The 144179-nt window shown below is 39.6% G+C and overlaps 5 protein-coding genes and 1 long non-coding RNA gene across 19 annotated transcripts in view; 2 read left to right on the top strand and 4 right to left on the bottom strand.

Annotated features, from left to right (window-relative positions):
* Positions 9119-63530, bottom strand: SLC34A2 (solute carrier family 34 member 2). 4 transcript variants are annotated; one of them, XM_021393942.1, is made up of 16 exons: positions 63390-63530; positions 60114-60244; positions 36697-36771; positions 29534-29589; positions 24100-24214; positions 23862-23996; positions 23234-23362; positions 22243-22386; positions 21530-21641; positions 19772-19967; positions 19059-19154; positions 15986-16106; positions 15120-15287; positions 13639-13755; positions 13427-13551; positions 9119-12685 (listed from the first exon to the last, which is right to left on the bottom strand). In XM_021393942.1, the coding sequence occupies exons 3-16, from the start codon at positions 36719-36721 to the stop codon at positions 12110-12112; spliced, it is 2115 nt and encodes a 704-aa protein (XP_021249617.1). In that variant the 5' UTR covers positions 36722-36771; positions 60114-60244; positions 63390-63530; the 3' UTR covers positions 9119-12109. The 4 variants fall into 4 exon arrangements, with proteins under 4 accessions (XP_021249617.1, XP_021249618.1, XP_021249616.1 ...); XM_021393943.1 differs by lacking the exons at positions 36697-36771; positions 60114-60244; positions 63390-63530 and adding an exon at positions 29667-30030; XM_021393941.1 differs by lacking the exons at positions 36697-36771; positions 60114-60244; positions 63390-63530 and having other exon boundaries at positions 29534-29666.
* Positions 25626-35935, top strand: LOC110397545. 2 transcript variants are annotated; one of them, XR_002437841.1, is made up of 4 exons: positions 25626-26006; positions 26180-26308; positions 31716-31825; positions 32324-35935. It is a non-coding gene; the product is annotated as an uncharacterized LOC110397545 (long non-coding RNA). The 2 variants fall into 2 exon arrangements; XR_002437840.1 differs by lacking the exon at positions 31716-31825 and having other exon boundaries at positions 25646-26006.
* Positions 64049-85717, bottom strand: ANAPC4 (anaphase promoting complex subunit 4). The gene is given in 29 exon segments (XM_021393939.1): positions 64049-68594; positions 68993-69116; positions 69593-69763; positions 70755-70832; positions 71953-72054; positions 72149-72187; positions 72273-72334; positions 72828-72925; positions 73216-73309; positions 73919-73975; positions 74148-74204; positions 75119-75165; positions 76975-77030; positions 77322-77373; positions 77451-77551; positions 77990-78066; positions 78177-78219; positions 78315-78379; positions 79085-79171; positions 79429-79512; positions 80057-80167; positions 80555-80639; positions 81826-81870; positions 82006-82032; positions 82182-82256; positions 83412-83544; positions 84153-84258; positions 85421-85627; positions 85630-85717. Coding segments are annotated over 29 exon segments (2553 nt in total). The 5' UTR covers positions 85684-85717; the 3' UTR covers positions 64049-68378.
* On the bottom strand, positions 85746-97951 carry ZCCHC4 (zinc finger CCHC-type containing 4). Of its 3 annotated transcripts, XM_021393946.1 has the most exons (13): positions 97002-97431; positions 96755-96873; positions 95749-95831; positions 94802-95077; positions 94317-94397; positions 93941-94013; positions 92333-92483; positions 91796-91896; positions 89703-89824; positions 89009-89084; positions 88434-88485; positions 87554-87698; positions 85746-85978 (listed from the first exon to the last, which is right to left on the bottom strand). In XM_021393946.1, the coding sequence occupies exons 1-13, from the start codon at positions 97096-97098 to the stop codon at positions 85840-85842; spliced, it is 1515 nt and encodes a 504-aa protein (XP_021249621.1). In that variant the 5' UTR covers positions 97099-97431; the 3' UTR covers positions 85746-85839. The 3 variants fall into 3 exon arrangements, 1 of the variants encoding a protein (XP_021249621.1); XR_002437839.1 differs by lacking the exons at positions 85746-85978; positions 89703-89824 and having other exon boundaries at positions 87609-87698; positions 97002-97950; XR_002437838.1 differs by lacking the exons at positions 85746-85978; positions 87554-87698 and having other exon boundaries at positions 89703-89820; positions 97002-97951.
* Positions 98217-117096, bottom strand: PI4K2B (phosphatidylinositol 4-kinase type 2 beta). Of its 3 annotated transcripts, XM_021393949.1 has the most exons (11): positions 116712-116850; positions 114818-114936; positions 114149-114306; positions 108042-108242; positions 107355-107486; positions 105825-105978; positions 104846-104913; positions 104496-104595; positions 103205-103338; positions 102389-102448; positions 98217-99925 (listed from the first exon to the last, which is right to left on the bottom strand). In XM_021393949.1, the coding sequence occupies exons 2-11, from the start codon at positions 114861-114863 to the stop codon at positions 99752-99754; spliced, it is 1227 nt and encodes a 408-aa protein (XP_021249624.1). In that variant the 5' UTR covers positions 114864-114936; positions 116712-116850; the 3' UTR covers positions 98217-99751. The 3 variants fall into 3 exon arrangements, with proteins under 3 accessions (XP_021249624.1, XP_021249623.1, XP_021249622.1); XM_021393948.1 differs by lacking the exon at positions 114818-114936 and having other exon boundaries at positions 116826-117096; XM_021393947.1 differs by lacking the exon at positions 114818-114936 and having other exon boundaries at positions 116712-117096.
* Positions 118559-144179, top strand: part of SEPSECS (Sep (O-phosphoserine) tRNA:Sec (selenocysteine) tRNA synthase) — a 37778-nt gene continuing 12157 nt past the window's right edge. For all 6 annotated transcript variants that reach the window (XR_002437833.1, XR_002437834.1, XR_002437837.1 and 3 more), the window contains exons 1-11: positions 118559-119551; positions 120380-120534; positions 122737-122855; positions 122938-123096; positions 124184-124337; positions 128239-128341; positions 130421-130550; positions 130712-130803; positions 139728-139821; positions 140466-140556; positions 142632-144179. The exon at positions 142632-144179 is cut by the window's right edge. Coding sequence is in view for 1 of the 6 variants with exons in the window: in XM_021393945.1 (XP_021249620.1) it covers positions 119336-119551; positions 120380-120534; positions 122737-122855; positions 122938-123096; positions 124184-124337; positions 128239-128341; positions 130421-130550; positions 130712-130803; positions 139728-139821; positions 140466-140556; positions 142632-142890 (1572 nt within the window). In the remaining 5 variants the exon portion in view is untranslated. The remainder of the gene's footprint in view (positions 119552-120379; positions 120535-122736; positions 122856-122937; positions 123097-124183; positions 124338-128238; positions 128342-130420; positions 130551-130711; positions 130804-139727; positions 139822-140465; positions 140557-142631) is intronic.

The following is a 144179-nucleotide window of genomic DNA, read 5'->3' on the forward strand; positions in this document are numbered from 1 at the left end:
GAAGGAAAAGATTAATTACAGTACACGCAGTTTATGCTTACTTTACTGTAAGCATTAGACATCATGTGTTTACAAAATCTCACTATAGATTAGATACTCTGAAGCAGTGAAGTTCTGAACAAATTGCACCAATGCTTCTGTGCCCCTTGACTTAAGGGACTTGAGTCTCTGGGTAAATGTATCAGATACCTACCTTGACACCTTAATAACACGTTAGAAGGAAACTGGCTGCAGCAGGTTATTTTATAACTGTCATCAGTGACCTTTCCTCCTCTAATGTACCTGCTGACTTTGTTTCTGTCCTCAGATCCCATCCTATGGTACCTGGTTTCACCCCTTGTTTGTCCAGGTCAACCTCTGCCTCCTTGATCACTCACCAACCTTCTAGATAGCTCCTAATAGTCAGCAATGCTATTTGTTCCTATCAGTTCCACCTGGTAAATAGCAGAAAGCACAATTTCACTAGCTGAGCCTAGCATGCACCATTTTATGGCAGTTCGACAAACAAGAAACTGAGAAACCTCAATGGCTTTTTCCATCTATTCATTACATTGTGGCCTTAAGTCACAGATTTACACAGAAAGTATCTTTAATTTGCTTCTGAACTTGTACAATCTCTCTGGCTAAATTTGTATTAATACACTAACAAAGTGCAGGCTCCACTCACTACCTGGCGGTGAAAGAAAGTGGTACAGCATGACCGCAGTTCAACTCTTCTTCAGAATACGGATGCCTCCTGTTCTGCCTGTTCAACAGTCCTGGTCCATAAAACCCCCTCAACTTCGTCCTAACACTGTCGATGGGGTTACTGCTTCAACAGTCTGAGATGAGGCTGGGAAGCACAGAGTCAGATAGCACAGATGGCCATGAGCCAGTGCTTAAGTACGTACTTTATGCCCTGTTGAGATTAATTGTGCAAATGAACTGAGGCTGATGGCCTCTGGTTTAGGCTGTAGGACCCCCTTTTACTCCCAGAACCTACTGAAATATTAGTCCTGATTTCACCAACCTGACAATCATTTTGTGCCTTCTAGCAGTCCCAATACATTAGTAGCTGCCTTGAAGACTTCACAGAACCATTAAAGTTGGAAAAGACCACTAAGAATATTTTATCATCCTATGTGCTAATTTAGTTAGAAAGGGAAAAAAAAAAAATCTAACTCAGCTTATTGCTAACAAAACCCTTCCCAATGTCATCAATATTTGTACATTGCACCCCAGTATCGTTACCCCAGGAATACTTAGATTCTCCTGTGATGCATTAAAAGCATAGCAAGGGTATGTTCATAAAATACACTCTCTTTAAGTTACAGTAATTTTATGATCATAACTCTGCCTATTAAAAAAAACTACAGCCCACACACTTGTGGATGAAAGCTGAATTTTGGATATCTACCTGCTGCTTTGTGTAGCTGCCTTATATAATTACACAACTCTTTGAAGGGCTGAAGATGGGAGGCTGAATTTAATAAAGGTCCCTAATGCACATAGGTAAAAATACATGAAATCACTGAAAATATGTAAAGATATATGAATCGATCCTCTCACTGAATCTAGTAAAAGGCTTTTCTTTAAAATATTTTCACAGAATCACAGGGGTTGGAAGGAAGCTCTGGAGATCCCCTAGTCCAACACCCTGCTATAGCAGGTTCCCTATAGTAGGTTAGGCAGGAAAGTGTCCAGGTGGGTTTTGAATACCAGAGAAGGAGACTCCACAACTGCTCTGGTTCTAGTGCTCAGTCACCCTCACAGGAAAGAAGTTCTTTCTCACGTTCATATGGAACATCCTGTTTGTACCTGTTGTCCTGTTGCTGGGCACCACTGAAAAGAGCCTGGCCCCACCCACTTGACGTCCCAGTGAGGTGGTGGAGTCACCATCCCTGGAGGTGTTCAGGAAACACGTAGACATGGCAATGAGGGACATCATTTAGTGACATGGTGCAGTTAGACTTCATGAATTTAGAGGTATTTTCCAACCTTAATGATTCTGTGACAGTCACCCTTTAGATATTCATAAGCATTGACAAGATCCCCCCCTTAGTCACCCCAGGTTGAACAGTCCCAGGTCTCTCAGCTCTTCCTCATAAGGGAGACGCTCCAGGCCCTTAATCATCTTTGTGGTCCTCTGCTGGGCTCTCTCCAGTAGTTCCCTGTCTTTCGTAATCTGGGAAGCCCTTAACTGGGCACAGCACTCCAGGTGCGGCCTCACCAGGGCAGAATAGAGGGGGGGAGGGGGGGGGGGGGGAAGATCATCAGCCTCAACCTGCTGGCCATGCCTTTTTTAATGCACGAGGGCACACTGCTGACTCACAGCCAACCTGTCATCCACCAGGACACCCAGGTCCTCTGAAGAGCTCCCCTCCAACAGGTCAGCCCCTAACCTGTACTAATGCACATAGTTCTTCCTCCCCAGGTGTAGGACTCCACACTTGCCCTTGCTGAACCTCATAAGGTTCCTCTCTGCCGAACTCTCCAACCTGTCCCTGTCCAGGCAGTACAGCTGCCATTAAAAGACCGTGTCGTCTTTAGCAGCTACACAGACTGAACTGAATGTCCTAGAAGTAAGGCACATCTTTTGAAGAAGGCACACAATATTCATCAGTGGAGTAGCATTGATAACTGTTTTAGTGCTGTTACCATCACTTCGTTTACAACGAAATTCCACATGTGGCATCAATCTTGACAAAGCAGTTTAGAGAGGATTCATCAGGGTAGTGGCTTGCATGGGCTATCCCAGGTGCTATCAGCAAGTTATCTCAGCAGCAATGATCAAGGGAGGTTAACTGTGCTTTTTCAGCCCACTGTACTGGGCAAAGTTCAGCCAGTAGTAATACTTGGACCTTCTTCAGTTAATAAGCTGTCTCCATCTCTGATGCTTGGTGGTAAGAGGCACAGAGTTTGAACACACACAATTCTGTCTGTACTTGGACGAGGGTACATCTGGACTGTGATCCAGAGCTTGTACCCTGGGAATTTTATCTACCATTGGCCTTGCCCCACCACTACCAGCTGGTCCACCCTAACATAAGTTTGCTGGCACAGGTAAAATAAAATTATCTTGCAATATAGATAGTGTGCTTCATGAATTTATCTCCATCAGATTAAGGGCATTGTGTCATTCTAGCAGCATGCTCTAAGACTGCTGCTTGCTACAAGCAAACCAAAGGCCATGTCCTCAGGATTCATATCTTCCCAATAAAGACATAATGAGCTAGGGTTTCTCTTAGACATCTGATTTCCAACTATAATAACATATTCAGAACAGCTTCTGATATAAATAGGTTACTATCGCAGAAAGACTTTATATCTCACTGTGTAAATAAAGCAGTGGTCTGCAGCAGTTCCTCTCATTGCAGAAAGAAACATCACGTGACTGTAGTTATGTCTTGTAACAGGAGGCTGAATTAATCTGTTAGATCTAGCTGAACACAAAGAATACTTTTCCTACTCAAATATCATAGGAGAAAGACTCACAGTCCTTGAACAGCGGAGTGTCTGGCAAGTATGAGTAGTCAGGATTTAGAGGGTCAATTCAGGAGCTGAATGTCTAATCTTATTAAAAATTAATGTTTCTAACCGTTACACAAGGTAAAACTGAGGTAGTCAATTTCAATATTTCAGAATTATTAAATTCTCAGTCTGAATCTTTTCCCAACTAATTTAGGCACTTAATTTTTATTGATGTCTGCTATTATAAGCCCTTGAATGCATTATTTAGAGGGCAAATTTAGGTTAGACGTTAGAAAGAATTTTGTTACTCAGAGGGTGGTAAGGTGCTGGCACGGGCTGTCCAGAGAAGCCGTGGGTGCCCCATCCCTGGAGGTGTTCAAGGCCAGGCTGGATGGGCCTTGGGCATCCTGAGGTGGTGAGTGGCAGCCCTGTCCATTGCAGAGAGATTGGAACTGGATGGTCTTTAAGGTCCCTTCCAACCCAAGCCATTATGTGACCCCCAAAGTACTGCATGCAGCTTGCATCTCCTTGTGCCTTCACATGCCAGAGATTTTCCTGTCCATCCCAGATAAAACTCTCAGCACCTCAGTCACCACAACATTCTTTACCTAAGGTGTCCATGTTGTGCAGTGATGGTAACCAGTAATTGTCAGCCACATTTTATGCCTCTTTACTCCCACAAAAACTTTCAAAAGGAAGATGACTCTTCTCCTTTGCATTTAAAAGCACAAAAATCTCATCCATCTCTATGAGGCGTTATAGCAGCAATAGGCAACAAGTACACATAGATCTTTACTATCCTGCTTCTTTTTCTCCATCCTCTCCTAGGGAGAAAACACTGTCTTAACTGAATTTTATCCATCACATCCAGCACAGTTATCAGACAGGATTGCAGACGTGGATTGTGCACCACACCTTCACAGGAATTAACTAAATACCAGAGAAGGAGGAAAAACACTTAACATCCATGCAGTGTAAATCAAGAACAAGATCCCCACCAATTATGTTCTTCAGAATGCCACTAATGTACCTAGACATAAGTACTCCCACCCAGTCTCTTCCAGCTCAGTGACATACTCACTCTAAACAGAAACCTTCTGCTCTAGTAAAATAAATTCAGACAAATTAACTGCTGCCCCCCAAAAACAAACCAACCAAAAGAAAATCATCAAATGCCTCTTCATTGACCCATTATACACCCACAATCCCAGACTACATGTTTCCAAAACCAGCTTTACTTACCACAAAATAATCCACAGAAGACTAAAAAAACAGTTTCCACTGCACATCCTTAAGCCACAGACCGACTGCTTACAGTAGCATTTCTCTTCTACACTGGTCACGTTTCAGCTGTTTTCAATCATTCCCTTTAAAGCATCACCAGGTGTGCACCAGGAGCACCCACACAGCTAGTTCAGCTACCTTCTCTCTCCAAGGTAGAGTTTCTCACACTCTTTAAGTAGAAAAGCTCCTTGAAGATTATAGGAAGGGAAGAAAAAAATCCTGGTCCACCTTGAGAGGTGCTTACTTGTAACAGTATATTTTAGGCAAAACTTTGTGTTCATTAAATATTTTATACAAGACAGTATTTAAAATCCAATGGCAGCTGTTTCTGATATCTCATAGAGCAACACTTATCCCAGCTGTCATTTGCAGCTCTACAACTAAGAAATGCCTGTCCTACAGCAAGCACCTGTGAAATCTGCCTTGCAGAGGCCATCCTCTGTGCCTGTTCCTGAGCAATGTACCTAGCCCAGGGAGGTGGTTTTAATACTTACAGCCTTAGCAGCTGGGAGAGTTGCCAAGACTGTAATGTTCTCCATTAACTGCAGTCTGAGATGCTTTGTGCACAGTGAAGGAATTTTGCATCCGGTTTCCCTTGAAATCTTCTTATAGTTTTGCAATGCTAAATTTGATGTGAAAGCACTGAGTGGTCACGCTCCAGTGAGGAACAAGGCATTCTGCAAAACTGATCTAATGCTTCTCTGGGATCAAAGCAAGCCAAACTGAAGTTAATCTATCCTCAGCTTTAATCTACTTTGACCTTTTCCCTTTTTTTGCAAATTGGTGTTTCCAGAGAAGACATTCTTTCTTGCAAAGCAAATACTGTCATTGTAAAATACAGCTGCTTCTTCAAGCACCAGGTGATTTTCATAAACCACTCCCTATCTTTATATTTTCTTCTATATTTGTACCCAGTATGCTTTCTTTCTGTGTGAAAGCACATTACGACCTTTAACAGTGAATAGCATTTGTCAGTCAGAAAGCAAACCCCGCAGGCACCCAAGGAAGCCAGCATGCCTCTGCTCAGTCCCACAGTGCTGTGTTTTGCTTCCCAGGCTGACCCCAACAAAATGAGTGTGACTATACAAACACGCAGCACTCACACCCACGCCACAGCCCTCTGTGTGTACATACCTCAGGAGGGAGGGCCTGGCTGCCAGGTCGTCCTCTATCACTTCCCAAGCAGTACTTGAGATGAAGCCCTGCTGATCAATGCTACTGGTTGCCTTCTCCCCTTGAAGACCTCAGTGAATGCTTTGAGCCCACTTTGTTGAGGTCTCTTTGGACACTGTGAATGCGTGGCTGGTGATCTGCCTGATTAGGAGGTATGGACTGGAGATGCTCCATCACATCTGTGATCATGAGGTGCCTAGAAAAGGACTGCCAGCTCCATGAGCCCAGACTTATGGTGCCTCACTATGTTTACCGAGTATTTTGTTTTACTTCAAAAGAAGTAAAATGGATTCCTTTCCATGCATCTCGATCTAATGTTGAAACTGCTGATGATGAATTCAAAATGATCTCTGCCTGCTGGGATGCAGACACTTAACCAACCTGTCTGTCACCTGGCCCCAGTGTTTACTCACCTCATCTGTCCTACAGCAGTCTGTTGTAGTTTGAAGTTCAGTTCCCACAAGACCCACTCCTTCTGTGAGCATGATTCCTCAACTCCCAGCATCCCAGGCTTGTAACGGGAGAGAAAGATGGGAAGAAATGAAGTATCATTCCCTGCTCCTGTTTTTCCCAAGCTGAGTGAACATCACCTTGGGGTTTCCTTGGTTCAGAGCCATTGGCATGCTGGAAGGGAGGGGAGAAGAGCTGTCCCAAGCACATGAGACTGGAGGGAGAGATGAGATCCCTCCAGAGCTACAGTGAGGTATTTTTTTCCAGTTCCCTTCAATTTTTCACTTTCTGAGACAGGTGTCAGCACTGAGGGAGGTGAGGATATGCCCAGCCTGGCCAAAGAAGGCAACCAGGCTAGCAAAACATATGCAGACCTCTAAAGTCTCTTTCACTTTCCATCATAATATCCCATGACCTGAGCCCAGGCAGGCCGCCTCGTCAGGCCAAGCAGATTGAAAAGGCTGAGGGCAAGTACCATTCTGCTAGCTGAGCTGCACAGCTCTGCCAGACACCTGAGGTGGCTCAGATGGAGAGAGAGATATCAAATGCACTTCATAAAGGCCCCAACAGGAGAATGCCTGATGGGAGCTGCCTTCGTTAGATTCATACTCAACGAAGAACACAACAGCAATCAGTTGTGATCCAGTGCCTGGGGCCATTGCATTAGTCAGTTAAGACAGGGCTTAATGCTTCTCTAGTTTACATGTGCACAAATTTTCCTAATGTCAATTATGGTTGTATGTTGCCTAACCAAGGGTAGCATTTGGTCCGTAAGTTGTTTGCATGCCCTGTAATTTATGTTTTTTGCTTTGTATAAAAAACCCAATCAACTGTGTTGTTGGTTGCAAAACATGTTTTCCTGTAATTACCCTGATTGTTTATGCCATGGTGATGTCCTTAGACGTTAAGCTGTGTAAAAACATTGATACACTCCAAAAGTGTAAATGGCAATTAGAAAATTTCATCAGGTGCTGAGTAAGATGGAATGTTTGTGACATTTGAATGGTAGCCTTCGCTCTGCTTCTCTGTCTTGTTGAAATACTTAGATCTCAGTCGTTATGGTAAATCTGTCTGGGGACAACTCAATGAAAATCAGTACGAATCCAATATGTCAACATTCGGCTCTCTCATAGAAACGTGTCCTTTGTAGTAAAATTGTAAATAAGGGACTGTCATCTACAGAATGTTCACCATAAAAATATCACTAGTGGGTTCACACTTACAGAGTCATGCCTTTGGCATGGAATGGCCTTTAGTTGGAGAACAAGCTACCTGAATGCAGATAAAGCACTTGCTTGGAAGCATAGCCCATGGAAATGGTGCAGTTGCAGTGTGGCCTGGCATACCCTGGTTTGTCTATTAAGTATACCCTCACTGATGCACCTTTTGAAATAGTGGATTTTTGCTTGGTACTATTCATTTTAAGCTGTTGCCAGTGGCACCATGCCAAACTGCACTCACAAATACTCTGTTGTAAATTAGAGAGCAACCTTTCTCAGCAGCATGGACAGAGGCTGTTTTGGGGACCATCAGGAGGGCTCACCGCTACTTGCTGAGCTGAAAAAAGAAATGTTGAAGAATTCAAGCTGCGTTTCTGACTGATGAGAATTCATCGTGGTGGTAAGTGTAGCACAGGTAAGTGTGGTGTTATCAACAGTTTGGAACAGGGGGAAGTGAGCGTGAAGCTTCAGCAGAGGGCTAACAAGACTGGGAGCACCAGAAGGAGCTGTGACCATCATCATGGTTAAGTCATAAGCACAGAGGAAGAGGATAGATTCCAGCTGCAGAAACAGGAGCAACCCAGCAATTAGCTGAAGCATTATTTTGCACGTTTTAAAGGCTTCAGCACGTATCTGTTGTTAAATACTGATAGGCGTTGCTGAACTTTGCCCTAGGTAGCTCTGCAGAGGGTTTGGAAATCGTGAGATGGATGGCACAATCTCTGCCTGTTCCCTGGGCGTGCTTTGATTCGTGATGGACAGTGAGTCACAGAGAGTGATGGTACACAGAATTACAGTATTTCTGCATGAGTATAAGAAGCTGTAAGTCTTAAATCACAGGCCTACAGTGCTTACTGCTTACATGTTAGAAGACAGTTTATACTATATTGAATAATAATTTGTGTTATATTAAATACTCTGTTACCTTCATTTCACGAAAATATGGTATAGTTTGAAATGGCAGTTGCTTTGGAGGCTGGTTCCTCAGCTAGTGCTGAGCTTAGACTTAGGAAATACAACCTTTTAAAATAATCTTTAAGTTATGTAAGGACTGCTTCTTAGTTTTCTCCATCTCTTTCATTTTAAGCTCCATAGCCCACATATGATCAAAAAAAGTAAGATGTCTGTTTTTGCCATAAGCCAGATGTCACTCAGGTCACAAGAAGGCATTTCAGAAATGCTGTGTTTGCCATCTTTCATGTAGAAGTGAGAACCTGAACCCAGTACCACTAGTGCATCATGTGTATCCAGCAGTTATGCAACCCTAGGGTTTGTCTCCCATGCTCACCTTCTCTGAGGATGTTCTGCAGAGCACTGCTGGAAAGTATTTCAACCTGTGCAATTGAGCTGGGCAATTCTTTGTTTTTTTTCTCCATATGCAAATCTTTGATGGCCACAGAGCTCTCTGAAGGGTTTCTGTAGTGCCTGACACTAACCTCAGCTCCTTTGCGCTGCATCATCTCAGAGTAGCCTATGTCTGCATACTCATTTTTCTGCATCTTCCATGATATGCATACAAACAGATATTAGGAAAATCTTCATTTTTTAAAATTTCTCTTTATTTTTACATTCAGTGCATGAGGACAGACAAGATGAATATTCATGACAAAGTATAAAGCCATATGCTGTCCTCAAAACAGTAAAAGATAAGATGTGTAAGAGTTTAAAAAAGTATTTTAGAAATCTTATATTTCCAAAATTCCACATTGCAGAAAATTCAAATCTTTTAGAAAAGTGGAGTTCTGCATCCTTGTGCATGAAGCCATATTATGAAAATACATGGGTGTTTTTCATCTTTATTTTAAGAAATCTGTCTCTGCATTACTAACAATCTTTATGTAACCTATTGGTGGAGCCATCAGCCTCCGTAATAGGCAGTATGCACAGTTACAAACAATTTTAAAAGTTATATTACAAAATATACAGTAGCTCCTTTTTACATTTTTATAGATAAGCATTGTATAGTTTTCAAATAAGTATATATAACACAATCACAAGCCTTTTTCTGTATAACTTATGAAAAGTTCTGTACACTCAAAAAATTATAAATAAAGTGTAAATTACTTCTGTTAAGAGTAAGAGGGATGTTTTCCAGGACATGTTGTGCTGTCAAGTGTTAAACAGAAGTCTGTTTTGGAATCTGCCTAAAACAATGGCACAAGATGGCCTGACGTTCACCAGCAAGAACAGAGGAGGGTACGAACTCAGTACATCCATCACAGGGGAAAAGTTACAATGAAGAACATCGGACTATAATTTTTACCCTGATTCTTCTGTAAGAACTGCTTTTCCTCTGATGCTTTGCTGAACGTTATTATCACTGTGCTCAACAGCTTTACTTCAAGACTCAAAATAAGGTGCATGTCAAGAAATGAGTAAGATTAGATGGAAATGCTTCCTATTTCAATGAATGGTCAATGGAAATTCAAGATATCTTTGAAAGAATTCTGGATTTTTTTTTTTTCTCGTAATTTTTTTCTGTCAAGACAGAGCATGGGAAATGGAACCTAAAGAAACACAGAATGTGAAAGAATCCAGAACTGTGAAAATAAAATGAAGAACAATTACTGAAGACAATTCCACTTTGAAAATGAAATGCTAACAAAATTCTGTTTGAACTATATGGAGAAAAAGTAAATTTGAAAAAGAATAGCTTTGTAGAACTCCGCTCTCTGTTACTAAACCCACAAAGAGCAGAACTATACCAAAACTAAATGCTTCTGAAAATTCACTCTAATGCTAAGCATTTTGTCACTGGCTCATTGTTGTAGAAACAGGTGGAATCTCTGTACGTTTTAGGCAGCTTAGTTTGCTGTTTTCAACGTGAGCTTAAAAAAGCAAGTGAAAAAATTTTCCTTTCTAAAATGCATATGAATGCAGCCTGCTGATCCTAGAACTCTGCAGAAAACTAACAACTATTCAGAAGTAAATGTGTTACAGCACCACTGAGTGGCTATGCTAAGCTAAGGGTCTTCTCAATAATTCCATTACAAATTTAATCTATAACTCAGCCATGCAAACTGGCTTTACATGATACTGATTGGCCTACACTCAGCTGCATGACTTTTTTTCCATTAGTGGTTGGACCTCAGGTAGTATCCCATGCTCACTCATATCTAAGCTACTAAAGGCCAGCAGAAGTATTCAATGTGTCTTTGAAATGCTCTTTTTCTGACATTGAAATGATACCTTTTGTCAGTCCATGATTCAGTGCTGTCTTGTAAGCATTTACTAAATCACCAGTAATGGTAAGACCTGAGCACAAGCAGCTTCACACCAAGTGCAATACTACCTATGGATTGACTACATGTGCTATCAACTACATTACCTAAGGATTTTATTGGGATTTGGATTGCTACATACAACTGCCAGTAAAATTCACATTATTTCCAAGGAGGGTGGTTCAGAGCACACAGTGACAGTGCAGAGTAAACACTCATTTCTCACCAGTCAATGCTGCTACACGTCCCGCACTAGCCATAATCTGTTCTCCAGGTTCCCTCTTTTGTAGCTCTAAAGCCAGTCTCCACTGCTATATTTTAATGCCATTTTGTGGCTCAGTCCCAATTGCAGACAGATCTCATGGTGTCAGCCATTGGGTGGCTCCCTACACCCCTGTGCCAGCCACTTGTCCTCCCTCCTGCACCTTTCCTCTAATTGTGCCAGGACAAGTGCTTATGGGATTACATAGTGGACAGGATGGGGGAGGACTATCTAGAGAGAGCAGACAGCCATGCAACCACACCCTGAGTCCATGAAGCTCTTTCATAGCCACTCAGCGTCTCTAAACCCAGTGTTTAACCTTCAGCAGGCAAAGTGATCAGCAATTAATTTTTGGCCTTTAGCTTGAGACAACAAAAGACAGCAGCTCCTGACCCTGGTGTTAAAGGAGACAGAGAGGGCTCTAAATGGGCTTATGCATACCCTAATGCCAGACTAGGACTCCTAGAGCTCCTGAGGGATGTCCCAGCATTTCATTCTCCTCCACACAGACAACAGATTTTGTCCATACTTTGAATACTGTTTTCTATTTTGACCACTGAAAATAGGCCAGTGAAAACATTTGGATTCTTTTTGGTTGCTTGGTTTTCTTTTTTTACTTTTTTCCTTTTTTCATTTACAGAATCTTTGGGGTATCATAAAGTAACTTATACTGAATAAGCCAGTAGGCCAGAAAGGCTGTTCTACAAGTGAATTGTTGGGTTGACTGGTTTTTAATTAATCATGCTCCTTTCATCCCTGTCTTCATGGGACTACATCAAGATTTCTTTTGGTTGTTACTGATAGCATTGGATGAATGTACCACGCAGTACATGCTCTGCAAGCAAATCTGTCTATAGCTTTTCAACTGATCGTAGATTTTCTAGGGACTCTGTCAAGCTTGTTTGTCTCCATTCCTTGATGAGTGATATATCACTGGCTGCAGGAACCTAACAAAATATTCACTCTGTTCTCAGTGCATTGTTCAAGGTAGTTTTCAAGAGCCTGACTTGTCCTATGCTGTATCTCTGCTGTTATAGGTTGATCCGCTACTATAAGGCTGTGTTGTTTGTGCCTGTTTTTTCAACACAAGCTGCAGCTGGAGCCCTTCTTACACCTCTTTCTTCATCAGCCATTGCAATGGTGTTTTCATAAACCTCCATAGTTTTTAGCTGATTATCTTTGGCACCCTCCTGTTCTGCATTGACTTTGCAGCACTTGCAGAATCCGCAGCAATGCTTCCCACAAAAGGAGAGTGAAGACATAATCATATTGTCCCAGGGCTCCAGGGAGTGCATCCAGATGGGAAGGAAATCCCAGTTTTGAAGCTTCTCAGGCAGTGAATGTGGTCTCTTTGTCTGCATAATATTAATTACAATCACAGCAATAAACAGAGCCAACAGGGGAAGACAAACACCCAAAAGGACTGGCCAGCCTGCCAGTGACAGACCAAATACAAACAAAGGCAAAAGAAAGAAGCAGATGAGAAGATAAAATATAGCAAACCATCTGTACTTGGCTGTTATGTTTCCCAAGGTCTTGCTCATGCGGATTGGCAGCCGGGTAAAAGGCAGCGGGTAAAACAGGATAATCCCAGAGACATTGAAGAAAAAGTGGCACAAAGCAATCTAAAAGAAAAACATTTGAAAAGTTCATTACCTCAAATGACATTAAGTAATCCTACCCACATAGTAATAACTTCCAGTGGTACTGACTTCATAGTTTCCCTTCTCTTGCTCCCCACTTTGATCTTTTCTTGTCTTTGCTTCTATTTCACTGCTAGGCCTTTCCTAGCATAAAAAAAGGACTTGGTAATACCTTATACATTCTAAAGGCTGAAGAAGATAAATAGGCCACAGCATCTGAAAGCAAGAGAAGCCTAACAGAGACAAGATATGTCCCTGCAGACAGAGAAGTTTTAAAATGCAACTTTGTAGTGAAAGAAATTGAGTCCACCAGAAATAAAGCTGGTAAAGCAAGCAACTATCACGATCCTGAGCAAGGAACTTGGATATTAGTAACCTTCATAGGGGGTTACCTAGGAGAGTTGTCAGAGATCTCGGCACTGAATTCCAACATGTTGAGAATTAATGCTCTGCAGTCAAGTGGCCAGTCCTGCTGGATTTCTGAATGAATTCAATCAGATCAAGCTAAACTTAGGAAGGATTTTACTATATATTGATATTCTAGGAATGCTTAATAGAAGCTTTTTGCTCTAGTAGTTGAAATTCATGAGCAATCATTAGTACCATACTGAGAATCAAGCTCAATGTCCATGACATATTTGTATCAGAACTAATTTTGTCAGGTTTTATTCAGAAAAGTTGCAGCTTCTAAATGAATTCAAGGAAGCATTGGTTTATACTGACCTGCAATGAATATTTTAATGTACTCCCTGGGCTTGCTAAAGCTGCAAGTATAGCTGTTGTGGTTGTGCCAATGTTAGCTCCTAGGGTGAGGGGATAAGAACGCTCAATGCTTATAACACCGATGCCTAGGAGAAAAGAAACAGCATTGAGCAGCTCCAGAATGATGAAGAAGATAAAATGTGGGGATGAATAATAAAATACTGACAACTTACCAACAAGAGGTGTAATAGCAGATGTGAAAACAGAACTACTTTGAACAACGAAGGTCATACCAGCCCCTGCAAGCATAGCCAGGTATCCAGCTAGCCAAGTAAAAGGAAATGGGAAATCTAAAAAAATAGAGGGAGGACATTGCCTTTAGAATAACAAAATGTTCCATGCAGAGTCATGTAACAGTGAAAACCCTACTAAGCATTTTTAATGTATATATATTGTTTGCATATTGTCTAAAACAAGATTGGAGGTCAGAGTCAGTTCTACTACTTCAGTTTGCCCTGTTATTTGTACTCTCTTCCACTTTCCACCACTGGACACACTGTGAGATGGATATTAGACTAGGTAGACCTCTGTCCTGACCAAGGGCAGTATATATGCTGTAATAAAATTAGGTGCCAGAAATGTGTCCACTGAGCTCAACTCAACACCTTCTAACTGTCTAGAGTTTCCCAGTTTTGGCAACCAGCCATTCACTATGTAGATGGGATCTTTAGAAGGCTCTGAGGACCACCCAGCTAAAATCAGAAGGTTCCTAACTAGTTTCAAGCTGAACATTTCTTAATAATTCACTTGTTACTCTTGCAAAGAAAAGCTAATCACACTGATTAGAGAAACTAAGTACAATGATCCCTCGTAGTCTGCAGACTTATGAGTGAGCCAAGAGGTCAGGACTTCATCAGTTGAGATGACACAGAGAGACTCTGAGCAAATCACAAATGAACAGTAATTGGCTGCTTTCTACCCATCTATTTCAATTTGGGCAGTGATCTTCACCCACGACAAGACAGAATGGGAACCACTTTGCTGTCTTCCCCATGGCTGTGAGCACTCTCTTCTTACACAATCAGGTGTACACCAGGACTGCTTTTCCCTGTTGCAGGTCCTGAACTCTCCATTCAATGGAAAATTAAGAAAAGGCAGCCAAGTGGAAAACAAAACAAAACAAACACCCTTGTTTGCACACAATGAAAGTAAAAGCAAAAATCACCTGGATAACACAGGGAAAGACAGAAAGTACCAGCTGCTTATCTTACTGAGGAGAAGGTTAAAGAATGGAATATGGCAAGTTAAGGAAATTAGATCAAATAACCTCTACATACGTTTGTCAAACTTTCTTTAAAAGGAACATGCAGGCCTTGTGCGCAAGCAGGCAATCACAATCTCAGCACTTCAGCACTATCTTTTGGGGATGTGAAGATTACATTTCTAACAGCTAATGATTACACATCAGAAACAGAGCCTGGACTTTGGTCTCCGTTGCTTTTAATCTGCAGTTCACAAGCAAACTGTTCACTAATAAACTTTCTTTAAGGAAGAAAATAACATGCTGAGCTGAAGAAATATTTAGAGGCAACATTTCTGGTTTAATGTTGTTTTCTTGAAACTATTCTGCAGTAATAGAACAGAAGATGTCAATAAAAGTACCCAATGTCCTTGTTGTTACTAAGAACAAGCTTCAGGGGAAGCAGGTAATTACCAGTGTTGATCGTCTTCTTGATAACACTTGCCACTTGTCCTTTAAGCACAGAATTTAATAGCTTAACGATCATCACCAAACAGGAGCACAGAACAAGCAGGGACAAAGCCAGAAGGATGAGACCGATGGCAAGATCAGGCAGGTCTGCGTCTGTAAAGAGATGCCGGCCTGAAAAAAGAAAAGGAAAATAAATTGGCCTAGTCACGTTTTTGTTTCTGATCCCAAGGCCAGCTCTGGTTTTCATACACAGCCTAAGAAAATGGGACCAGAGCACACATGGCAAAAGTTGAAAATGCTATATCCTTAGCTGCACAAAATTTGTGTCTAAGAGGGGCTCTTACATGACACTTCCATAAAATATACAGCAGGCACATCTGCAGAGCAGGCAAAGTCTGGCTGACCATGTGCAACTTTTTGCAAGGAGGGAGAGTACAACAAAATGAGGAAATCATGATGAGCTCATAGCTGGGCTGTGGGTCAGCAAGAGGTGGCTGTGTGCCTGAGAATAGCTGTTGAAATTCCTGAACATCATGCTTGGATGGAGATATCCAAGCAACTGCTACAGCAAAGGAACTGTAGCATCATGTCACCTGAATAGCCAGGGTGACGTGAGACTGAAGATCTCAATTACTGATACCAGGGGGCATGGAAAGAGATTCATGAATTGCCATATACAGTGATGATGCTGGTAACTCCAGCTGTATAACAGAGCACAAGCTGTTTTGACTGCAGCTTTAGAAGTATCTTGTGTACACATACAGGGGAGTGCCTCTTGATACACCTCTGAAGTGGTCTATTAACAACATTAGAACGATATGTATCTCTGTAAAGGAATCGTATCAAAGGAAAAATGGTTCTATACTTACATTTAGTGATATATTCTGTTTCAGATATGTTTTTCAAGGTCCAGGTTGTGTTTCCTTCTGACCAGCAAAGTTCAGAAGACGTGCAGTTTTCTGAAGGTGGAATTGTGACATTCTGCAGTGTCTAAAGAGTGCCAGAGAAAGCTGTTGGTTCAGACAACTACAGTGTCCATTAAGAGCTCATACAAAGTTCTAGGTTTTTTACTGCAACCAAGAATTAATCAACTAAAGGCAGATTTGCAAGCTGGAGTGTAACTCAATTGCACCCTATTAATGACACAGCAAATTTTCTTGTATTCTCCAATTAAAAAGCTGTGCTTTCGCTCAAGTTGTTCAACACAACTTTTAAAGGTGAAAATATTCCCCAAACCTTCTACATGGTTACAAACATAGCACCAAATAGTCAGTAGCTCAGAACCTTAATTACTGATCTCAGGGTTCATGGAAAGAAATTCACATTGGGTGGCAGCTGGGGGACAGAGGCATTCCTTTCCAGTCAGCGCCACAACTTCCTTGGATCAAAGCAATTTCTACCCCTTTACTGTCAGCTTAACTGCAGTTAATTGTCCATAGGCTGTGGAGTCTCCTCCTCGGAGATCTTCAAAAGTCACCTGGATGTGGTTCTGGGCACCCTGCTCAGGGTATCCCTGCTGGAGCAGGGGTTGGAAGAGATAGCCCCTGCCCACCTCAGCCATCTGGTGATTCTGTGACTCTGAAATGGTCTGATGAGCATTGCACAGGACTGTGACTCAGACTATCAAAATACTAGTGCAGTATCTGCTGCTGAATGAGCATAGGTTGGTCACAATGCCTTTGTGTGTCCCTGTCTTCCCATCTGTAGAAACAGAGATGCAGAGGTCATAGAATCACAGAATTAGCTAGAAAAGACCTACAAGATCATCCAGTCCAACCATCCACCTACCACCAATAGCCCCACTAAACCATGTCTCTCAGCGCTGTATCTAAATGTTTCTTGAACACCTCCAGGGACGGTGACTCAACCACCTCCCTGGGCAGCCCATTCCAGCGCCTGACCACTCTTTCAGAAAAGTAGTGTTTTCTAATGTCCAGCCTAAATCTCCCCTGGTGCAGCTTGAGGCCATTCCCCCTCATCCTGTCACTAGTTAGAAGAGAGGAGAGGCCGACCCCCAGCTCACTACAACCTCCCTTCAGGTAGTTATAGAGAGCAATAAGGTCTCCCCTGAGCCTCCTCTTCTCCAGACTGAAGCAGCTACTGCAGCTACTGCTTTATTTTCTAAAGCTCAAAGATTATCTAAGAACTAATTGTTTTCATTATGATTAGTATTAGTACTATTGACTTGAACCTGAATTTCTCTTTGTAAAATACAACCTTGCTTACAGGAGCTCCAGCTGATAGCCCAGATGACACTAAGTCCACAAGACCTTATGTAGATTAAGAAACAGTTCCGTGACTGAACTGTACTTCTCCATATCAATATAGCTAACAGCAAAATGGACTCTGAACTACACGCTGCTGAACAGGAACTATCTGTATGATATGTTGGAGTGATACTCTGTTTCAGAAATGAGGAGAGATCACATCAGATCATATTTTGTTGCAGGACTTGCATTCCCCCTCCAGCTGAAGCAGAACAGCCCAGGATGGACAAAGCCAGGCGTGGCCCCATAGCTTCAGGGAGCACCTAGTCTCCAGCCTGTTGAAAACATCAGCCGATACAATTACAACACAACTCTCTGAAATTCTTTCAGAGAATGTGGTATCAAAGCAACTTCATCAGATTGAAATGTTTATCCTTATCTTTTGCTTTAAATACACCCAGTCTGCATATATTCCTCCTTAATGTAAATCCGTTTAAATATTTTTGCCAGACATTAGTTTAACTCACTAGGAATCTAAATCAGTCAAATATCTTCCTCTTCCCCAACGAAGCTCAGTTCAAACTTGTAGGGGTTTCATGTTTCTTTGTAATTTGACTGTACATTTGGGCAGTAGTTACATAACCAAAACATAGTCACCTACATAAAAATTATCCGTGTTGAAATGTAACCTACAGCCTATGCTCCCTGTGCCATCACTTGTCGTCTAAGAGTGGGAGGACTGCAGGAGGCCAGGGCTCAGGCCTTGCTGAGCGTGGTGCAGTGAACAGGGCAACCAAGAGCTGCCGAGGGGCTGGAAGCAGCAGGCCTGACCCAGCCTCTGCCTTATCTGGGATTAAAGACCCAGCGCTTCAGCAGGGTAACCTGAGCGGAGTTTCACATTAGCACAGCTCTGTTCCTACCACTATCTCCCATAGCTAGCATTTCACTGGCCATCCAGATAGTCATTCAATAGGAGCTGGGCTCCTCTGAAAATGCAAGCACTTAATTTTAATCTCCACTGTGTGTCCTTAAGTATCTTCTCACCACAACTTCAGGAGTTAGTTTTATATACACACTAGCAAGCAGAATAAGTCTCTTTAGAGGTCCAAGAGATATTTATTGCTCTAGTTGTTAGTTTGGCTGAACGACACAAGTCAAACACAGCTCCAGGGCCTACCAAAGTACTCACTGGTGTCAATCTGGGCAACAAGTTCCTTCATGCTGCAGTGTTACTCAGGTGAAGAACAAATGATTTTTGCTCCAGAGAGGCTTTGTCAGAGGGCAGTTTTCCAAGAAAGCTGAAGTAACTAACTGCCAGCAGATTACTCTAGCACATATTAGACTAGGTGCCTAGATCGGATAGATTAATGGTGGGCAAAAAGAGAGTTTATTGGTCCTACACTGCAGATTTTTTCCACTATCAGGGAGTTGGTAGAATTACCAAGTTTAAAGGTATTTGACTGTGAAAGAAGAGAAAGGCTTGGATCCAAACCATCAGTTCTGATAAGCAAGGCCCTGCATGGTACCTAAAGCAATCAAGTCAAGCTCACCACAGGAATGCCATGTTTGGTGTAAGTGATGCAAAAGCCAGATTATACTGTTTTCATTCTTGTGCTGCTGCAACAAATACCCATTAAAAAAATCTAATTTCACATTAGTATGATAAGAAGTGTCAGCTACAGATCAGTAATATATTCCCTAGGGAGCCTGACAACTAATTTAACATAATACTCACCATATTGGTTTCAGTTACGCACCAAATCTTTACCAGGCTTTTGTTTTTTGCTGATTCGTCATTAGTAGCAATTGCATTTATTACAGATTTATCAAGCTTTAAGAAAAGAACAACAAGCAGCATTATTCCAACTTGCATCACATACTTCTGTTCAGCTCAACTCGAATAATAATAAACTCAAACAATAACTTCCTTTGGAAGATAAACCACATAAAGCTTCCACGACCATCCCTAACACTGGAGCTTCTGCCCAACGGGGAGGAGGGGTTTTACTCCCAGAGAAGGTTAAATTCTACATACACACATGATGTGTCTCACTCTCCCCAAATCACCCACATGAATATCTCAGCCATTTTATTCAAGCAGCTACACTGACGCAACTGCCTAAACATGTTTACTGCCATTTTAGGAGCTGCACGCAATTACTATGGCCTCCAGCTGCCCCTCCAGTGGTGTGTAAATTTCCCATAATTTGTGTCATTTCTTCAAGACTTATGCAAATCTTCTGCATGTGCCAGGTTATCTCAAGGAGCACTGTCTGCTGGTGTCTATGCAATAGTCTGACACTCCATCCATCCCATGCATCCCCTGCCTTCCCAGCCCTCCTAACTAGGTTTGTCCTCACTAAGGTGAAATGTGGGGGAAATAGAAATGGGAAATATGGCACTAGGGCTCTCTGTGTAGCAGCTTAATTTAAGAGCTAAAGAGCTTACCTCAATGATGAGCTTTGTAAAAGGGTCTGTGATGACTTTTAGTAGCTCAGGGGCATCTTCACCACTTTCAAGATGAAAGGACTCAACTATAACGTTGGTGAGATGGTAAAGATAGCCAGAAATGACTTCAATGGGCAACAATGCGAACACAGCAAGCCAGTTAAAGAAATCATGAATTGTTGCCCCAGCAAAGGCCCTACAAGAAATTAAAAAACAGAGCTGCTTTTAATTAAACAATATGTGCACAGCTTCCATTTAAATATGAAATCATAAAAGTGGGGATGAAGCCAATTTCAAGACAGGCATTATTTCATTTCTAGCATCCCAGAAGGTGGCAGCTTTATTACAGAGCTCTACATTTTGTCCACACTGTTAACCAAGCAAAAGAGTCAGGTAAGGTCACTGAAAAAGGAAAAACTATGAAAGACAAGTGATCCTTAACATGAGGCTGCTAACAGTACTCATCTGAAGAAAGAAGTGGCTGTATAGCCTGCATTCATTTTGCCTCTCACTCATTTTTGATACTTCGTTAATCCTGAAACAGGATTTGCCTCTAGGACCTATTCTACCGGACTCACATAGAAGTGGCTCTTTGCAGCCTTCTCACGTGTTCTTGCAAAGTGCAGGTTTGTCCTCCTAACTTCTCCACCACAACCTGAAGTGCCATAGCTGTTTTCTCAAGGGCACTCTTTCCCACATTCATAATAGCTGTTTGTGCTTCTCTTAATTCTGTGCAATCTGCCTGTATTTGTTTTAAAATATAACTCCTTAAATTAAGCATCGTAAAGGAAGAAAATGTGGAGGAAATATTCCTTGAAATGGTAATCCTGTAATTTATGTTCCAAATTGCTTGAGGGGAAATTAGGTGGAACGTTCAAAGTAGGACAACAAAAGTATTTAGAGACCAACCTGACTTTTAAAGGCTACAGTAAAAATCATCTTATTTACCCATTTTTTTACCTGACTCAAAACAAATAGGCTACTTTGTCACTGGAGTTTAAGTGACTGAATCTAACACAACCAAGGACAGCAAATCTTGGAGAAATATGCTTTGGTATTTCATATGTTCAGTATGTCATAAATGATAAGGTACCAAAGTCTCATATCCCTTGCAAGTTTACTGCCTATGTCTGCCAAGTGGCAGACTTGTCATAATTCGACAGTCAGAACACATCATTTTTTTCTATGGTTACCATCTCTTGTTTATTTGTAGACTTCCAAAACCTTGAACATTGATGTCTCTCTTTATTAGAATAGATCAAAATAGTGTAATATCAATTTACTAATTCCCATAATTAAGAGGCGATAAAAGGTGGGTGATGTCATGGAAGCTGTCTGAAACTTTATCCTTGTGTAAGATCCTGTTAAAAATGGTGAACTTTTATAAAACCACAAAAATTTGAAGAAATACAATACACTTTTCTTCAAGTATGTGAAACCATATATCTAAACATTCTACTCTGGCCATGGCAGGAATGATGACAGCTTACAATTTGCTATCCTCTGAAAGCAAATTACAGAATTGACTTCATTACTTCCTTATGACAAAACAAAACAGGATCTTTTTTTTCCATCTCCATTGAGATTTAGAGGTCATAAAAGTTGCTTTAGAAGTTTGCTTGCAGCTTTCATAACCAGACATTCAACTTCTGGACAACAGAAGGATTGAATGGCTGAAGGAGTGATAGGCAATACAGAAGAAAACTTACTAAGAAGGAAGAAAAGCAACTTTTCATATCTAGTGTTTAAGTACAATACCTTCTAAATTCATTCCTGTCCCCAGCTTGCATGAGCGCCACAATTGTGTTTGTAACTGAGGTGCCAATGTTTGCCCCCATAATGATAGGAATAGCTGATTGTACAGTCAGCACTAGAAAGTAGAAAATGAAGCATTGAATGAAAAAATGAGATCATCTGTGAGCTATTTGGTCCAATAAAAATTAACCTATATTAAGGCCACAGGGACAGACTTTGTTCACTGTCACTGGGATAAGGGACTCCAATCCACATAAGTTTGCTTTAACCAAGCCCCCTGGGAACGTGGTATGCCAATAGTGATGACCCCCACCATAGTCCCTTGTTATCTTTTTTCATCATGCATTAGAGGGACAGAGCCTCTTCTTCCCTAGGCATATCACACTTTCTGAAGAATTTTGAAATGTTGCCAGAAACAAAATTCTGTAACTGGTTAACACAAGAAGAGTATATGTATACTTCCAAAGTTAGTGCATTCATTGCCAGTGTTTCCAGTGATTTTCACTGCAGTTATGAACACTATTTCACTATCTTCTGTAGTGCATTAACTTTTTCTCTTTTTTTTTTAATATCAAAGTCAACAGCAGTGAAAGTCTTTTCCTGCAGTCCCTACTTTTAAACCCAATGCTTCTACAACTTCAGCACAGGTGGGAACAATTGTACACTGCACCAAGATTTGCGGGTAATCTCCAGGAAGAGACTGCAAGCAGACTTACGTGTGGAGGACACCATGCTGACAATGATGGATGAAGAAGTGCTGGAGCTCTGGACCATCACAGTCACCAGAACTCCTATCACCAGCCCCGCAACAGGATTAGAGAGCACCGAATCATCTTTGAAAATGTCCCCTGCTGCTTTACCTACCAAAACATATTCTCAGTGAGAGGAGTACAAGGTCAGGTCAATAGGAATTAGCAGAGCATTTAATTAAAGATCATTCAACCATTTAACATGATACATATGCATCCATGCTTGCCAGCTGAAAAATGTACAAGGTGATGTAGCCCAGAGATCCAAACTCAGGTTCTGAACTCTCAGTTTATCAGTTATCAGGCAATACTTTATATTCTCTCATTTCAGTGACTAAACAAGTTCCAGTGAACTCTGCAGAGAACCATATAGAACTAGCAAGAGAACAAAGTCTGTATAGCAAAAAAAGTGCACATACATAGATTTAAATGCTATTACTGCCGTGGTGACTTTTGGTTACCACATCAAGGAAAGTTGTTTTAATAATTCTGAGTAATACTGTTCCAGTAGCTTTCTATGTTGCCAAAAATCCAGAAAAATTCTACAGAAGCTCACATATTTATTTATTTGATTTATTTATTTCACTTCTGAATCCGTGAGCCAAATTCAACCCTTAGAGAAAGGTAAATGTAAAAACATATTTCAACAGTTTTCATCTTTGAATGATTATGGGGACATTTCAGTGGTGAATGCTTCTGTCACTAAAGTAACAGGAACCTCCTAAGAAATCAAGACCAATTCCTACATCACCAGCTCTTTGGAAACTTAGAAACAAAGGAACCTTCACACAGAGGAAGGTCAGTCTTCACACAGAGATATTTCCTTCTAAGCCTACATCTCTACACATAAATCTGTGGCATATGCTCTTTAAGAGCGATACTTGCAATTTAGTGATTCAGATGAGATTTACTGCCCCGTTCATAGCTCATTCTCGATACTTCACGTTCATTTTCATACCTCCTACTAGTTGAAAAGCAGAGCTCAGTACATCCAGAGAACACACGAATAAGTAGAGTAATCCAAGCAACATAATAAATTTTCCTATTCCATAGAGTACACGAATGATTTTTCCTTTTCTATCCAGTTCTGCAAAACAAACACATTAAGTATAAAGAAACATGTTTATTTATCTGGTGTTCTCTCCAGAACAGTTTAGCGCAGAAGAAGAGACTATGAGCTATGTACAGTGATGTGACCCCTGCATGTAATTAAACCCAAAAGTGTTCTTCTTAATCCAAATTTTAACTGCAGAAGTAGGCAGTTCATTTGCCTAATGAAGTCTTAGACCAATCCTTAGTTTTACACATTCATCTTACTGAGTAAAGAAAGTTCAATATGAGCCTGAAAATAAGATCATACTGCTTTTGGATTGTTTTCCATATATCCCCTTGTGCTTTAAGGAGGGTAAGCAGTATGGATTCCAATTCCTTCTTAGCGGCCTAAATGTCATATCCCAGCTTCACCACTGGGGAACATGAGCCAGAGTGTAAAGACTACATCTGAAAACTGCTCAAATTCTAAATTCAGACAGCAGAAATGATGGAAAAAATAAGTGCAGGTAACTTATTTATGGAGAAATGTCTACCTGACCACTTGACCCCAGTGTCCTGCAGTTCTGGCAGAGCCCATGGGTCTTCTTCTTGCCTTGTCTCATCTATCAATGCTATCGTGGAAAATGCAGGTTGAATTTCCACTTTGTTTCCAAGTGAAGCCACATTGCCTGATGAAACAGAACATTAAAAATATGTTTTAATTACTTTACCTCTTCTCCAAGGAGACTCAAACATACATATTTCTGAAACCTAGAGGTGAACACACATTACCTTTGTGATTTTCTCCTTCTTTTCCAGGCATATTCTGGTTTTGTTTGGAGGAATCACCAATATAGTTATTGGTTTCAGGCTTGTCTACCTCAGGCCAAGGAGCCATGATCTGTGACTAATAAAGTAGTGCTGATTAAAATTTGCGTGCAGTCAACAAATACAACTTACAACAAGGTATGTGAAAAATATGATTGAGAGAAAAAGAGATGGAATGGAAGAAACTTGTCCTTGAACACAGATTTTTACTGATCTTTCTGAATTATTCCTTTCTTTGTGAAATGGATATCTTAATTACTTTTAAAATTACACTATTGATTTCATTTGCGTGACTTACAAAATTATATATATATATAATGCCTGTATTTTTGTTCACTTTCAACTGGCATGAAAGCCATGTTTTCTCTGCTTTCCAAACCTTAAACATTTCTCTAATTCATTTTATCTTCCTTCAGAAAAAAGCTTTACTTTCTTCCATCTTCAGGTTTTGACTGATTACCAAACTGGTAATTCACTCTTCCCCTATTTTGGGTGGTCACATATGCTAAAAAAAACCTTCTTGTTGCCTTTACTGGTTCATTCCTATGGAAGGGTGGATGGCAATGTGACCATGGACAATCTGAAGGAAGGCCAAAGCTCCAGAAGCTCCAGAGCAATCGCTGCTGAAGGACCAGACAAGAGTGTGTTCAAATAGCAGTGGCCATTTCCAGGTCTGTATTTGCAGCTTCAGGTTCAGTCAGCTCGTATAGACTCTCTCCATAAACCGCTTCCTTTCTGACCCCTTTTGAGGTCAAGCATTTGGCATTCATTGTAATATTGTCTGAAAATAACAAAATCAAAGTAAGAAATCACGTGGCCAAGTCCTCATGGTCTAAGTAAAAGCAGAGGTACAAGAACATGCGGCAGTCCAAGGCCAGGCACAAGCTGAGGAGGCAGATCTTTCTTGTACCAAAACTTGGAAGACCCAAACCATTTACTTCAGCAACATAGGGAGCCAGAGGGAGGGAGATTACGGGGGGCAAGGTGATCATGGGGCTCCTAGCAATACAGGATAATACTTTCATGCTCCCAGGCTTGTAATGCCATTGGTTAGCCCAGCCAACATGACCCAAAACCCAGTGGAAAGAATGGGAGAAGTGAACCCTACACAGAAAAGTCTCACCATGGGATCTGTTTCTTCCACCCTCTCCACCACATATGCCTGCTGGCCACCAAGTCTTGCACCCACACAGCTGGAACAAAGGTGAGCACGTTTGCCTGCAACAGTCCTCACAAACAAAGCACCAGCCCCCAGATTCCAAGTGCAGGTGTCCCTATCATACACCCATAAACAAGGCTCAGCTGTGGTTAGCAGCCACTCTCGGGGAGTATAATTAATAATTTGTCTAATCATAATCATTTTGGTAGTTGATGTTTTGTTCCTGCCCATTTTAACAGCCACACATCCTGCTCCTACAGCTGGGAAGGAAACGGCACGGACAATATTAGCAATATCCCACTGTAGCAAAGCAAGTTATTGTTTTCTGCCACTTCCCAGATTAAGAATTTCTACCCTTCCACACTAGCAGGAGAATTGTTCTACAATCTCATTAGCAAAAGGTATACTTTTGCACATTTGTTATCAGTGGCATGAGATCCAGCTCCTAAGACACACCAAGATCTCAGAACAGATGGAGGAAAATTGCTCTTGCTTGTTTCAACAAGGTTTTTCATCTGCTTGGAGCAAATTCTGGTATTTTCATCCATGCCAGAACAACCTCCAAGCTCCACCTGTGCCAGAACACCTCAGTCTTGTCAAACAAGTTTCAGTTACACACATTCAGCATTCAAAGAGCTCAGAAGAAGCATAACTGCTCAGCACAAATGCTCCTTAAGTGAAATCCAATCATGAAAACGCATTGGAAATTCAGGTACAAAGTTGTATTGCCAGTGTACTCCTTGCCATGGAAAAGTACAGAATATACTGGATAGCACCAGTCCGGGAGATGTCATCAGTATTTTTACAGCTCTTTTGTTAAGTTTGGTATGGAAATGAAAGATTCAGCCTGTGTGATTGGAAACTGAATTGATGCATTTGTTACAGAAATTGGAGCTTGAAAACTGGCAGAAAAGCAACCTGTGGTTTTCCTACATAAACTCTTCCTGTTCAAGAACTCAGCAAGGCATCTTAATAAACATCACTCGTGTTCCTGAGGTACTCAGGATCCCACAGGTACGTCATGTATTATTATTGTTTTTGTTTTATATGATTAAATACTCTAGAATGAGAATTGAGCACATCTGTGGCGGAAGTTTTTTTATAATTATGTTTATAAAATTATTCATATGAATCCTGGCCAACCTCTGATTTGGCAAGGCAGACTTGAGTACTGGACACCCTAGCAGTATTTGCACTGTGTGGCTGGGCTTGCAGTGGTTCTCCTTGAACCCCAATTCCATGTGACTGCTATCAGGATGGACGAAAGCAGACCCATACAGATCCTTGAAGTGCTACCCAGACTGTCAGCTTTCTCCAGTCCCAGATCTTGTTAAATGAAACAGTGGAGAAGATAACTTCTGGCTGATAACTTACAGCTGATAACTTACACCTGATACTGCGGTTGTCAGAGTCCTGGCCACAGCAACTTACTGTTAATTGATTGCTGCACTACAAGGGTACAGTTTTCCCTTCAAACAACTCTTTCTCGCCCTCAATACAAATGTTAATATCTTGAGAAAAACATGCAGAAGACAATCCAGATGTTGTGGGGGAGCAGAGGGTGACGAGGCTGCCCGCATCACTCCCTGCCCCTCAGATTACTTGACACCAGGCCCAGCACCACTGTACACAGTGACTATGAAAACACTAATAGCAGTTTCCTTTTGAGCACTAATGACAACTGTGAAGGAACATATTAGAGAATGTGCAGAGGACAGGCCTGTGCCCACACAGGCTGCCAGGAGGAGTTCAGCTGGACCCCGGGCACAGGCTGGGTGTGCTGCTCAGCGCTGCGCTGAAATGGGAGCCTGATTCCCCCTGAAAGTGATGGGTCACAGTACGCTATGCATATTGCAAAGGGCTGAAAGCTAACGCCGTGCAAGCTGTAACCCTGCCTGCTCCAGCAAGCCACGTGGCAAAGCCTCTCACACCCCGGCGCGGCAGGTATAGTCTTTCCTCTCCTTCGGAAAATGCAAACTGCATGTGACGTCCTTTCTGGCTGCAAGGGAAACTGAAACCTCCCGCTCCTCAGGGGGAGATCAGCACGAACGGAGGGAACAAATGCTGCACGAAAATGTGAGAGGTATGAAGTCAGAGCCATGTTCTCTCCCTCACTGCTGCAAGTCAAAGTCCAAGGAAGGACAAGAGCGACGCTTGGTGTCACGCAACACCCGCACTGCCATCCCCAGCCACTGCACAGCTGTGACAGCACTGCTGCTGCTGCTGCTGCTGCTGTAGGGCTCCGTGTCAGTGTTCTTCTGTCTTAAAGCAGCAACAGCTACCAATCTGTTTCTTTTGTTGGACTTAACACAGAGAATATAAAGATCCATTTGCACATGCCTGGATAGTATTGTTTGTACCTCTCCACCCGTGACCATCCAGTGAAAGGGCAGGTTGTGCCCGAAGTGAGAACTACAGAGCTGTGAGCCTGGAACGCATCTCACCTGACATGAACAGACCCAGTGAAACCAAGGTTTTTCTGGGGAAAAAAAAAAAATCACCGGGTTGCTTGAGCAGCTCCAAATCAAGTTTTGGCTTCTGCCAGGCTCCCCACACCTCTCCTCTCCTCTTCCAGCCTTCCCATAAACACATACCACTTTTTGTCATCCACAACCATGCTACAGCTTTTACACTGAAAAGGGATTTACCAGCTAATCTGAGATTCAACTCTATGAGTTAGTAAAGATTATTATTTGCTACACATATTTCAAAGCAGTAAATACATAGCTCCACAGCAATCCTTCTTATGTACAGTTGAAATAAATACAGTTTTTCCTCAAAATGTATCATCTCAGACAGAGAAGCAAATTATATTGAGATGGGGAGGGAGAGACCTTAGCCAGCACAAATTAATTTAGTTTCTTTACGTTACTTGACAGTTCTGCCCAAGACCCCATTGCAGCCACAAAGCCCCGAGTGCAGCAGAAGAGAAAATCACATAAATAAATGTCAGATAGGATCCAGCCTCAGAGCAAGCCTCATCTCCGCCCTGGCACTTCCTTGGAGCTTTTTCTCTGAATAAGATAGCAGACTCAGCCACCCTGTGAGTTCTCAACTAACGTAGCAGCAAATGAGAAAAAAAAAATGGATATGTGAAAGCTGGAAAAAAAGTCAGCATTGTACTCACTGCTTATTCCTATGTATCCCTGACTCTTTTTTTCTCACATCTAACACATGGCAAAGGTAAAAGATAGATAAAACTATGAGAGAAAACTAATGTCTAAGCTAGTGCAGAGAAAAAACAAATCCCAAACATTAATTTTTGCATTCACAAGCAAAGCACCAAACAATGCCACTTAAGAGCCAGAACGGGGAAGCTTCAGTGACCTGCTTGAAATGCCCAGGAGGTATTTATTTAAATCAAACAATTCTTTTTTCTAAAATAAAGCAACAAAAAAAAATGTTCCCAGCAACAAGGAAACCCAACGAATTACCCCATCCCAAAGACAAAACACATAGCAAAGACTGGAGAGAGGAAAGAAAAATGACATTAAAAAGACTTACTGATCTAATGGAAGAGCTGCTAATAAAAGTTACTGAGAAACCAGCTGATTTCTGGCTACTGTCACATTAGTTGAGCTAACTGTATTAGACTAATGTATTCCTTCTACCCCAGTGTATCAAACTGAATTAGCATAAGAAAATGTTTCCGTCGAGAATAGCCTGGCCCTGCCGTAGTGCAGCACACAGACTGCGGCTATCTGTGCCAGCACATGGACCGACAGTATTTCATTCCAATGTTTCATTAATCATATCCCAGACATTTTCCAGTATCCAGTACCAGTGTGACTTAAAATCTCACCGCTTTTCAATACAAATAATAGTTAAAACAATAACATCTTATGTTATAGGCAGTTATTTTATTTGTGTTTTGGTTTGTTTTGCTTGTGACTGCTGCAAATACAGTGAGTCTTTTCCTATCATATTTCATTAAAACAAAAACTAGTTACTTGCAAACAAAAAGTAGCAGAGTTTGGTTTTAGAATTACAGTTTGTTATCACTTCCTTAAAATATAAATGCAGTGAAGCACACAAGCTGAAAATGCTACCAACCGGGTGACATTTCACATGCCCCTCCTGCTCCCTACATCAGCTCTCTGCTGCCTTTTCTTGAGCTGTGAAAGCAGAGCTTTTGATTTATAAGCTAATTAAGTTTAAAATTTTGAAAAAAAAAAAAAAGACAGAAAGAAAAAGAAGAAAAAACCACAACACTCCTTGTTCTTAGCTGTTTTTACTTACCACTTCTTTCTCCCCAGGCAACCGAGTGAACGGACCAACTGGGCAGCCACTGCAACCTGCAATATATATAGACAGGTGTTGAGCAAAGTTTGCTTTCATCACTACACACTAAGAGTCCGGAGGCACTGCCTACCTGCAACTTAATGACCACAATCAACCCTTTTTCAAAAGGAGTAGGCAGCAACCAAGAGCGATAAAACTACAGGCTATTTCACACTTATCACATTCTAAAATGTGTCCCATCAGCACTTAAGTAAGAGTTACTAATGTGTTCATGTGAGTGCTGTGGGACGGTTTGTTCCAGCCCGAGAAATTGCAGTCTGTCTGATCACTCAGTAATCTTTTTTCCAATAGTAATTTTCAAACAATATTTTGCAATCTCAGAAGTCTGTCAAAAGGATGCAGAGAAGTGGTAGTACTGTTATTTGTCTGTTCGGGTGCCTATTAATCTGCCTAAGAACAGAAGTGAAGGGGAATCAGATAAAACGCGGTGTAAGTAGGAAACGCGTAAGAACTCCTGTGAGAACCGAGGATGGAGTTTCCTTCTTATCAGTGCTCAGTGTTTACGATTAAGGGGAGCTCATTAGCATTTTTGGCTATGGTTCTCATTCTAAGTGAGTTTTAAAGATGTAAGGACACCTTTGATAACTGCATTCAGAGCACTGTCAAGGAAGATTATGACTAAGAGATAAGTTATCCAATAAATACAGTAAGCTATTACCAAGTAGGCACAAATCACTCGCACTGCTACCTATTCTACTGATGGTTTTAATGGGGAACTTGAGGGGCTATCTCAGGCACCGTAGTCTTATTCTCTTTGAATTTTTACTGTTTCAGCAGGCAATCCGTATTGAGAAAGTAAGCTGTAAAACAGCGACTGAATCAGCAGATTGGCTTCGTCTGTGCATACGCAGTCCTATCTCCCTGCAGCTCAGTGACTTAGTAACTCAGCAAGAAAAATAAAACTCTTGCTTTTTGTACCTTTCAACCCAGTAGACACCCAGCCTGTGGAGCTGGGGGCCAGAACGTGCTCCTCACCTACATCAGCTTCAGAAATGTTTAGTATGTATAAGTGGTGGCCCTAAGCCTCCACAAAAAACCCTAAGCCTCCACAGCCCCATCTGCAGAACTGCCGAGCACCTGCTGGTGTAAAGCCAACCACTGCCTTGACCCTGTCTACAGGTGATGTTGGAGCCCAAGGAGAACTGAAAATAGCCTGAAGGGGAAAGAAGTGATGTGAAATGGCTTCAAAGCCCATTTTCATAGGCTCTCTTTTCTTAACAAAACTATCCTTTAACACTGCCTACAAAAATAGCTGTTTATGATTGATGATCTTCATCTCAGAAGTAATTGAAGCTTTTAACTGGGAATCCTTCTAATTCTGTAAGCTGTGGTTTATTCTCCTTTGAGTCACTGTTTGTGAAGCCCGGCTCTGACGGTGAGAAGTGACGAGATGCTCACCTTTACGGTGCCAGGCTGGGACTCAGCCACGCACTGTGACGTCTTAAGACAGTGCTTTTATTCCGAGGCTGTTCTTTTGCTAAGCACAATATTATGCACTGACCACATTAATGTTTTAGGCTGGGATCAGACCCACTGTGTTTCCAAATAAATTTTTTGAAAGAAAAACATAGTTGTTTATGGAGAGGCAGGCAATCCAGGGTCTGCCTATGGCAGCCTCGGGCAGGTTTTCTGCTTTCAGAGCCTCCAGAAGGAGTCTCAAGGGATGAAGGAGGGTGTTCATTGTCCCATGAGCCTTTGCTTCATTCAGGATCAGAGGAGAAAAGGATTGAACACAAGACATCAAGCAGTGAGAGCTATAGCCCAGTGCACTAAATGTTCGTTCTTCAGAAACAGATTCAAGAGATGGTGCTATTGAAGAAGACCAATTCAATTCCCCCTTTAGGGTTTACTTTGAAGCCATGGGCCTTATGTGAAAAAATATTCCTGGATAGAGAATGTTTAATGGAACAAAACAAGCAAGCAAATATCAAGAGTTATTATGACCTATCACAAAGGTGCTAAATTACTCTGCAGTTTCTTGGAATCAATCTACAGCAGCCTAAAACTCACCAGAGATAGAATGGGCTGCAGGAGGTGCAACCACAGATAACGTCTCAAACAGAGAACAAGAAAAAATTCCTGGCATGTGCAAATTCAGTGTGAGCTGAACTCTGTCCAGGTGCTGTTCTGTGTTGCAGGAAGCTACCGCACAGGAGGAAAACTTATCTGCATAAGAGGCATCTCTGCAAGTTCCTTTACTTTTTTCCCAAACAAATGAGAGATTTTCTGGTAAGACATTGACCCTGTTCATCTTTAAGACCCAGGCCTTAGTATAGAAAATCAAGTGCACCGAAGTCATAACAAAATCTGAATAATTAAAGGCAAGTAGAATAAATGGTCGTATATTCTGCAAAGGTACCAGAGTAGCCCAAGATGTGTTTTCAAGAACAATAAGATTCACATGATCAAGTCTGCTCTTTTAATAAGACACAACTTCAGAAGGCAGCAGGCATGATAAAGACTCTCAGCTAGGATCAGGAGAGAAAATGTTCCTCTGACAGTTTAATTCTCAAGGTTCCATAAATCCAAAGAATGCAGAGCTAAACATCAGATCTTTGAGATGTTGAGACATAAGGAAACAACTTTGTGGCTCTTTACTGAAGAGTGGTATTATTTCCAGCATTTGGAAACAACATTGTCCATTTAAAATTGTTTAGAAACTGGGAACAAACAGAGCTGTCTATATTTGGGAATTGCATTAGTTTAAATTAATCTTTCTTCTTTCAGGTCTGTAAAGCCATGAAGCATTAAAAAGAGATCAGTGCTGACTTCAGTATGAAGGACAGCTACAACAGCTATTTAGTTAAGGACTTGTTCCTAGTCAGCTGACGAGAACCTTCTTGCATTGTGTGGTTGCCTGAAAGAGTTCAAGCCCTGGTTTTCTCTGTTGTCTGAAATGTAATTGACGTGTAAACATCTTAACAATGCAGTTTGATAATGAAAAAGCACAGCCAGATAGGCATTGTGATTATTAAATTCCACACTGTTATACAGCTGGGTATTTACTAGGGATCAATATTTGCAGCAGTTTCTGTCCCTGGTGTTATATAGGATGCTCCGTTCTTTTTGTAAAAGCATGTAAATACTAAAACTTTGCAGTTGATTAACACATTTATATCCCATTAGGAAGTATAAATTTGTCTTTAAGACTTCAGTGTCTACCAGGAACTCATCTGCTGGGCATAGATGCATTCCTGAGGATTTTTTGTCCAATGTTTCTACAATAGTCAGAGATAATAAAGAACATCTGACTACTTTGACAGCAATAAGAAAACATTTGATTTAATATACAAAGAGTTTGAAAACCATTGCAAGGTTATGAACTACAATACTGTATAGTTCATTGTCTCTCACATCGATGACAGGCAAAATAATTAATGGAGTTATTGTAGTTAACATATTTCTGGAGCTGAGTAGTGAGTAAAGTCATAAAGACCTGATGTTCAACAGAGTCAATGGCATGAATGGGCGGGAGAAACAAAATGTGAAGTGAAGGAGTCACAAAGAGAAATACTACAGGAAGGGCTTTCATAGATTAAAAGGAAAAGAAATATTTCAATACAAGAACGGTTCTTACAAAGGACTAATATGGCCAACAGTTTTAGACAGACAGATGTTTTTGAAAGGAAAGAGGGACATGATTTTCTAATAATTGAGCAGCCCCTCCACTATAGAACCAGTTTATTCTCATTACAACCATGCTTCAGATGTTTTCATCAGTACAAATGCCTCACTGGGACAAAAGTTAGTGGGGTTTGTGGTTCACATCCTCCATAATAGCAGATTTTTCCATCAAGGACACAAATGACAATTATTTTTATTCTTCTTGGAGACTCTAGATATGTCCTACCCACTACAGGGGGCAGGACACAATACAACACGTGCAAAATATCATCAGTGCAAGCCTGAATGTGATTTCAATCAGAACACACAAAATATGAATCGTGTCACTCGCTTTGAAGACGAAAACCCAGACACCATTAAAAGACATTTTTATCACAGCTGCTTTGAACCTTTATCGTTTGTCTTGAATGTTTAACCAAAAGATTTGAGAAAAAGCAAGTCCAAAATGAAGATCTGCTGAATTATCTAGGGTAAGAAATTTTTAATCACAAAAGAAACCCAATATAATTCCCCTCTTGCTAACCTCTCCTTACCCATTTTGTAGTCTAATTCCCACCGCACAGCCCCCTCGCCTTCCTCCTCCGATTCTCTCTCTCAGTCAATCTTATATTCCACATCCGCCCACTGCCTCCCATTTTGGACACATATTAATGAATGCAAATAGCATCTTCCCACTAACAAGTAATGGGGAAGAGGAAGAAGAGAAGAAGTGAAGGGAAATGTGAGAGCTCTTAAATAAATAATAATATTTACACTCTTATGTAAACCTTAATTTACAGATCTCAAAGTGCTTTGGGAAAGTAGGTATTGTTAGCTTCTTTATTATTCAAAGACAGTTCAAAGACTTTTTTTTTTAAATCCATTGTTTTCCTCCTACACAATTTGTTAACCCTTGGCTGACACTGGAAACGGTGTTGCCGGTAGCAGAATAAGCAAGTATAATTACCAGGCAGCCAGCTAAGCATGTTCGCACTGCAGGAAGGACTCATCTCATGTTCCCAACCTGTACACTTCTGCTGCCCATGAGCTGGCCAGTCTGCTGGCCTCCACGTGCTACACTTGACATTTACCATTGCCACACTTACTTGTCTTCTACCTAAATGACTTATGCCTAAAAGGTTGATTTGAGAATGACTTCACTAAAATAATCTCCCACAGACATACTAGTCTTTCAAAGGGTGAATGAGTACGAATTCCATATAGAATTGCACATTTCAAATGAAGCATTAAATACCTCAAATTCTAGTTTAGAAACCGAAACTGACATTTGCTCTTTATTGCAAAATCCTTGGCAGTATCTCCTTTCAAAGTTTTCATCCGTGATAATATCTCTTAGATAATTCTGTCTGAGTTATCTAAACTCACATCACAGAGGTGATCTGCTGCCATAAGGTGAGAGAATAAATCTATTTTCTTTAACCTTATTTCCCATACAACTAATTATCCAACATGCAAGTTTTGTACATATCTTTAAATGAAATCTGCAAAATTAACAGTAAAATTAAACTTTCTGAGATGCACTAAATGCCAGGCAGAGTAACTTTCCTTAAGATATAGTTCCTGAGCAGTCCATTTACATGGACTTTCTATGGACTTCAGGTGCATACATATTTAAGATGTATTTAGTAAGTGGAGTCACTAGAATCAGACCACCTTCACCTGTTACTGGCATAGCTTCTTGTAAACATTTAAAAATAAAAATCTACCATAGATTACAGTTCCTACTGATTTAGAAGAACTTACATACACTTATCTATACACATGTAAGACATATATTGGTTTGTTCATCCAATTACACAAATATTTTTTACTTTTTAAAAGGGTATTAAAGGATTAATGTGACCAATGTTTGTTTGTTTGTTTTTCCAAAGGAAGACTTCCATCAATGTGGGGACATGCACAGCAGAGTTTTATTGAATAAATCTCTGAACTTTGGGCTCAGTGCTGGTAGAAAGGGGCTTTCAGCAGTGAGGCAGGGAGAAGTAACCAAGGGAGTTAAAAACGAAATCAAAGCAAAATATTCTCTGTCACGTTGTTGAGGTGACTCCATCTTCAACTTTCTTTCCTAAAGCAAACTTTGGTCTGACACTCAAGCCAAAAGTAGTAGTAGTAAAATTCTGGTTGATATTAACTACTATTCGCAAAATGATTGTGAACAATTCCACTACATAGGAAAATATAATTTTATATATCGAAAACAGATAAATTGGTAAACCTCTGAGCGTATAATTTGTTTGCTCTCTAAAGGTTCCTCAAAAGCCAAACATAACCCCAGTGCTATGCTTACCTATGAGCTTAAATTTCCTGGCATTATATGACCTAATTAAGCCGCTGATTTGAGTCTTGATAAGTATCATTCTATAGATGCACAGTCTTCATAATCATTACTTGGTTAATATACTTTCATTAAAACTGTTGCAGTATCAATATAATGACAGTAACACAAAAAAAATAAGACTTATATTACTTTAAAAATAAGTGTTTCTTTGTTTAAGTAACACGCATAAATTAGCGCAGCAAGAAGACAATAATTGCTTCTTTATTGTACTGGAAGGACTTTCTCTTTAACCTGAAGGTATCAAGTGTCATTTTGCATTTATTAAGATTTAAACAGGTGTCTCTGTTACAGATGATGTGTAACTCAAGACTTGCAGTGTTGTAAAGCTGTAACTTTATGCTAATTTCAATAAATTATGTAAGGCCCATTTACAAATATGTTACGTGCTGTCCTTGATCCCCACGTCATGATCTGATTGGCCTGCTATCCATTTATCAGCTGGGTCTCCAAATGCCTCATAAACTATTACTGCCTACAAGAAATATGACTTATCAGTCTTCTCCAATAACCTCGAAGTTATCACATCAAGATTTTTCACATACCATCTACAACATTAGCATTTCATGTCATTATTAGGTGAGTTTAAAAACATCCACAGAGCTTCTTTATTTGAAAAATATGACTGAGTAAAAGAGAGAGAAATATAGACATTAAAATAGAAATATTTCCAAACAGATGTTTCAGAGTAACTCAGAAAAGAGGAAGGGAGGAGCTGTGTCTGTGCTTGCTGTGCCAGGCTGCAGCCCCAGAAGTGCTGCAGGGACCGTGAAACTCCCTGGTCCTGCAAAGGCCCCAGTGCACAGGAATGCAAAGAACTAGAGGCGGCTCAGCATCCTTTCCAAGAGGAAAGCCATGGGGAATGCGGTATCTTTGGAAACACATGGGTATTTCTCTTGAACTAGTAAATAGTGTGAGGAAGTACAAGCATTCAGAGGAATGCTGAAAAATGAGGAAAATGGGAACATAGTGAACTGTCAAGGTTTCCAGTGGATATTACAATGTGACTGCACACCCCAGACATGTACAAGACCAGACTCAGACCCCTTCTCTCCCCTTTTACTCATAAAAGCAGTTAATGTAAATGTTGTTACCAGCTGTACCAGCCCTTTCACGTCTATGATACATCTCATGCACTTACCTGGAAAAATTAAGCACTCTGACATAGTAGGAAATTAGAGGCATATAGAACAGTCTCCAGCTTCTTTGATGTATTCTGTCAAGAAAATACATATGGCTAATTATTTCTGATAGTAATATAACAACTTATGTTTGTAGAGCATATTTCACATTAGAAGGAATTCATCTGTTACAGCATGTCGAAGACACAGGATTAAGAGAGATACAACTGGTTAAGAGAAACTCCTGATGAATGACAAGTTATTGTTACCTGGAACAGATGTCACACCACAGGTGATATACCAGCCCTTCCCTATTTCGCAATTTCTATTCTTAACCTTTCTAGATTTAGGATGGTCCTGAGTTTAAAATTGTTCATTGAAAGGGAGTCCATGGAAATATCCATTTTAAACAACCGTATCTGAGAACTTGAAAGTGTTTTCTTAAAAGAAGTGGTTTAGTGGCAGTGTGCATGCCAGTGAGCACAGGAACATTCAGATGGCCAACCTGAGAAAGCTGAAAAATGTTCAAAACATCCAGAATTTGGCGCCTCTCAGTCAGGTGACAGGATCAAGTAGCACCTACCCATTGAGCAGTCCCCCCTGACACTGGGATGGCTTCTTGGTCACCTGGTCCAGCTGCCTGCTGCACCCCAGCCTGTGCTGTCACCATTTGAAGCAATGCTTGGGCTTAACCAAGAGGTAGGGAAATGGAAGAAATGCAAACAAGCCTCAGCACATGTCCATGGCATAACAACCATTGCATCCTGTCCCCTCCACAGACACCTGCCTCCTGCACCAGGACAGGACAGTAAGCACCCACAATTGGACCATCTTCTGGGAGTAATCTAGGGTTCATACCTCAGCAATGAGGAAGAGTTGGCAGGGCTGGGGAATGGCACAATAATGCCATTAAGCCCCATAAATTGCGTATTTGGCAGCTTGGCTGTTATTTGTAAGGTCATACACGCACAGAGGCAGGAAAGGAGGACAAGGGCTACGGTGTTCCTACGAAAGTCTCAGGTGTTAATGTATAAGCTGATCCTCCGCCAAGGCCACCAGCAAACCCAGCTGCGCTGTAATTTCGGGCCACACAAAGCTGTTGCTCACCCACTGCAGTGAACAGGATGAGACATGATGATCTCATTCTCCCCAAAGAGTTTGCGACTTGTCAGAGGAAAGAAAATCCACATATCTGGATGTTCAGAGCATACCATGCTGATGCTTTGTCTATGCCATACGTCCCAGTGATACAGTAAAACTATTCACAAATAAGGAAATGCATCTTTTTTTGTGAACTTTGGATTGCAGGGATTGCTAGAAATGTTTGCAGGATACAGCTCCACTTTTTCTTTATTTATTTCTCTTCTGCTTTAGGACAATCTGGATGCTAAGGCCATTTCTGCTACAGCATTAACTCTGCCACATGGCCTTGGTTAAATTTTGATAAAGTTTAAATGTGACGTTAGAGCTACAGTGGAGTTTCTAGTGGTTGGAAGATGCCTCTTCCAGTGTTACAGGATGGCACAGATCAATTATTGTCTAGATAAGAAGTTCTACCTAGGCTTACTTCTCCACCTAACAGAGATAATAGTTTACTGCTAATATTCTTGCTGCCCACCCCTTTTTATTATCATGTTTAGACTGATTTATAGTATTATAGTCCACAAGGCCTTTTGGTAGTACACAGTGAACTGACATTACATACTGACTTACTGACATACATCCATCAGATAGTTCTTCATCATATCTCAGTTCTCACACTAATACTTTTCCTGCAGATTGAAATATTATTCCCTTTTTGAGGATATATTCAAGTTTTCACAAGAACCTGGATAAGGAATTCAGGAGACTTAGAAAATAAATGTTGTTTGTTCCCACTACCTCCCCCCCCCCAAAAAAATAAAAGTTCTGGTTGAGAACAACCTACCTGCATTTGACTTCCATCAGTCTATATATGTTAATAGTTCTTTCCCTTTAAATTGTTCTGACACCTCCTATTAGCTATCCTGCACAATACTCTCTTTTCCCCTCTCAAATATGCACCATTAACCTTCCAATCTACAGAAAGCACAGATACCTACATAACTGAATATATTTTGGTGATAAAGAAAGTCAGAAACCATTTGAGCAACATCTGACAAATACACTTACCTGTGGAATAATCCTCCCTGTGCTAGATATATAAGAAAGTGTTAGACTAGCCACTACTTAAAGATAAAACACGCCTATCATTCCCACAACCAGAAAAGGTTGTAGAGAGGGTTTGTTCTGTTTTACACTTGTGAGAGATGCCTTTTGACGTTTAGGCTTTTGCACATAACTTTGTTTTTTAAAACTGCTTTATTATATTCTCTTTCATTATGTAGATCTTGGAGGTAAGAATTGCCTTGTGGAGCATTGCATCACCTCAGCTGCTGTTAAAACACAAAATATAAGAACACATTGTGTCTAGGATTGCATGTGGGATATGTGAACTTACTGGAAAATTATTTGCCAAATACAAAGCAATACATACAAAGCAATGTGCCAAAAATGTCTGAGAAACAAAATGGGGAACGCTTTTGGTCACTGCTGTAAATAATACTTTCCTACCTGACAGCAGAGAGATTTTATTTAGTGTGTCATGCACTGCAGCTGCCGGAGCCTTCATCTGGTGCCAAGTCACATAACTCACGCCTTTTGAGAAGTACCTGCTCAGTTTGATACTGCTGCTCACAGCCAAAGACACAGGCAAACAGGGCCAACTTAGGATGGTGGCTAAACATGTGGCAGTTGGCCTCTTCCACTCACTGTCAGATAAATAGGCCAGGACAGAAGCAGCCTCTGAGGAGCAGGGAACCACTTCATAGCTTTTGAGCACTAAAACAGAAGCCGGAAAAACTCATAGGAGATGTCTCCTGCCTTTCCTGGGAACTCAGTGAGGCTTGCTGGTGCAATTTGAGACTTGCCCAATACAGAAAACACTGCACATGAGAACCAGGATCCCAGAGACCCTATGACCAGGCACTCCACCTCTCTACAGCTCTTTCAATTAATTTTCTTTCTACTATGATTGATTCAAAACAATTTCTACATTTTTTATTTTAATTTTGCAGAAGGCCAGCACAGTAAACACTGAGTTTTATCCATCAATATTTTATGTAAGAATAATCAGGAACTTGGAAGAAAAACTGGATGAGGCAAGAACCTCAATGCAACTCAGTGGAACAACACAATACTCCAGTGTCTCATTGGTCATATGACCAATTTGGGCCTTTGTCATTTGAGCATTTAAAGAGAAATTGGAGAGGATCACCCAAGCTGCCTTTTCTGAAATGCTGCCTAAAACCCCAATTAGTCAGGAAAGGAGGTGAGAGTTGGAGGTGTTTAAGATATTTTAATTCTTATGGAACGCTGATTTGTCAAAACTCTTTGTGATTCATGCATTTTTAAATGATAAATCTTCTGAAGGAAAGATTTCTTGGATGGGAAATTGTGTTGCTGCTCAAACAAAAGGAAAGGTTTGTGGGATGCAAGCCTAGAAGATTTCATTCATGACTAACTCCCAGTAAGGCTTGACTGTACATCCTCTTCTAGCCACAGAAATTCCAAGCAAACATCTGTGGGCAGCATCATTTGAATAGCAATTGCTGGGGTCAAGAGCTACTTCAGCTCGTTTTCATGTGAAAAGATTATGAGTTGATAACCTCAGCAACTCAGTCAACAGAGCTACCTTTGGAGCAGAGACAGCCACCTGGCAGGGGCCTGAAGATATACCTCATTTAGCCCACAGACTTCCCCTTCATACAAAGGGAAACCATCAAAAATTTCAATAGCAATCAGAAGATCAAGTTTTGCATGTTTATCACCAGATCCTATTGTCTTGGTGAGGAAGACTACAAATGAAACATAAGATTAGAAATATGTATGTTTCACCTAATGGTCACACAATAGAGAAAACAATTGCCTTTTTTTTTTTTTTTTTGTAGTCCATATCAGACGTGTATTGCTCTCTGATGCTAAAAGAATTGAGGACCCATGTGTGAAAGTAATTTTGCATCCTAATAACACAAAGCCACACTGAAGCTCAGGAAAAAAAAATATATGTATCATTTATAGGCAAAGAAACAAAAAGGTCACCGTATATGAATGTTTACAACGTAGAAGTTCAAAAAAGGGAAAGAGGAGGATAAAAGATAGCAGGTATAGACAATAAATAAAGTACCACATGAGGAATGTAGTTAAATATGAAGCTATGCCAGAATCATAATATAACATGTCTTATAAGAAATGTACAAAACATATTCCAGTTTTGATCATTTCCTTAAACATCTCTTACACTGACTCATAAGGGCAATTTGAGGACAATGCTTACTTATTCCAGGTATCTTAGCAAAGTATGATTCTACCATTCTTTGATCATTAATTCATGTCAAAAGTCCTTCTCAACACTACTTCTTTTACATTTATTTGATGCAGAAGTTTAATTCAATACATCTAACTGTAGCTGTTTAAAGAATACCAAGGAATTGCCAAGAAAAGGTAAAAAGTACTTATGGATGTGATTAATATCATCAAAGAACTCAGAGAGAAATCTGCAGAGGTAATGACATCATTATTAAAAACTGGCATTTCTGGAGAAATAGACCAACAAAAATGCTTGATGCTGCTGAGGTTAATTTTCTCTGTTCAGAAGAATACAGCTTCTCTGTAAATCCTTCATTCCCATTAGGGAAGAAAAAAATAAATCTTTCTAAATCCAGTATTCATTCAAATGCTAGGCAACAAGACAAAGTAAAATCGACTCCTGAAAATTTGATAAATGTTGAGCTGAAGAGAAAAAGAGGACAAGCTTTCACCTGGTTCTTTCAGCACTCCTACAGGCATCCACATTACCCAGTGGTGCTAGAAGCAGCCTAGAAGCCCACAGATAACAGGACACTGGGAAATGGCACAAAGCTGCACCAACGGAGGTTCAAACTGGACATTAGGAATCATTTATTTATGGTATGGGTAGTCAGACACTGGGACAGGTTTCCTAGAGAGGTGGTTGATGCCCAGTGCCAAACCCACACTCAAGGCAATAGGTAAGGCTAGAAGACAAGAGAAGCAAAACATTACGAATAGTAAGGAAGACAAGAGAAGCGAAGCATACGAATAGTAAGGAACAGTCCTTCAAGAAAAGTGGAGGGAAAAAAACACCACATTTCCTGCTATGATGTAGGCTAGACCACAGTCTGAGCTTGCTGCCTATCAATGATCTTTGCAGAGGTCTGAGATACACTTGTGTGTCTGATGGAGTCTGTGTTAAGTTTGTTGACCTACTGCCAAATCAGCTCTAGAACTGAAATAGTGTAACTGTGCGACCAAGTAGAGCTGCAGAGGACACTTAACTAGCCCAGACATCTGTAGTTCTAAAGCAGCAATAACCTTCAGGGACCTTTGTGGTACAGCCACATTAGTGTATTGAACCACACTCACCTAACTCAGAGAGTTCACAGCTATGTCAATGCACAACGCTTTGCAAATATCAGCAGTTGTCACAGGCATGAAGAAAGATTGGGTGTTGACTTTCGAATTACACAGTTCAGGAAATAAATGTCATGGGATATTTAAACATAGTAAATACACGAAAACTCTAATTTATGTCCATTTCACACAAGGGAAGCAAATAACAGTGCCCCAAACCTGATGGCATGCAAACCATGACAGAGGAGATGTTTCCTGTTGCTCAGCAGGTGATTGTATGTGCTAGAGAAACCTCAGCTTTGCCTCTGGTAACAAACAGCTTGCAATGCATGAGATTACAAGCCAATGCTCTCTGGTTACAAACCAACAAAAAAGATGTTGCCTATTTACAAAGGGATGTCGTGCTGAAGGACAAGTCTTAGTCCATAAAACTTGTGACGTAGTAGTAACACTATTAAAAGAGAAAGAGGATCTTCATTAAGTAACTAGGGATTACATTCTGGTACAGTTAAGATCCCGAACCAAGCCAAACCTAAGCAATATTGAATGACATTAAACAAATAATAAGGTTAAGTTTAAAATAAAGACACTGTAAACTGCCTATGTCTTGTGTAACTTCATTGTTTTCAATTTCCCTCAGCAGCTGGAATTTTTAGGTTAAAAACATAATTGATATACCAGACTCATGGCATAGAAGTCTCTGGTCAATATAAAGAATCATCCAGCTTCAACATTTCCATCAGCTCAAAGTTTTAAAGTATTTCAGGATTTTCTTGAAGAAGTTGAGAGAGGCTGCATCAGCTTTGCGCTCTCATGGGACTTTGTCTACAGCTCTGGATCCGTACGCATGTTGAGAGCTTCTGTTGTACTTAACTACTGCTGGAATTTAGCATGAACTCTAAAGCGATTTCAGTTATCCTAGAAGTAATAATAAGAATTTAAATAGATGCATTCACCAACTTTGTACAATGGGTGTACATTGCTAGGACAATTGTCATTGTCCTGACATAAAGTTTAACCTTTGTGGAACTGGTGATGTTAATGACTAAAGCCTAAGTTCAATGCTGTTGGTTCTACAACCCTCTCTCAACACTGCACTCATCCTGCAGGAAGATATCCTCTGTTCTCAGAGGAACGTATATTTTGTGCTAACGAGAGGTGTCAAGAAATGTTCTACAAAATATTTATCATCTTTATTAGTTCAAAGCAATGCATTTGCTTGCACTTCAGCACAAAATCCCTATAGATCCATTCTTCTCCTTTTCTATGGCACCATAGCCCGCCTATATTCACTCGCTAGGCTTTTCACCAGACACAGATGAAGCAAAGGTGTGTAACTGAATTCCTCCATGTGGAAAAAATGGCACCCATTGACATTCATCAATGCTTGCTGAGCGTTTATGATAGTGGATGTCAGCGCAGTGAGGCAGTGGTGGTGCATTTCAGCAGCAGTGACAGCAACAGTAGGTCACCTCCACTGGTACAGATTTTCACACGTGTGGTATGCAGGCTTTTGTTCATCACTGGTAAAACATATAGCTAGTGGTGTGACTATGTTGAAAAATAGTGGTTTGTAGCTGAGAATTTGCTCTGTCAAATAGAGTTACTGTACTCTTTCTATTTGTTTTTGTAGTTTCCATGGAAATAAATAGGAGGCATTATTTTTGGAGAGACCTACATATAATACTTGTGTTCTGAGGGTTTTACTAAAAGCTACTCTTTTTGTTCTTTCTTGCATTTTATCCTCAGTGATTAAAGCCCAGTAGTGAACAAAGCAGGTGAATGAAAATAGTTAGAAAAGTGATATTAATGGAGTTCACCATTTCCCAGAAAGGGAGACCATGAAAGAGATATCTACCAGAACTTTTTTTTTTTTAAAGTACGTTCTACTTCTCCTATGTTCTGCAGTATTTGAAAGACCAAATGCCTCTGGCTAGGACAGCAAGAACTGCAGATGCAGGCAGACAAAGAAGCTGAGAAGTGTAGATATGTCTGTTGTCTGAAAATGTAAAATTCTGCAGGCTAAGCCTTTCTTAACCATGTAACATTGCTTAATTTCCATGAAGTATCAGGGAAAACAGCTTTATGATCCAATAAAAAAGAAGTCAGGTGGTTTGCTTGCAAAGCTCTTTAGCCTTTCAGATAAAGTCAGATTAGCTGTGAATACATCTATCAATGTTTCATTTGATTACAAATAACAAATCCAAAAACAAAAGCTGAACACCAACCAGACCTCATACTCCGAGTTCCCAGATTTTCTCTTTGTTTTGTAGTCATGATTATTCATTATTATTTTTAGCATCGGCTTCTCTCAGCATTAACAAAACCAGCAGAGTCACATTCCTAGAATTGAAGACAAATAGACAATAGAGCACCCTAACCTAGCTGCAGGAAGACTATGCACTATGAAAAAAGTAAGTCCAAATAAACAAATAATACCCTCTGTGAAGCCTGCAATCTGGAAGTACTGTGCTTTGACCAGACACGTGCAGGCACAAGCTGGATACGATAGGACCCAACTATCTTGATTTCTGGGCCAGTGATCAAAAGGTGTTTCTCAACATGCAGTGCAGGCTCACCACCCACTGACTTCTCAGGGAAGAGCTGAACCTTCCGCATTTGCAACCAGAAAGAAAACAATATCCAGAGAGGTGGCTCTGGATAAAACTGCCTTTAAGAGACTCCTTATGGAACATTAACAAATGAAATGTTGAGTTTTAAACCTACATGATACTCAGGTATCCACAGTGCTGGCCAGCTTAACAATGCAGGCTCAGAAACTCCAAAGGCGGCCTTATTTTGGAGACACTACCTCTGAAACCTGAGTGAACGTGAACTGGTCAGCAGTGGTTTGTATAACTTACCTTGCAGGTAAGAGGGGCAGGCAAGAGGCTGGGCTTTCTTGTCCTCACTCACCTCAAGGTAGCACCTTTCTCAGTCTTGCTTAAATCAGCTAGCCTACAGAAAAGCTTTCTCAATGTAAATATCAGGTTCTAACCAACAAATTTTCCCTTCAAAAAGACCAAAGGAAAGATTCTCCTAATTACTCAGATGAAGAACAAGCAAAGCATTTGTTGGTGATTTGGCTAAAGAAAGGAATGAGTTTACTAACAGGCTGGAAACTGCCATTCCCTCTGCTTTCTCTTGCAAGCCAGAGATTGCAGCTGTCATATCTTGTGGTTTAATTGCGATGCTTGATTTTAATTGTTTCAGTACCTGAGAATATGCACTGTATCCCTGAAGAACATTTAAGAAAATAGAGCTCCACAAAAGTAATAACTCAGGAAAAAAATTATATATATAGCAAGGAGGTTTATTATTTATCACCTCCCCTGATTTATGCAACTGCAGTTTCAGTAGCTTTACATCAAATCCACAATTTCATTGGGCTAAAGCACTGACTTTACAGAAAATACTTATGTCACCAAAGATGCATGGAATGTCTAGGCTATTCCTTTCCCACAAAAGCAGTTTCTTCCAGAGACAGCAAATCAACATTGTGGCCAAGGAGAAAGATTTCTGTAAAACCACAGGTGACAATCAGCATCTTTTTTTATTACTGTATCCACCTTTTTTGCTATCTTTGTTTTCCTTTACATACAGTATTTATGGGAATAAAAACAAAGTTAAGTTTAGCACAAATGAGGTTCAGGGTATGCTTAGATGCTCCAGGAGAGCAAAAGGGTACGAGATCCCCTTTTAAGCCCTTGTACAAGAGGGTAGTGTGCCTGGAGATCCATGGATGCCTACAGCCTGGCAAGCAACCAGGCTGCCCTACGCAGCATCTGTCCGTGCATCTTCAAGCGTTGCAGTGGAACAGAACAAAAGACCACCCCACACAGTGGAGCAGCCAGCTGCTGCTGACCCCTGGGTCAGGTGTGCACGCAAAGAGGGTCCCACCAGCCTGGCTTCTTGAAAGGCTGGCTGCTCTAGAAGCTGGATTTCTCAGACTTGTTGCTATTATATCTACACTTACTAAACAAAAGGACAGTGGACTGCACCCTTTTTTGTATTAAGTGACATTCAGACATAATGCAATCTTTAATTCCAATAAACCTGTCTTGCCAAAGTTTACGACGACCTCAGCCTGGGTGCTGCATCCTCACCTTCCTATTTTTCACACAGGTGCTTGCACTGCCTTCTGCTTTTTCTTTTAATTCTCCCACAGTTTTGAAAGAGGTGTTAGCCTTACCAAGCCCTCTTCCAAATACCTCCAATTTTCCTCTACTTTTAGTGGAGTGAATGTCCTTAAAATCCCCCTTAACATTTTTTTTTTAAATCACTTTTAAAAATTCCTCCTAGAATCTCAAAAGCAAACATAACTTAAGGCCACTGTTTCCATGGTACTCAAGTGCTAAAGGTAGAAAAGTTCTTATGGATTATTAAAAGTTAGACTCATTGGCAAGATAAAAATAACATACTGTGTTAGAGAGCTTCCCAAATGTTGTGATGAAGTGACTGGTTTTGTATACAGCTTCCCTATAGACTTTATATACAAGGGAAAAAAAAAAATCAAGCCAGAGCTACTACAGAGCAGAATATACTCATGTTCAATCTTACAAGATGCACTTCAATTTGGGGCAAAACTTGCCCAGACAGAACATTATATGAAGAGTACATTATGTAACAAAGACTCACAATAAACAAGAAGCAAGTTTTGTAGGCAAAGGACTTAGATGGCTGTATTTGGATTTCTAAGTGCTTAGTGATGGCCTTTTTGTGTTTCCAGTTCATTCCTAAAGAAACACATACACGAGTAACCTACAGAGACACTATAAGCATGGAAAAAAAAACAGCGACCACCATGAGACAAATCCTGGCCCTGCTTCAGAGCAGGTATCAAAACCTCCACTGATAACACCAGCTCGCCTCTCATCTTCATGTTTAAAATCAGCACAATCTGTTTTTGAAGACAAAAAGGAGCCTGACAGAGTATGCACAGTGTGCAGAGCACACACTGGCCCAAAGCAGCATGGTGAGCCAGGTGCGGCCTGCACAGGAATAGGGCCAGAGAGGCTGCTGGGCTTTGTTGACACTGCTCACTGCCACAGCAGAGAGAGGCATTTAACCTGAATAAAGGCATGTAGAAACAACAGATTGGAAGAGGAAATAGATTAGAGTCTGACAAGAAGTGATTATCTAATAGTGCGGAGATACAGTCACCAGGGTTGGCTAGATAGTGAGATTAAGCTCTAGCAACTAATGAATGGTTTAGGATGAGTAAGAAGGGAGACGAATCTGAGGAGGAGTACCAGTGACTCTAGTAGAGAATGTGAGACAGAGGCAGAGGCTAACAAAGCTCTGAAAAGGAGGAGACTGGGGAAAAGAAACTGCCTGAGAGTAGGTGTGGCATTAAGGGACATGGTTTAGTGGGCATGGTGGTTTGACAATTGGACTTGATGATCTTAGAGGTCTTTTCCAACCTTAGTGATTCTATGACTCTAAAAATTAGGAAAAGGGCAGTTAGGTGTGATGGGAACCAGCTAAGCGAGCAAAATACGAAAAAGCTATTGAAGCATTGATGGGGCCAGGGCAAGTGCAGCCTAGAAATGAGAATGGTGTCTGGGAAGGGAGAGAGGTTTGCAGGTCAGAGGCTCAAAGAGCTTGGGCAGTGCTTTACACAGTGAGTGCTGAGGAACGTGGTGGGGCTGGCTGAAGGAGGAGGCTGGTACAGGATACTTGAAACGAGCAGAAGAGATGGCAAAGCTGTCAGGGTGCACAGAGCTAGGTCAGGCTCAGATTAGAGAGAAGCGGCCGGCTTGAAGAGAGGGAGGAGGTGAAGGAGTAGGGTCTGTGCCACCAGGAACGTGATTCTCTTCAGCCTCTCCCTCCATGTGAACTACAGTGCCACGTTCTATTTCAAGCAGCAATGGGAGTGCCTGCAGGAATTAGGAGTTCAGGTCATGTTATTAACCACCACCTCACCCAGAAACAGATACAGATCTTCTGTAAGAAACTTGGGGTTATTTGTATATCACTTTCTGATCTTTGAGCTTGAATGGTGGTTTTTAACCTAGCCATAAAGCTGTTTATTTTGTTAATGCTTATTGTAGCAGGGAAAATTTAAAAATGTAGTCAAGAGCAATCAAACATTATACACCGATTAATCTAACCTGGTTAAGGAAGCTGCATAACTCACTAGGTGTATTTTGGGAGTTGTTTTGAGATAATGAGGAAAAACTGTTCCTTGCAGAAGTCAGCAGTCTGGCATTATTTTAATCTTAGAAAACTGTTAGAAATATACAAAAAGTATAATTAATCAAACCTGTTTATTAATTTCAGTAATGAATTGCATATAGTTATCAGAGTGGGAAAACACATTCTAAACCACTGTTTATCAAGAAAGATGGAGTCAAGCTGAGAAGAGACCATCTGAAATCAGACAATTGGACATTAAGTTCGATGCATTTGTTGTTTTTCTGATCTGGACAGCAGCAGCTAACAACAGCTGAACAGTAAGAACACAGAGCCAGTGCGAGAGGAGGAGCTATTGCTAGGCTATTCTGACAATCAGTTCTTGGATCAGGTCACATCAGCAGTGAATACGGACACCTTCAACAGGACACTGACCTGTATTCTAGTAACTCTTATTTGCCATTTCACTTGCAAAAGTTACCATTACACTTGCACATAGGGAAAAAAGTAGCCTTTTTTTAAGACCACACAATGACCACCTGAGAACCCAGTTTAGCTGCTATTCTTGTTATTCCACATAACTTATATGTGGCAAGCAACCTGGATCCATTTTCTTGGATATGAATCGCAGTCCGTTTTGCTATGCATGTGCTTACGTTTATGTGCGCAAATTCTTTGCGAAAGACAGCATGATAACTGCACTTTCATGTTGCTATCTTTCCAGAAGGACAAAAATAAACTGAACTTACAGCAGTCATTTAATAATATCTACTCACTAACCTGCACTGATATGCTTGAGCCAAAACCAGATGTAGGTCATGCATTCTTTATTTCAGGACACTCTGTAAAACTGCAAGTTCTATTTCCTGTTCCAACTTCATGTACTTTCCTGCCTCCTTCCCTACTCCAGTCTTTAGAATGCCCTTCCTTGTGCAAAGAACCTCAAGCAGTGGTTTAACACTTCCCCAAAATAATGGGAAGTCCTTCTGCTGTCTGTCCTTTGCAGAAGAGTCTTTGTTTTGGTTACCTTAGTGTTGTCCTTTGTGTTATAAAAAACATCTTCAATTTTGTGTTCCCCATCCTCACCTGACCACTGACCTCTCACAGAGATGCCTGAGTATCTCAGTTTTTCACATCGGTAAATTCCCAAGTGGGCTGATATCATCCTGAGAGACCTTGTCCCCTCCGGTGCAAAACAATCTTAAGGACAAAACAAACAAAAGCTTCTTTAGGAAGATTTCAGGTCGTGGGAGACTGAAAACTAAAGTATTACCGATGCAGAACACAACCCATCTGGTATTTAGCTGAATACTGTCTGGATGCTTTTGCATCCTTTGACTCAGAGTGCCCCAGAAATATCCCAAGAGCTGGAGCTGGGAACACTGGTTCTGCAGCACCAACATGTCTTCCAGGTATGAGTAAAGTTCTGAAATTTTCTGAGGCAATTTGGAGGAAGATGGAAGATCTGTCTTCTTCCTCCATCACTTTTAAAATTAGCATCACAAATAGCATTTTCATTTAGTACTTTCTTCTCAGTATAAATGGCCTTAATATTGAAAAAGCTTCTCTATTATTTTTTTCTAACAGACCAGCTTTCACTGTTCCCTTACTGTACTTAGAATTAATGTCTTAGAAGGGAAACAAGTTGCAGTTTTTTCTTTGTGAGAAGAAGAAACTCATCATATGACAACCTGTCTCTACTTTATGACTGTTAACTAATGCCTATGCCTTATCACAGTGCATTATCTGAAGACTGAACCCTGACCTCATCAGAAGATATTAATTGGATTCCACTTTTGTTCTATAGGTCTGATCTTCTCATTTAATGTCAGAAATCCCAAAATCCTAGATACATGAGTTTTTCCAACACCATTTTCTCATCTCATGGCAGTTACAAATTTGGAACATCTGTACAATTATTTCAATTTTTTCCCATTTTTAACTATCTTCTTATAGTGATTAAAAGTTTTTTTCCCTTACAATATTGTGAAAATTTGCGTAATAAGCCATTAAAAAAGCATGATTTTAAAATAATTGCAAAATGGATAAGGTAGGAAGTGACCTCTGGGTCCCTCTGGTCCCACCTCTGCTCCAGCTGTGACACCAGAGCCTGCTGTTTAGATGGAACCTCTTCTGTGTCAAGCAGTGCTTGGTGGTTTTTGAAAATCACTACGAAAACAAAAGGTTTATCAAGGTTGTGGTGTTTGGAGCTCTGTATTCAAAAGGATACTGATTACTTTCATGAGTTACAGAAAAGGAATAAGTGCGTACACTTGCTGAAACGTGCACATTAAACTGTATAAAACAGGCAGAAGGTATGCAAGTGCTGTGCTGACTGGCTCTCTGAAAATTTTAGTTTGCCTCTATAAAGTGGACTGTATTGGTCTACTTATCCAGCACAGCCACATTACTTTCCCATACACACGGTGTTTACACTCACTCTCCTTTTATTTAAGCAGCGTTTGCTTCCTCCATCTCTGCACTTCAGGGATGTTTCAGAGTTCCAGAAGTTAAATATTAGCAGTTATATTCTTAAGGAAGTACCAGGAGTTGAGGATACCAGTCACTGAAGAAAAACTATGCACACTGCTCTCTGCAGCCTCCTCTTTGGAGGACAGTCATCCTTCACCTCTTTCTCTGGGACGAAGACGAATCAACTTATAACTTGTTTGACGTGCCTAATTATGACACAGAGTTATCATTCAAGGATGCTTTCAGATAAAGAAGTGGGTGTAGCCTCGGTGCAAACACGTTTTCCTGCTTGCAAATCAAAGGCCTTCCTTTAATAAGAGTTATCTAATTAATTTAGGTCCAAAGGAAGCTTCACAGGCAAGGGCAGATCCAGATGAGGCATCATAAATAAGCAATACAAATCACTCATTCATTCTATAATTGTTAGATGTTCTCAAAACAAACCTTGCAAGGAGGCTTGGGTTCCCTATTGTTTCTATCAGGAAAGAATGAAAAGCTTCTTTAATCAACATATTTAACAATATATTTACACAGAAGATGATCAAATGTATAAATACAGTAATCTAAAATGCTTACAATGTAATTAAGACAGATTTTCAAGTTATTTGCAACAGTTAAAGACATTATAACCTAGCTAGTCATTAATCCTGGCAGGAAAGGAGGGCAGACTGAGTCCACTACTTTCCAGTCTTTCTTTTCGAGGCAGGAAACAAGAGCTCTGTGAGAAAGCAGTAAAGGTGATGTGGATGAAGGGTGAGATGAAGGGTGAATCAGACGAAGAGACAGAGAGAGCTGCAATTTGGTGGGACTTCAGCAGTAGAAAAGCTGTCTTGTCTCTGCCTGTTTGCACCTGAATAGTACTTATCTCCAAGGCAGCCCTGCTCACACAGGCTACGAAGACAGTGCAGTTATTCAGGATGAAAAGAGCAGACCTCACACTATGCTTTAGAAGACAAAGACTTGTGCAAGTGAAAGAAAAGAAAGGAGAAGTCAGATCTCTGCCCTCACCTTGGAACTCCCACAGTCCACCAGCTGAAGTTTATCTGTACCAACACATAGTATGCTATTTTTCAAGTATGTTCAAGCATATTCTGAAAAAACATCTTGAGGCAACAACCCAACAACCAAATCAGACATAAATTTAAGGAATGTGATGCTAACTAAACATTTGCAGCAGCTCTGCTATTTCATCTGAACCCACAGAGGTAATATTCTCCCCTCTTGATCTTGCGAGCTTAAACCACATTTCCAGTTTCAGTGGCTATTCAAATGAAAGAGTACAGGATAAGAAGCTTGGAGGATGATCATTAAGTTTTTTCAAAAGTGAAATAAATTTTTAGGAAGAAGTAATATTTGGTTTTTGTTGTTGTTGGTTTTTTTCCCCTCCAACCAATCAGTACAGTGACAAGCGTTTCCCCAGAGCACTTCCAGGGTGAGTTCCTAATGGTCAGCGCATGGGACAAGATTACTGACACTGGCTTACCTGCACATCTTCATGTCAGAAGGTTCCCAGACGTAACCATAAGGTCAACAGACGAAGTGTAACAAGTGCCCTAGTAGGCTATGCACCAGAGGATGATGGCATTTGAAGTGTGCATGTGATATAACAAAAACATTACTGGATAGTGAAATAGGTTGGTTTCTAACACCATGTAGGAGTTAGAGAGTTTTCTTCACGGATTTCAGATGACAATGGCTCCCAGAAATACGTGTTTGCTAAGATAAAAACAAACAAAGATTCAATAGCAGCTTTTGCAGCTAGAGAACAATGAAACTTGTAAATATTTTCCACTCATTTAATTTAGATAGGTGGATTTGTTTTTTTATGTTCTCATTTTCTGTATCTGCTTTCAGTTCTTATTATTGCAAACAATTTAACTAGATGGAAAACTCTTACAAAGTGACTTAAGCAGTTACTACAAAGAGATCTCTTCAAACTTACAGCAGTAAAAATATATACTGAAGGTAGGCTGGGTAAGGGTAACATAAACAAGCACAGGGAAAAAAGAAAAAGTCAATCTGGACAGTCAAAATATGTAATAAAAGTAATGGACAGAGTCTCTATTCACTCCAGCCATATTCCCCAGCTCCCAGATAGTCCAGCGAACTCAAGGGAGGTTTCTGAAGTCAAACTCCATATCATAATTCCCTTTTTTTCAGGCCATTATCAGTCAATAAGGACCATTAAAGATGGCATAATGATTTCTGTTCAGCATCACAACACGAAGAGTCAGAAATGGAAAAGCACAGGTTCAAAAGGAAATCTTAAGTCATGAATATGGACTTCCACAGAAATAGAAATGACGTAAAGAGGAAAGGACAATGTCAAAATCGTCCAAGGTTTCTTCCAAGGTACAAAGTTAAAGCCTGGCCTAGAGAAAGTAATGAACATACCAAACATCCAGAACTATAAAATAATTGTAGTGCTTTATGTAATTAAAACATGTGAATTAGCTGCCAGTAAGGGAAACGGTATCACCAAGTTTCTGGGGGTTTAAAATCATAGAATCGTTTTGAGTTAGAAGGCACTTTAAAGGTCATCTACTCCAACTCCTCTGCAATGAACAGGGATACCTGCAGCTCAGAGCTTTGTCCAGTCTGACCCTCGAATGTCTTCAGGGATGGGGCATCCACCACCTCTCTGGGCAACCTGTTCCAGCGCTTCACTACCCTCATCATAAAAAAAACGTTTTCCTTATATCCAATCTAAATCTCCCCTCTTTTAGTTTGAAACCATTGCACCCCCTCCTGTTAAAGAGACAGCACAATTGTGTCTTGTAGCTCCCCTTTTTCTTCCCTCCTTGATCCTCTTCTTTACTGTAGAAATTTCATTTGGCTATTTCTCAGTGTTTTCTGGATGTTAGGTAACTGCTGCTCCAACTGTGCTATGAAGTACCTAAAAATGCTTGATAAATGACCTCTTGGCACACACAGACCAGCCCCACAGTGTGTGTACACCAACCGCATGCAGGACAACTCAGACCTCTGTCTCGCTTCCAGCCTCTCACAACCTCCCAGGCACTCAGTGCATGAGCTGCAAACTTGCAGTAAGTCCGTCACGTGCAGGACACAAAAAGGAATGAATCATAGAATGGCTTAGATTGGAAGGGACCACAAAGATCACGTAGTTCCAAAACCCCTTCCATGGTCAGGGCTGTCACCCACCAGGTTAGGTTGCCCAAGGCCTATCCAGCCTGGCTTTGAGCACCTCCAGTGTTGGGGCACCCCCAGCTTCTTTGGGCAGCCTGTGCCAGTGCCTCACCACCCTTGGTTTTAAATATTTCAGCCTAACATCTAACGCAAACCTCTCCTATTTTAGTTTAAAGCCACCCCCTCTTGTCCAATCAGTATCAGATCATGTAAAAAGTCGCCCTCTCTCCTAACTATAAGCTCTCTTCAAGAACTGGAAGTCCACAATGAGGTATTCCCAGAGCCTTCTTTTCTCCAGGCTGAACAAGCCCAACTCCCTCAGACTTTCCTTCTTGAGAGAGCTGCTCCAGCCCTCTGAACATCTCTGTGGCCCTCCTCTGGACCTGCTCCAACAGCTCCACATCTTTCTTCTGCTGGGGGCCAGAGGCCCGGATGCAGTACTCCAGATGAGATCTCACAAGGGCAAATCAGAAGGGGGACAATCTCCTCCCTTTCCCTGTTGTCACCCCTCTGTTGATGGAGCCCAGGATACTGTTGGCCTTCTAGGCTGCAAGTACACACTGCTGACTCATGTCCAGCTTTTTGTCCCCCTGAACCCCCAAGCGCCCCTCAGCAGGGCTGCTCTCAGTGAGTTCTCCCAGTTTGTACGCACTGGCTGGAGGCTAGCTATTTTCATACTGATGATGCTTTTCAGCAAAATTTTAACCCATCTGTTGAAAATTGCATCAGATACAGATATTTCAGATGTGCTCTTAGCAGTAGGATCATGCACTCTCATGCATTAGTCCCAACTCTGAAGAAAATTCCTGACTAAATCCTGATTTTCAAATGCCTGCCTGGTGCACAGAACCTCTCGCAGTCACATAAAACATCCAGTTAGTCCTGATGAGCCCTGGAATAACTAGAACCAATGTAGGTTTATTTCATCCAACAAACCTTGAACATTACTTCTGTCCGTATTCTCCCCACTATCATTAGAATGGTACTGAAAATCTTCAAAGTTGTTATTTTACCAGTTCTACTTCATATAAAGATACGAAGATGTGTATCTTAAAAAGCTGTTGTAAAATGAAGTAGGGCATGGATTTATGGCACACTAGGCGTTCCAGAAAAATTGCTCTTCAGCATGCCCTTACCTCAACTCCACTTTCACTTCAGGACAGCTGCCTCGCTTGTACTACCAAATGAGAGCATATTCTTAGGCAGTCACTGGCCAGTAACTTGACTGTATAAATCCTTTGTATAAATACTTCAGTCACTATGTAGTATCTTGTTTGAGAATCTACACACAGAATCACACAGACTTGTAGGGGCTGGAAAGGACCTCAAGAGATCATGAAGTCCATCCAACCCCCCTGCTACATACATGCTGGTGCAGATTTTTAAGGGGGCTTAGGCATTTAACAGGCTGGTACAAAGCAAGAAAACACTAAGTCACTGCATACACTACAACAAGGGCAACTTGTTTCTTTGGCTTAACTAAGAGATGTGGCACAGGTCTTTTCAAAGCTTAGCCCCACCTACCCCATGAACCTTCCGAGTTATCCAGTACTAAGCTGTTGACAGATAGCCCTTCCAACATGCAGAAACAGTATTGTGGAGGTACTGGGAGACACTGAAGAAGCATACTCCTTTTTAATTCACGTGTTTCTGCATATGTAAGAAACTTCATTTAGATTAAAATAAGTAAAAGCATGAAATTTTTGGCATTGCACTGGTGTTATCAGCATTTGCCTATGACACTGAAAATAAATCTTTCATTATGTCCAGACACAGTTTACAGATATACTCCTTCAAATAGAAGCGCAGTTAGTTTTAAGACAAACACTTTCATACGTCCAGATCTGATTTGCAGGCAATTTCTTTCAAATCAAAACATATGACGTAAATTTCCATTTGCTTTCTGCCAGAATCTTTTATTTTTAGATGTAGGTCAACTTCATGCTCCTTTAATACACCTGCCACTCCTACACAGCAAATGGTACACCTTAGCAAGCACTGGCTGACACATTCCATTAGATAAAAGGCAAAATTGCTGACAAAATTCAACCTTGATAAGAACAGCAATGTTTTGGACGTCCTACTTGATGGAAGCATGTTAAAGAAAATAACTTTGTATTTGTGGTCATTTTCATATGTGAGAATAAACCAGGAAAAAAAAAAGTGGCTGTTCACACTCCATGCTTGAACCAAATTGCTATGTGGCAGAACGTCCTTCTATATCAGTCAAGTTGGAGTCACTCTAGAACACTTTGTTGGCTCCCATTTTCAAGACACAAGATCTCATGTCATCATGTCTCCACCTATGTCTTTCTCATTTCCTCCCACACTCACCTCCCACTCTGCATGCTCTGCCCAGATGACTGTCCTGTTTGGATTTTTAATCCACTCCCAACCCTGGAACTTCTGATATCCCTCCCATACTAGTAGATGCAACCTCTCAGCCAGTATCTATGAAACACTTGCCCTTCATCAGGAGCTCCCAGAAAACTCCTGAAAAACACTCCACTGCTAAAGAATACAAGAATATGCAGAAAAGAGGAACACGCATTTACTGCTCTCCCTGAAAATAAACAGTTTGTTATCCAAAATGTGGAAATACAAACAAAAAGGACTTAATTTATTAATTTCATTTTCCAGAAGGCCTCTGTAACACAGCGTCACAGCAAAGATCATACAACTCAGAAATGTTGTTTCAGGGATCTGTAACACCTTTTGTCCCAAGCTTCTGAGAAAGAATCAAGCAGGAAAAGATTTTTATTTCAATAGCCAAATGATTTTAAGTTATTTGAAACTATGAGCATTTACCCAAATGTTTACATTACTGAGGAAATGTTAGGTAGACTCCATCCAAACAATGAAGCAACTTCAGGCAGTGAGTTACAGAAACTGCTCCTCCCTCACACATTTACTTCAGTAAATGGCTAAAAGTAATTCTATACTCACGTACTGCAAAAAGAAATGAAAAATACTGGGACGATCGCAACATTTGGATCAAAAACTCTTTCACCATAATGTAGATAATGTTCATGTAAGAAGAAAGACTTTGCACTCACTTTCACATCTTATGGGTGTTATCACTTATTTATTCTTCTGAATGTTTCCAAATTTACTTTCTGCTTTGATAAAACTATTTTTAGAAAAATTTATCAATTCTGGGAAAAAAAGTTTTTAAATTAACACCTGGAAAATGTACTAGAATGAAATTAAAAAAGCAAATAAAAACCACCCTTACTTTTCCTCCTCAGTCTAACTGGCACTAATCCCAGTTAGATCTAAAATGCTGCTATAAATTGAAAAAAAACAAGATATTGGATACAATTACATTCAGGCTCATCCAACATGTGGCCTGCATGCAACCCGTCACCTGCCCTGCACCATCATGGCAGTGGCTCTGCCCCACCAGCGGCCCAGCCTGGCCCCTCAGCGCCAACCGAACAGCAGTGCACTGAACCCCATTTGGGCTGGAACCAGGGCATGAGGAGGGCCCAGTGCAATGGTAACTCTGAGAGAGTATATTGAGAGTATACTGAGAGAAATATCCCTCCCTTCACAGTCGTGCCTCATTCACCTGGCCGCTTTCTGGCAGTACGTACATTTGTGAACAACTGTTTTCAAGGATGGAGTACAGGAAGCATAAAATTCTGTCAAAAATCTGATGAACCCCTTGAGAACTCACTGCATCAAACAAGCTTGATGCATTAGTTTCACAAAAAAAGGGTCGTGTATTCCACTAGTTTTATAATTTTGTTGCCCTTTTTTAAAAATGTGTTTTAATAATTAAAAAAAACATTAAAAAAAATAAAATGTTTTGTTACTTATGCACATTAGTATGTGAGGTCTGCTTCAAAAGTAATGCCTATTTTATTATATCAGCCCACAATATCAGAGTGGTGGAATGGCAGCAGAGGTTAACCTTCCCAACAATATCCCATCACATTTTGTTGCTGTGTAACAGATGGCAGCAGAGGGACAGTCTGACCAAATGGCGTCTGACATGGAAGAGCAGATGAAGCAAAAGTGTGTCATTGAATTCCTCCATGCAGAAAAAATGGCACCCACCAACATTCACTGATGCTTGCTGAATGTTTATGGAGACCAAAGAGTGGATTTGAGCACAGTGAGGCCGTGGTGGTGCATTTCAGCCGCGGTGACAGTGGGTCACCTCTGCTGGTGCAGACTGTTATGAGTACAGCATGCAGGCTCTTGTTCATCACAGGTGAAAATGCCTAGCTGATGGTGGGAACTCTGGTGAAAAACACTGTTTTGTAGCTGAGAATTTGCTCTATCAAATGGTGTTATTTTGCTCCTTATATCGGTTGTGGTTTCCATGGAAATAATTAGGAGGCATTACTTTCAGAGCAGCCTTTGGAAATGTGGCCCTAAACAGATCCTCCTCAGTACAGCCCAGGCAAACCAAAAGGTTGGACACCCATGCTTATACTTAATCCACAATTCTGACTGAATAGTAATTCCCTTCAAAGCACAAATATAATATAAACCAGTTCCTTCAAAATCAATTATTATGTAATTACAAGTTTTAATACTGAAGTTGACAATCATTAAAATAAGGATTTGTTTATAGTAAGTGTGTCCTTACTACTACACTGGTTAAAGCAGGAGAGAAGATGTGGACAAAGTCAGTTTTATCTGTAATCAAAACTCAGAACTACTAGTTTACAAAAATACTATTTACTTTGTTGTATTTCATTTTCTGTATTTTCTACAGAAATAGCGAACAAAGGTGAAACAAGAATGTCATCTAAGCAGCATACGCAGTCATCTGCCACATTATGAACATTTTTTCAAAGCCAGTGCCTGAAATTTTTCTGGCTACCTACAATTCATACATTCCCTTACCTCTCAAAACAGACATTCAACTGCTATGGAGAAACAGCACCTTGAATTTGTCCCAGGTTTTCAAAGGGCTTTTAGATATTTAGGTGGAGTACTGACATTTTCAAAGAATGTAAGGTCTAAGGTCATCCTTTCGAAAAACAAACAAAAAAAAAATCACAGGCCATGATCTAAATGTTGACAGTAGTTATGTATGGTATTAACATTACTGTAAGTGATAAAGTTTGCACTGGAGTTGAGTAAAGTTATGCTAGAAAAAGTTTGAATTTTGCAAAAATTAGGCCAGAAAATTGCAACCCAGTGCCTGACTGCAGAAACCAGTACCAGATTTCCAGCAGCGCTGTTTCTCCACCGGCTGCTCACATCAGACAAACCTCCACCTCTTACAAGAACTGGCTGGAGGAGCAGACCTACACTATGGAAGCCTGTTGTATCAAAGCAGCAGTTGGGACAACAGAATATAAGTGCAGTCCAGTCACTGTTGTTTCTCATCCTGCAAAGCAGATAATGATAATACTTGCTAACCTCAAGGTGATGCGAAGTGATGATGTTTTCAGATACTGCTGAAGTGCTGACACACAACATTAGCCATGCAAAATGTGGTCAGTGAGGACACTGAATTGAAAACAAATTTCTGTCCTGGGAGAAGGAGCTTTAGGAAACAATCTCAACTGGCACCGCTTCCAAATGCTGACACTGTAGTGACACAATATTTTACTGCCAAATCTGGCCTCTTGTGAATCTAAATTGGGAAAAGACATTGTCATCCCTGCCTGTTTACTTCCACTGTTCAAGCACAGGCAGCAGCAAAGCTCTTGTGAGCAAAGTCACTTGGATCAGCTTACACTGCACAGAAAGTGGTATAAGCAGCACTGACTTCGCAACTGATCAAGTAATCAAAATTGATCAGACACAAAATCCATTCCAGAAACGATGGTAATGAACAAGAGAACAGTAATGAAAAGCTTGGAGAGATAATATAGTTACCAAAGCAATCGTATGTCCAACCTTCACTGAGAGATCAAGATAAACTGCTAAACCCTTAAAATACCAGTGATATTCAATGTAGCACCTAAAAGTCTCTTGTTGGATTCCTGCCTCCACCCATTCATACTTAATTTCTGAGATCCAAGATAGTCACAGCAGTTTGCTATAAATTAGCAAAATTCTAAATTAGATTTGAAAACAAAGTCACATTACCTGATAAAACACGCTGTATTCATAGATCTTGATCACAAATGGGTATAATGACTTAAAAAGTGATTTGAAGAAAACAAAACAGCAAAAAATCAATATTAACAGAACAGCTATAAAAGTTTGCTATCATTTTGTACTTTAAGTATCCTAAGATGTTCAAAATCAGAATTTATCTTGCCTTTGGATGTCATATCATCATAGCTGGAAGCACTCCAATGAGGGTATGAGTTTGGACCTTGCAGAACACCAAGCGCTGACTTTCCAGAAGTCATACTGATTCGGTCTGAGTGGCATGGTCTCCTTGAAGGCCTGTGAAGGAGCCAAATATAATTACCAGATTTAAACTTCTCTCTGATCCCACCTCAGTGCCTTGCTTTAAAATATCATCACTTGAATACCAACTTGGGCTATAACCCCAAGGCAGAAAGGGTAAAGAAAAAGAAGCCCACGTTGAAAAGAGATTTGCTCTGGAGTTATACAAGTAATGTTCAGGTTCCAAGTATGAGAGAACAGGAATAGTGAAGACAGGCTTCTGTTAAAAGCATTTGCAGAAATGTGCAGCGGAGTGGTTAATTCACTAACAGCAACCTGCAGCTTCTCCTGTGATCCCACTGCTACATTCAGGAATAGCCTGAAGTTTCCCTGGGGGTTCAGTCTGTTGCTAACACAGCTTTGAAGCCGTGGGCCAGAGGACATCTGTTGAGCTGTAGCTACCGAGTCCCACCCATGAACCAGAGCTTACGACCATACCATATCCTGTGAACAAAAGATGAATTTCATCCTATTTTCTCCTCTTGTCCTTCTAGGAGGGGGAGTGAAAGCACACGGTGGAGCTCAGCTGCCCATCAGTTATTCCACCTCAGGGACAGAAAATCTCTCGCCATCTGCAATTTGTTTAAAATCCCTTACACTTAGGCCATCACAGTCTATCTCCTCCCTAAAAAACAGCTCAAACCAACTCGCTCTGAACTGCCATTCTTCGGAGTGAGCCATCAGATCCTTTCATTTAAATCCGATCCTTCTTCCTCTCCACGTCTGAGTATTCACTAACTTCTCCAAAGCAGAGACTGCATCTTTGTAAGATGGTACCACATCTGCTATCTGACAAGTGATCATTTCAATACTTCTGACAACCACAGCCATCCTTTACATGGAAAAATATTCATTCTGTTTTTAAAATTATTTCAAAATCTAATAGGAGGGATAAAACCAAGACAACGTAATTAGCTTTACATTTATGGAATAGTGAAAAAGTTTTTATGAAAAAGTGGCAGCAGTTCTTCAAAGTAATTCCCGAGAAATTAATGATTTCTCTCCATCAGGAAGCTGCTTGTTTTCACTCCTAGGTTTCAGTACAATACAAACAGTCAGGCCCTCATTGCATATGCAAGGAAACATCCTCCCAGCGAGAGGAGGGATGCATCGAGTGAACCAGAAGTGATTCACAGCTCATTGGCAAGACCATCTTGTTCTCCAGATACCAGGATATTTTTCTCTTGCAAGGGATTTTACAAGAGGGTTATTCAGAGCTGTGGCAGGTGCAAAAGCGACCGAATGCATCAGGTCCCAATGTGCAACAGTAACAAATCAACTGTGAATGTCTAGGATCAGTATTGCAGCAGGTATATTGCTGTTTTAAACACTGTTAAGATGCACGTGTATCCTGAATCTTGGCCCTGGCCCGGCTGTAGAGTTTGCAGAGGGACGCAGACCTTTCCCTGTTCTTCCTTGTTAGAGCTACCAAACGTAAAAGGGCATAAGGCTGTTGCTTCAAGCGCAGGGCTGGGCCACTGGAGTAGTTTGTAGCAAATTCATACTGACTTTAGACTTTTAGAGATTCCCCCGAGGGCTTGTTTCTAATTAGAAACTGAAGAGGCAGTGTACAAAAGGAATGCAGTTAGAAGGTAAATAGGAAATGCAGACCTTACACAGTGGTTGGTTAAAAATGTGCAAAGAACTCGAGCGATAGGCCTCTGCAACCAGATAAGAGTAAGTCTTGGATATTTTTAAGATCAGATAGGGGATCAAAGGCAAAGCAAAGGAGAAAAAAAATCAAAAAGGGGTAGAAAAACGGAATTAATTATTCCCTCGACTTCTCAGTGAAATATGTCCATAACACAATCCAATTAGCTCCCTTGCTTTGGCTTCACCTTTGCTATACTATCACCCCTAAAACGTGGTTGGCTGTAATCTGTCAATATAAAGGTGTATTTTGAGAACAAATGAAGATGAATGCTTTGTACCAGAGCAAGAAAACTGCCTAGAAATGTAATAATGTACACTGGTCACCTGCAATTACTGTCAGCATACAAACATACATAACACAACAATCTCACAAACAATGTCTGCATGAACTGACAAAAACTCCAGCAATTTCTTCAGTGAATTTACCTACTCAAGTGAGAACACAATGGAAGCCTTGCCTGTATTCTTTTTCTCCTACTAGACCGTTGGTCTCCCAGGTACAAACTGTCTTCTTATTTGGGAGCACAGCGCTCCTAGCACACTGTAGATGTGGCTGCATTTGAAATAATAATCAATTTTTCAAAGAAAGAAAATCATCTGAGTGTGAATTAACTGACAAGTGAGAACCCAGGGATACAATCACTTCTGATTTCAGATTAGTGGCTGTTATTGTTAGAAAGCGGAGACCAGCCCTGAGACTTGGCTACCGAGCAGGGAGCTTCAGCTAAGGACATGGGCAGAAGTGAAACCAGCATGTGAGAAAGTGAAAGCCTTCATCACTTGTTACTTGAAGGCCCTGTCTTAGGAACATCTGTATCTTTTTAATTTCGAGTGGAGCACATAGATCTGCTGCTTCGGTTGGGGTTTTGTTTGTTTGTTTTCTTCCTGTTGTCTGGATGTTAAGCCATGGTATCACAAACTCTGCATGACCACAATACCTCCAGTCTCTGTAGTAAACTCCAGTGGGACACCAGGCCAAGAAATAGGTCAAATCTAGTAAAACTAAGTGGCTCGTTGTCACCCTAAAGATTTTAAGGACAAAGTCTGCTTTCAGTTGTGATCAGGAACCCGCAGTGACCTTTTACAGGGAGGAAAAAAAAAAAGATGGAGCTTGGCCCAGAGCAATCTGCTTTTAAGTTGCATTCAAACATCAAGATGATGAACAGATACCACCAAAAAATCTAAATACTCCTGAAATCTGGACTGGTACACTGATTTAGTTTTCCAAAACGATCTCAAAAGATGCACTGCTAAGAGAGCCTTGCACCCAGCTCTTGCTCTCCTATTTCATGCTCCCCTCAGACTCGGTCCATCTTTGAGAACCACCCGGCTACAAGCAGCCTCCCTGCCAGTACTTCTCAAGCAATCGACACTGTAGCAGCAACACTGCAAGCCCTAAAGCCATACAATATCAGCAGGGAATCGGATTTAATTTTAAAGCAAAACTGATTTCATTCATCTACACTTATGCTCTCATACTCACAAGTACCTGGACTCAGTGTTCAAGAAGCAGCATCCAGGAGCCAAGATTACAGAATCCAGGTGGGTCCAGGACTGGTTGTGACAACGCTGAGGACGAGGAGCACCGGCTACTGAGCCGCCGAAGTTTGACTTCGGACTCTTCTTAGATTGGCAATCGTGTGCTGATTGTGGGTAGGCCTCTTTGTATCCTTCAGGTGTTCTCACTAATCACTGCCCTGCCTCTCAGAGCCATCCGCGCCTTGCTTAGGTCCTTTGTTTCCTGACGACCCGCATGTACCTGTATTGCGGGACTTTGAAGACCCGCTAATCTAGGTGACTTCAGCACATACCATTCTCACAGCCCCTCCGCTGCTGTTCCTTCCCCCACGCCCAGACATTCCCATTCAGACCTATGTTAACATTTCCACTACAATTCTGCAAAATTTCAGTGACTACCAAGAGAAGTAGAGAAACGATAACCCTCTGTGCAATGCAGCGCAGAAATTGTTTACCTGCACAGCAGAACTGCACGGTATTTTAAGGCAAGAACTGAACTGACAGTGGCCATAGGTCATGAACAGGTGGGCTTTGATACTGGTTTTGTTAATGGCCTTTAAATAAGATCACATGTATGCTGTGTTCCCTTTCTCAAAGGGGTTACTCGATGTTGAAAAATGCTCTACAAAGTAAACCAATTCAGAATAAATTTATTTCTAGGCACAACAACAAAAGCATTAAAAAAACCCAAACAATGCAGAATTCTCCTCTTCCTTACTCATTAGTTAATCTTCTCAGCCCAACATTTTTTTAATACAAAGAAAGCAGACGTTAGTGCAAACGGTCTGTTGGTTTTTTTCATGCAACTGATCAAAATAACATCAAAATAAAACACACTGTCTGGAAATCACAGTGCCACTCTTCCACCTCCTCCTGCATTTCCATCTTCCGAACAGTTGTCTAAACAGTTGAAGCACCGAACCCGGTGTAAACTGATAAGCTGCAAGAGAGAGGACATAACAAATACAACACATGTATAACAGACAAAGTGCAGATCATTATCCATTTGCTTCGAGCCCAGTGGGATTGCATGACAAAGGGAATATGGTTAATTCAATGATTGGAAAGGTAAAACTTATTTTCTTCAGATGGCTGCAGCGTTTGAAAGCCTTTTGCTGTTCTCAGGAAACCATAGGTTACTTCAACAGTCTAAAATAAATATGTGACCAGATGAACAAATTCCTTACCTTTGCCCCTCCGATTCTTATCGGGAGTGGTTGTTTAAGAGAATGATTTTCACTGCACCTCAGGGCAAGTGTTCATCTTCACTACAGAATTTATACATGAATTCTCTTGGCAACAGAAAAGAGCAAAATCAGTTTCTGAAGACTATTTTAGAGACTCATTTAAGACAGACAGACATAGGGCAAAACAGATGTGGCTCTCAATCCACAAACGAATCACAGAAGTGAGAAAGGCGATGTGTTCTTTTTATTTTTGGCATTGTAGCGCATTTTTTTTCCCCTCTAAATCCTATTTACTGGTCGGTTCAGAGAATGCCTTGTACCTCACCTTCTCAGGTGGGCAGTAAGTACCTCAGGCTCCAGGTTGCAGAAAATCAAAGATTTTTCGGCCAAGCAAATAGGTTTGTTCAAGGCAGGACAGAGTCAGTGACATACTGAGAGAACCCCAACACCCAACCCAACTCACAAGAGCCCTGCTGGCACAGGTCTGAATTTCTTGTCTATGGTGATAATAATACACACTTAAAAAATAGGCTCTTTTACTTCTTATACTAGGTCCTAAGTAGTGTTGTTTTTTTTTTTCCCTCTTTTTTGCAGGGATAGACTCACCCTAGGAGGTAGGGTTCCTAGTGAGATATGTAAGAAGGAAAACTGATAGGATTCTTTATCTACTAAGTTAATTGTGGGAACTGCATTAAAAAAAAAAAAAAAAAAACACCCAAGGTCTTCTGATTCACAGTAGCAGGCATGATTACATTATTTGCACAGAGCTGTAAGACAGCCAGGTAGGAGCAGTAGCTGTATAATACCCCCTGGGGGAAGAATGCCAGAACACCCACATATTTATATCCCATTGTAACTTCAACCTTGGGCTTTGCTGGCACCAATCGTTTCCTGACTGATTTGCTCACAGCTCTATTACTCAACCTAAAGATACAGTTGAATGCATTTTATTCACCTGCAAGTGGCATTTTATTTCTTCCGGAGTTTTGTTCTGGGTGGTTTTTTTTGTTTGTTTTTTGGCTTTTTTCCTCCTTTGTCCATGGTGGCATTCTCCTTGAGATCATTGTGTCACTTTGCATCTCCTTCCTTGAAGCTCACACTATGAAAATTCATCCTCTCTCCTCATTCATGTACATCTTCTTATGAAGGAATTGCTGAAGTCTTCCTTCCCCTCTCCAAAATGTCATTCTTAGACTGTTTAGACTTGTGCCATGGCACAAGTTAAGCTGGCTCTTCCCCTAAGGCAGCAAGAAATTACAGTCAACTGCAAAAGCAACTGCTCATTTAAGGTAGCAAGAGAATCCTTAGCTGTTACAGCAGAATGCAACGACACATGAGCCAACTCTGACTAAAGAAACTTACTGCAGAACTTAAGTGCTTACCTAGATGGCTTTCCCATTTTGTTGGCACTTACATACTGTCTTAAACAAGCAAAACCCTTTCACTGTTTTTTCAAAGTAAGAAACATTAGGACCACTTGCAGACAATGCTACAGAAATACACATCTATTTTCTGGTCTGCAAAAAAGAATTAGTTAACTAAATCAGGTCTTTGTTCAGTATTTCTCTACTTCCTGTATGCGTGAACAGCTCAAGTGGTCATGTATGAAGACAGATGTAACTGGGCAATCAAATCCACAGAAGTGAGAGGCAAGAGTGGCACAAACAGATCACAGCATACTCAGATTGTGAAGCAAAGCAGCACCAACTGGTGAGAGCGCAGCAGAAACTCGGCAGCATGTGGAAAGTTGCACATCATGGAGATCAGGTAGAAAAGGCACAGACAGAAGGCCTGGAAAGGGGACTACACAAGCTGAGTGGCAGAAAAATAGAAGAAAAGCTGCAATAAATTTTAAAAAGCCTAAAGATTAGTATTATAAAGAGCAGACTGTGGGCACATTGCTGAGAATATATATTTACTACAATACTATCAGGAAGGAACAAGAACTCATTTGCAGCAGGAAAAGGATGAAAGAACATTCCGTTAGCATTAAAAAAAAAAAAAGGATGAAGAAGAGTGGCAAGTGAGTCCAACCAGGTTCAGACACCACGAAAATCCTCAAAAACTTCTAGATCGAGTGTTTTCCTTTGAAAAGAAAGATATATTAGCACATTACTGATGCATTTACTATTATAGAAAAAAGATAACAAAATTAAGACAAAGTTTGACAGAAGGAATCAGCAAGACATTCAGAAGCACTGACTTAAACTGGTACATTTGTACCACATCGCAGGGGAATACAGAAAGCGCGTATGTACTTTTTCAAGCCAGAAACAAAATTAGCATTCTCTCAAGTATATCCAAGACTGGACTAGAAGGGCCTACAGAATAAGTTCAGGGAGATTTCTAAAGAGCACGCCCCTGTGAAATATTACTAACACAAATTTAGAAACAATTACGGGCAGGGCAGATCACATTTTCATATGCTGGCGGACTAAAGCTACCTACCAGAAAACACAGCAAAATAATTGTTTACAAGCAGTCCAGCATGACAATTCTTAAAGCAAATTCAAAGGCAGGTTTCCAGGAGAACCTTAAGACCAAGCTTGAGCTGAATTTGTTCAGTAGTTGCAGCAATTTCTCATCAAGAATAACTGATCTTCATGGAAAATGCACAGCACACCTGAATAGGCATTCCTGCCCCTCCGGCCCCACACCTTCCTTGTTCCTTCAGCCATTTGTTAGATGAGAGCACTGAACAGCCAGCAGCTTTCCAGGACAGGTTTGATTTTTGCAGTGGCAAACAGCAGTTTGAGAAGACTGATTTATTTTGGAAATATAGAACGGAGCACATGCATAAGACCTGGATCTCTTCAGAAATAAAAAAAAATGCACACGCTGTTCCAAAAGGAAGATTGTGCATTTAGCAGCACTGTTCATTAAAAGAGATGGAACAGTTAAGGCTCAAGCCAGCTACTAAGCAACAAGAAAAGACGTTAGATTTCTAGACTCCACCTCTAGCTTTTAGTGCTAACACCACACCACTCCTACAGCAACATATAAATTAGCAAGGAACATATTTCTGCTGAAGCCTGTACAAGACACACAATGCCACATCAGAAAAGAAAAAATATTCTGTTTTAACTTCTCATTACAAAGAAGAAAAACAGCTGGAGGAGAAACAGAGGAACAATTTTACACAAACTAGGCAGGCTGAGGCATCTGACAAAACACACACACACGCTGTACTCCAAACTAAAGAACTGCACAGATTAAACAAATACTGTATTACTGAGGACACAGATTTTTATCAGAGTAGCTTTTTAAAAGCATTTAAGTAACGGTTGCTAACTTATGGCATCCAACTAGTTTTGTGCTGATCTGCAAGCCTGTTGTTCTCCATGCACACACTTAAAGCGCAGCTATACAAGAAGTTTCTGTACCCATTAGTAGAGCATGAAGTCTGACAAGGTAAGATTTTGGCCTTCAGAAATTAGGGTTTTGTTGTTTTCACGTACGTGCTCATTTTATTTTCAGAACAGTATTCAGGACTGATCGAGTTAACTATAAAAATTTTAGTATTTTTTTTTATTCCACCTATAAAAAAGTGCAACTAGAAAACCTCTCCAAGAAACTTAGTTCCTACCAAATCACCGTACCAAGAAAAAAAAAAATCAAGCTTGTACATTCTAGAACATAGACGGTCTTTGTTAAGAAGTAATACAGAATTCTAACACACAACATATTAACGCTGCAGAGTAGGTATGACATACATCATCTCAGTAACCAGAAGTTAGATTTCAGTCTTTTCCCTTTACCAGGGAAAATCTATGTCAAAGACCCAGGCTTGATTCATGTTCTTCAGTTTCGTCAGGTAGTTCTTCAGCTGATGCACCACACACATTTTCTTGGTTATCCACAGAGCGATTCAGCTCTTCAGATTCCCCAGCTGCAATCTGAGTTGTTTCTTCTTCCTCCTCTTCTTCAACTTCTCCATCATCCTCTACATCCATCTCAAACACCCTCACGTGACGGAGATTTGAACTTAGCTATGGAAACATTAAGAAGTCTTGATTAATGAATAATTAAAAAAGAACACAGATACCAATTTATGTATTGCCCAATAGCTATGAAAATAGCCTTTATCTTTGAAATGAAGCTATCAAGGAAATTAGCAACTGTTTTATTGCTCTGCAGACTGTAAAGTAAAGCAAGTATTAACTGCTGTTAAAATTTTTCCAGGTTGTGCTATGGGGCAGGTATGACTGTATTCTGACAAATTGATAATAGATCCTGAGAGAATAATTAATTTGTAAGTAATGAAATAATGATAATCAAGAATTTTGTTTCTGTTAACTTAATGAGGTTTACAGACTATCATTCTCTTTAGCTATAGAACATTTCCCTCCCCCCCCGCCCACAGGCTTGTTCACAGACACATACTTACCACGCAGGAAACTTTTCTAATTCCATTTACAGCAACATACTGAGCTTTCATGTTCTCCAGCACTCTCCACTGATTCTCCAAGATGACAGTACGTGTTGCTATCTCATCACTTTGCTCATCCAATCTGCAAGAAGAGATGCACAAAACATAGGAAAGTTTCAGTACTGAAAAAAACAAATCCCAGTCAGACCCATTTTTTTTTTTGTCTAGGTTTTACTATATCATATGCAGCAAGTAGATAAGCATTTAAAATAATCATAACTCTACATACTCCAGATACTGTAGAGGAGTGGATAAAACCATGCAGACACGGCATATTTCAAGTGCTGCGAGAGATTATAGCAGTACAGAATGGAGTTGTATGAGTCCCGTCTTGTCCCAGGTAACAGCTATGTCAGGAAGATGATACAGAGATTCCTTCAAATCCCTCCTCTGCAAGAACGAAGTTCTGGAGGCAATGTCTACACTTACATTGGTCAAAGGTCACAGAGTCCAAGCTTCTGTGTATCTCTTGACTACCACTTATAAGAGCTGTATGAGATTCCCTATTACAGTGGCCAAGACTGGTTTGAACTTGTTTTTAATATCGTCTGTCCTCACCTTTTAGTAGAATCCCAGATGAATTCTGCTTCTTGGTCCTCATCTGTGTATACTGAAGATAAAGGCAACTGGGCCAAGATTCTCTCCTTCCCCTCTTGTTCCACACTCTCTTTCAAAACTACTGTTACAGTTTCATCATCATAAAAATGTGCATCTAGACAACTGTAGCACCTATAGGAAACAGAGCAGTGCCTATATCTCAGGAAGCAACAAGGAATAAAAGCGATCACAGAACAAAAATATTTTTATGCTGCACAGCATTCAAGTTAAGAAGTGTTCATTAGTTAGCAATGAGCTTTACTGTAAGCAATAAGGTCAGCTGTGCAACTAAGACACTGAAAGACTGCTAAAATCTCTGTAACATATAGGACAACTAACAAGGAAGGACAAAGCTTAATAAAAATCTTATTTCTTCTTATTTAAGTTGAAATGGGAAAAGCAGTTAACACAATTACCAGGGAAAATTTGGAAACATGGTGATAATGAGGGCCATCAGTACCACAGCAGGCCTTTCTATATTAAAAGCATGAACTTACTCCGCCATGACTTCATAGATGCCTTCATTCAGGAATATAAAGTCTCTTTCTATCTTACTTCAAGAAGATTACAGATATAAGAAACAAGTTGTTTCCAACTAACTTTGTTTCCAGCACATGTACCAAGGTTCGACTTTTTGACTAGAAAACTAAAAAGTCTACTTGACCGTAAGTGTAAAATAAGAGTCTCAAGCTGCGCTAGCGAGATTAAATTGGACATGGGGAAGAATTTCCTCATGGTGGTGAGGCATTGCAGTGGGGAAGTGGTGGAGTCCCTGTTACGTGATGTATTTAGGAGATGCGTAGTTATGGCACTAGGGGACAGGTTTTAGAGATGGGACATGGTACATCAGGTTGATGGTTGGACTTTGTGATACTGAAGGTCTTTTCCAGCCTAAACAATAAGATTCCCACAATCCTACACCTTCACGCACATATAGCTTTTCTTATGGCCTAACTCACTCAGGAACTATAAGCTAGTGCAGCATCCGAAGTGCTGATTTGCAAGATAAAAGCCAAATTATATTGCTTGAGAAGTTAACTTCAAGTAATATGAACACTCAAAACCATGATCTTCAATTTCACAGTCTGCATCCCTGGAAGAAGAATCAACTAAACATACTGACCTGGAGTCTGAGCTCGCATTTATACTGCTGTTCAGGAAGTTTCCAAACTCTACTGCAATAATTCCATTACCGATAGACCTAAAAGGACAAAGATCATTATCTTCGTGACATTTCCATATGTAGAATATCCAAAATCTCTAAGGGCAACTGTAGTATGAGATGGCTTAAGCCCATCTACTTTGCACAGTACGTGGCTACATCCCCAAATGATGTAACAAGTGGATGGAAACCTTTTAATTTCTCTTGTCTCTCAAGCAAAATGTGACTAAAGGAACCAAGTGAGAAACTCTTTCTGGGTTGTGGGATACAGTTCTTCACTGAACTCTCAGCCCAACTGTCCTAGTTTCAAGTCCGTTAAGTTACTTGTTACTCGCATCTGCAGAAAATGAGTTCAGACTGCCTAAGATACCAGTAAGTAACGAAATGCAATAGGAAACTACACCACAAGGCTATGGTTTTGTCATCAGAAGCTCTCAGCTGGAAACAGAGAAGATATTTTCATCATGTGTTCCCTTCAGCAGTAAAAGCATTCTAAAAATTCTCACCCCATCACAGCTCATCATCTCCTCAAATTAAGTGACATACATTATAAAAACCACTACTTTATGGAGAAGAGTTTTTGTTGTTTTGCATACCCAGGCCACGTCAGTGACATCACGGACAGAATATACCTTAAACAATTGTACCAGTACCACTGGACTGTAACAAACTGCACCTTGGGTACAGAAGGTGCACAAAACTATACCTCAAAGAGAAGTATTGTACTTGTTGAATCTAGCTGTCCAACCACCCCATTTTTCCCTCGTGTTTTAAATCACAAGCTATAAGGAGTTAATTAAGAATAGTGTTTTCAGCAAGACAAATCAACATTGTAAACCTGATTCTCTACAAGCTTTCTTAGTTCACAAAGAAGTAATGCTGTGAGGAGCAAAACTAAGGGAACCTGATTTTTTTTCCTGAGCCTACAAACTCCTGGATGTTCTGATTAGATTTTCTGAGTTTAATAAAATACGAACTCCTACTGTAGTTTCCCACTGCACCTCCCAATGCCTTCCACTTTGATGAATTCTCCAGTACCCTAAAAGGACTGTGCTCATAGTGCTCAATCCTTCTTTTTACAGAGAAAATTCAAGTTGCAACTGTCTCTATACATATGATAAGTCTCACAAACCATTCCCCCCCCCCCCTTTTTTCTTACCTGGAAGTATCTGTATGTCTCCTCAAAATGTGTATTTTAGAAATAGAACTTTCTAATATAGTAAAGAGAACATAATGTATATTGGATGTTTTGTCATTCCACCTGTAATGTTAGGTGAGGAAAGAGGAAATGAAAAGTTAGATCACACTTGAAGAACAGGTAAATGACATACAACAAGAAGTAACAGCATACTTACAGAAATGGTAGTTTAAATAATTGAGGTGAGGAATCTTCACTGAAAAGGAAAAACAAAACAAGTGTACAAAATACTATTATAACTTTTGCAACTGAGCTTTAGAAATGATGTAAAAAAGATATACCTTTGAGAAGTTTTGTAAAGAGACATGCAGAATGCTTGATGCACTGACTTTCCGATCACATCCTAACAAATATAATGAAAACAGCAAAAAAAAAAAGCAGGTTATTCATGATTATATCCCTTCTTAAGGAAACTAAATCAATAAATACATAAAAAGAATAAAATCCAAGTGCATTTGAAAGAGAAGTCCACGAATATTTATACTGAAATAACCATCCCTAGTACAAAAACTATCACTTAATGCACCTATTTCATATTTCTTCAGAAGAAACAGACTAATGTATTGTCAACTAATCAGCTATCTAGTCTGTAATTTGCCTATCAAGTTATTTAATGTTAACATAGCTTTCATCAGTGCACAAGGGAAACAGAATGTACAGAAAACACAAAACGAAAAATCCTCTATCAAGTTTAAGACACTCAGCAGTGGTTAAGTTGGAGCGCATGCTGCCACCTACACTGTAGGCACTCAAAGGTAAAAATTAAAACTTCAGGCCTTGCTAAGCACAACTACTACCCCTAAAAGAAAGTTGTAATTTATATAAATTGAACTTACAGCTGGCTTTTGTAAACACTGATCAATGACCTCTTCCATTTGCCTTTTGACAAAATGCAGTGATTTCTCAGGATAGTAGGGAAACAAAAGTGGACTTTCTGCAAACAGATAAAGTTAATTTAAAAAAAATGCTTATAGCTCTATAAAAATATACTACACTGCTACTAAAGTGACAAACTGGAGTGAGTCCAGGAGGGCCAGAAAGATGTTCACAGGCCTACAACACATGGTTCAGAGGAGAAGTTGAAGGGCCATTTATTTTATTCCACCCAGATGGAGATCCATAACGAACATAATGAAAATAACTCCTAAGCACGAAAAAAAAAATGGACTACTCTTAAGTTCTCCATATACCTTTGATTCACTGTTTTACTCAAGTACATATTACCTTTAAGATGAGTACTACTTTTAAGAAAGTGAAACCACTGGTTTCCTTCTGTATTAGGTGGTGATACGAGGTCTTCATCTTCATCTTTCAAGTACTAGAAAAGAAACAGGCATTTGTAAGTCTACAAATTAAGAACATGCAACATTAGAATTCACTTCCAACAATACATAATCACAGAATCGTAGGGATTGGAGTGTACTTCTGGAGATCATCGAGTCTAAGTCCCACATTGCCTCTCACCAGTTAAACATTCCTTCTAAATATAACATATCTACATTTAAAATACAATATTCCACTCCTCCTAGGAATAAATAAGAAATCAACTATTGTCTAAGATGTTATAGCAACACATCCATACGGAACTGATTTTCAAATGATACTTGAACACAAACATTTAGAAACTCAGTGAGTAACGACAAAAAGATGACAAGCAGATTTTGAAACTACTACTGCTGGCTGCAAAGAGATTTCACCCTTTTCCTAAAACACTGCATATGTAACGAAGAACTATAAAACATGTTTTATTTTTTTCTTTTTCTAATAATAGAGAAAAATAATTACAGTAATCTCCTTCAATCATCACTGGAATGCGCAACACATAGCAGAAGGGACAGAGAATAAAAGTGGGCACAACTTTAAAAGCTTTTCCATCTAATGATTTTCTCCGTTATTCTCTCCTTCCATGTATTCTCTAGTTCTTTACCTGGCCAACTCTCTCTACATTGAAGTATTTTCCTTTGCGATTGTAAAGCTCTGGTGCCTGAAAAGAAATAATGCAGACAAAACCAAAATTTAAACCCAAAGTGACAAAGAAGTAAGGTACAAAAAGGTGATGGAATTATTTTATTTAAAATTGTTCCTATTCAATTACTAGCAGCAAAAATACAGTAATCAAGTACCACTGCTGTGCTCAGCAAATCGACATTACTTACCTCATTGAAGTGTTCAGTAAGAAAATCCGCAACAAATGTGATATCTTTTTGAGTCATCTAAAACAAGCAAAAGAAAAATAAATGGAGCAAGGGGAAACAAAGTTTCAGAAGTACAACTAAATGAGCACAGAATGCACGTTCTATAGGCTGAACAAGGCCAACTCAACAGGACAAGTACTGCAGCCTCTCACCGGCTCGTGGGCCCTCTGCTGAAATCTCTCCAGTTTATTCACATTTTTCTTGTACAGAAGGGCCTCAAACTGGAGAAAGTATTATAAATATGATCTGACTAGTCTTAAATAAGGAGGCTAATCACTTCCCTTGACCTCTTGGCAATACTCCTGTTAGTACAACCCTGGTTACTTTAGGCTGCCACTCATTGCTACGGCCCACTGCCAGCTCATGCCCAGCTTGCATCCACCAACACCCCCAGGTTGACCTCCTCCCCAGCTAACTAGGACTGTGCCACTGCAGATTCTTCCCTGAGAGTAATTCTGTAATTGCTCTTGTTGAAACTCAGGAGGTCCCTATTGGTCCATTCCTGCAGCCTATTTTCCTTTGGCTGTTTCCATTTGCCTTAAAGCGCATCAGCTGATACACCCAGTGTGGTGGTGACTGCAAATCTGATACAGGTGTTATCTATTTCTTCTTTCAGGTAAAGATGTTAAAATCTCATTCCTGTAAACTTTGTCATTTAGGGCATATAAGGAGTTACTACACACGTATTTCACACAGGGCTTGGGTCATATACACTGTACTAAAAAGAGTAGCATTAAAAGAAAACAGGAAAAGTTATAGATGCAAGACAGTACATTAGTGTATTAGCGTGAATGTACAGGCATCGACTTTCTCAAAGAAATGTCCCAGGCACCACCCTTTATGTTTTGGAACAAAAAAAAATTTTAATCTTGCCCTCTAAGTCAAGCAGAATACAAAATATACCACCCTTTACGGGAAAGTGTTACTGCTACCTTGTTCAGCTCTGGAAGCACGTGATCTTCTGACATCCTCAACATGGCTGAGGAGGAAAAAAAGGAAGATATTCTTAACGCATTAATGTTCATTATTTGCTTAATATTCTTAATGTTCCATTGCCATATAATATGACACTGCTTATAATATAGGAAAGATTAATTTGGCAGAAGCTAAAGAGTCTGGAAAAAACAATTATGAATTGGGACCAAAATTAAGCTTTCCCTGCCCCACTAAATTGCAATAGAAATCTGGAAGAGTTTTTATCTTTTATCAGTTCCAACTGCATTGTATCCTCTAGAAGATTGAGATAAAATTATTATAAAAAGTTTATAAGAATTTATTCACATCCATGCTAAGAGCAATAAAATGCATATATATGACACTTATTTGGGACATAACAGTATTCATGTGTTAAGATAACAGCACAGAGTTCATTTCAGGTCAGAAAGAATTAGATATATCTAAGTTCTCTGTTTTCAAAACAAAAAGTGAATATTTAAATAGGGCTCTATATTATGACTTAGAATTCATATTTCTACTTTCTGCACTTTTTGAAATTAATATTTCTGTTTGTAAGTTGACTAACTGCATTTCTGGTGGTTTTACAGTATTCAGCCCAGAAGGCCAACTATGTTCTGGGCTGCATTAAAAGAGGAGTGGCCAGCAGGGAGAGGGAGGTGGTGGTCCCCCTCTACTTGGCTCTTGTGAGGCCCCATCTGGACTACTGTGTTCAGGCCTGGGCCCCCAGCACAAGAAGGACGTGGAGCTCTTGGAACGAGCTCTTGGCAGAGGAGGGCCACCAAGATGATCAGAGGGCAGGAGCACCTCTCCTATGAGGAAAGGTTGAGGGAACTGGGCTTGTTTAGTTTAGAGAAGGCTCCGGGGAGAACTCATTGTGGCCTTCCAATACTTGAAGGGAGCGTATAAACAGGAGGGGGATCGATTGTTCACAACTGTGGACAGCGATAGGACAAGGGGGAATGGTTTTAAACTGAGACAGGGGAGATTTAGGTTAGATATTAGGAGGAAGTTTTTCACTCAGAGGGTGGTGACGCACTGGAACAGGTTGCCCAGGGAGGTTGTGGATGCCCTGTCCCTGGAGGCATTCAAGGCCAGACTGGACGTGGCTCTGGGCAGCCTGGTCTAGTGGTTGGTGACCCTGCCCATGGCAGGGGGGTTGAAACTCAATGATCTTTGAGGTCCTTTTCAACCCAGGCCATTCTATGATTCTATGATCTGGTTAGACTGCTTAGGTTTTTGTAAAATAGTTCTGAAACAATTAATAAAAAATATAAACTTATTCATAATCACTTTATAAAAACAAGCTGTCTAAAACGCTAAGTTCTGCAGAGCCCTAGTTTTTAGCCCTGTGTTTTACCTGCAGCTACCCAGCGATAATTGGAGGTAGCTATAAACTGCATCAGAGTATTCAGAGACTATTATAAACAGTATAGTTATGCACCAATGTAAACTGGGTCTCTGCAGGAGTGACAGAGTAAAGAACAGTTACATTATACTTCAAATTTGGTGTAAACTAAATACAAGTGTCTCCGTGTCAAGACCAGCATGCTGCTCAATGAAACAGACAACAGTCTGGAATAACATTACGGGACACAAATACAGAATACCTACTCTAAACACACATAAATTGAGAACTATCAATATTAAACATATAGATAATAAATTTATCGTTATTCTTGTCTCATCAACTGTAAACATTCAGATCTCCAAAAAATTTCAATGATAGTAGTAAACAGATGGATGTAGCTAAGATTGGCGTAATTAATTATTGGCATTTTGATGACTACCATACAAAACAGATACCAAATGTTTACTATATCATCAAGCTTACCAACGTACAGCCATCGAAAAAATGCCTTGAAGTTTTTCATACTACTGTCAATAACTCTGCAGAAGAAACAAACAACAACAAAAAATTACCAGATCTAAATGTCACAAGCTGTTGCAGGTTTAAGTTCTGTATTTACCACAGACAGATCTGTAAGTAGCATCAACTTCTGAAAAATGCCAAATGCATCCCTCCCAGTAAGGCTCCTGTTGGCATATAAGCCTATGAGATGCAGCAAGACAAGAGCTCATCACCAACAGAGGAGCCATGCCCTTCCATCCTTCTCTGCTCCCAAGCCACATGCTTTCTCAGGAGCCAAGTTTTTAAAATTCTCCAGACTTTATACTTACTGAAGCAGCTCATTTGCTTTCAGGATGAATGAACCAACAGCAGTAGTAGCCTCTGTGAAGAGAGAAAGTCACTGATATTAACCTTTCAAAAGTGAAATGTGTGGTTAAGTAGGACACACGCTACTGTACCTTCAATTCCAGATGCATCTAATCCCAGAGACTCATATTTTTGTTTCCATAAAGCCATTCCTTTCAACTCACTCAAGTAGTATAACAGTGCTTCTGAGCCACTAGGAAAGTAAAGCAAAGAAACAATCTTTTAGTCACTGTGTGATAACTCTTTGCTTCACTACACACCACATTTTTATCTTTTAATGGGCAAAGTGGAGAACTTTATAAAGTCATCTGGAATATAAGAGTTAACAAAGTTTTATCACTTTGCAGAAAAGCAAACGTTGTCTTTATGATTTTAACCACCACACAATATTGGGGAATATTTTGCACATATCCTATAAAAATACCAAGCAGTGATATGTAGCTTATATGCCATGGAGATTGCTCAAAATACAAGCTCTCCATCACCCACAAGTAAATTAGTACATTTTGTATTACCACAGTATCATACAAAAGATCTCTATATAAAGAACCACTGATACTGCATCCTGTCTTTTAGCAAAGTACATAATATGCCACTTAATCTAAAATTTATTGGACATTTTGTGACTTACCTCTGCAAATGACTTATAATCAATTTTTGTATACTGGAATAGGAGGACTCTATGGACTGACCGAGCTTTTTTAAACCCTGTTAAAAAAGAAGTACAAATTTGTAATAATGTTCTCTTAACGTAAATGAACAGTGATTAAAAGATACTGAAATATATAGTTCTAAGATGTTAAATAATATTAACATACCTTTACTGTCAGTTGGTTCATTAATAATGCCTGCAGTTCCAGACTAAAAAGGGATGGGGAAGAGAAAACCAAATATGCTTTCATGTTGTATTTTAGTATCAAACAAAATGCATACTCAGATAAAACAACAGTAACTACCTTGCTTTGCCCCATAACAACAGCTGCATAAACTCATCCTGAACAGAAGTGGTTGTATTCTTTTCCTGTCAGCCAAAATGATTGAAATAGATTGGTAAAGAGATTACATTCAGCCTACCAAATAATGTCACAGATACCTCAAATAAAGTACCTTATAAAACCCATCCTTACCCTTGAATGCTGAAATGAGATTACTGATCTTTGGAAATTCAAATCAATTCAATTATTCAAGTTCAGTATTTTCAATTATTTTCAGTTGCAATACTCACTAAAAATTCTAAGCAGTTCCCATCTTCAAGAATCATGTTAAAAATAAATACATTAATTACTTGATTCAGTTAACTGCCAGCCACGCACACAAAATATAAGCACATTCAAGAGCATCCTATTCGTGGCTGTTATATATGCTCCACTGAGTCGGGCTGCAAATGCCGGTGGGCTGCTGCTCAACATTTACAGTAGGCAGTTTATCAGAGACTGAAATGCAAAGAACGCAACCTTAAATAGAAAGCAACTGTTCAATAGCTCTGCAAGCTGAAAACTATCACTTTTAAATAACTTAGAATAAATAAAATAAAGGGTATCACAATGCAATCGCACTTGACTGTACTCCGATATCTGCAACATCAGAACAGGGTGCCTCTGAACTTGGAGACTGTTATCTGCAGGCCTTTCATAAACAACACTAAGACAATGTAGCATGCAGTTAACATGAACAGCAGACCTAGTACAGAAATGATTTTCCAGAAGAACAGTTAATACTACAATACCTGCACAAATTTTGTTAGCCGTGAGTCCATCTGCATCAATATTTCTTCCCACGCTTCACACATGCATGTCAATGACAACTTTATATACTGCAATACAGACACTAAAATGAGCCTTAATTCCTTTTTTCCCCCCTCAATACGTATTAAATAACTGGATGTTATAACACAAAGGGAAGATATATACTACAGATATCGCACGAAATTTATTATCAACTTTTCGAGTCAGAGCCCCACATTTACTTAAAACCAACTGAAGTTACCTACTAGGAAAATTTTACTTCCTGTGAGAAAATTGAAGGCTCTAAGACTTGAGATATTAAGAAGATGTCATAACAAAACTGTACCTGTAACAGTGTTGAAATGTGAGTAAACTTCCGGGCCATTCGAGTTACTTCAGGTAAATAACTCGATAACAGACTGGTGTCCAGCTAGAACAAATAGAACAGTTAACAGATCATTCATTTTTTTAACAGTTTCAGGTTACAGAAATAAAAACACAGATGGAGAGGACCCACAGAGAAACTTACCATTTCTCATCCTTTAAGTTGATTTTAAGAAGGAAACAGGGCAATGAGTATTTTAACATATCTATAAAAGCTCTTGAGAATGGTTCTAATTTTGGAGTTCTAACAGTAATAGCTTGAAGGATGACTTCAGGATAGACTGGATAATGAACAGTATTGCTGCTACACCATTGTGTGCAGAATGAATAAAAATGGAATAACAGTCACTGAATACATGAACGTTATATTTAAAGTAATATTTTATTAGAATGCCTCAGGGCATCACAATCAGTCTCATCTGTGAGACTGCATGCCAATCTAAAAACTAGGTCAGGGTGAATTCCAGAAAGGCTGAAAACAATAGTTGTAGGTTTTTCCCACAAATAATGGGAAACTGATAAAGTTAGGTGAGAGGAACTAGAAGGAGCAGTTCTACTTTTAAGGAACATTTAAAAATTACTTTACTTGCCTGAAAGTAAGTTATCTCTGCTTCGCTGTCAGAAGAACCTTGTATTTCTGTAATAACCGATAGCGATTTCAAATCACTAGATAAACAGAGTCCACGACAAGAACCTGCCACCTGAAGGATTCCAGTTTAAATGTTAATGAAATACTGAATTTTTTCAATATATATTTACTGCTGCAACACATTCACATACAAAGCAGGCTGTTTTCATTGACATTTAGAAACCAAAGGGAATTTTGTTCAGGAACCAAATTACCCTTTTCAACATGGATTAGCGTTGAGCTTAGTTTCTTTTGAAACAAGATGTTCAAATCACCAGTTGGAGTTGGAATGTCTTTCCAGCAATAACCACACAACCCTCTCCAAAGAAATAATTATTCCTTTCTTTAAAATTTCAACAATCCAGTTTCAGTTACATGTAAACCCACAGATGTATTATTTAATTCAATTCAGCTGTAGTTTGGTATATATTGAAGAAAAAAAATACAGAAACAAACCTACCCCAGTTACTGTAGCAATCTTGAACATCCCATAAGCATAAATTTCAATAAACCCTGAGCTGCCACCAAGGACGAGAGCATTAAGCCTATAAAAACAGAAGAACACGTGCTGATGAGCATACGAAAAGAAATTGCCAACTTTTTTTCCTAAACTATCAGAAGTCAGTTTTTAACGCATACAAATATAATTCTTAATATTTAATTCCCATTCCCTTTACTAAAAGATCCTCTATAAAACCACTAGAACAAATACTGTGCTGTTGTCTACAATCCAAGACATTTCAAAACTAAATGAAAAACGTTATTAGCTTGGATTTTGCTGATGAGAGCTGTGTCTAACACTTACAGGAAACAAAATCATACAGCAAATTGCTGAGAGAATGAAGGAAAAAAAAATAACACAAAGTTTAGGCACAGAAGTCCTTTTTCACAACCTGGTGACCTAGAAGAAAAAAGTAACAGATTACAGCACCAGCCCACCTTCCAGTACAGGCTGCAAGGCATTCTTATAAAGCTACTTTTTCATTCCCCTGTGTTTATCCTAATTACATGCAGAGTAAGTTTGTCACACTCACTCAATGGGGCTCCTCAGCGAAACCTCAGCAGAAATAAAAATATAAAACATACAGCAGCAAAGAACAGCCACAGACGGCAACAGCAAAAGAGACAGAAACCTAGTTCAAAAATTAGCATCTAGGACAAACAGATGTCTGTTCTGATCACTTACTAAAATCAACCTGCTACAATGACTTGGAAGAATGCTTTTCTATGACCTCTCACTTTTTGTCTACATTTGAGACATCAAACTTTGCACAGGGAGACTGCCTGCTGCATCACGAGCACTCTACAAAGCCGGTCTCAGTTTACTAAACTACACATCCTCCAGGTGCTCCTCATGTTTCCTAATACGAGATGTTTATTTTAAAGCACTCGTGGTGTCTCCAAAACCAGCTTAAGTAATCTATACAAGATAGCCTTTAAGTGTGCCTCAAGAAATCTTCCAAGGGAAAGAAGATACGGCACCGACAGCAGTTGCTCATAGGGTGCCTGACAACCCCTCTGCACTGAGAAGAAAAGATGTAAACTGATGGGGACTTTTAAAATTATTTTTTTAGTATATTCCTTAAACTTCATATGTGAAAAAAGAAACATTCCACACTCTTTCTCCAGAACCCTTAAAAACAGATTATGAATAACTTAAAAATAAGCCTCTTTCTTATTTTAAAGCAAAAAAATAAAGAAACAAAAGAACAACACACGAACAGAATTTACCTTACATCACCCAGAAGCTTCATAATCTCATCTGACTTTTCCTCACTGAAAATATAAAAGACAAGGCTGCTTTTTATGTACTTTGTCTCAATAGCAGAAAACAAACAAACAAAACCCTAAAAAAAACACAAAAACTAAAAACAAACAAAAAACCATAAAAAAAAGATGTCAGTTTCTTACCTGAAAATTTTTGCAGTGGTACTATAACTGAAAAATTAAAAAAACAAACAAACAAGTTCAATTAGAATAAGCAGGCATCTAATTCAAAGCATCAGTGGAGTAGTGAAGACAAATAACCAAAACAATAACAACAAGCACAACTTCTGTCTTCCCAGGCTTGCTAGTTTAATGCTTACTTTTTTGGTAGAGCTGGTAATTTAGGCAAAACGAGATTCGACTCATCCTCAGCATTGTAAAAGGAAGTGAGAATGCTGAAAAAGAAATGACATTGTCTTAGCTAACCAAGCTGCAAAAATAGGAGAAAAGACAATTACTAACCTTGAAGTTACCTGCATATATTCAACATGTCATGTATATGAAATAGACACAAATATCAGATAGTAATCTTAAATATATCTAAAAAACAAATAAATAAAAGAAACCTGATCATCTTTATTGTTATTTCCACCAAGGGAGAATATAAAGTTTGCATTTGCTGGCCCAGTACCTTGCTACTGAATTGCCCATTATCTGTGATGCAGTCACCAACAGAGGCTTTCTCTTTAACTGTACAACCCTGCAGCTAACCCACCTGCACCTCAGCAAAGCTTCACTACAAAGACACGTGTTACAGTGCGAAGAAGAGTAAACCATGGGCCTTAATACCACACCTTACATGTGCCTGGAGGAGCAGATTCCCTACATGTCTGTCCCCATCAGAAGAATGCTAGAATAACTTATATTACAGTAGTTTTCTTGATATTTTAAGATTTCTGTTTTCAGGAGACATAGTGGGAAATACCTGCCAGAGTCACCTCATCTCTCATTTTTAAATAAATGTTTTAGTTACTATCTCGGACTGCCTATCAGAGGTTTTTGTAAGACTACAGAAACAGGGACCACGATATCCCCCAGCTCACAAGTGCAACTGAGAATTCTGCCACCGAGCTCACAGCCACTGCGAGCAATCTGATTTCCTGGTGCAAGCACTCTCATGGCAGAAGTGTCAGCACATTGGGATGCCATACCAAATTACTGCTGAGAAAAGATGTAAACACCAAACCGTAGGTCTTGAAAGCACAAATGAAGAAAGATTTAATTATAATACTTTTTCTAATAAAATAGATGATCATAATAACATTATTGTAGTTACTCATTATCAAAGTTAGCTGATCAGGAGACAGGATGCACAAGTTAACACTTTCATGCTGAAATATTGCGCATAACCTAAAGAACCACAAGACTAAGATTAAAACACTGAAAAGTGGCATATGAGAAGTGTCTGTTAAAATTTTCCCTTTGGTTAGAATAAAGCAGTAAGACACCATAACTATGCAATATTATTTAATTTGACTGCTTATTACATGTGATAATTAATAAGTTAGTGCTACATAGCCCATAATTTACTTGCTGTTTTTCAGACCCACCTGCTCTCTTCAGTTACTTCCATCCAATGCATATAAGTAATAGACAAGTTCACTGAGAAGGAGTGCAAGCTTTCAGGTTTTTCTACATCACACAGAATAATCCGCTTGGTATCAGTAAGGCCAAAAGCCAAAACTAGAAGAGGATGAGTAAAAAGTATAAATAACCAACGTGCAAAACTGTACTTTATACTGAACTAGAAAACAATGCACCTTCATACTCAATCACTGCAATGCATTTTCCCTTTGCCCATTTACACTACTTCCAAATTCTCACTTGAAACCTGCATATTAGAATAAGGGTTGGTGCTGCCATCTTATTTTTTAGTGATGTATTTAAGTCAAAAGCCCAATCCTACAGTTGTTTTTTTTAACGTTGAATTGAAAGCAAGCACGGCTAACACAGTCTTGCTCAGACAACTTTTCTCTATTCTTCAATTCCATAGTTCATATGAAAATAGTATGCTTAGTTAGGAACAGCAGGCTTTGCTATACCTTGAAAATACCTTGAAAAGCAGGATTTTGGACGTAAGTTCACCCTGCAATTATTTCTTGCAATTGCTTTTAACAGCGCAATTCTCCCAATTGTTTTTAGTAAACATACATATAATGAACCTGCCCTTTTCTTCAAATACAGTTTACTTGAAAGTTTCCTTCTCAGACAAAAGGTATCATCACCACAACCTTCACTGATTTCCAGTGGGATTTTTATTGCAGCATGTCACATCATATACTTGACATTACTTTTGCCATCTGGCCTCCAAGCAAGAGCAGTCACTTCTTTTCCTGTATTTTCATTTGGAGGCAAACTCCAAACTCGTTGAAAGTTTGCAAGTCGATGAAGTAAAACCTACAAAGCAGACACATTTAAGACAGAAAAAAAACCAACGTTGTTTTAAATAAAACCATTAATACCATTGTAAATCAACTCAAGATACATTTTTTTTTACTATTCTTTAATAGCTCCTACTATTATTTAATAACTCCTTCTCCTAGCAGATGTTCCACTCCTACGTGGTTTTAGACACCACCATATTGTTTACTGTAGAGCAATACAGAGGAATAAACTGTGCCTCGTATAAACCTCGAAGCCTGTAACCAACAGGGGCTACCCACAGCCCTCCAGTAAAGACAATCCAAAAGCACAACAGTCTGTCAGCATGCATGATCACATGCAGTTCTGGGAAGGAAAAAAATACAAAATTTTAGAATGTCACAGACATTAGGCAATGAGAGTATCATTAGTGAACTCAACAAGGCCAAGCGCAGGGTGTTGCACTTGGGTCGGGGCAATCTCAGATATGTGTAGAGACTGGAAGAACTTGAGAGCAGCCCTGCCGAGAAGTACTTGGGTGTTGGTGGATGTAAAGCTGGACATGAGCCAGCAGGGTGCACGTGCAACCCAGGAGACCAACTCTACCGCGGGCTGCATCAAAAGAGGGGCAGCAGCAGGGAAAAGGAGGGGATTATCCCTCTCTGCTCTGCCCCATGGAGCCCCTAGAACAAGAAAGGTGCAGATCTGCTGGAGCAGGTCCAGAAGAGGGCCACAAAGATGACCAGAGGGCTGGAGCATCTCTCCTGTGAAGAAAGGCTGAAAGAACTCTGCACGTTCAGCCCGAAGAAGAGAAGGCTCCAGCGAGACCTCACTGCAGCCTAGCAGTACCGAACCACAAGACAGGCAGGGAAGGACTCAAAGAGTGCAGTGATAAGACAGGAGGCAATGGCTTTAAAGTAAAACGGGAGATTTTGGGTCAGATTTTAAGCAGAAATGTTTCACTCAGAGCTGCTGAGGCGCTGGCACAGGCTGCCCAGAGAAGCTGTGGGTGCCCGATCCCTGGAGATGTTCAAGGCCAGGCTGGGCGGGCCCTGGGCAGCCTGAGCTGGTGGGCCCGCCGCCGCGCCGCTCCCGCCGTAAGCTCTCCGTCCCAGCCCCGCGGTCAGCGCCGCGGCGAGCCCTCACCACGGCCCAGGGCAGGGGCAGCGAGCCGCCCGCCTCCCCGCACCGCGCTCACCTCTCCCGCCCTGTTGGCCAGAGCGATGAGGTCCCTCTTGGGGGACCAAGCCATGACGACGACCTCCTGGGGCAGCTGCTTCTCCCCGACCTGCCGGAAGGCGGGCATGGCGGCGGCTCGCCACCCGCCCGGTACCTCCGCCGGGCGCCCCGCCGCGCCGCCTCCCGCCCTCCGCTCCCGGCTTCCGGAGGCGCCGCTTCCTGCGCCGGCCGCCTTCCGCTGGGGCGGAGCGGAGCGAGGCGCGTCGTACGGAATGATCGCATCCTACGAGTACGCGGTGAAACTTCAGACCGTTCGTTCCGGTAATGATGCGGACTAAAAGGGCTGTCACTTTAAATTAGAGCAGGCTTTATTATGATCGTTGGTATTAACATTTTTAGAAAGGCTGGTCGTAAAAAAGTCTTTTGAATAATTTTGTATCAAGTAGTCACGTCTTTTTTCTTCTTCTTTATTTTCCTCCTGGAGAATATGGCATGCTTCATGGCCCATCTTTTACAGACCCCCAGCTTTGCCCTCTTTAGAGTTTTTAGAGTTTTCTGCCTTTGCTTTCTGCCAGCTCTGTAAAGAAAAGAAAGAACATGAAGATTATAATAAAATACATTTGCTGGTATTTCATACCATCCGTCCATGTACCTTGGAACTACTGTCGCTGGACTTGCCATCTTAGGATATTATGACAGCGACTGTTCCTAAAACTGCACACTTCACTGCCCCTTTTTATTTTTCACTTAGTACTTCCTCAGCATTTACCTTTAAATGGATATAAGAAACTTAAAAAATGCCATCGAGTGCAAAACAGCACGTACGGACTCATGTGCTACATTATACATGAACAAATTAAAGAAAGGCTTAGAAGAAAGTAGGTGAGGTTTAACAACATTATGAAATACAAACACAGGAACCAAACAGAGTTAGCAAGTAGATATTTTTTTGTCTCTGACAAAGGATGTATTTCATAGCACAAAACATATACAGAGGTTTTTACTAGGAAAATAAACCTGAGTTATTTTCAGTAATTCATCAGCAAAATACTGGCGGCCTGAAAGGACTAAAATATCCCAGTACAATGTATACCTGACTGAAGAAACAGATGAGGTTGCTTGAATTTCTTTTAGTACCATTTTCACTTTTTTAAGAAAAGAAAGCACTGTTAAGGCAGGGGAACATAAGAGAAACATTAAATGTTATGTTTCTCCAAGAGAGAAATACAGCTGCACTTCAGCTCTAATGCTCCATAAGCAAAATGTGGATTAGTGTCATAGCAGGGCATGAGGTAATACTCCTGTAATCCACTGCCATCGAGCTTGATCCGGCCCGAGAGGCTCACTGTCACTATGCAACACAGGTGCATCTTTTGGGAGGGAAGATCTGCATTTCCAGCATTACATCCATTTGAGAATCACAAACAAAACCAAAATATGCTCTGCAGTGGCAGTTACAAGTGTGGGCCAACTATCCTAAACTGCAAAGACTGACTCCATCGCTGGATTATCTCTCAGCAACATCCCCTTCCATCTTTTCAGTTAGTTTTATCTGAAGACCATCACACACGCTTCTTGTCTTTTGATAAATACAAGTATGTGCTTGTGTATGTTAAAGAAGTGCAGTCAAGGCAGCATAAATGTACTTCATGTGCCCTCACTAATAAAGATGTTATGTGGTGCAGATTTAGAAGCTATTGCAGAGAACACTTGAAATACCAGATGGAAAAAAAAAATCTAAAACAAAGCAAAGGGGACAAGAAGCAATAAAAACAGTATAGCAACTATTTTCTCTGCCCTTCTGTGAGGAACCTGAAGGGGATTAAAGTATTACTTTAGATTACTTTAATTTTTCATCTTCTTGACAGAGCTACTCATACACCATTCACAAAGTTTGAGATCTGTGTAAATCCATTTTGAAAGAAAACACACTCAAGGAACTGAGAAGCAGAGGAAGTTCCCTGCCTCAGCAATGCTGGGTTTTATCATATCCTCCTTTAGTATGCACACTCCAGCCACACCGCAAGTGAACAACAGTGAAAGATGACAGCACGCAAAGCCTAAAATTATCTCTTCCTTAAGCATTTCCATGAGATAAGATCACTTCTCATCTGCAACCTCTTTCATTATAATAATGCAATATCACACTTACTGGCGAGACGTTCCAGCGCTGGAGAGGCTGGGACAGGTGCTGCGTTTGTGACCTGCCTTGCCACAAACAAAACAGCCCATGTCGGTCTTCTCACAATCGTGGTTTTCCAGAGCACAGCAGTTGCATTTGTTACAGTGAAACCAAGCTGCAGAATAAGTAACATGATTTATGATCTTGAGAAGGCTCAGGATTATCATCCTGAAGTTGAATTCTAAACACAGGCTGTTTTACCAGCTTTTTTATTTTCTTTCACTTTTTCAGAGATGTGTGTATTCAGTTTCTGGTCCTTTATCTCATTTGATAAATATTCATTAGAGATACTGTGTAGCTATTTAAATATAACTGAATTATTCTGCTATTACAACTATTATCCCGTATGGGATCTTAACATGACAAATAGCCCGTGTGTGAAAACAGATTTACAAAGATGCAATTTCTATATCCACAACAAAATTTGTTGCTTCAGCTATTTAAACACAGCTATAAATACAACTGCATTTGTGTATGAAACATAACTTAATGCTCTAAGAAACATTTCAACAATTGCCTCTGTGTTTATAAAGGTCTTACAAAGAACTTTACAAGTTAGGAAACACTTATATGACAAATCAAATTATTACAGTTTTCTCTTTAAAAATATCAATAAGATTTAGTATGCCTTGACAAGAACTTACATATATTTTCACTGTGTGGAAATGCAATAACTAAGTTTCTTATGGCAACTTGTGTGAAACTGAGATTTTTCCTTTACTTTATGTCTTCTGTATAATCCCGTGGTACTTATTTTTCAGAATATTTACTTATCTGGTTTGTCATCTCAGTTTCTTCAGACTACCCTTTAAGTGTACTTTTAATTAGATAAGTATTTTTCTGTACTTACAGGGTTTTACACATCTTTTGCAAAGAACACAATGTTTCCATCGTCTACCGTCCTACAATCAAAAGATGAATAAATGCATTGTTTGTTTTTAAAAAACATTGATTTCTCCTAAAACTGTTCTCCTAAAAACTGTTGTAGGATGCCCACTATTTACAGAAACTGGTTCTGCATAGAAAGGACCACAGCTTAAGAACAGGAGTGCTGAGCATCTGCATCAATCACAGTAAAACGGCTACATTTTGAAGTTAGTATGTTCTACAACTTCCAACACAGAAGAAGAAACAAATGTGTAAACAGACCACTGATGCATAAGGGATGGTCTAAGTGGCAAGGAGGTGACTCTTCCAGTTCTCTTTCCAACACAAAGGAATAAGGAAATAGGAATTAATTCCCAAGTCAGTTAAGATGTCCAGTGAAGACTACCAAATTGAATTGTCTGGGGTTTCCCAAGGAAATCAGTATCAAAATAGGTTTTTTATCAGAGCAAATATCACAGAATCTATTAAGGCTACTGATATCTGAAAGAAGAAGACTACTGCTAATACTGTTACCCACAAAGAAGGCAAAATACTTACTTTTGATGTACATGAATTGCATATTTCACAGTGGTGGTTGCCAGAACTAACATACCGCTGACAGATAGCGCAAAACCTGGAAAAAATAAAATTCAAGTCTTTTGGACCAGTATTTGCTCAAGAAGCAATATGAATGAAAATTATACAAGTTCAACAATAAATACAAGGATTGAAAAATCACTTTGCTAAATTAAATACGTTTTTCATTCATAAATCTCCACTTTGGCCCACAGCCTCATAATCATTTAGACATGATATACGCAAATAGTAAGAATCCAGGTGCATGAATTTAAAACAGCAACAGCAGTAAACCAAACCAAAATCTGCTAAATGAGCTTCATCAGTAAAATTCGTTTGTCCCTGATGCTTGTTAGTGCTCCTAATAATAACTAGTATCTCAACCAAGCTGATTATTTAGGATAGCTGTAAATCTCCATCTCCCACAGACATACATATTTCATATAGCCTAGCTGAGGGACTCCATCATTCCCGAACAGAAATGTAAACTCCTTATAAATGCCCAACTCCCCTTCACATTGTTTATAGAACATGTGACCTTAGACAACGACAGTGAAATGTGCTCTTGAACCTGGTATCCAAAAGTTAGGCATGACGAAACTGAGCAGCACAACCCAAAGTTCTTTGCAGCCCCTATGCCCTAAGAACAAAGGCACTCTTTCAGTCACTCCCTTACCTATAGCCCTCTTCTGCAGGAAGTACAATCATACTTGGGGACAGGTTTGTGAAGATACGGACAGGGGACTGTCTGCGACCTGTTTTACCATGTTTATATAGTGCATGATTATCATAATCTACCTAGAAAAAAGAACAATTTTTATAAAGAAGTATTAAGCAAAAACAGAACTATTTGCATATTTGTTCTCTTTGTGTGTTTTATGAAATCGTCATTTTAATCTAAAATATGCCAACCTCAAATTAGATTACAGACTCTACATCAAGTATTTTGTCTCACTTCCTTTTAAACTTTTGAAACCATAAATCACTACAACTATCCTATTTTACTTCTTCCTTTTTACTCTTTTGCATGGGAGATCTGGGATAACATTTCAGTTGTTTAACACTAAAGAGAGGTTGTTTAATAAAAATGCAACCTGTTATTAAAAAAAACAACTATATTTGACCTGGACAGACTGGAGAGCTGGGCAGTAAGAAACCAGATGAGGTTTAACAAAAGCAAGTGTAGAGTCTTGCACCTGGGAAGGAATAACCACAAGTATCAGTACAGGTTGGGGAATGACATACTGGAGAGGAGCTCTGTAGAGAAGGACCCGGGGGGCCTGGTGGACGACAGGTTGGCCATGAGCCAGCAGTGTGCCCTGATGTCCAAGAAGGCTAATGGGATCCTGAGGTGCATGAAAAGGAACGTGGCCAGCAGATCAAGGGAGGTGATCCTCCCCCGCTACTCTGCCCTTGTCAGACCTCACCTGGAGTACTGCATCCAGTTCTGGGCTCCCTGGTACAAAAAAGACAGGGATCTCCTGGAGATAGTCCAGTGGAGAGCCACAAAGATGATAAACAGTCTGGAATATCCCCCCTGTGAGGAAAGGCTGAGCGACCTGGGTCTGTTCAGCCTTGAGAAAAGATGACTGAGAGAGGATCTTATTAATGTATATAAATATTTTAAGTGTGGGAGTCAAAGGGACACGGCCAACCTCTCTTCAGCAGTCTGTGGGGACAGGACAAGTGGAAACAGCCATAAACTTGAGCATAGGAAGATCCACACCAATATGTGAAGGAACTTCTTCACAGTGAGGGTGACAGAGCACTGGAACAGGCTGCCCAGGGAGGTTGTGGAGTCTCATTCTCTGGAGATATTCACGACCCATCTGGACACCTACCTGTGCAGCCTGCTGCAGGGAGCCTGCTTTGCAGGGGGGTTGGACTCGATGATCTCTAGAGGTCTCTTCCAGCCCCTACAATTCTGTGACTGTTTGTCTTGTCTGACAGAACAAGAGCTGACGTGCATCTTAAACTACCTCAGAGCAATTTCAAAGCTGCAAACTCAATCAGCAATGATTTTTTCCAGCACTGCTTCCAGAGGCTTGCCCCCAAAATTCTCATCTGTGAATACTAGCAGGAATACAGTCTAGACTAGCATTGGTTTCCAATTCTCTTCTACAAATTTCCATTCTACAAGATATAAATATATTGTCTTGAACATCCATGTCAAACTTTATGCCAAGATTTTACGTGAGAAAATAAAACTTAGCATCATTAATACTCATGATTGATGTCTCAAAATTCACTTCTGTAAACACTCTCAACTTATAGAATGGATGCCAGATTATTGCTGACAACATTTTCCAACAGTTTCCATTTCCATAGTTTACTCTCTAGCAGTTTTGAAGACAAAAGACATTAAACTTCCTTTTATCAGAGCTGGGCATTACCCACCAAGCTACCAACATTTCAGCATCTGTGGAAAATGAAACAGTCTTCTTCAACCTAGCCCTCACTTCTGCAGCATGCATCTGCTTGAATTACTGCAAAATCTATCACACTGAAAATATTTCGAAAGAAATGAGACAATGGACTGGTGATGGAGGATTGAGAGGTGTTCAATGAAGTACAGGAGTGTGTGACAAAGTTACCAAAGGCATGACTTCACAAAATGAGCATCACATAGTGTGCAGTGCCTCCGAGACAGTGAGAAATTCAAGAAGGCCCATCCACAGGTAAGTACTGCCATTATCTCCACTTTCATTTATATTCCTGTTCACACTTCACACAAACGAAATTCAGCAAATTCACTAGGTTTGGTCATACCTGATAATCCATCATGCTGAAGCTTGGGAAAAATTCAAGGATACGCGACTCAAAGAAGTATGGAAATATCCAGATCATGGGCATCTCTTGGTTCTTATTACCTAGTGATCAAAAGGCTTGGATGTACATTAAAGAAAAACAATATGTTTGAAGCATGAAAAATTTACAGTAGTGTTCTGAATCCATAAGCATGCATATGTGCACTACACTAAGCATAATAACTAGCTCCTTTAGGGGACGGGAAGTTTTTGCCATATCTATATACATTGGCTTGTAAGTCCCATTTACCCCAAACAATTCTTGTCGCCTGCCTAGGCTGCTAGGAAGTGGTACTGTGTTTTGACAGGTTATCCTTCTTTAGCCTTAAAGTCCACTTTAATTGCAAAGTGGATTTGTAAAATAAAATTTAGGAGACTTAAATATATGGTACTTCATCTTAGAAATTATTATTACTCAAGTAGCAAGAATTACAGACTTGAACAGGCACTTTTTCTTACAGTAACATTACAGCTTAATTCACCTATTTGTAATATCTACCTCCTTTCTCTGTATCCTTCCACATTGCCATCAGTTTTTTAAAACTAGAAGCCAGTGCTTCCACTAAACCTCCAAATGGGGGATCAGTCACCATAATTACTCTTTCATCTTTGTCTTGATGTAAGAATTTCCTACAAGTTTCATGGGCAGCCTGTAAGAAACAGGGAGGAATACAGATTTAAGAACTGTAAAATAAAGTTTTAAGATCTGTAAAGATTTTATTTAGCAATATAATTATTACTTTACAAGTTTGAACTTTAACAACGTAGGTTACTTCTTGTGTAGGTGAATGTAGCATTTCAAAAAAATTCTGGATCTGAAGCACTGAAAGCAGTGCCCTATTCAGTTGTACATGGACAGATGCAGTTAATGCTGTCTTATACTCTTTTTCTTAAGGATAGTAACTAGGACTTGGGAAAAATAGCTTGTCATGCGAGAGAGCAGAGTTCAGGCTCAGAATACAAGTAATTAAAGCCCATTTATTTTATTCTGTAAAGCATTATTAAATGGGAGAAATTTCAGCCTACTGAAAACTGATTCAATCCATACTGATTATTAAAAAAAAACAACAGTGTTCAGATTCTAACAATCCAGCTAGGACTCTATTATCAAAGGAAATGTAAAAAGCTATGTATTCACTGCCATCATGCAGTGTCCTCCTCTATTGCCTGGATTCCATCGTATTCCAAAGACAGAATTTCAATATTAATCTACATTCAGAAGTGCAATTCAGACCTTGAAATGATGCATGCAATTAGAGGTGTCAGCTTTTCACAGCTTGACAAAAACACTGCAGTGATGCAGTAATGCAGGTGAACAGAGTCTTTTAATTGAAAAATATAAAACTTGAATAGACTAACACATTAAAGAAATTCAGAGGTAAGGCTTTTAGACCAGCTTTCCGTTTCATGCTCGAATATTCTTTTTATTATCAAGAACCCACTAAAATTAGGCTTCAGAATGAGAAAAAAGAAAAAAAAACTTACCTATGTAGTACAAAAGGTACCGCGGTAAGAATGTTTATGCAACTCAGTTGTGGCTTACTAATTATGGCAGGGGAAGATCAAACAGTGAGTGAGGAATTTACTGGGATAAGTGCCTTGAGAAGAGTGTTTAGAATTAAATTAAACTATGATCCTCCATTAAAAAAATTTTTTTTTGGACCTTTTGACCTTACTTGCCTGGAATAAACCAGGAAAACCTTCCCTCTCGAGTATCAGTGAACAAGCACTGCAGCATCCACTGGGCTTATGAAGGCTGGGAATAAAACAATTCTGTGGTAGCAACACAGTAACAAGGCTAACCCATACTTATATAAGGCAACAACTCACACCAAACTGTCATTTTAATAGAAGAGATGTAAAGCTGTTTAAGTAACATTAGTTAGCATTTTCCTAACATGCAACTTTATCTTTGAATCGAGTGGGAAAGAATTACTGAAGATGCACTGTTGTATTTTATTTTAATTTCCAGTACTGCTGACCATTTTTATCTCGTGACAGTTGTCTTCTAACTAATCATCTAGACTAGCCAGTACTTCCTTACCAAATTCTGCATCAACAACATGTACTGCTTTTACAAAGCATTCAAGAAATTACTTGTTCTTACCTCTCCACCAAAAAAATAATGATTAAACATGTTGTAGTGGCAGAATTCATCCTCTGTGTAAAATTGTGAATACCTGTAAAATAAGTTTTAACAGTAGTAGAAGAATATGAGTAACTTCTTGCTTGCCCTAAGGGGCATTTACAGTGAAAATAAGGCCTTAACACAGGCAACATTTCTGAGTTCTGATTACTGAAAACACGATAACGGGAACTATGAAGTACAATCATTTTTCCTCATAAACTAGCTGTCATTACCATTCATGTGCAGAAGTGGAAATGTAGAGACAAGAAATGGAGAATAACCAGCAATTTATCTTTTAAAGTAAAACAAATCTTTGCACATACTCTTCAGACACATAACATTTATCAAAACCTACCTGAAGTCAATATCTAGCAGAAGGCTTGTAACCCTGAAGTCTTCTTCTTGTGATGCTTTTGACTGGATCATTTCATGAAGCCTGAAGCATAATCAGAACAAAGAAATTTAAAATATAACCACCATCTTCAGAAAATATCTTGCAAGACAAGAACATCCGGTACTTTACTAAACCTAAAACCAAATAGATAAAGAAAACGGAGCAATATTTAAAGTTAGAAAAATATGTCAGTCTTAAAAGATGGTAAGTCAGTGGAGATTAGATACACACCAAAAAAAACCCCAAACATAAGCTAAGTAACTCGATGTCACTTTAGTAAGAAGCATTAGCATGACATTTGAAAACTAGGTAGGTGAGTGAGAGGGAAGTTAACTGCAGTACAGTTATGGTCACCTTGTGTGTCTTGTGAGCTCAAAGCAAGATCCCACTAGGTGCTTGGATACTGCCAACCAGTTAAAGCGTAGTGAACCTCTTACTATACGTACCTAGGCGTTCCAACAGATAGCACTCGTCTGAATCCTAGTGAAATAATAAGGTCCAGTAGAAACTGGCAACTTCTGTCTGCAAATAAATACTGTGCATTTGTTTTTTTATTTTCTAGTGGATACAGAAGTTGACTGGGACTTCTTAACTGGGCAGTGGAGATATCATAGAGGAAGTGGTGACTTGAGTGTTTTTCCCATTCAGCTGGCAATAGCAATTGCTGGCATTCCTGACAAAATCTCCTCTTTGATAAAGGCAACAGAACAAAATTCTTGTATCTATAAATATAAAAGACAGTTTTGAAAAAGTCTCTATAAAAGAAATGGAAGGATTTCATGTTTTCAAGACATTTACAGAGGCATGTAGTTTAAGCTGCTTTTGCAAAATTCCACTAACTACATGTCAACAAAGTAATATTTATGAAAAAAATGGTCATAGGACACTTGGAAAATCTCCCCTAAAAGCAAGTAAGTAACAAAAGATAGTCAAAGATACTGAGAGTCCCTGTAAGATAACTAGATTACAGAGTGAAGAATGTATCACCTACAAGCGAGTATTCCTGTATGTTTATACACAACTCACAAATTATTGTTACTGCACGATGTTTGCATCTTTTCATAACATTAAGCCTATCACTTTTTCACACTAAAAGTCAGGAATAAATTTTGAACTTGCACTGCTACTGACCTGTTAATACATTAAGAGCACTAACATAAGGAAAACTGTAGCTATGAAAATAGAAAGGCACAGTTCTTGAGTTGAAAGCATCATGTTCTAATCAGATGTTTGATGTTATTTACTCTTTACAGACAATCTTTTCTTATTTTTTCACATCCCTCTGGCACGTTTTCATTTTTCAAAGAATACTGAAACATTGTGCCCTCATGCAGAGTCCTGGAACTTACGTAAAACTGATGTTTACTAATGAAAATGCACTGAGCAACAATACCTTTCCACATTCTGTCTGTGAGTACAAGGCGGCTGATGACTTCTATTATATTCTTCACGTGTTGCAAGCCTCGTTTGTGATATCTGTAAAATTTATGCATGTAAGAAGTTAAAAAAACAGGAATCACTATGTTGTAAATCAAATCTCTGGATTAAACAAAACGAGTGCAAAGGTCTTGAGCTTCAGCTCCTCTGCTCAGGAAAACTGTCACATTCCTGGCGTTCCCGGCTGAGAGTAACAAGCATGACTACAGTATAGTGTCAAGCTACACAGAAGTCTCTTTCTGAATTCAAACTACGCAGCAGCAAATAAATAAATTTGAGAATTTAGTTCATCTACCACAGAAGGAACATAGAAGAAAAAATCTCAAAATGTGCTTATGATGAAAAAAGAAATGGATGTACTGTCTGTTAATGCATTCCTGCAGTTGATAGAATTCCCTCTGAAAAACTATCCCGCGTGACTGACAAAAATATTGCCAAAGGCTTTTGTGTATCATTATTTAAATGCACAGCAGCCCTTTGCTGAGTCTGTAACTTCACTCCCAGAAAACATACTTGTTTCATAGCTAACAGTATCAAGACACCGGCACAAAACTTATGGATCTGACCCCCACCACTTTCTGTGTTTGAGCACTGCACACTGCTGCATCCACCCGGTTTTCTCAGCCTGAGCTACAGAATACGAGGACCTCCTAGAGTCAGAACTATCCTTTCTTTGCTCAGCATTGCACCTTACTAGCAAAACTCGCAACCCAAGCTCCGAGGTGTTTGGTAATACGGTAACAAACGCCACTTCTGCTCAACAAGTAAGCAGCCCTCTTTGAAAGGTGTATCTGAAATACGTTATCCTCAAATAAAGCATTCTGCTACCTGAATACTGTTAGAAAAGCACTTAAAACAATTACCATAGACTTCCAGAACAACATTTACATTTTCTCAGTTTTCTGTTAAGAATAAAAAAAAAACCCTAACGCAAACCTCAGCGTGAAGCAGTTCTCTCTTACCTTCTCATCCTCCCACTGGAAGAAGTTACAATCTTTTCTGTCCCTACAAGCCGAACAAGCATAGAATCTTCTCCCCTCCTCTTTTCCTCGGCTGGTCTTTACGAACAGGAGAGCGGGACCTAACGACAGGAGGCCCACAGACCTGTTTTATGCCTCCTGGGCTTCCCCGGGAGCTGCGGCTACCCCACTGGCGGCCCTCAGAGCCCCGGCAGGCCCCGCTCCTCCATCCCGCCCGAGCGTTGCTCACCATGCGGGCAGCACGGAGCGCCGGGTACGGCGCCGAGCAGAACCAGCCCGCCCAGCCCCGCGCACGCCTCCGCTGCCCCTTCACCGCCGGCCGCCATGTTGGTACCGCCTTCCCAGCAGCCCTCGCCGGGCACCACCGGCAGGGGGAGGCGGGAACGGGACAAGCGCTGTAGCAACGACCTCCTGCCGAAATAGCAATAAACACCTCCTTCCTTGAATACAGGCTCCAGATGTCCTCTGTCTGGTGCTCCTGCCACCACGTGAACTTCAGTTCCTCCTTACCTTAACCGAGGTCCCACAGGCTGCACACAGCACCTGCCCACTGCCTTCTGCTATGGTGATAAATTCAAACTGGGCACTGAAAGAGATGGTTGTGAGGAAGGAATTGTGGAAAGAACATAGAGCAGATGAAGTTTTTGAAAGCACACCTAGCAAAGTACTCCGACGAACACAGTGTTGCTGAACATTCAGTCTTCTCCAACCATCATCAGTACCCGATGAAGTCTGTCAGGGCTTAGGGAGCACGTAAAAGTGTTCTGGTCACTAAGGCATATCAACTCAAATAGAATCATTAAGGTTCAAAAAGACCTCTAAGATCATCCAGTAGACCAATCATCCACCTACCACAAATATTGCCACCAACCCGTGTCCCTAAGTACCACATCTAAACCTTTCTTTAATGGTTCCAGCAACAGTAACTCCACCCCCTTCCTGGGCAGCCTGCTCCAGTGCTCATCCACTCTTTCTGAGAAGAAATTTTTCCTAATATCCAACCTGAACCTCCCCAGATGCAACTTGAGGGCCACTCCCTCTTGTCCTATCACTGTTACCTGGGGGGATAACCACCAACTCACCACAACCTCATTTCAGGGAGTTGTAGATAGCAATAATGTCTCCCCTGAGCCTCCTCCATGATGATATGAAAAAGCAGCGAGATGCTACAGCCAGGCAAGAGGAAACATTTCAGCACAGAAGGCGAAGAATGCTCTACAACAGCCTTCTTTAATAAGGTTATTATTAAACCTTATTAAAACCTTATTAAACCTTATAAAAACTTACCATGCAGTGCCATTCCAGTTACATCTTCTCAGTACTCGGGGTTTCAAGAAAATTATACCATGTAACAGATACAGAGTATACTTAGTACCAGAGTTACACAGATGAAACAAGACAATTAAGGATACTCTGCAGGACAAACACAACACTGGAGCCAAAATCCTGTGCATTTTAGACTTTAACATTTATTTTCTTCAGTAGGAGGTCTGGTACATAAATACCTTCTTTAAATTTTAATAAACTGTTTGGATAAAAACAAATCATGGAAAATCTATAAAGGTGGTCATTTCAGTCTTATTTTGAACTCCATCACACTGTATTCCTTTTGTTTTTATTTTTCAACATTTAAGGCTTAAACACTTCAGTTAATCATGTGAATTGCTGACATGCTACAGTAATATTTACATCCAAAATTATATAAAATACAAGCATTTATTGAGTTCAACAATATTGCTTAGAATTACAAAATACAGCAATATCTGAAATACTGAAAGTCTCTTTCATAAAAGCAGCAATTTTTCTCCCATTCCTAGTCTTCACTGTCCAGAAAGTTATGAAAATAAACATTTATATAACATAAGCTACAAATCTAGAAGCGTGACTATCAAGTCTTAAGTCACATAACTTAAACATAAATGAAAATTGGCAAATGAGCATGACATTGTTAAGGTCCAATTATAAGTCTCTGTGCTCTATATATTACAGTAAGGTTTTTTTTTTCCAGTCAAAAAATAACAGTGTGTTTGGATAGGAATTCAGGAGGCAGACTAGCTTTGTGATTAATAGTGCTTCTGTCATTAATTGTGAAGAACCGCTTTGGTGACTAATAATCAGCACAGTAATATGGAAAAACCCAACCTGTACCAACGTGCAATTCTTTTGTTGTAACTGATCTATAAAGAAATATCACATTTATCCATACATGTACTTCAGTACAAGAGTTCTAAAAACTACAGGTAAAGTTTCACCCTCCAAAATACACACTCAGTTCATTCTGTCACAGTAGAAACTGTGTGTACTTAATGGGGATGAATTCTGCTGTAATTCAATTAAAAGCTATTTAACTATTTTTGGTCCCAACATGCAACAACAAAAAAAACTACCCAGAGCATCTCCTTCCCTCCCCCTCTCTTTCACATGTGTGTCAAGGACTTTTGTATTATTATTATTTTTCTTAAGTGCATGACTTTTTTTTTTTTTCAAGTAAATAGCCTATGAAAATCTATTAACAGCTTAAAATGAGGCAGAAATTCCAAGGAAAGCATTTTCACAATCAAACAGAACATTCCACTTTTTTTTTTTTAAACAGCATATAAAAAGAAGTTGATAGATTATAGGTTCTCATATTTATATTAAACAAAAAGAATTTCTGTTGTATTCAAAAGTAGTTTATCAGCATATGCAAACTATGCATCTTCCCTTTAGTATTATTCAGAATACATTAATTTAGCCTATAAAAATACAGTATGGACAAGTTCTTCTCATTCCCTGACATATGAATTCACGATTTTGACACAAAAATTGTAAACTTTTATTACATTCAAAATACATTTCTTAAGTCTTTAGAATTTAAGTTCTGAGGTGATGGCAGTCAGAGCTCTTGGTATACAGCAGAAGTACATTATTGCAGAGCCTTTACACAGAAGTAGCTTACTGGAGTTAGAGAAGATTACTCTTCCCTATGTATTTTTGTTGCTACCAGGAGGAAAAGAAAGGCTTCCTGCTATGAAAGGTCTGTGTGAACGCATTACTCAGATGAACAATTCGGCCCTGACTTCCAGTGCTACTTCGCTCCACAATCACACGCGGCATCTGAACAAGCTGAATGGGACTTTTCCCATCCTTTAACGCCTGAGTAAGGTTCAGTATCTAAAAGAGTAGAAAGCAGGTAAGGTGAGAGCATGCAAATGAAATTGTGGGTAACAGGATTTCAATTTAGCTATCACTCCATTTATTTGATAACGCAGTCATCTACAAAATTCATTTAAGGAAGAATCTACTGCAAGTAGAAGTACCTCATGTGATAACATTTTGACATCCTATGGCTATTTGACTTTTATTCTTTTGTTGAATATTTTAAGCAATCCTTCAAATTCTGGAAGATATTACAGACAAAAATCTAAGAGCATTTCAAATTCACCACATCTCGTAAGAACACGGCTTTTTTAATAAAAAAAAACCTAGAAGAAAGCACTGAACATGTATTTAACTTGGTATATACCAGGACTTTTTCCACAAGTTATTTGCATATGAGAAGATACAGAAACATACTATTAACCTATGCCAAATCCAGTCCTAAGATTCAAATTCAGCCCTCAGATCTCCCAAGAATCTGTTGTTCTCCTTCCAAAACTTCAGTGCTCATTACCTACTCTGGTAACTTACATTATGTTCAATGTTACCTTTACTGAAAACTAAGACAAGTATTCAAATGCAGTTTAGCTGACATACTTGCATTACCTGTAATCTCAAACCTTTCCCCCCCCCCCACTGCACAATGTCTTTCTTTCTTTCTTTGTGGAATGAATGGTAGATCAGTGGGTTGCACACTTTCATAGCTGAAGAACCCTGCAGATTAAGATTGTTGCACGGTTTTCTGCAAATTGGTTCCTACAGCAACTCCAATTTACATTTTCCAAGTTCAAAGGTAATCTTTCGTAGGTCTGCAATAACCATTTGCTATAGTCTCCATATGCTCGAGAACTGTTCACCTTGGGCTTGAATCTCTTTCCAGTATATTTTCCTGTTTCACAAAAATATGCTTCCAACTACTTTTAGTGCTTCAGATTTAAAGCTTCATAATGCATGAAACCTCATAAATACCCTCACAGGCAAGATATATTATTCTTGATATTTCATTTCTTATCTTCATCAACTAAACTCTCTATTTTAACAAGATATCTACAGAGCAGGGTTTTTTTTTTTTTTTTTGCTATCCTGCAAACCAGTATTTCATAATCATTCTGGTTATCCAATTCTTTTATCATCCCCTTCAAACATACTGCAGCCTTTACACCAAAAACAACTCTATAAATCAACGTTAAGGGAATCATTTGCTCCTGGATTTCCAAACATTGAAGAATAACTCTGTCATTCTTCTTATCTACACCCAAGTCTGAAAAAACTGACATTTCCTGCAATTACACAGTTCCAAGGGCAGAGAGACTTAAAAATAAAATCCTCTGCTGAAATACACCTAAAAGAAAAAGTTGGAAGAGAGAGTATGGACTCTGCCTTTTTAGTGTCAAATTAAATTAGACATCCGTATCTAGGTCTCTCTCAGCTATGCAGATTAATTTTTTCCTGTATCTTTTTTTGTTAAACAATAGATTCCCTGTAGCCAACTGATTCAGCACAAACAAAAACAACAACACGAAAAAGCTACTTAACTCTGTTAAGATAGATGAATATTTCAGAATATTTCCAGTGACTTCACAAACTTCTCCACAGACCTATTTCAGAAATAGCTTTTAAACTGCATAATAAGGTTCTCTGGCTTTTAGCCAGCAAACACAATTAATGGTAACGGGGATTATGTTTGACTAAGCAGAACTGCAGTCTTGCACCAAGCACTTCTTGTTACATGAAAAAAAAAAGTCAGATTAAGCCACTCTGGGAATTGCCAGTGTCTGGCCTTAAACTACCCATGCTGAATTTATGAATGCAGTCAAGTCAGTTTCCATAGATTCAGGACAAAAGGGAGTATTATTTCCTCTAGCCCAATTCCCTTATGTTTTCATAAATCACTGGTTTAAGCCTAGCTTACTTTACATTGAACTAAATTTATTTTTGAAGTTAGTTTTCTAGTACATCAGACCAATTTTGAAGCAGCAAGGAGAGAGAAACCCTTCTCCTCTCTTGTTCCAGTATAATTTTATCACTAAAATTCTAATCTGAAAATGCCTGGATTATTTTGCTAATCATTGGTTCTGACATCTGCTAGAATGAAGAAATTCTACTACACAATTTCTTTATTGTAGGAAGTATTTCCATGAAGTTAACCTTCTAAAATAAATACAACTTTATTTTGTATTTATTTTAACAACATAACTAGATTACCCACCAAACATTCCACCCAAGTTTGTGACTATCCTCCAGTGTTTTGTTCAATGTATCAAAGAATATACAGGTATCATGTGTATCTCCTCCCCCGCAAAAAAAAAAAACAACCCTCAATTATATTCGAGAAAGAAAGAAATATAGTCTTCTCAGATGAAAAGGCCTTCAAGTACCTTTCAGTTGAATCAGAGTTTTGGGCTTTTTTTCCCCCAACAGAAAAACAAACATCTGAGAAGTTGTGACAAATTAAATAATATTAAAATACAGTCTTACCTGCCCCCTCATAACAGACATTTGGTTTTCAAAAGTAGTCTTGTCAAATCCTTTATCGGTCTTTATTAAAAAAACATAAAACAGTGAAGTCATTATAAGAAATGATCCATGTTATCAACTGTGTATTTGGTACGCAAATCATCAAGTTCACAATATGCATGGTCATATCTATCAACATTATAATAAACCTAAGATGCCTCAAGTAGTCACAGACTGACTCAAACAAGTCCGCTTACTGCAGACAATTTAGATGTGTCAAAATAAATGATTCATCACATTGATATGTTCTACTTTTACCATAAGTAACACTTCAATGCATGGGTAGGCAGCCTTAACACCTTCACAATGTTATACCACTGCACCCTCATTTTTACTCTATCAAAGAAATTCCTCCTCCTCCAGATTTATTAAATCCTTCAACTTTCACAGAAGTTTAAAATCCAGAGTGACTCTGAATGCAATTGAGCCAAAGATGCAATTATTAGTGCCACACTCATTGGCCTACTTCAATTTAAGTGTATATACACTACAGAGGTATGTTAAGAGGAGCGTTTACAGAGACTTGTTTTATAAAAAATAAACTAGACTTAACCAAGTACGTGAAACTTCACTATATATAAAGGTAATTAGGTTTTCAGATGAGCTGATTACTATCAGTCACAATAGTGACATAGCTTCCTATAATTATGTATATTTCATCATTTGGTAGAAAGGGGTTTACAAGACAAAAATCATAAAAACAAAAACTAGCTAGTACTTGTAATGGAACAGTTAGACATATCAGCAATGCCAAATTCAAAGAACCATCCCACTCACTTTAAATAGTTCATGAAGATCTTCACAAAGATCCTGCACAAAGTTCATATCAGAAATGCGAGGAAGAACCAAGTCTCTGGTCTCCTGAGAGAAGGGAACTTGTGCTTGAGAAAGCCAAGCCCAATGAAAGGGATCTAACACAGGAAAAAACATTTTCAGATTAACAACAGACAAAAATTAAATTTTCAAGTGCTTACCAGAGCTGTAGTAGCATGCTCCTTCCTGGAAGTAATCAGTAACACACACTTCCACAACATTGTCTGTTACCTCACTATACCTCATCTGGCTGCAACTACAAGAACAGCTACGTACCTTTTTTTTTTTTCCCCCTTCATTGGTGAAATTATATTTTAAGAATTTAATATTTTGAGTATTTAGTTTAATCCATTAATACTGTAAACGAAAGCAGCTTACTCCTTGTGTAGTAATTCAACTTCCTTTGGAATAAAATAACAGCTACAATGAAATAGACATCGCTCAGATGCTTGACACATACTAAAGCACTATTTTTATTAAAAACTTCATTTTATCAAGATGTTTTCCTCTAAGTATACAGAGAGAAATATTCCTATCCTTTCATGTAGCTATTAAACAGCTTTTTTTTTTTTTTTTTTTTTAAAGTGAAGACTAACATTGCCATGTCTCCTCCTACTTCCAGAGGAGCATTCATTGCCACATCCCCAGTACAGTTGCAGAATTGACCGCAGCAGAGATACCTGGGACAGTAGCTATCAAGTATCCAGATGTCTGGGACTGCACAGAGCTAAGAGTGGTGTAATTAAATAGCCTTTTATTAACTAGCCCACACTTAACTGGAACAATTACCCAATTGGCTAATAGGTCACAGACATAATTAAGCCCTTTCAGGCACTTCCCTCTTAACTCTAAGTAGTCATTTTCAGAAACAATCTAGATTTATTAGGAATGTCAATTTTTGATCTTCTTGGACATAATGTTAATTTCTACTAAATAAGCTAAAGTTGAAGACAAGGAAAAATAATATGTAGCTTGTCTACTTATTCACAACAGTACCCTTAAAACAGTTTGCATATCCTTGCATTAAAGTCACTTTCTACAACATCATTAAAAATGCGAGAAATGTTATTAATATCTATGTATTAATACTGTTCTAAAGCTAAAAAAAAAGGTCTAAACCACACACGCCACTGCAAAAAGAAAACAATATAGTGCTAGCTTAATGAAGTATAAAAACCATCATCACCCAAACTGTAAATACTTATTCAGAAATTACTTGTCCAAAAGTAAGATGATTGAATAATACAATACATACATGCCCTCCACTCATCGGGATGCTTAAAAGGAAATGCTAAACCATTATCAATCGCAGCAATTTTAATAGTAGATTCTTCAGTTTCAGTCCATTGGATATCCTACGGAAGGAATATTTCAAAGTTTAGCGACACCTGGGTGCTTACAAAAATAGTAACATATATTAAAATACTAAATACGGGTTTTAGCTTCACTAATTAAACTTAAATTTCATGAAGGACTATCAAAGAAACTGCAGCCCATAGAATTTTAAGCTACCACAATTAAAAAGGAGCTCTTCCCACAAATACAAAATACAGAGCACAGAAACAGCTGTAGAAATCAGAACATTTTCAGAATATATTTTCTTACCTTATCTGACAGATCAAGTCCATCATCTTGCTTTTCATACCTGACTAACCAGTTATCATTACCTCTGTCTTTAAACAAAAAAAAAAACAACGCATGTCTCAACACATCATTTGCAAAGAAAGCATCACCCAAAATTATACAGAAAGCAATACTGCAAGTTGAGGATTTACCAAAGAAGTCAGGCAAAACCATTCAGTTTTTCTCCAATCAAAACATCTTTTGTGAAACCTTTAAGATAACTCATTTATTGGAAAGATTAAATATTTACCAAACATACTTGAGCCATATATACTACCGTTTTACTGATAGAACATACAGGAAAATATCAAGAAGAAAGTATCTTCAGGCACTGTCATTCCTATAGAATAGTAAAGATGCCCACTTCAGATGAAGCAGCAAAAGAAGCATTTAGATAAAACTGCCTTTGCATTTTACTGGAAACAAATCACCTACAAAAAGTTGAAACAAAAATGTCAGCCTCTGAGTGAAAGAAACAGGAACACAGGAGAACAGACACATTTCACAGTTTACTGTTCAGTGCCTGGTCACAATCAATAAAAGTATTTTGCATCGATGTGAAGCCATGTTGTTACTGGTCTCCAGCTCAGCATAAAAGGAATGGTAGTTGTAGCTGCTTTTATACTTCCTGTAACCCCATCATCCTTTCTTCTAATTTTGCAAAAGAGACAGTTAATTGTCTACTGACACAGCTAAAGCATAAGTGTTTTGGTTTAAACTCTCAAATCATTTAAAAATATCAAGTAACGGCCAGTAGAAGTTGCTTGGATTTCATAATTTCCTAATATTTAATGTTTGAACATAAAGGTTTTTTTAACCTTTAAAATGCAACATTCTGCCCTTCATTTGTGAGCAAAACATTTGAAATGCACTAAAGCCTTAACAGCAATTTTCAGTCGGAGTTATTTACAAATTTTCCCTCAAGTGAGTTGATAAGATATTGCAGGACACTAAGAGATACCTGTATTTCTGATGACATAATCTAAGATAACCAGTCTTTCAAACTGTGACTGAAATTCTTTCCTTGTGTTCTCAGGTAAAGGATCAGTTTCAAACTTCCTGAGCCAGTAGTCAGCTTCCTTGTATCCTTCAACAAACAGCTGGAAGGAGCCAACCTGAAACATTAAGAAACCATATCACAAATACACCCATGCATGCCCTTAGCTAATTTTAACATTAACAGAAAAACAGGTAACATCCTTTCAAAGTTCAGAACACCGAAGGCAATACAACAAACCACCCAGCAAAAAAAAAAAAAAAAAAAAAAGTACATAAAAAAACAAGATTAAGTAGTTCCTCTTTCTCTAGTAGTTTTTCTCTAAATTCTGGAAAACTTCTAAAAAGTCTCGTATCATTAGGATTTTTTGTTTTGGTCTCATTTTCAGTGTGGTTAAGCACTCACTGGATTTACCAGGAACTAAAAGTAGACAGGCAGACTAACACAAACGAACCTTCAGTGTTATAGCAATATTTGAAATGAAGTAGTAACATCTATTTTCATTGGAAACACCTGGTTCATCAGTTCATAGGAAACTCACCAAAAATAACAGCAGAAAAAAAAAATCTTCCTCTCTGAAAAGCTTGTGCGTTTCACTGATGAGACCAGCAGCTCTGGTCATTTTTTTCAAGAAACTTTTTGCATGAAAATGACTGAAATGCACTTCCCAAAGGACTCCAAGGAAGGAAACCACAGATGAAATAGGTTCCGTATGTGCGGACAACAGAAAAGTTACTCATGATTAAAATTCAAATGAGGGATTATATTTGAGAATTAAAATGTATATAGATGCACACATGTTGAGATATAGATGAACTTCAAAGTGTGCATAATTACCATGTAATATGTGATACAAGCTTGCATAACATATGTCATATGAAACTCAAATTGCTGGAATGGAGAAGTAGATTACTAAAGTTGTACATAATCAGTGTTTTAAAAGTTTAAGAGTAGAACATTGTGGCGAGATTCTGGGGTTACAACAAGAAGGATGTGAGGTTGTAGTCAGAGGAATACTGCACACAAGAAGGTAGGATGAACATGACAATAAGGCCCCTAAAAAAAAAGAAAACAAAGAAATAGAAGGGAGAAAGATTTAGGAAATCTGAAAGAACTAGAAAAGCAGCAAAGGAGAAACAACCACACAACATAAAAAAAAAAAAAAACAGCAGGCAATGAAGGGAATATAACTAGTCAAGAAAAGGAGAAGAACAGAAAGAAGTACACAATTTTAATGTTATTTCCCTCCAGTAGAAAGCTAAGCTACAAACTGAAAAAGTGGCTAGATTGTAAGTGCTGTTTAAGAGAAATTAAAACACAACAGAATGGTCAGGTTTTGCTTAAAAACAATTACATTTAATCAACCTTCCATCAGTCAGAGAGAGCTTATAAATAAGCAACAAGGTTTTTCTTCTACTAAAGTTATCTCTATTTTTATTATTAAAGCTTTTGCGCCAGAGTAAGGAAATGCATTGATCTTCTTGTTAATCTTACCTTAGGAGGTAGTCCAATTCGATTAAATTTCTTAGCAACTTTTGGCACTTTCTCTAAAGCATATTTTTTTCCTCTTGACTTTGCACGATCTATTGCACTGTAATTAAAGGTCTCACTGACAAGCCAGACAACCTTCAAATAAGAAAATGCTGCCATTAAAAATGTTAAAAGCACAACTCTGTTCTGCAACATTTTATTTGTTGATTTACAGTTAATTTTATGATCAGTGGCCAAGAGAGAAAGAACGAAACATCAGGCAAGTCCAATAGAAAAAAAAATACAGGAAAGCGGGAATATTTGCTATTTCATGTATCTCAAAGAGAAATGTGATGAAGTACTTGTAAACTGGAATCTTTATATGCTGCTATTTGGAATATATCAGAATTTGCAATTCTTATGCTTCTTGCTAAATTAGTATGCAGAAAAATAGCAGAAAATACTAAAGTGGTAAAATTTTTTTTTTTTTAAAAGGAGAACACACCAAAGATTTAATTCACCTCTCAAGCTCATCCTTTAAAACAAAGAACCACAGAGTCACTGCTTCTACACTAAACCACTGGGCACTAGGACTTGATATAGTCTGGAAGTGATTTAGAGCTAATGCAGGCACAACTACAGCCCAGATCCTGACATATCAGTAACCGTGTTTTTTTTGCATTTGATAACTCATGTATTTTTAACTTTTACCTTAGTTTTGGGTACAACTCCTAGTCCCAGCTTGTCATCTACAAGGTAGGCACCAGCTTCAGAGAGATAGCCCTGATTTGGAACAAGGCAGCCTCTGCCAAAGCAGCAAGGACAACATATCTTGTGAAAATATTTGGTCCATTTGGGATTTAGATGTCCATAAGGCTCTTCAGATTTTGGTTTGAACACTCCAATAGTTTTCTAGGATAAACAATATGCAATTAAATTATGAATACTTTGAGTTGCAAAGGATTAACCAATACTTTCAATAACTAATTTTTAAAATTATTTTGAATCCTAAACATTAGGATTTATACAATCCTAATACAATTTCTTTTTTTACACAACATAATAAAACTAGATCTAACAAAATAGCATTTGAAATAAATGCGTTATCAGATGCTTTTCTAGAGGTAGCACAAATTCAAAATAACTTCTCTTCATAACAGAAAATCAAAAACAGCTAACACTTACTACTTTTACAAAATGAAAGTATTTTAGAATATAAGTAGTTTTTAAAGTAGTTTTAAGAAGCGCTTTCAGCCTACCAGTTAACTTACTGATTAGACATTTCAGGCAGCGACACAATTGTTCCAGGAAAGGAATACACAGAATGCTGATAATCAAGCATTACATTTTATCTTTTGTATCTATTTTATTACTTTTAGTGAGAATATATGGAAATTTGCTCTTGGCAGTTCCATTGAATGGCATCACTACTGCTGGGGATTCCTTGACTTGAAGCTGACTGTAGCAGTTTATACTGACACAATTAAATATTTGTAACAAAGCTTAAAGTTACTGAAAGTACTATGTCCATTTTTGGACATCATGCTTCAAGAAATCTGTGAAATAACTGGAGAAATTGGGAAAAAAATGAGAATATGCAAAAAAGTAAACATTCTTCCACAATTCACAGATCCCAGAAGGTATAACCATGGATTGTTTAGCCTAAAGAAGAGAAAATGGGACACAAAATCAACTAAATAATAAGTTGCTAAAAAGAAACAAGGAACGACAGATTTAGTGTTAACCAACCGAGAAGTGATAGGCTTAAATCCCAGCAGGTAAGAAGCAAAGAAGAAAAACTCTTACGGTTTAAGAGCAGCTTAAGACCAGAACAAATTTCTGGGCTGTGTAGTTTCCAAGACAGGATGCTGCTAAGAACAGGTTAGTCATAGGAGCATGACAAATCCATTAAGACAATCCTGCTCTACAACATAGGCATTAAAGAGATAATTTCTTAAGGTGCCTCCTACAACAGGATTCTATATTTGTTAACCTCAAATGGCAAGATTTTTGTTACACTAAATTACATAGCCTTCCCACTGTCTGTGATAAAATTTAGCCCACTGTACAAGGTCCATGTAATGACTCTTCTACAGCTCATGTGAAATACTGTAGAAATGCAGTATTTTTATTCCTTCTCTCATGACCACGCTAAGTAAATCAAATTTTTATCTAATATATAATGAACACATCCATTTAAAAATATTTTCTTATATTTGTTCTTTTCTGAATCCTTACCAAAAAAAGAAGTAATATCTCAATAAAGACAAGCATTGCTTGTAGTTGCACTACGATTTTCACAGCCGATCTACACTTCAAACCAAGAATACAGTTTGCTGGTAGTTAGTTAGCAGCATTCTTCTCCCAGGATCTGCTAATTCAGCTAGATTATGGAGATAAACTAACTAGTTGATCTAGGTTCTAGAGAATTTTTAACTGCTTTCAGTCTTGTTTTGGATAACACTAACACTAGTGAACTTATTTCATTCAATTTGGAAATGCAGTACACAACACACTAGATTTTAGTAGCAACACCTGTCTTACATATCCACTTTGATTCACTTCCACCAACTACCAGAAGAAATAAGTTAAAACATCACTATATGCATTCATCCTACAACTTTACTATCAACAGGAGTAGGATGCGAAGAGGCAAAAAATCCCTGAAGTTTTCAGCACACTTATCTCCAATTTGAATGGTATATTCAAATCATGAGCAAGTTCTATGCAACCGCGGATTGCATTTACGATTCTATTTAGACCTACACAAAAGGCCTTTGTGCTTACAACAAACATTCTCTGTAACACAAAAGTCTGGGATGCAAAACTATGTTCTCTGCATGGAACATATTAGGAATTATGCCTTATAAATGCAGCAAAGTGCAAGGTTTTGCACTTGCGCCAGAGGAATCCCAGACATATATAGACTGGGAGGAGCAATCCTTTGGAGTAGCCCTGCAGAGAAGGACGTGGAGGTCCTGGTGGATGAAAAACTTAACATTAGCCAGCAGTGTGCTCTTGCAGCTCGGAAAGCAAATGGTATTCTGGGCTCCATCAGAAGAGGGGTGGCAAGCACTGAGAGGGAGGTGATTGTCCCTCTCTACTCTGCCCTCATGAGGCCCCATCTGGAGTACTACATCCAGGTCTGGGGCCCCCAGTACAAGGAAGACAGGGAGCTGTTAGAGAGGGTCCAGAAGAGAGCCACAATGATGATCAAAGGGCTGGAGCACCTCTCCTATGAAGAGGGTCTGAGGGAGCTAGACTTGCTCAGCCTGGAGAAGAGAAGGCTGTGGGGTGACCTCATTGCAGCCTTCCAGTACCTAAAGGAAGCCTACAAACAGGAGAGGAATCTTTACAAAGTCTTTACAAAGGTAGATAATAGCAGGACAAGGGGAAATGGTTTTAAGTTGAAGGAAGGAAGATTTAGGTTAAATATCAGGGGGACGTTCTTTACCATGAGAGTAGAGAGGTGCTGGAACGGGCTCCCCAGAGGCTGTGGATGCCCTGTCCCTGGAGGTGTTCAAGGCCAGGTTGGACGGGGCCCTGGGCAGCCTGGTCTAGTATAAGATATGGAGGTTGGTAGCCCTGCCTGCGGCAGGGGGGTTGGAGCTCGATGATCCTCCAACCCAAGTCATTCTATGATAAAGCAACAAAATAAAGAAACACCTGGGAAACTGAATTTACTTGGTACGCTACTTCAGTCAAAATTACAATACTAGAATTCTTAAAAAATTATTCTGTTACTCCTGTAGAATCACACGCATCTACCTCCTCAAAACAGAACTACATGCTTTTCATTTCCCAGAAATGTAATGCTGTATTTGACAGTATATGCCAAGCCATCAATTAACTCTTCTGAGTCATATTTTAGATAGTACTTTCTACAAACTGAACATCTTAAAGAGCAGCTTAGCTCATTCCCTTACTTGCCTCAACCTTTCTGTGCTACGGTATACAACTCAAGATACAATTTTCAAGTTTTCCCTAAAGTTAAAACCTCCATAAACTTTGCAGAGACACTGATATTGAGCCACTTGGTTCTACTCAATATGTAGACAACCTAGAAGACCAGTCTCAATTTTGCAAGTCAAAATTAATTTCTAGACAGGTTGCACTGACATGACCAATTAGCCAGCAGCAAAAACACCTTGCAGAAGAGTCCGCGTTTGAAGCAGATAGACACCTTTTCTTCCTTGGTTACACAATGTGTAGTAAATGAAGAAATATTCATCAGGAGTGTTTAAGTACTGAACTGCTTTGTATCAGTAAACAACTATACCACTGAAACGCACAAAGGTGATAGGTTTATCTTTCTGGGAGAATCAAATCATTGATTAAAGCAACCTAACAGTAACAGTCATTTTGGCTATAAGTTGGTATTAGGGCAAGTAAACGTTCCAGAAGCTGACCAGTTCAAATGCTAAGTATGTCATTTAATAAGGTCTTTCCCAGCACAGGGAGGAGAAAGCAAGTCACAAAGCTGCTCTGAAGAAGGATGATGCAATACTCTGTCAAACAGGATGTGAAATCCATCCCACAAATGGAATTAGCACTACTGCCAAAATAAAGTTTTTTAATCAGATCTTTAATACAGGTAGGAAAATTATATAAGCTCTAAGTGCAAAGAAGAACTCAAAGCTAGGAACTCATTCTCAGTTCCATGGTGGGAAGTACTTGCAAACTTCACAATGAAAGTTTTCTGGGCCTACGTAATAAAACCACCACCAAAAAACTCTACCAATTTTTCTTCATTTAAGCTTTCATTTCTCTTAAGCGTATCCCAATCAAAGACCTGCATGAAGTGGAGGCAGGTAAGCAAGTCACTACTAGGAACTTCATCATGAACAAAACCAACATCTCAGAGCAAAAGAGAAATAAAACCAGCAAGAAAATCACTATGTAAGAAATGAGGAGATAAAGGTGTTCCATCCAAAATACTACGGTTACAAAACACAACGCCTCCCAGGACGCAGTGAGCTTCTAAAGCACTTGCTAGTCAAAGAGATTTGCACACGTGGAAATCCAGAATGAGAGTCATTTTTGCTAGTAATTCCCCTACTTGTTCTAACTTTGTATGAATGAGACACTTTCCACAGTATCAGGGAAAAGCTCTAAACACTTGAGCAGTTTAAAACAGCATTTTTAGCATAACACTGTAGGAACAAGTCATGTACTCTATTTTTTTTTTTAAGAAGTAGTGAGTTAAACCAGCAGTTGGTTACTTCGATTTTTTTCCTATTCCATATAAGGAAAGACATGATCCTTCTTCAGAATCTCTTTAAAAATTGTATTCAGTTTCAATATGCATATATAAGTATACAAGCCAAAAGTCTCCAAAGAACAAAACTGAAGTAGGGAAGTGACTTGAAGGGGAAAAAATGACTGATGAAACTTGGAACAGATCTTGACGTAAATAGCATTATATGCATGAGCAAGAATCCCACAAACTGATTAGAGAAAGAAACAACTTCTTCTTCCAGTTTCAAGAAGACTCCATCCCAATGTACTTTGGCGCTTCTCCAACAGGATAAAGGGGCTCACTACTAGCAAATGCTCCTGGAACACAGGAGTACAAACCGCATATGCAGTCCTGAGAAGATTTTGTACAGGTAGTTCTGCCACCTGACATCTTCAAAATAAGTTCAGAATGAGATCACAACATAGTTCAAGTCAGGCAATTACTGTGAAAAACCCCTCATTGAAAAGCATAAACACTATCACCAGAAAATTGTCATTAAAACAAAATGGACTCCTATTAAAAGTGGCAAGACAGGAACATATTCTGCAACAACCAGTAACACAAATAGAGGCTACACAAGAAGAAAATTAAATCCCAAACAAGTAGGAAATGACTTTTTTGGGGATGCAGGAAAAAGCAATCTCAGAGATGTTCTGAAAACCTAGGCATTTAGGTGTTACAGTTTCTAAGTCCAACTCAACTGGCACCTTCAGAATGAACAAACACCTGCATATCCACTTAAGAGTAAAGACCAGTGACTGAGCTTAAAATAAAATCGCATATAGCAAATCAAAAGGTATGGGGAACAATCTTTTTGATACTTGCTAAAAGTGTTCTGGAGTCTGTTTTTTGGAACAGGTCCATAAGCAAAGTATTTCTGATTTAAAGAAAACAATGAGCAACTATGCATAAAAGTTCCTTTAACAAAAACGCTAACTTCTCAAGCAAGCCATTAGCTAAGTTCTCTCTCTCACAATAAACTTAAGACACCTCACACTATCACCTATTTTATTCACCCTTCTCTTCTGTTAGTGGTAAATGGCACTTTAAAAAGGAAGGCAAACTGAAACCACTACATTAAGATTCAGTCAATGAGTGCAAGCAAAAAGGTTGGTGGTTGTATCACCCTCCTTGCCTGTCCACAGGAGCATGTTGACCAAACCATCCTAGATAAAAGACAATTAACAAAGGAAAGAAAAAAAAAAACATAAAACAGCTTGCTAAAGAACTCTGAACAGTACTAAAAACCAGAAGCTGAGTTCTTTTAAGAAAATCAGTTAAAACATACAAAGAACAAAATATTAGATTCTGCACAAAAGATTCCCTGAGCTGTTATCAGATGTTGAAGAGACCCTTTTATTTCCTCCATATTTATCCGGTGCAGAATATTCAAAACATGCTAAAACTGTAACAGAGAAACAACAGTTAGATGGACTTCACTTACGCTGCAAGACATTAGAAATCGCAGTACTTGTGTCTCTTAGATTTTGGAATACTTAAAAGGTTTTAAACAGAATTAAAAATTTTCATTTTAAACCAGCTGCGGTTAGAGTCTCTGAATTTGAAATATTTTGCTCACCCCTTTACTGTCCTTCGCAAAGTAACTCCCACTGGATCCTTGAGAGATTCTTTCCGGAAAAACTCCACAGTCTATAGCTTGTTCTGCTCTCATAATAATTTCTGCAAATTCTGGATCATCTAAAAATGTATTCATATCAGTAGTGTGTCCTGTATGCCCTGAAAAATAAGAAAATAAGCAAACTTGAGCACAATTTGTACTAAGAATAAATAAAAGCATAAATAATACATAGAAAAGCAGATAGTTTTCTCTGACAACGCCTACTTACCAGCAAGCAGGAGAATCTGCTGTTAAATCAGTGCGACTTTGCACACTGATGTATCCGCATGTAATAAACCTCACTTAAAGTAAACCATCCAAATCTACAACTAACTTGAGACTAACACTGCAAAATGTTTATCTCTTACAATGATTATTTTTAATATTTATATAACAAAGCCCAAAGGAGGAAAAAAAACAACTAAAAAAATGCACATGTAGATTGAGGATTCATATGTTCCCCTTCTATAAAGGTTTTTGCTCCTCTTAGTAGAGAAAGCTAAGTGAAAGCAAACTGTCCATCACCCACTGAGTATCAGAATGGCACCACATTATTCAGCCAACAGCTTGGCTAGCACATTCATTACCTGTTCCTAGGACACAATCATGCTGTTCACAACCCAGACTTACATGAAGAGCTGACAAGAAGCATCAGCGTCTCAACCAAGTACAGCATGCCATCACATTCAACACTAAAGAACTGTAAACATCTTGCAGAATTTCTTTGCACATTGACCAAGAGATCAGTTCTGTGTAGATAACAAATATTTATTTTTTTTAAAAGCAGCTAAATAGTTGGCAGGAAATAATACTTCTTCAAAAGTTCAAATTATTTCTTGCTGTAAGTTCTTAAACCCGAGAGTTCTGGCTTTCTCAGAGGTCAGCCTTTAACTTCCGTGCATTCACTCCAGAATCTAAACTCATAAGAATCGTTACTGTCTTTATGAATATATTCTTCAATCATGCGTCCTCACCATGAATGGTAATTGAGTACATTTGTTCTGCAGCTAAATTTAAAAAATACATTATGCTGAACGCTCAAGAGAAAATTCTTTTTTTAAACACGGTTTTTTTTCATTGTTGCTACTGTGCTACTAGAAAGCCTTCTGTTACTGCAGTAACGTGGGTGTATAAGAACATATAGGATGCAAACAAGGATGGGAGCAGCTGTAAGAAGTTTCCTTTCAGTTTCTCACCAGTTTCCACATGAAATAAAAGCCATTTTACTCCTAACTAGCATCTGTTGAACAATGCAGGGTTTTCCAAGTTGGTTTCTTCTTCTGTGAAAATGTCGCACAGCTTATTTTCAGTTTCTGAATGTACAGAGATAACTGTTCAAGGTTTTTCTTGCAGCTGCTCTAAGAACTACTCTTCTCAGAAAGTACCCATTCAGGAAGCCAGGGCTCAGCCAATTCAACAAGGTTGTGTGTAAGGCTGTGAAGCTGCTGCACTTGAACAATGAGACTGTCCTAAAGAGGATATGAGCACTGTCATCCAAGCACATGCCTCTACTTGTTCTTCCATCAAGTTAACAATGACAGAGGCTAAACTAGTACATTTTGTGTTGTAAGCAGAGCACCCTAAGTCCTTTAACCTAAGCCTTCTGCTATTTTAACGCTAACATTAGTAGGGGTAGTCCTGAGGAATTCTAAGGCTTTCTTACATAATCTCAGGGGAGATGTCAAAGAGATCTCTGCATTTACCACTCTCACTGCCTAGCAGGACAAGGCCTGTGGCTCCAGTCTCCTCTCAGAAACATTAAGGACGATGTTTTGCTAAAAGCACCATTTCAATCTCTGTGGGAATAAGGCAGAAGAACCCTAACATCCTACCAGCACCTTCAATTCGCGCACCTGGTCTACTCTGAGTGCTACTGGTTAAAAAACAAGATTCCATTCTTTTCTTATGGTTAAACACACTATGCTAGCAAGAACTCTCTATGACTACTTAAGAAGAGTTACTTGCAGAGACTGCTTTGTTCAAATCAGTGGTTTTTTGGTTTGCTTGTAAAATAAACCAATCTTGCAAAAAAAACTTCTTTCAAGCTTTAAAAAAAAAAACTTTTTAAAAGGCTTTTTTAAAGCTCATCTCCGGTAAGAAGTACAATTACAACAGCACACACTGATCAGTGACACCAATCTATGTATTTCCATCAGCAAACCCTTCCCAGAAAAGGCAATCTCTTGACGTATATCTGCTTTAAAAGTCATAGGGAAGAAAGCCCGAAAGCCTGCAGAAGCAGCGGCAGCCCCACCACAAAGCAGCCCGCAGCCGTGCACAGCCAGAACTTTTACGACTAAAAGCGACGGACGCAAAGAAAGTTCCAGCAGAACCGAACGGCAAGGACAAGGCTTAGCAGCAGCGGGCACGCTCACGGAGATGCCCACGAGCTCGGGCAGCCCCGCAGCTCGGCCCGCATGTGCGCCCACCCAACTCGCGGGGCCGGGCCGGGGCCGCCCCTCGGGGCACACGCCGGGCGCCCCGCGCCGCTCCCCTCGCGCCAGCCCAGCGGCCGCGGCCGTACCTGCGCCGACGCGGGGCTCCTTATCCCGGGCGGCGCCCGCTCGGCGGCCGCGGCCCGACGCCCGTAGGAGAGGCTCTTCCTCTCCATCCCCCTCGGGCCCCGAGTCCTCCTCACCCTCCTCTTCCTCCTCCAGCCCCAGCTCCCCGCACAGCCTCACGGCCCCGCCGGGGGCGGCTCTCCCCGCGAGCGGCCCCGCCTGAAGCGCCGGCTCCGACAGGAGCAACAGCTGCTCGTCGGGCTCCTCGGGACCCGACTCCATAGGCGGCCGCGAGCCGAGCGCGGGGCGAGGAGGCGCCGCCGGGCGAGCTCGGACTCAAGCACCTCCGCCGCAGCCCATGGCGCTCTCGATGCCAGCGCTACGGCGGCGGGCCTGTCACGGCTCTGCGCATGCGCCGGGTGCCGGCGTCCCGCCCCGCGCCGCTACCTGCCTTAAAGGAGCCGCGTTCCCGGCGCCACGCTGCCGTCCTGCTCCGCTTGCACAGCGCGGCTCCCGTCCCGCGTCCTCCGCAGGGGAGGAAGGCTGACGGCGGGAGCGCTGCGGCAGCGTCAGGTGCTGCGGACACAGGCCGTACAGGGCAGCGTGCGTGCAGCGTGACTGCTCGCTGCTCCTCCGGGCGGTCAGACATCAATGCTCGCAGTATTCTCATTGCTGGGACTCAACAAAACATCCCTGTAACGCTCTGCATTTCTAAGTCAGGCTGGCTTGTCTCCAGGCCACTTTCCGGCTTCCCGACTTTCCCATACTTTATGAAATGTTGTTCTGCACAGTACACTGTCATTTCCAAATGGAAGCAGAAAAACAGCAAGAGGAACAGTACGAATCTACTCTTTAATTACTTCCATGTTCCCACAGCCACCCTTGTCTTAAGAGAAATAAGGGTAACACAGCCAAACCCCAAGACAGTGCATCGTGCTGTGACTGGGATGCATCCTCCCACATTTCTCTATCTGGGGATGGGTTTTGTTGGCGCAGTGCTCAGGGGCGTTGGTGAAATACAGGAGAAAGAGATATACGTGGAGCACTTGTACAGAACTGAGCTTCTGGATTGTGCTGGGAGAGAGCCAGTTCTCAGCTCACACAGTAATCGCATGTCTTTATTATTCATTATTCTCATAACTATTCACACTACAATGATTCATCATGTACATCGCCTGCATCGTGGAAAGAAAATGACTTTGCTTGGTTTCTAACAAAATAAAACCTTACAGCAGCATGTTTGCATTGTCTCAGGTTACCTCTCAGCAGTGGACTTTGGAACCCGATGCCATTTACTTATGTAATTATTGGTATCAGCCACATCTGATGAAATCCACTCACAGTGCATTTCTGTTTCCATTTCTTTTAATAAAAAGCAAACAAACAACTGTGACTCCAAATGAATAGGCTTTTATGCCTAGCCAACAGGTACAGAAAGGCTATGGCAATGGATGTAATTTTCAGTGCAGACAATTACACCGATGAGCTGCCGTCTGAAGCAAGCACACAGTTCAGAATTCAATGGCAGAAGGCTCACGTTTTGCTCAGTGGGTCACTAAGAGTGCCTTTCCCTTTGGCTGCACTAGCTGGGATTGAGACAAAAACACTGTAAGCAGTTCGTCCCTGGGCTTCTAAAGGATTTGAACATTAATTCTTTTGAAAAAGTAAAACAAGAAACTCCTGAGCTATTTGTTCTGCCCCGAGGAGCCATTCACATGAGCTGGGGTGTGTGTGATCACCGTGAGCTCTTACTTTTGGTGTTCCACTGCAGTAAGAACTCCGTGGCTTGCTCTGGTTTGATCCCAAAAAGCCTTCACGTTGTCTCGGTCTTAAGCGGTTCGGCCCATAATTAAACAAAACACACATCACATAACAGTAACTAGCAAATGATTAATTTTAATTCCTTGTAGCTAATACTACATTAGCTACCCGGTCTAAAGTTACTAAAGCATGCAAATGAGTCTGATCATTTTTCCACCTTAGCCTCTGTCGTTCTAAGCCATACTCTGCGTCCTCCTCTGTTCACATCCACCCGAGCGCTGCCTCCGAACGGGGGACGATCAGCAGCGAAGCCGACACGCGCACCATGGCGCTGTCAGCTTTGCACTAGCGCCCTCTCGTGGTGCTTCGAAGGAAAGAGCTGAGCGGGCCTGCGTTTCCTAGCAGCAGCAATAGGATGCCCAGACGCAGCGATTTGCAAAGCTCCTTTATGCTCAAAAGGGTGAAAAACTGGGTTAACTACAGTCTGCGCCAACAAATCTAACCGGTGCGGAAGACTGCTCCACCAAAACACCCGTCATATCCTTTCAGGACAATGACACCTATGGAACGAGCCGGCCGCTGCGTACTGTCCTCGCGTTATTCAGCCGTCTGAGTTAGAACTGCGAGGAAGATCGGATGAGATCTCAAACCGGGTTCGGATAACCAGGCGCGGGCTGCTTAGGACGAAGCAGCGGAACAGGGGCACCGCCTGCTCACCGCCCCTGTAGGAGAGCTACGGGCAGGCTCCGTACCTCTGCCACGCAGCGCCCCACCACAGCCGGAGCTGCCGGCTCACCCGGGGCGGGCACAGAACACCCTGAGCGGCGGCGGGCAGGGTCCGCGCGCAGCCTCCGTGAGGGCAGGCAGGCGGGACTCGGCGCGGCGCATGCGCAGCACATACTCCGCACGGCCGCGGCGGGAAGCGTACGGCGGTACGGTCCGCGCGGTCTCGTGCTGCGGAGAGCGGCCCGCTCGCCGCCCCTCGGCCATGAACACGGAGAACTTCGGGACCAGCGAGCGGCTGGTGACCGCCGCCTACGTGCGTCAGGGGGCGCAGGGCCGCCGCGGGCACGAGCTGCGCCTGCGGGCGCTGCTGGAGCAGGTAACGGGCCCCGCGGAGGCGGCTCGCAGAGCGGGGCAGCGCCGGGCGGGGCGGGGCGGCCCGCGTGCCCCGAGGGCTTTGCCTGGCCGGCCCCTGCCCGCTGCTCTGCTCTGTGCGGACATGGCGCGGCGACCCTTTCGTACTCCGCTGCGATTGGGTTCCATTTGTTGTCACGAGTTAAGCAACCTCTGACCCTCTGAATTGCAATAGCACGGCTGCGTGGGGTTAGAGCAGCTTTCATTTGGGGATCTGCTTTGCAAGAGGCGGAGGTGACCACAGTTCGTAGCGCAGAGCGCACGAAGGAGCGTACCTGTTGCAGCTGCTGTGGCAGCAGCTTCCCGGCACATCGGATAATAACTGCGAAGGAAAGCACGCAGGTGTGAAGATGTGTTGCATGTGAAACTGCGTTTCCTTCCTATTCATAGTTAATATTTTGGATTCTACAATATCCCAGTTCTCTCCATCCAGTTTTATCCACCGAGTTTCTGTAGTATTAGGCTTTTGTGTTGAGCGTACATCAAATAATCCACAGTGTTATAGATTGTGATCAACACCTATGTGTTGCAATGGTTTGGTGTATGACTTAATTCCTGAAAGTGAGAAGTACTCTGAATTTTAGTATCAAGGTACGCCAGTGTAATTGCGTTGGATATATGGAAAAATCATTTAACTTCTTTTTGAATGCAAGTCTATAACATTAGATAATAAACAGAAAGCGCAATCAAAATAGAAACTGCTGTTCAGCATCTAAGAGTGACATCAGTCAAACAAGTTATTTGTTTGTTCTTAATTTCCAAGTTTAGGAATTATCTTTCTATTATTATTAAGGGAAAGTGCCCTGAAGATGGATGGGATGAAAGCACCATTGAACTCTTCCTTCACGAACTTGCCATAATGGACAGCAATAACTTTCTGGGCAACTGCGGTGTGGGAGAGAGGGAAGGCAGAGTGGCGTCAGGACTTGTTGCCCGGAGGCACTATAGGTACAAGCTTCATTGCCTATATGAATTATTGTTTTATTATTGATGATTTCGAAGTGCTTATTTTAATTGTGAATTGCTATTTGAGACCTAGATAGCATTTGAAAAAAAAAAAAGCATAATGCAATATTGAAGCGATCCACTTTTCTGTATAAAATTTTCATTAATAACTCACTGGGCAGTCTTGAATGTAACAAAAATATTTTGTTGGGTGTATGTCCTCTAAAACTAGTAGAAGCCTAACATGCCGAATTCACGGAATGCAAGGAGAAGTCTTTCTGTTTTAAAATAATCCATGCATTACTTGTTTTTTTGGTACTGTACGGCTTTTTATCAGTGTATCAGTCAAACCTACCGAATATTGTTGTTGTAAAGTACTGGGCATCCCCAGTGAGCAGCTATTTGTATTTTTTATTTTCATTACTATGTTTATAATGTGAAAAGTTGATATGCACTCAGTCTATATAAAATTTATTTTATATGAAGTGAGCTGAATGGTAAAGACAAAGGAGCTATTAATAGCTCAAAGCCCTTATGCTTGACAGGTACTTTGGAAGCTATAACTCTAGAGGCTCAGCATTAATGTCAGTATGAAGATAAATTTTTTTTGCACAGGGTTCTGTGCTGAGTAGCTTTGCTATTTCATCCAGTGTGAATGAAACCAAGTGAAATTTCTTGGAATATTTCTCCTTGAAGTATTAGCGCAAAAGCATATTAGAGACCAGAATTTTAGTGAGCTTTACCATATGGAAACTGAATTACTTAGGCTTAATGGCTTTTAGAAGCCCTAAGTAACATGAAAAATTAATGAAGAAAACCACTAACACATCAGTTTGGGCTTTCTGTTTCCTATACTGCTCTCTAGTCTAAGATACATGCAGTGTGGGAGGTGGAGTCACATCGGGAAGAATGCCCGAGTAATCGCTGGTGTTGCTGGAGGGTGCATGCCCAGCTTCTGGACGGAGCAAGCCTGGGCTGACATTTAGCTGCTGTTGGTCGCAGGCAGCTCTGTCACCTGGCATCTCACTTTCAGCTGAGATTCAGCAAGAACAAGGAAAGGCTTAGAGGCTTTCCTCCATGAACTGATTGCAGAAATGTTTTACCAGGTGGCTTTGGGAGTGGGAGAGTTAGCAGGAGGTGGTTCTGAAGCAGTTTTCTTTTCTAAGGCCCAGTTGTAGGGAGAAGAGCTCCTCAGAAAGGAGTATTTATGTGCAGAAAAGAAAACATAATGTGAGAAAGTTATCAAGAAAATAGCAGCAGAAATCAGAGAAGAAAATATTTTTGATGGACTGAGGATTAGGCGCAAGTTTCAACTGATAATCAAGCTAATGTTGATTTCAACAGCTTGAAATGGGAGGAAAACATTCAAGCTGCAAAACAGTGCTACAAGAAGTTTTGAGTTTCATCCACTCGTGAGACTGCATTCTACAGTATTTACAATACAAAAACAGAATTAAAGCCATAAATAGATATGTGTTGTTAGCTTGGATGGTTGCTGCATTTCAGCCGTGGGTCAAGCTATTTCTGTAAACTTGTATTTTATAGATGTTCTCGGGAACCGTCAATCGTGAAAGATGCTGAAAAATATCTGGCATTTATTAACATAGTTTGTAGACATTATCTATAAAGAGAGAGAGGTGGTATTGCATGGTACATAATATTGAGTAGTAGAATGAGGTAGGGGAAGTGAAGGCATAGAAAAAGGTTGACAAAGAGATGCATTAACCTACATGTCTTTCAGGACGTTTTGCCTTCTGGAGGTTAAGCATTTGGCAGGGGAGTGTCTCCATAATACCGCTGTGCCTATACTATGCTCCACTGTAGGCAACTGACTTCTGTTTTCTTTGGATTTACGTGTCTGGACATACCTGCATTTATAATGCTAGTTCAACAGGCATTGAGAAGTTGCTGGGGTGCACTTAAAAGTAAGCCTGCCAGATGCTCAAACTGTTGCTGTTATGAGTCGTCTTCTTGAAGTTTTATATTTACTTTATGGAACATTGTTAGTCTATTGTTCAAAACAACAAAAAAATACAATTTCATGCTAATATATGTAGTTTGTTGCAATGGAGCTCAGGAGAGATAGTGCACTGGATACAATATTTTCCACAATTGTTTATCAAATTAAATTCTTTCCAGTCAGCAAGAATTATTTCTTTGGGACATGACAAATCTTGATATATGTTTTCAACCTTTTTTGTTCAGGTTGATCCATGGAATTGGAAGATCAGGAGATATTTCTGCAGTCCAGCCTAAAGCTGCAGGGTCTAGCCTTTTGAACAAGCTTACTAATTCAGTAGTTCTGGATATTATAAAGCAGGCTGGTAGGTGTACATGCAAAAATCTCTCTTTTGTGGCAAAATGTCATGTGTTCTTTATGTTAATTTCTGACTTTTTCATGTACAGGTGTCCGGACGGTGACCAATTGCTTTGTGGTTCCTATGGCAACTGGCATGAGTCTAACTCTGTGTTTTTTAACATTGCGGCACAAAAGACCAAAGGCAAAATACATTATTTGGCCACGTATAGACCAGAAATCTTGCTTTAAATCAATGATAACTGCAGGTAATCGGGGGATGACTGATTGCATGGTGTGCTCTTCTAACAGATATGAAACTTTATCTTTCAGTGTGATGCTGAATTCATATAGTTGGAATCATATCCAGAGAAGGCCTAATGTATAGTAGTTGTAAGTGCTTTATTTGTACACACCTGATTTCCAACACAAAATCAGACATGAATTTTCCAGTTGCATTATAGACTGTGGGAGTATGCTGAAGTAGGGAGATGTATACGGTATTGTGGTTTCTTAGTACACAATACTAAGGCAATTACAGTTCATTTTTCAGTTAGATGCCTAATTTGCTTTCCTGAGAATGTTGTAAATCTTAGGTCCAAGGTCCAAATCCCTGTCTAAAACTTATGCAAAAAACAAATGTGTCTTTGAAATTGGGATCAGAAGGTGACGAGCTGTCTGACTGTCACAGTCATTTCTTTTGAAACATGGCGAGTGTTAGCTGCCCCATTTGTTTTTAATCTCGGTATGTCTGTGCGCAGTCAGGGAATAAGAAGTTTGGTGCCTTTCTTAGTTCAAACCTTCTTTTCTTCTCAAATGAAACTCCATGTCTACCAGACTGTAAGTAAACTAAGGATAGAAGTCTGTCTCTGCTCTGAGGCTGTCCCCTCCTGCAGACAGACTCATGGGATCAAGGAAATGGCAAGTAAGGGATACGGTCATTTTCCAGCTCATGCGTATACCTGAGCAAGTCGTGGCATAGATTCTTGTCCTAGTTCCTAGGAAACATTTCTTATCAAGGCCAGGTTGGATGGGGCCCTACGCAACCTGATCTAGTGCCCTCTAATTTAATGGTTGGCAACCCTGCCCGCAGAAGAGGGTTTGGAACTAGATGATCTCTGAGTTCCCTTCCAACCCAAGCCATACCATGATTCTGTTTTTTTGGCATAAAAGATTCAATGGGTAAAAACAACAGAGTGGATTCTATGCTAACGTGTCTATATTATTAATCTAAGTCTGAAATAATCTGTTAACAGAAAAAAATATATATTTTTTTGGATTTATGGTAGAAATGAAAACCGCACAATTAGTTGGAGATTCGTTGATACACATTCGGATCTTGTTTTTGTTGGTTAGGTTTTGAGCCTGTGGTGATAGAAAATGTATTAGAAGGTGATGAGCTACGGACAGATGTCGAAGCAGTGGAGGCTAAAGTCAAGACTCTTGGTGCTGAAAATATTCTTTGTGTGCATTCTACAACGTCTTGCTTTGCTCCAAGGGTACCTGATAGGTAAGTAGTCTTCATGAGAAGTGCATTATTTGTTGTCAGTGATAAAACCTACATGTTTTGAATGCTCAGTTACTGCCAACAACTAGTGAAGATGCTTCAGTCCCTGTGTTTAAGGGTAATGGCAGGTTGTGAAACAATGCTCCGGTTTCAAAAAAATGTATTAGGAAAATGAGAATAATAGAGAAGGTCTTCCTTCTCTCATATGAATGAGGTTAATCATGGTCACTTTAGGTGGAATTAATGCCACTTTGACAGAGGTTTCTCATGTAATTTCGTGGAAGTGGTAAAAAGTAGACTTCCATAGAAAAACGATCCAGAAAATATAGTTCCATTGCTAATGCCAGATTTTAATACTCATCTTACCTTTTCTATTCTTCTCCTTTAGCCGATTATGAATTTTCCTATGCTGATACAACTGCTAAGAAAAATAACCTATCACCAACATATAAAATCATTGCTTGAGTTGCTCTTTCCTGCATTACATTGTTGTCCTTAGCATTAATGAAGATGTACTGATATAGGGAAACCCTTGAAAGCATGTAGGGCAGTGCTATATGAGAATAACATAAGTTTTGCTCTACTGTGATGTATCTGGGTTTGAACATTTACATTTGCTGCCTGGTGCTTGATGCTACAACTTATAATTTCCAGCTGTTAAATCACCATTAAAAGAAACTATCTTGCATTCTTTCTTCCTATTATGTGTTCATAACTTCTGTAGTTGCTACAAATGTGTCATTCAAGCACTTGCTGAAGCAGAGATGAACACTGCAATTATGAGATGAGAAACAGAATATTGAAGACATTATTTCTACACATAAATTAGTTTTAAAATATTTGAAAAACAGTATTTGTGATAGGTTTAACCTAGTTGCTAGAGGGAAGTTAAAAGCAAATAATTCTGTCAGAATACTATGAACGTTGTTGGGAGTTGAGTTGCAAATTTATTGGCTAGCTTAAATCAAAGCTTTCAAAATTGAATGGTCTATTTTATAGCTTTGGTAAATGAATCTTTTCGTTATCTGCCTCCTCTTTTTGACATGCAATTGTTTTGTCCTCTGCAACTAAGAGATGAAATATTAGGTGGTGGCACTGTGTTATGATATACCACAGATATAAGAGAATTTGAACGCACTTTCTATTTAAAGGATACTGTCACCTACTGAAGGCCATAACATTCATCTTCCTGTGGGAAAGAAAATACAGCATTTCTGGAGGATACCATTTTTTATATGTCTGCTTTTAGATAATTTACATTGTTAAGGCTTTGTTTAGTTGTGATGGCGATGTTTTAAAATTTTAAGTGGCTTAGGATTGTTAAAAGATTAGGATAAGTTTATGTCTGTGTACCTATAGCTCCTTTGAAGTGTTATGTAACTTTATTGATACAATGTACTACTGTATAAATCCCCTTTATTAGAGAGACATCAGTTCTCTGACAGTCTTCTACCTGTTGCTGCAAGCTGTCTCTAAAAGTACTGTAATTAAAAGAGTACTAAAGGAAAAAGGTGACTTTTTGGTTAATTAATGAACTCCTCAAAATTCTCTACCTTGTCACTTTCATTAGTATTAGAAGAAAGACCAAAGTTGTTTTTTGTGAACTTTCTCAGGCAGGAGAGAAAGAAAGGGCATAGAGAAGTATTTTGCAACTTATTCTATTTGTGACTTTGAGGAACTTGAGTAGTAACCAAAATTGCATTAATGCTTTATTTTTCTGATATGACTAGCTGCAATTAATGGTTTAATTTAAGCTTTAGAAGCATACAAGTGGTGTGCTTTATTGTTCACTTCCCACGCAGTCACACATTCTTTTCAAACTGTAGCATTCTCATCTCATATTGTCGCATGGATCTAATTATTCAATAAAATATTTGTAGGAAAAGTGCTGTTTTTGTTTTCAGTATCTGTAGAAGCTAGCTTATTGCTTCAGTAAGCCTCAGCAGGTGAGAAAGATGATCAATCATACACAGCAGTGAACCCTCTGTTTCTATATTGGTGAATTTCTCTACCTGCACTTGAAAAAAAAAAAACAAACAACCTGTAATAGTGGGAACTATTTTCTTTGAGTCTTGTTAAGGTGAGGAACGAATCTGAGCAAGACCAGCAGATCAGAAGGCAAAAACTTTGCCCATGGCAATGTTTCCTCTTAACTCAGGATTCAGAATGTTGGTAAATGGGAAGAATTACTGTACATGCAGCTCCTGCTGAATATCTTGACTGTCAAAGATGAATACATACATTATAGTACTAGTGTTACCTAGTCAAACTTGTGCTTTACATGTAAAATTTCTTTAGGAATAACACTGTGTTGTTGTTGTTTTCCTAGGGGTTGAGGTTCTGAAAATTGAATCTGAGGTTTGTAACTGAGTTTTGCATTACAAAAGGACACAAGACAATATAATAGAAATAGAATACAAACAAATGTCACCTCTTACGAATTGTTTTCCTATTCTTGTCACATTTTATATGGATGTCAGTAAATGACAGTGAGAGGCTGCACAAAAGGAGATGGGGTAAAAATGCATTGACGACTTGGATTTTTCAGGTGCTTTTTTTTAATAATCTTTATCATCGCTTTAAATTATTATGTATTACCTTATTTTTGAAATATTTTTGAATATTTTCTTTTTAAAAGATATTCAAAAGTTTATTAGAAATCAAGATACTAAAAAAATAAGAGCGTGATTGGAGTGCTTTGAAAAGGTTACTAACTACATGTGCTTAAAAGGCTGAAGTCCCTCAATGGAAATTACCTCTGCATTCAGTTAAATCCTAGTTTCACTGAGAAATAATCCGAGCTGGCCTCACTGTAATTTCAGGAATTTCTAAAGGCAGATGAAAATTTTCCTTTTTTTCTGAGTAAACAGTTGAATGAAGTTTTAATGTTTTGATCTCCACATTCTGTCATTTTAAGGCTACCCATTTAAGGGCATCATTTTAAGGGTATCCACCCCTTTTGAAGAATTTTTTCTCTGTTGATCAGTTTAGATGAAATACGCAAGTGAGATCTCAGCCAAAGGGTTGAAGTAATAGTTCTTTGGAAAAAATAAATAAAAATAGAAACATAATGATAACTTCTTTTACAAAGCTCTCAATTCCTCAAACACATCTTGAAACTTCCATCAAGCTGTTTTCAGGTTGAATATTAAAAATGAAAATACATAAATAGCTGCAATTCCATTAGTTATCTAAAATATCTGAAACGATTATTTGGGGTCTTTGTACTGGGTTCTAGACAAAACTTTCAGTGAAGCATGAAAAGAGAGAGACTAAAGGAACTGGGGCTGTTTAGTATGGGGAAGAGGGTTCTGAGGGGAGACCTTCTCTTCAAATACCTGAAAGGTGATGGCAGTGAGAGCAGGGTTGGTCTCTTCTCACTGGTGACAGGTGACAGGACAAGGGGAAATGGCTTCAAGTTGCACCAGGGGAGGTTTAGGTTGGATATCAGGAAAAGCTTCTTTACAGAAGGGGTTGTTAAGCACTGGAACAGGCTCCCCAGGGAGGTGGTTGAGTCACCATCCCTGAATGTGTTTAAAAACCGTTCGGATGTGGTGCTCGGGGACATGATTTAGTGGCGGGTTGTTAGAGTTAGGGTAGTATGGTTAGGTTGTGGTTGGACTTGATGATCTTGAAGGTCTTTTCCAACCTGAGCAATTCTATGATTCTGTGATCCTAAAAATCTCAGCCTTGCTCAATGGTTTGTAATACATATAAAAGTTAATAGAATTTTCTTCTTAACCTTTGTTGCTTAAGGTGACTACTTCTGCCATGAGGCAGTAAACAAGAAAGTTTATTTTCTCATTCTGACCTTCTTGTAGACCTTTCAGTCTTTTAATGGTCTGATTGATAACATGGATTACAGTGATTAGTGTTTCTCTAAATTACAATTTTATGCTCATAGGCTGGAGGAATTGGCTATAATTTGTGCTAATTATGACATTCCCCATATTGTCAACAATGCATATGGAGTTCAGTCTTCAAAGTGTATGCATCTTATCCAGCAGGTAGGAACCGTGCATTTCAAATATATATATATGTATTTTTAACAAGCATGAGAAGACCTCTAATCATAGACAATGCTAGCAAGTTTTATCATGTGTCACAGCTTTGAGATTAATCCCCTGCATATCCTGTAGTTGGACTATTTTTTGAGAATATGGAGCAGAAGGAAATAATACTTAAAATAATGTGTGTATTTTCTATTATGTACTTTTTGTATAATCAAGTTTACTTAGGCTTCGTTTATGTTCAGGTGTCTTTTATAATGGAAAGATATCCTTATTAATCTTTCTTAAAATATTTCATAACGTTATTAACATAACTACATTAAATAATTGGTTGTACTTGAATAGGGATTATGGCTTTAACAGAATGATTACTGATTTTCAAATTTTTTTTCAATTTTTAAATTCTTAAAATCAAACGTTTGATTGGCACGATCTTGAAGGCATGATGTGGTACAGCAGCACTATGTAAGTGTTGTCACTTGTCAATATTGTTGGCACAGAGAGCACCTGAGAAAACTGTTAAATTCAATGTTGTATTCAAAACAAGTTCAATTTCTTCTTGCTGTTTTTGCAAAGCAAATTGCTTAATACATACGATCAGCCACAAAACATATGATGCCTGCATTTTTGCTCATTGCAAATGCATGCAATGTTTCCTCAATATTTCTCTTTTCTCCTTGTTGCTTATGTATTTTAGCAGGATCCAGGGAATCCTGAACTATTATAAATTTTAAATATGCTGATAATTTTTTTCTGATTAAGAAGACATTGTTATTAAAGGAGCATAGACCAGCTTGATCTTGTTAGTATTTCTAAATTCATCTTGAGAGACTGAAGGAAGGTGACAAAAGTTGAAATGGTGTGTGAAATAGAACACTGTATGTGTTTCATTTGTGATAGTACACGTTTCTTGTATTTAACTTGCATAACTGTGGTGAAATTCTAACATGAAGGAGGCTGTGGGATTGCTGAGTTTTACTGCATAGAATGTAATTTCTAATGATGATTTTCTCAGACTGCAAAGCTACAAATGGAGCTGTTCATGTTTTTGTTTCTGTGTTTTTCCCTGGCTTCTTGGTGGGTGATTTGGGTTTTGCTTTCTCTTCTTTGGTGATGGGAATGTATACATTTTGAGCTGCCATTTGTTTCACATCTATTTACAAAAATTTATTTCCTCTGATAGAAAATGTACTGTCCATGTGGAAGTAGTTACTAATGAAATCTGACGTATACCTGTCCCCCACGCAGAGATATTAAAACACAGAAATAACAACTATGTTTTAGTTTTATCTGCTTTTTTCACTCTTTTTGCCGTAGATGTTAGCTCTGTTTCTGTTCCTTGGTTTTAATACAAAGTACTTATGTATGTATAATATGTAAGTACTTGAATATTGTTTAATATGTATGATCATGAATATACTCTCAAGGTTCTGTTATGATGCATGCTTTTTAATTGCACAGTTCATTGATAATGTATTACTAAAACTGAAGTTGCACAGCAGAATCTACCTTTTTTTTTTTCCTTTAAGAATATCTAACTGCCTAAATGTTAGGGACATTTTGTTTTCCAGGAATAGGGGAAGTCTTTGGGGAAATTATCTGGATCTTAATTTTGCAGGCAGCATGATATGAAGGAATGTGGTCACAGTTCACTTGTTTTGATGCAGATTATATGTATGTGTCAAGAAGGATATTTTTATTTTCTGAGGAAGCATTAACCTGTAGCCCTTTACTGCCAGAATCTGTGAAACATTTTGAATTGTGCAATGTTAACTGTATAATTTCCATTAAATTCCAAGAGGATTTTTTTTTTTGATAGTTGCTGCAAATGAGTTATGCTTTAGAAGACATGCAGGAACTAAAAGCAACATTTTAAATCCTATCAAATCAAGATTTCTTAAGATAGTATGGTAGCAGATAGCAAAAAATGGTAAGCAACACTAAGCAAAGGTAAAACTGTGATTTAAAATTTTTAATCAGAAATATCTGAGAGAATTTTAGGAATTGCATTTGTTTTATTGCTGGATTATTTTTTCCTAATGTGTGCTGTGGATTTTTTTATTCCTTTTGATAAAGGGTGCTCGAGTAGGCAGAATAGATGCTTTTGTTCAGAGCTTGGACAAAAATTTTATGGTTCCAGTAGGTGGTGCTATCATTGCTGGCTTCAATGAGTCCTTCATTCAGGAGATCAGCAAAATGTATCCAGGTATGTAGTTCCTGAATTGATTTTATCTATACAAAATAAGTGTAGAAAACTTGATTATCAACTTTCTTTCACATAATTTTTGTTTGCGTTTCTTGTTGTTGTTGTTTTGAAAACTTTATCTGTACATTTTTCTTTTGTTTTGTTTTGCTTTGCTTATTCAGGAAGAGCTTCTGCATCTCCTTCTTTAGATGTCCTCATTACACTTCTGTCTCTAGGTGCCAGTGGCTACAAACAGTTACTGAAAGAGAGAAAGGTAAGCTTTTTGGGTGGCAACATTTTCTTGAATTCAGCTGTTAAAGTCTTGTTGCAAAACTGCTTCATGTAGTAAATCCTGTTTCTGTCTAGCAAGCCGTTAAATTTCTTTGGAGTTTACAGCTCTTAATCTGGAAAGACAATATGATACAATTACTGTTTGGCCAAATGATGTTCATGAATAAGTTTTATTTCCTTGTTGTATTTCAAATGAGAGATTTTACCTCAGTTTAACTATCTCATACAGTATTCGTGTTTATTGTTCAAGAGTATGACTAATGCAGTAGAATTTTGTCCAGTACAATCTGAGAAGTGCTGTGCTGTGTAATGATGACTGCAGTGCTTCCAGGCCTGGAGCATGAGCCTGGATGCAGAGGGTCTCTGCTCATCGCAGGGGTCTTTGCTCGTCTTCATTTGGCCATATGCTTTTGTACTGTGGTAGTATTAAATGCTGTGAACCACATTCTCAAGAAAATCGTGGCTTCTGATAAGTTACAGGTACTGTTCTTGGCCACAAGATTAAAAGTCTGTCATTTAAGGCATCCATCTAGATATAGAGCTAGGTTTCTTCTCTACCTCTCCCATGTATGTTATGTGTTGGATATAACTACGTTTTCACAAATATTCAAGTGGTCTAAAGTTAGAACCTGTCATTTTCGGCTCTGGACATACTAAAAGTCTTACTTTTGCTATCTGTAAGCACTCTCACAGAAAGAATTCTTTTTGTAGAGTGTTTTAGGTAAGGAAATGTTGTGTATTGAGTACTGTAAGTTAATAGTTTTAAATCATGCTTAACAAATCATGTGATTTGTTACATACACTATTTTATTTAGGAAATATGTTCCAATTGTCTCCTGCTGACAGCTTGCTGCTGCTTCTGATATCTGAGCTGGATGATAGTGCTGTATGCCATGAGTTGTTTCTAGCTGCTTGTACTGGCGTGCAGAAATTCTTACTGGAATTGAGATCCCATAGGAGTGGCTAGAATATGAGAAGAATAGCAGAGTTGAATTTCAAAGGCTATGGTGTTGTCTGTGCAAGCTAAGTGAAAGCATGGCTTGTGAAATGCTGCAAGCAGTCATACTTTTACCACTAGTGGAATATAGTTTCTAACACTGTTTTATTCTGAACCATTGTACTATCACAATATGTGGGTTTGTATCTTCATTTAAAGCAAATGTATATATTTTTCCCCTCTTCCTCTCCAGAAGAAGTGAATTTATCATGTTTTCTGCAAAACTGATTTTGATGTTAAACTTATACTTGCATCAGATAACGTGATGAACAGTATAAATATTGCCACGCTATAAATAATAAGTTATTTGTAACTAAATTGTCTTAATGAATAGCTGTATAATATTTTAAATTATATTATTTCCTTGGAAGTAGAATTCTGAAGTGAATAAAGCGTTACATTTTTACAATTTCAGGTCTGTTTTATTTCAAGTGTGAGTATATTCTATAAACATAGCCTTATATGGTGTAAATGTGTTTCTTTTATTGGATTTGCTGTAGAAATAGAAACCTTTTTTTGCTTAAATGTGTTTGTTCCTGAATTGTAAAAATGTAATAATGATAGTTTATTGCCTGTGCCCTGTGAAGACAGAGGCAGAGCTATTAGGCTCTCAGCAGGAGCTATTTATAGGTTGACATTGAGTACTCCTTTCTATATTGGTGCAGTTACACCTATTCACACAAAGTCAGCTATAAAAAACTTCCAGTATTTCCTTCTCTTTTTATACTTATTCACTAGTGTTATTTCAGGTTATTTGAGCTCAAGCCAGAAAGGCCAGAATATTACTGAGAAGAGATTAATCTCATGCAACCAAGGGAAAGAACTAGTCATAGAATATCCTGAGTTAGAAGGGACCCACAAGGATCATCGGGTCCAACTCCTGGCTCTGCACAGGAGCACCTCAGATTCAAACCCTATGTCTGAGAACACTGTCCAAACATTCCTTGATTCCAGCAGCTATCACCACTCCTATGTTCCATGCCTACCACCCTCTGATGAATGACCTTTTCCTAACATCCAACTTGGCCCTCCCTGACACAGCTGTATGCTGTTCCCTAGGATCCTGTAACTGTCACCAGAGAGAAGAGATTAGCACCTGCCCCTCCATTCCCCTTGTGAGGGGGCTGTCACGAGGCTTTCTGTCAGTCTCCTTTAGGCTGAACAAACTGCATTATCTCAGCTGTTTTTCACACATCTTGCCCTCTAGACCCTTCAGCATCTTTCTTTCCCTCCTTTGGACCCTCTCTAATAGTTTTACATCTTTGTTATATTATGATGCCCAAACCTGCACCCAGTGCTTGATGTAAAGCTGCATCAGCACAGAGCAGAGTGGGACAGTCCCTTCCCTCATCTAGCTGGCAGTGCTGGGCCTGATGCACCCCATGATACACTGTTGACTCATATTCAGTTTGCTGTCAACCAGAACTCCCAGACCTGCAGGGCTGTTCTCCAGCCTCTTGTTTCCCTGTCAGTACGTATGTCCAGAATTACTCCATCCCAGCTGCAGAATTGAGCACTTGCCATTGATAAATTTTGTGTGGTTGGTGAGTACCCAGCCCTCTAGTCAATCAGGATCTCTCAGAAGACCTTTCTACCCTTGGGGACATCAACAGCTCCTCCTAATTTAGTATCATATTCAAACTTAGTGTGGAGTATAGTCTTGCATCCAGATCATTTATAAAAAACATTGTACTGGCCCCCAGATGGAGCCCTGATGTACCCCACTATTAGTTGGCCTCCAGCCTTCCATAACCCCATCTACTATAAACCTTTGAGTTCAACCCATTAGTCTGTTGTTCACTCATCATACTGTGTACTGGACTAGCTGTATGCTGGACATTTTGTCTAGAAGAACGCTATGAAAGACAGTGTAGAAATTTTTGCTGAAATCCAAAAAGATCACATCTGCTGGCTTTTCTTGGTCAACTAGATGGATAACCTTGTCATAAAAGGAAATTAAGTTTGTTAAGCAGGACTTTCCTCTTTTGAACTTGCGTTGGCTGTGACCAATGACTGCAGTCATTCATGTGTGTGTGTTTCAGTAACTCCTGTTATGATCTCTGTAATTTTACCAGGCACTGAAGTGAGACTGACATGCCTGTAATTACCAGGGTCTTCTTTCTTGCCCTTCTTGAAAATTGGAACAATATTTGCCAGTGTCCAGTTTCTCCAGATTCCCAAAAACATTGAAAAATAATTGAGAGATCTCGGGATAATATCAGCAAGTTTTTTCAGTACCCTGGGATAAATCCCAATGGGCCCCATAGACTTTTGTGCACCTAACAGGAGCAGCAAATCCTGAATGAGTTCATTGTCAGCTGGGACTTTATTGTTCCCCAGGACACAATCCCTCAACTCAGGCTGGGAGGAGTCTCCTCAGCCTGCCCACCTCCTTCCAGAGCTCTGTCCCCACGCTGAGCAGTTCTTCTTCCTGGGCACCTCCCACAGATGTCCCAGACCCTGACAGAAGGCTTGGGCATGCCCTGCTGCCTCAGGCCTGGGTGGCTCCATGTTGCCTAGGCAGCTCTGTCAGGGAAGCTGAGTCAGTTCCAGTGGGCGCAGAGGCTGTAGGGGATGCAGAGGACACAGCTTTCTACTGGGTGGGTGCCATTGCTGATTCAGCTCCTTGTGAGCAGATTGAAACCTCCTTCTGAGTTGACCGTTTGAACTGGCACAGTGACAATTTCTCTTCTGTGTCCCCTGCTGCATCCTGTCCCATTTTTCTTCTGCAGGGGGATACTGTTTAATATAGGAAGGAGATTATATGAGAGAGAGGAACATGTGCGTGGAATGATATTTTCTGACAGGATGGCGTTCATGGAGTATGAGGTTGTATGCTCTGATATGAGAGAGTAAAACGGTGCAATGAATCTGAGGACAGAAGAGCAAGGGAGTAGCACACACATACTGTCTGAGTGTCTGATAAATGTGACTGTATGTGATAGCATAATAAGGAAAGGATTGAAAGGCTACCATCAGTAATTTTTTCTCGCTTGTGCTAGATTCTCAGTATTATTTTTTATATGCGTATGTCGTGTTTTTAAAAGTAGTTTTCTGATTTCAGAAAGGGATTCTAGGTCTTCTCATAATGCGGATAATGGCACCAGGTCCACACTCAAATTTGTTAATACTGTTACTTTTGAAGAACTCATTGTTATGTAAAACTTGAGTTTTTGAATTGACTCCTTTGATTTCCTCAGTACTGGTTACGTTGTGTCCCATATTCTGTGTTGCCAGGTCTGAAAACTCTCTATTTGCATGTGTGTGTTTCTTTATCCAGGATGTATGTCGCAATTACGCTGCATAGTATCATAAGAGGTAGATTTCAATTAACGATCGTGTCAGAATTGATGGAAAGCAGGGAACCTACATTCCGTAACAGGTTTAATATTTGCTAACTATTTTCCAATGTGTACGTAACTGGCTTGTTAACTCAGTTTAACTAGTTAGTATACTGGTATTAGTGAAAAGGTAATAGCTTCATTTTGTTTTCAGCAATTACATGTTTCAGCAGTCTTTCCTTAACAAACAAATGATCAAGATAATCCTGATTTTCTGAAATGAGATGTGATGGAGCTTTTTATATCTGTATTCAGCTGTCTGTATACTATCCAGAGTGATTAACTGGAGTCATTCTTCTGTCCTTACAGAGTGTGAATCCAAATATGTGAATCTAAAATATTTAAAACCACAACGAGTGGGAGGAAATTGTTTGATTTTTACAATTCAGTAAAATACTGGTTTCACATTTCATGTCTTATTGTTGATGTATGAAAATGTGGTTTATTCTGATAAGAATAAATTATTTGTACTCTTAAGTGTGAGTTTATATTGCTTCTCCACTTATGACTGAATTTAAGAGCAAGAGAAAAGATGTAATGCTGGATATTAAAAATGTAAGATGTCAAATATTCTTACAATAAGAAAGATTTTTTTTTTGGAACTTAGCCTAGACAGTAGTTTGTCAAACCTGTGGGAGTATTGCAAGGTTTTCATCATGTGAAATACGTAGAACCGTATTCAGATTGTTGTGTGGATGGAGGAAAGATAGTTTAACTGAGTGTAATCACTGTGTTAAATGGTGTGGTGTAGCTTAGCAGGTGCCGAATATGAATGGAAGCTTCAAAGTGGTGGCCATACTCAGAACATGGTAGAAAGGTATGACCCTCAGGGAGACAGGTCTCAAGGCCTTGCAAGTGCTGAAGAGAATATTGATTTAAGGGAAAAAAAAAAGAGTGGTGACTGTCAGCATTTGTGTTTTCATATTGGGTTGGCAAAATCTACTAAGCTGTTGCTGTTAGAATAGAGTTAGAACAGCTCAGTTGGAAGGGACCTTCAAAGATCGTCCAGTCCAACTGCATGTTATTGAGGGCATTTTCCAAATGCTACTTGAGCACTGACAGGCATGGCACATCAAGTACTTCTCTAGGAAGTTCCAGTGTTTGACCACCTTCACAGTACAGAAATTTTTCCTAATGTCCAGCCCGAAGCTCCCCTGGTGCAGCTTTGTGCCATTCCCTCGTGTTCTGTTTTTGGTTGGCTTCCCGTTTTCCCGTTTTCCTGTCTGGGCAGCCCAATTGTCCTCAGACTGTCATCACAGGACGTGTCTTCCAGCCCTTTCAAGTGTCCTTTTTGTATGGTGGAGCCCAGAATTGCTTCAGTATTTGAAGTGAAACTGTACCAATGCTAAATACAGTGGGATAATCACCTGTTTTGACCATCTGGCTGTTCTGTGCTTAATGCACCCTCAAATGCTGTTTGCTCACTTGGCTGTTGGCCAGCACCCCCAAGATTGCTTTTTGCAGAGCTGCCCTCTGTCCACTCATTTCCCAGTCTGTACTTGGGACCAACATTACTCCCGGGTACAGAACCCAGCATTCTCCTTTACTGAATTTTGTGCTGTTAGTGGTTGTCCATTACTGTTGTTACAAAGGTTTCAGGGTTCTGTAATCAATTTTGTATATATTTTTTAAAGTTTCCATTGTATTATGAATTCAGAACAAAATTCTTGGTGTTACAATGCAAGAGAATCCATATATGAGGCTATGTGGTGTAATGTGAGTATTCCAAATGTACACATGCAGTTTCTCTCATGTTTTTGGCTGCATTTCAGGAAGTAAGCCTTCTGATAATGGGGCTCCATGCTCAGCAGTGCAGCCTCTTTTTGTGTGCATGAAGTGGTGTGCCCGGTGTCTGATCAGGTTATGCATCAGATGCAGCTGCTCTGTCTGATACATAAAGCAGAAGAGAAGCTGTGACAGTTTCATCATGAACAACTACTGCAGCAGCAGTACAGCGTATAAGAATTAGCAGTGTGTATGGAGCACAAAGAGGCTGTAAAGTTTTGGTTTTTGGTAAGTTTTTAAGGGGAAAGGGAGAATTAAATAATGAAACCTAATTGACATTTAGTGCTCATGTTGTTCAGTGCAACTTCAGCATATAATAGTTAGCTCCAAAGGAGAAAGCTTCATTGGCTGCCACAGAAATTCAATTCTGTAAGAGCTCATTTGTATATAATTGCTTAGGGTGCTTATAAATTGTCCACGTAACAGAAATATTTTGTAATAGGGGTTGGTTATAGATTTGACCTCACAAAAATATTTCATATTTCTTTTTTTTTTTTTTTTGAAAGGCCGTTAATCTATTTTATAACAATCTATAAAATAACAAGAGGGCTTCCAGTGGAAAAATGCAAAATGCTATAGTTTATGAAAATAAGATTTTGAATTTGTGTGCAGGTAGTTCCAGTCAAACAGGTAAAAATGTACGTTTGGATTCTTTTTTTCCCCATCTTTCTATTCTCTCTGGTTCTGCCAAATTCCTGTGTTTGTGAAGGCTGCTCTAGTAACCTAGGAACTTATTTAATAACGTTTGTACAGTGGGTTACTGGTTGTAACAACTTGGAGTCCTTTCGGTGATAAATACGTACTATAAGAGATGCAAGAGAGAATTCTTTAGATATGATGTACACAAATGAATTACTTGGGAATTTCTTCCTGTTCCAAGACAAGTTTTTCTCAGAGCTAGTTTCATCGATAATACCTCCGTAGTATGCGCAGTTAATGTGTAGTTCTGTAATACTTTACTTCAGCTGTAGAAGTAAATAGCCAGCAGAGGGAGCACGGATTAATTTATGAATTGGATTACAAAAAGTACTGATCTAATGGCTAAACATTTTAACAATGCTCATTGTGGAAAGCAAATAACACATGAATAATGTGTTTATATTCAGTGATGGACTAGGAGGAAGGGAGACATGTTTGAATATTTGAGTAAATGTTTTTCAACTTCTACAAGTGAACTGTAAATAAACTCATGGATTGAAACCTCTGAATCATTTGATTTCACAATGCCTCTGGAAAATACAAATGATTCTTCACACATTCCAAGTTCTAATAATTAACCATAGATACCTCTCATGTTTCTGTTGTTCTTGTTCCAAGTGTTAAAGAAGCTGTGTGCTCTTGTTGATAATGAATCTATAGCCTAATTTGTATTTACAGCAGCATCCTACTTTTTCTCTCTGGCAAAATTCATCCCGTGGTATTAGGAAGCACAGGTCAGGAGCGGTGGTCGCTTGTTTGCTCATAAAGCTGGGCTCACTGCAGTGGCTTAAGCAACTGTAACATTCTTCTAACTTAGTTACTACAAAACTCATTTGGTTTCATAGGACCTGCGGGAGGCTCTGTTCAAGAGCATAATTTTGATCACAAGCTATAATTTGTACCTGTCAGAGTGTGCGGGTCAGAACAGGATACTGGTCTGCAAACGGGAGAGACAACTCTATTTAAGGAATGAAAAATCACTTGTCAGGTGCAGAAATTGATGAGGATGCTGAAACAGGCAGTCACATTGAAGTAGATGAGCAGCACAGTCTTTTTGACCAGGAAGAAGAAAAAGCTGGTGTTTAGTATTTTTAAAAAAGAATACCCAGTATGTGCATCTTTTTGCTAGTATTTATGAGAAACTAAGCATTAAAAAGGACAGAAAAGCAGACAAAGAATACAATAAGGAGAGTGGTGTTCATTCTTACTGTGTTGTGTTTTGAGCTGATATGTGGTAAGGAAGATATTGAACTGAGGACTATGAGCAGCTATCATAGATTATCATAGAAATGAAACAGAGATGAAGGAAGAGAAGCAGGCTTTAATTAATGTGAGTGTGAGTAGTGTCTTAGCCAGGACATTTATGGTGAAAGTGTTGCGAAACTGGAGTTCATAAGAGTGGAATCTAAGTGATATCGGGAATTCAGATACCTCCGTTTTTTAAGGGGCTTGTACATACAACAATATATGTTGTATGAAACAAAATACAGTCAAACTCTTAGCCTTCTCCTTAAAAAAAAACAACCATATTGTCTTCTTGTACAGAAAGAGAGGTCTATGAGCCAGTGGTAGCTGTGATTGTTTAGTAAGTGGTAACAAAAAGTGATTGTTTTAGTCTGGAATATATTAACAGAAAATAATACAGGAAGCAGTTTGCCATATCATGGCCATCTGTGATGGTTCATTCTCTGGCTCATGGGGCTGGAATGAGGGGAAAATCTTGCAGGAGTGGGGAAAGGTCAGCTCCTTCAACAGGGTCCAGTGTGGGGAAGGACCTGCTGTAGAGTGGTAATCTCTTCAAGATCTTACTCCTCTAGGTATCAGTTCTACAGAGAGAATGGCTGACCTCCCAAGCACAATATTAGACCAGATAGAGAGCTGTCCGCCATCCTGAGAGGAAGAACAAGGTTAAGGAGATGGAGCTGTTCCTTTATAGATGGGTTTCAGAGAAGTGTCTGTCCAACTTATTTGGTGCACTTATAAAGGATGTGATAGAGACTTAAAAGTCTTGTGAAGTAGATAGTATTTTCTCTGTTTGATGGCCAATAACAAAAATATTGTCTCCTTTCTTTTTTTTTTCCCCAGGAAATGTTTTCCTATCTTTCAAGTGAGCTGAAGAAGTTGGCAGATATCCACAATGAGAGACTGTTGGATACACCACATAATCCCATATCCTTAGGTAATTGTGGGTTTTTTAATCTTTAAAAAGAAATTCTAATATACTGTGCACTCATAATGCACTTATATATACATTTGCTATACATTAGACATTGTGCACTACACTCCATTAAATTATTATAAAGCCAAGATGAAACCGTTGAACCCAATAAGGTAACCTGCTATAAAAGCAGAGTAGTAGGGTTGTGACTCAGGCCCTTTTTACAAAATTGCTCCTGTACAACATAATCAATTATTGTAGTCAAGGCAGGCAGAAGATGTTAGCATGTTACTTTGTAAATAAATAGGTTTTGAAATAAATTAGGGTGTAATTACTTTACGCATCATCTTATATTCCTGTAAAAGAGATTATGGAATTCCTACTCAGGATATTTGTTCTAACCAAAAATTCTGGTGAACACCAAAGTAATGTTAGACCCTGTGCATGATCTCCGCCTGACATGCAGTCCAACCAATGAAGTAATCCATGCCAGTTGGTAGAAAACTAGAAGCGAGGAAATGTAATGTCTGTTTTTCTTTTGTGTCTGAGCACAAATTCTTGGACAGATTTTTATTGTTGGAAGACACTTTATCCCTTTTATTATTATTATTATTTTTGAAAAAATAGAAGCTTCATAGTTTTAATCTGACCTTTTGTTACTTCAGCCATGTCACTGAAGAATCTAGATGAAAATAATGATGCAGCTGTTACCCAGCTTGGATCTATGCTTTTTACAAGACAAGTTTCTGGAGCAAGGTGAGGATGCTGTGAACTTGAAAATTCTGGGGAGTTGTATTAGGATTTCCTAAAATATATAATACAATATTTACTTTATACCAATTGTCTCATGATTACAGATTTCAGTCTGGCAATTACAAGTCCATAAATATTATACCTTTCTTCCTCAGAATTATCTACTAGTCGTGTGTCTACCTGCCTGAATTAGCAATGAGGCCTTCTCTGTTAGCTTTGGTATACTAAATAGATAATCTGTCCCCATTTAATTTAGTATCATTATTTCCCTGGAACCCCTTGGTTTCATTTAGTTTCCAGCCATTGCCTGATCTTACAGTTAAGTTGTAAGCTGCTTAGGGAAGATCTTTGTTTTGTTTATTGCAGCACAAATATGGTTGTGCTGGATGTCAGGGGAGTAAGCTTTTAATACTCTGCTTAGCTTTTTGTCATATGGAAGAAAATCCCACTTCCTGAACTAGCTATGTTTAAAAGAAAAATTCTACAACTTGAGCCAGTCTGAGCTGAATTTATTCTTAGTGATACTGGTACGTGGAAATATAAACCAAATCATTTTTAATGATTTTGGTTTAAACCTTTTAGAGGAAGAGAATGATTTAAAATTTGTTTTGGCAGAATTCCTTGATATGAATATTACTGCTGCCACGCTAGCTTCTGCCGTAGACTTAATGTCATTTTCTGTATCAGTGCTGATTGTTTCCACATCGGAAGGTATGCTTCATTAGGTTGGATTATTCCACTTCCTGCACAGAGAAATGACAGTAAATCTATATGTTCTGTACTTAGATGCTCTTTTTAATTTGCCTTTCCTAACCTTGGCATGTCCTGCAATTTCAGTCATCATTGGCTGAGGTTCCATATTTGAAAAGTTAAGGCTCTCCAACTCTTTGATTCAAAGGTTTCCGTTTTTTCTTTAGATATGCAAGTAATTCTTCTGCAGTACATACACTGTTTGACCTGGCGTTTCAACAGACTTCAGACATTAGCCTTGAATTGCAGGGCAGCAGTAGGAGCTCCCTGCATTGCTCACAAACAGGCTTTTGCATAACCTGAGGTTTGACCACTTTGGTACAGAAAGGATCTGCCAGCTGTGGTGGTATTTGTCTGAGTACAGTTTCTTATATGAACTGTAAGAATTGTCTCTGCAGGGTTAACAAATCCGTATCAATTGATCGATGTTAATTGCTTGCCTAAGCTGTAACTGTAGCCATAAGGTGAGTTGTTCCTTTACCAAGGAAGCGGGTGGATTAAGGTGGTGGTTTATCAGGGAACAAATGTGTACTGAAAGTGCTGAGAAGTTAGGGTGTAGTAGGTAGTGGTTCTTTGTATGAGGAAGACGTAAAAGCAGTGCTGAAAAGTATCCATTTGAGAAGGGAATGAATGTAAGGTTACCATCATAGGATGAGGGAAAGAGGAGCTGCAGTACCAAGGTATGCATGTCAGGAAATTGGGATCCCGATTTGAGAAAGCAGACTGATACAGGAGGGCAGAAGGTGGTAAAGATTAGGGACCTGGTTTGGGAAAATATGTAATGTCATGGAAGGATGAAAGCAGTGGTGCACATGTAGTTCCAGCTACTCTGAAGGCTGAGCCCTGTGAAGCACTCGAACCCAGAAGCTTTGGGCTGCAGAACATGATGCTGAGCAGATGTCTGCCCTAAGCCCACTCTCAGCACGGTGACCCCAGAGAGCTCAGGGTCATGAGGCTGTCTGAGGAGAGTCAGTAGATCTGATAGTTAGGTCTTGTTATGGAATAGAAAAGTTGGCTGCAAATGTCTTTTATCTCATGCTGGGGAGCTCATAAATGCCAGCAGTGAAGACAAAAATTTAACTGAAGAGGGGAATGAATACTCACCTGTGCCCACAGACTTTATGTAATTGAGGATCTGCTACTACTGTCAGTCATTGCAATACTTGAGCACTAACTTGGAGAACACCCATTCTAAGCCCACCTACAGGAATTTGTTTAACAGATATTACATTGCATAGGAATTTGTGTACATATGTTTATCAGAGTGTATCACATAAAATATTTAAGGCATCTTATAACTGAATCACAATTTTGTTTCTTTATTTCAGGGTTGTTCCCCGTGGGTCTGTGCAAACAGTGAATAACTATACTTTTAAAGGCTTTATGTCACATGCAAATGACTACTCCTGTGCTTACCTCAATGCTGCATCAGCAATTGGAATTAAAAAGCAAGATGTAGACATCTTCCTAAAAAGACTGGACAAGTGTTTGAAGGCTTCTAAAAAAGGGAAAGAAAAAAGTGTGAATGAAATATGTACTTCTAATACAGTCACAGAACAACTTGAAGACCAGAAGATACAGACATAGTAACACAGGAAGATGCACTTTTGTTTGAAGTATGTCAGGTTTGTATTGGGGTAGCACTGTCAATCTGCAGTGCAGAAAATTTGGTCCTAATCTGAAAAAAACACCATAAAAAAAAACCCCAAAAACTAGGTGATATTCTCCTGTTCTCTCTTACTGGAAAGTCAGACACAAGCATTTTGCACCACATAAATATTCTTAATATGCCAAAGTGAAGATGTACATTCATAAAATCCTTCAGCTGGCCTGTCAGTCTGTGGGTGGCTGTTGGGGCTGGTGTTTATCAAATCACAGAATACTTAGGCACATGTTGATTAACAAGATTTTCTGTAGCAGTGATTGAATTTCTTTTTAGGTCTAGGTATACAACCAACAAGAAATGTTTTACTGCTCTCAAAATGTCCTGCTTTACTCAGCTTACTTTCACTTTTATTTCTGAAGATGTATATAGAAATGCTGGGGATAACCCCTTACTAAATACAATGTTGAAACTGGATGAGGAAATTGTAGAGTTGGAATAGTAGTCTTTTTAGGTGTTCTTACCTCTCAGGAACTGCCTAGAACAAAGTAGCCCTCAGTGGCAAAGAACTTAGGATACCTAATATCCTGTCAATACTCAGCTCTTGGAAATATTTGCATAGTTCAGCAACCCAGAGGAATTTTGAGGGAGTACCGTGATAAAAATGTCAGACTGTGGGGTGGAGTGAAGCAGGAGTTGTCCTCTTTGTCTCTTCTTTGATAGTTGCTACTGAATAAGGCAGTTAGGTCAGAGATGCACTCAAAAGGTGGAATGCTTTGTGGGATGACTGCAGCAGTTCAGCTCCACTGAAACCAGAGGGTATTTTGCATTTTTAGTCCATCGTTTTTAAAGTTTATAGACATCCACTTCTGAACCATCTCCTGCCATTGGCACTGTTGCTTCTGTGTCTGTGTGCAGTTACTGATTTGAATTCATTAACAAAACAATAGATTCAGAGTCTGTTCCTGAAACAAAGGTTCCATATCACCGGAATGACAGTGCTGTAGGTTACAAAATTTTTTGTTAATTATTCTTAAATGCAATTACCACACTGTATGTAGATTTTTATGTCATTTACTGTTCAAAGTGAGCTTAGCATTCAAAGATGTTTTTCTTTGTTTGTAACGTAGTAATCCTTGTGACACCGCAGTTAATGAATTCTAAATGTCAGGAAACATTCTAGTTACTTTGTTTGGTGGGATCTGAGACATGTATTCTCAGAGCCCTCTGGAAATTGCCTTATCAATATTGTGCTTTTGAAAGGATTGTCCCT

The sequence above is a fragment of the Numida meleagris genome, chromosome 4 (genome assembly GCF_002078875.1).
Source record: "Numida meleagris isolate 19003 breed g44 Domestic line chromosome 4, NumMel1.0, whole genome shotgun sequence".
NCBI lineage: Eukaryota > Metazoa > Chordata > Aves > Galliformes > Numididae > Numida > Numida meleagris.

Excerpts from the sequence above, each read along its gene's own strand:
- SLC34A2 (XM_021393941.1), bottom strand. The coding sequence starts at position 29,632 with ATGAAAGCAAACTTTGCTCAACACCTGTCTATATATATTGCAGGTTGC. Across the intron at positions 15,288-15,985 it reads AACAGAATATATCACTAAAT|GCCGGCATCTCTTTACAGAC; the intron begins GTAAGTATAGAA and ends TTCTTTTTTCAG. Across the intron at positions 13,552-13,638 it reads TGCTATTACACCTCTTGTTG|GCATCGGTGTTATAAGCATT; the intron begins GTAAGTTGTCAG and ends CTTTTCTCCTAG.
- ZCCHC4 (XM_021393946.1), bottom strand. The coding sequence starts at position 97,098 with ATGGCGGCCGGCGGTGAAGGGGCAGCGGAGGCGTGCGCGGGGCTGGGC. Across the intron at positions 89,825-91,795 it reads TCAGCATGATGGATTATCAG|GTAGATTATGATAATCATGC; the intron begins GTATGACCAAAC and ends TCTTTTTTCTAG. Across the intron at positions 89,085-89,702 it reads CCTGCAGAAGAGGGCTATAG|GTTTTGCGCTATCTGTCAGC; the intron begins GTAAGGGAGTGA and ends TATTTTTTCCAG.
- PI4K2B (XM_021393947.1), bottom strand. The coding sequence starts at position 116,970 with ATGGAGTCGGGTCCCGAGGAGCCCGACGAGCAGCTGTTGCTCCTGTCG. Across the intron at positions 103,339-104,495 it reads TCCCGATGAGTGGAGGGCAT|ATCCCTTTCATTGGGCTTGG; the intron begins GTATGTATTGTA and ends TTCCTGTGTTAG. Across the intron at positions 102,449-103,204 it reads ATCTTCATGAACTATTTAAA|ACCGATAAAGGATTTGACAA; the intron begins GTGAGTGGGATG and ends TTTTTAATAAAG.